Source organism: Elgaria multicarinata, chromosome 1 (genome assembly GCF_023053635.1).
Source record: "Elgaria multicarinata webbii isolate HBS135686 ecotype San Diego chromosome 1, rElgMul1.1.pri, whole genome shotgun sequence".
Lineage (NCBI taxonomy): Eukaryota > Metazoa > Chordata > Lepidosauria > Squamata > Anguidae > Elgaria > Elgaria multicarinata.
The window spans coordinates 176,012,562-176,140,477 of record NC_086171.1 but is presented as its reverse complement, the minus strand read 5'-3'; the positions used below and the strand labels follow the sequence as shown (position 1 = coordinate 176,140,477).

The 127,916-nt window shown below is 41.2% G+C and overlaps 1 protein-coding gene across 4 annotated transcripts; it reads left to right on the top strand.

The window, feature by feature from the left end:
* The first annotated feature begins 6,903 nt into the window (after positions 1–6,903).
* Positions 6,904–89,585, top strand: TRIM33 (tripartite motif containing 33). Of its 4 annotated transcripts, none has more exons than XM_063143401.1 (20): positions 6,904–7,417; positions 44,450–44,568; positions 44,698–44,845; positions 50,331–50,463; positions 53,962–54,078; positions 55,247–55,361; positions 59,782–59,928; positions 62,770–62,887; positions 67,357–67,604; positions 67,866–68,027; positions 68,647–68,847; positions 70,368–70,500; positions 71,839–71,902; positions 74,564–74,723; positions 75,718–76,064; positions 77,556–77,679; positions 79,018–79,092; positions 79,852–80,004; positions 84,314–84,364; positions 84,446–89,585. In XM_063143401.1, exons 1-20 carry the CDS (start codon positions 6,904–6,906, stop codon positions 84,656–84,658), a joined length of 3,342 nt encoding a protein of 1,113 aa, XP_062999471.1. In that variant the 3' UTR covers positions 84,659–89,585. The 4 variants fall into 4 exon arrangements, with proteins under 4 accessions (XP_062999471.1, XP_062999462.1, XP_062999477.1 ...); XM_063143392.1 differs by having other exon boundaries at positions 67,866–68,036; XM_063143407.1 differs by lacking the exons at positions 6,904–7,417; positions 44,450–44,568 and adding an exon at positions 64,429–64,608 and having other exon boundaries at positions 44,717–44,845; positions 67,866–68,036.
* Positions 89,586–127,916: the final 38,331 nt, after the last annotated feature.

Below are 127,916 nucleotides of genomic sequence, written 5' to 3'. Positions count from 1 at the left end.
AAAGAGGGACAAGACCTGACTTTGACAAAAAAATATAGACCAATATCATTGTTGAATAATGATTACAAGTTGTTTACAATGATATTTGTGGAAAGGCTTAAAAAAATCCTAAAAGAATTTATACATGAGGATCAAAGTGGGTTTTTTTACCTAGGGTGACCATATTTTGGAAACCAAAAAGGAGGACAAAATGGAGACGTGGCCACCCCAACATGCCCACCCCCAAGGCAGAGCCAACTCAACATGCCCGGCCCCCAAGGGGGTGTGGCCTCGGTCACATTTATTTATTTATTACATTTTTATATTACCCAATAGCCGAAGCTCTCTGGGTGGTTCACAAAAAGTAAATGATAGCAACCAATGAGTGCCAAAGGCACACAACTACTATAATAATATACTAAATACTAAAAAAAGAATTAACACTTATATAAATCCATTTCTTTATTTTTATAACATAATAAACAACCACAACCAGCAATCATCACCAGCAACTAAAGGAGCATTATTAATATTAGAATCAGCATCCATTATCATCATCACCAGCAACTGAAGGAGCATTATTAATATTAGAATCAGCATCCATTATCATCATCACCAGCAACTGAAGGAGCATTATTAATATTAGAATCAGCATCCATTATCATCATCACCAGCAACTGAAGGACCATTATTAATATTAGAATCAGCATCCATTATCATCATCACCAGCAACTGAAGGACCATTATTAATATTAGAATCAGCATCCATTATCATCATCACCAGCAACTGAAGGAGCATTATTAATATTAGAATCAGCATCCATTATCACCATCACCAGCAAGAGAAGGAGCATTATTAACAAATGAAGCAGAAAATTCAGTCTAACAAATGAAGCAGAAAAATCTAGTACAATAAAAAGAAAGCCATACTGTAAAATAACCATAATCTCAAAGACATAGGGCTCATCTACACCAAGCAGGATATAACACTATGAAAGTGGTATGGAAGTGGTGTATAAAAGGCAGGAGCCACACTACTGCTTTATAGTGGTACTGAAGTGCACTGACTACTGTTGGGGCCCATGACACATCTATACCAAGCAAGATATTACATTATAAAAGCGGTTATGAAAGCAGTATATGTTACATGTCAATGGGCCCCAACAGTTGTCAGTGCACTTCAATACCACTATAAAGCAGTAGTGTAGATCCTGCATGTTATATACCGCTTTCAAAGTGGAATATCCTGCTTAGTATAGATGAGCCTTAAGTCAAAAATAAAAATTCATTCACACACACACTCAAGGTAAAATAAGAACAGCAATACACACCTCACATATGCTCATCAAAGACAATAAAAATTAAAATCCACACACCCCTACACACTCACCCAGCATGGAAAAAACTCCACACCCTCCCCAAGACAATCTAAAAAAACCCAAAACTCCACACATACTTAACTGGGGATGGGGGATAAATCCATCCCACACTCACCAACGGCAAAATAATAAAAATCTACAGCAACACCCCCCAAGGCAAACAATAAAATAACATCAAAAATACAATACTTACTCACCCAAGGCATCATCATCATCATAGTGTGGTGTAGTGGCTAAAGTGTTGGAGTGGCAGCTGGGAGGATCGGGTTCTAGTCCCCACTCAGCCATGGAGTGACTTTAGGCCAGTCAAACACTCCCCAACCCACCTCACAGGGTTGTTGTTGTTGATGATGATGATGATTTACATTTATATACCGCCCCGTAGCCGAAACTCTCTGGGTGGTTTACAAAAGTTTAAAACAGTGAATGTTAAAAACAAATACACAAAATTTAAAACCATAAAAAGCAGGAGGGAGGAAGCAAGCCCGCCACAGCCACGTACCTTGTTTCCTGATGAACTGAACTGGGCTGCTGCTTTGTCCACCTGGGCTCCGCTTGAAGCAGGGAGGGGAAAGGAGGTGAGCTATTCTCAGAAGTCCCTGGGCTGATCTGAATCAAGCTCCCCACCCCTACTCGTGCACTGTGCGTGGCTGCAGGCCCAGGCGCTGGGAGGAAGCCTGGGCCCAGCCGAGGTGAGCCCCGCGTGTGGCGGGCGCAGCTGCAGGCCCGGGTGCTGGGAAGAAGCCCGGGCCCAGCCGAGGCATGCGCCGGCCGCGGCTGCAGGCCCGGGTGCTGGGAGGCGGAGCTGGAGGACCCATTCCCAGAAGTCTAGAAACAAGGCTTCCAGCCTGCCCGGCGCCGGCCCAGCATCGCTGGGGGAGGGAGCAGGCCTTCTCCTCTGTGCTGGCGGCGTGCGTCAGCACAGAGGAGAACGGGAGGGCGTCACTGCGAGGCCCGTTCTTGGAGGACGGGTCTCCCAGCTCCTCCCCGCCAGCGATGCAGACCTCCTCCTCTGTGCTGGCGCGCGTGTGTCAGCACAGAGGAGAAGGGGAGGGCGTCGCTGGGGGGCGGAGGCTGCGAGGCCCGTTCTTGGAGAATGGGTCTCCCAGCTCCACCCCGCCAGCGACACAGACCTCCTCCTCTGTGCTGGCGCACGTGCGTCAGCACAGAGGAGAAGGGGAGGGCGTCGCTGGGGGGCGGAGGCTGCGAGGCCCGTTCTCGGAGAACAGGTCTCCCAGCTCCTCCCCGCCAGCGATGCAGACCTCCTCCTCTGTGCTGGCACGTGTGCATCAGCACAGAGGAGAAGGGGAGGGCGTGGGCTGCGAGGCCCATTCTCGGAGAACAGGTCTCTCAGCTCCTCCCCGCTCAGCGACGCAGGCCCCAGGACCACGATTTTCCCGGACATTTGGGGGGATTTTGAAATCTCCCCCCGGATCCCGCTTGGGGGCGGGATTTCCGGACATGTCCGGGCAAATCTGGGCGTATGGTCACCCTATTTTACCTAAAATGCAGATGAGAGGCAATCTTAGAACGTTTTAAAAGTCTTGGAGTATTCAGAAAAACATCCTGAAAAGCAAGCTGTGCTGATTTTCCTTGATGCAGAGAAGGCATTTGATAATCTCAATTGGAATGTTTTATTTAGGATCTTGGAAGAAATGAACTTTGGATATAATTTTATAAAATGGGTTAAATCAATTTATACTTCATAAAATGCACAAATAATTATTAATGGAGATTTGTCAAAACCATGTGAAATACAAAGAGGAACAAGACAAGGTTGCCCATTGTCACCTTTCTGTTTATCTTGGTGTTGGAAATATTGAATAGAGATATAAGGCAAGATGAAAGAATTGGAGGAATAAAGATTTAAAAAGGGTCATATAAGTTGAGGGCCTTTGCGGATGATCCTTTAAAGGGAACTGAAATTTTGATGAATAAACTGAAAGAATTTGGTGCAGTAGTGGGCTTTAGGGTTAATAAACAGAAGACAAAGATGTTAACAAAAAATATGAAAACCCAAGAGCAATAAAAGCTGATAGGAAAAACAGGTTTTAAGACTGAAAAGAAGGTAAAATACTTCGGAATTATCTTGTCAAATATGAATTGTATGTTGTTTCATAATAACTATGACAAGGTTTGGAAAGAAATCAAAAAAGACTTAGTAAGATGGGATAAGGTTCAAATGTCACTTTTGGGGAGAATTAAGATGAATATCTTTCCAAGAATGTTGTTTTTGTTTCAGACAATACCTATTGTGAATTCAGAGTTACCATTCAAGCAATGGCAGAAAGATATATCTAGATTTATATGGCAAACAAAAAACCCCAAGAGTGAAATATAAAATATTACAGGACGCAAAGGAAAGAGGAGGTCTGGGTTTACCAGACTTGAAGCTATATTTTTCTGCCTGCTGTTGAAAGAATGGGTGCTGTTGAAAAATAGAAGATTATTGGAATTAGAGGGATATGAATTGAGATTCGGGTGGCATGGTTATTTGTGGTATGACAAAGCCAAGGTTAATGTAGAATTTAATAATCGTTTTGTACAACATGCCATTTTGAGGATATGGAACAAATATAAACCCAGGTTTTGTCAGAAGATACCATTGTGGTTATCAACGCAGGAAGCTTATCATAGAAGAGAGATGACAATGTATAACTAGTTGACATATTGTGACATATTAGAATTATTTAAAGGTGAATATAAATTTAAATCAAGAGAAGGATTGATAAAAGAAGGTTACATATGTCAATGGTTTTCATATTTACAAATGACGGAAAGGTTTAAATTAGATAAAAAACTTGTGGTTTTGAACAAACAAAATCTGAATTTGAAAGGGCATTATGTACAAATGATGAACATGTTATTGCAAAAAATATATAAACTTTTGTTGAAGTTTGAGACAGAGGAAGAACAATTAAAGGATTGTATGATAAAATGGGGGCAAAATTTTGGATATAGTATACCAATGGCACAATGGGAAAATATATGGTCAAGAGGCTTAAAATGTACTTAAACTGCTGGCTTGAAAGAGAACTTTTATAAGATGATGTATAGATGGTATATATCTCCTTCTAAATTGGCTAAAATGTTTAAAGGTGTATCTGGAGCTTGTTGGAAACATGAAGAACAAGAATATTTTATCATATATGGTGGGGTTGTAAAAAAATCTAGAACTTTTTGGATACAAATTCATTCTTTAATACAGAAGATATTAAAAACCAATATACAATTGAAACTGGAATATTTGGGCTTAATGGATGATCAGATGAAAAGGAATTATGGGACTTTTTTAGATATGATAATGGCAGCGAGACTACTATATGCACAAAAATGGAAAGGCGCAAGTACCTACGATGGATGAATGGCTATTGAAGATGTTGGAGTTGGCGGAGATGGCAAAACTTACATCAATAATTAGAGAAAAGTCAACATCTAGGTTCAGAACTGAATGGCAACCTTTTACAGACATTATGCAGGATCAAGAAAATAATGATTTGTTTATATGTGGTTCAATGAATAAGAAGAAAACTTAAAAGAAAAAGGGGAATTTTGACTTTTGTAATTATAGAGCAAGAGAAAATATTGTTATGTATTTTTGCTGTGGAGAAAATCGGAAGCCCATCTTAATTTTGTATGTTTTTTTTTATTTTTTTAATCTGTCTTACTGTGTGTATTTTGTGTTTGTTAGTTTGTTATGTTTTGAAACAATAAAAAGATTATAAAAAAGAAAGAAAAGGAACACGCATAGCATAAAAACCCAGTAACGGATAAAACAATAACATCTCAACTGTGACTATTCACTCATAAGCAGGGCCTTGCCACCCCCCACCCCCCACATGGTTCTCTCCAGATCCTTTGGCAAAGACAAGACAAGGAGTTTGGGGTGGTGGTGTCCCCAACTATATACTTTTTCTCCTGTTTCCTCTTCCCTCCTTCCTCAGCCTCTGAGATGACTCAAGGCATTGAAGTAGATAAGAAGAGTCTTTCTGGCGTCAAGGCTCTTTGTCATTTAGAATTTGTGCATAGTACCAAACTAAAACTACGCTTTCCCAACTACATCACCCATTTGTCCTCTGCAGTCTACCTGCTCTCCTTCACAACTGGTTCCATTGTCGTATTGCTTTAACAGTCAGGAAGTTTTTCCTGATGTCCAGCCAGAATCTGGCTTCCTGTAACTTGAGCCCATTATTCCATGTCCTACACTCTGGGAGGATCCTGGCCCTCCTCTCTGTGTCAACCTTTCAAGTATTTGAAGATTGCTATCATGTCTCCTCTCAATCTCATCTTCTCCAGGCTAAATATGCCCAGTTCTTTCAGTCTCTCCTTATAGGGAAAGCTTCGGCTATTGAGCGGTATAGAAATGCAATATAAATAAATAAATAAACAGGGCTTTGTTTCAGACCCCTGATCACCTTGTTGCCTTCTTCTGAACACACTTCAGCTTATCTGCATCCTTCTTGAAGTGTGATGCCCAGAACTGGACACAATACTCAAGATGAAGCCTAACCAGTGCTGAATAGAGGGGAACCAGTACCTCACACAATTTGGAAGCTATACTTCTATTAATACAATCCAGATTAGAATTTGCTTTTTTTGCAGCCACATCACACAGTTAGCTCATATTCAGCTTGTGATTTACAACAATTCCAGGATCCTCTCGTTTGTAATATTGCTGAGCCAAGCATCCCCCATCTTGTAACTGTGCATTTGGTTTCTTTTTCCTAGATGTAGAACTTGGCATTTATCCCTATTAAATTTAAATCCCTATTAAATTGGGCGGTATAAAAATGTACTAAATAAATAAATATAAAAATGCTGTAAATAAGTTTCTGCTCAGTCCATTGGCAGTTGAATTATTGTAGCGGTTATGTTATTTGAAACTTGCACACTTTCTATTGCCCAACTGTGGCACCAGAGCACAGCTTTTACAGGATTTTTCCTCCAAAAATACAGCTTCATTATGCATATTCCAGATGCTCCTGCACCTTCAATAGATGAACACTAGAGGGGACGTGACTGCGCATCTATTAAAGATGAAAGAGCCCTGTCTTCTTTTGTATCTGGCCACCCTAGACGGACCTTTGAAAGCCAGGTCCGTAAGCAGGTCTCTGACTCTTGCTTCTTTCTCCGCCATGCCGAGGCTTCGAAATGTCTCCCGCACACGACTCTCGTCTCCCTCCACTCAGTAACCGCCAAGAACTCTCAAGGCACCCAAGATTCGGACGCGGGTACTTCTGCGCGTGCGTCGCTTTCGTTCCAGGCTTTGGCGTGCGGCCGCGCGTGCGCGCTCCCCTTTGCACGCCTCGCCCCTATAGGCATAGCTGGCCACTTTTCTCCGGGTCTCTGTACCCTCCCACTCTCTCTCTCTTTTTTTTTTTAAAGGCGCGTGCACGCACGCCACGAACCCGCCCAAAAGCTCCCTCTAGTGGACCTCGCGCCAGATGTGCGTCGGGGGCGCGCGCGCAAGCTGATGGCGTGCGTGCGGACGCATGCGCGGTCCTGTGCGTGAGCAAAGCGGGGAGTCGGGTTCAAAGGAGGAAATATGGCGGAAAACAAAGGAGGAGGAGGCGGCGGTGGCGGGGAGGGGGCTGGGGAGGCCGTACCGGCGGGGGGTGGGCCCGAGCCTGCCGTAGCCGCGTCGGCTGTCGTTGTCACCTCAGCGTCGGCAATTGCGTCCCCGTCCCCTCCGGTGCCTGCCCCGCCCGAGGAGAGGGAGAGCCCCGCCGCGGTGATCCTGGCTGCGGCGGTGGTGGACAAGGGCCCAGGGGAGGCGGAGGCCGCGGCGCCGGTGGTGGTGGTAAGCGGAGGCCCGGCCTCCGGCTCCGTAGCGGCGCCGCTGGGCCCCAGCCCCGCGCCCCCCGCCCTCTCCAGCGCCGCGCCGGGCCCGCTGTCGCTGCTGGACACCTGCGCAGTGTGCGCGCAGAGCCTGCAGAGCCGGGAGGCCGAGCCCAAGCTACTGCCCTGCTTGCACTCCTTCTGCCGGCGCTGCCTGCCGGAGCCCGAACGCCAACTCAACTTGCCCGTGCCCGGCGGCGCCAACGGGGACATCCAACAGGGTGAGTGCGGAGGCTCCGGGCATGGGCAGGGGACGGAGGTCTGGCTGGGGAGGATGCCGTGCTAGGTGCAAAGGGGTGGACCCGGCCCAAGGGACGCTGAGCAAGGTGAGCGAGTGGAGCAGGAGGCAGGTTACTGCGAGGGGTGATCGTGATTAAACAGGGACGGCTCTGACATAGGTGGTGAGTAGGGCTGGTGGGTCAGATCGCGAGCCTAGATTGAGAGGGTTATGGAAAGCAATCCGGGCAGCTGGATAGATGGTTCTCTACGTGGTTCGTGTCGAGGGGGTTCGAGATGTGGATGTGATGCTTTCTAGTGGTGTGGAGTACACATAAGGATGATGTGTTGAGCTTTCCCTGAACAGACCGTGTGTACAGAATTTGGTACACTATACAGTGTGTACAGAATTTGGTACACTATAGCCAGGAGATGTTTAGCCATGGAATATCAATGCCATGCACTGGGGAGTGTACTAGGAATGGTCAGTGGTGGAGACAGCATATGTGAGATCACAGTCTCACTATAAATATTGTTTTTTGGAGTGGGTGTTCAAACTTTTAAGATGTGGGTTCCATGGAAGACTGATTAGTAGTAACAATTTAACAGATTGTATTCAGTAGAGAAAAGAAAACAAATAAGAAGCTAAGTTTTTTTAGTGAGTCTGGTATTACTTATGGTATGACTGTTGTCTTTCTCCTTATGTTTCTTTTCATGCAGAAACCTTCAAAACAGGAGGTCTAGACCTCAGGCTTGCAGGATCTAGAATCCTGAGATCCAGCAATCAGAACCTGGTGCAAAAGACATACACTTAGTATTAAATCATTTTGAGCCCAAGAATTTCTTTTGAGTACCAGAACTTTATGGATGGCTCAGCAATTCCTCATAAAATTTCAGTTTTGTTTTTACTTTTCCCTCCAAAAAAACTTCCTTAATTTTAACAGTATAGTTTAGGGTAGGAGAAGAGTCATTGTTTGATTGCTAGTGTTAAACAACTGACAGTCAATAGACTGAGCAACTAACTCTAATTAACCAGGGTTCTATTCTGCCCACCCTGTTCTAGATCTATTCCTAACCTAAGAACTGCAGTTATTCTAGTCTGGCTAACTGTTTTTAACTGACACAATGCAACTCTTCCTTCCCCAACATTTTGTCCTCTAGTAGATTCCATACTCCAAGCAATCCCCCCCCCCCCCATTCAGTGTTTGATTCCAGAACATTATTCACTTCAGCGGCATGGAATTCTTCAGGGAAAAAATTGTAAGATTGAGAAAGTGAACAGTACCTGTGCTAAACTCTTAATAGTTAGTTATTGATGTTAAGAGTCAAAGGTCTGTAACCAATCTGGGTCTTTAAAAAGTTGTTAAGTAAGGAATATTCATCACTAGAGGTAGTATTTTATAGTATTTGTTTACTATGCATTGCAACCCATGATATGCAATGAAATGTTTGGTCAACACTACTAGATTTATTTGTTAATTCTAATGAGTGCACAGATAGGGTAATTCACATTTACTTCATGCAGTTTGTTTTTGAGAGATGCTAGCTTTGGCAGTTCTGAGTTTTGCTGGCTTTCATCTCCACTGCAACTATCTAAATTAAAGCAGAGCCATTTATCACAACGTCAAGATGGAAAATATGGGGAAAACTAACATTTTGGAGGGGGGGGGGACCGACCTTTTGGGGGCTATATCAGGAATCTCCCAATTATCTTCCAATTATGTAGCATAATGCAGAAATTAGTTTTCTGTGAGTATTGAAGCAAATTTATCTAGTATAAATTGAGTGGGCATCATACAGCACTCATTACATTATTTTTTGTGGCTTTGGTTTCGTTGGACTGCTTCATTTGGGGTCTCTTCAAATATTAATGATTTTCCTCCATGAAAGCACTGTCATTTGGGAAAATACTTGGAAGCAGCATGAAGGCCACAGGTGGTGATTGTTTTTTCTTCGTGTGTGTGTGCTTCTGTATGCTTGGAAGCTGCTGTTGCTTTTCTGTGTATCAATCTCACATGTTAGGGGTATACTTTCATGCATTTCCCCACAAAAAGAACTTTAAAATATCATAGCTGAAACTGCTTCATGCAGCACTGTCCATAAATTGCATATTGTCATTACTTTAATTGGAACTGTTCATACTTCAGCTGTGGTTTCTTTAATTTCAACTTTGGCATTTATTTTCAGGGAAACAATGGCATCTTATAAGGTTCAATTTTGTGAGTAATCTAGACACTTGAGGTGATTGAAATAATAAGCCAAGATGAGCACTGGTTCAATATCTTATGAAATCAATGTCACATATAATATAGAAGCAATTATAAACTGAGTATTTTTATAGTAGTGTGTTTGAAGTACTTTAAATGTTCTTTTTTCATATCCTTACAGCACTCATTCTCTCAAAACTGTAGTTGGGGGCTTGCCTAAAGACATCTAGAGAGTTCATGGTAGAGATGGCATTCAAACTGAGGACTTCCTGATTCGTAGCATTATAAGGCAGCTTCCTGTGTTCTTATGTAGGCTTAAAACATTGAAGAAATGGAAAGCTGGTATTCCTAAAATTGAGTTCACAGATTTCAGCTGGTCAGGATTCATTGCATATTAGCCAGACAAGCTTGCCTGCAGTGATGTCGATGATTTTCCAAGAAAAATAATAATCTAGAGCTTTATTTTTCTGTGGATTTTTTTTCATTTCGTAAGTTAATTAGTAAAAACAAATTCATGCCAATTACAAATACCATTTTAGGCAGTTTCAAAGTTGTAATTAATATTTTTTAGGTGATTATGCCTAGCATGTATGTGAGACAGTATGATTTGGTTTGCACATAATGGACAGTTCCTGGGTTAAACAACTCAGGAATTGGTGTGGGCATGCAGAAGCAAGCAGCTGCCTCCAGCTTGCTTACTGCTTCCAATTTCAGAAACATCCTATAATACCCGTTCCTGGGTTGTTGCTAAAATGTACCTTTGAATATTTCTTAAACTTTAACAAGAATACCAATAAACATTTCTACATAATAAAACATTTAAGTTACATTAAGTGTGCTTTAAATCCCATCCCTCCAAATATTTGAAATTAACATTGTATACTTTCTTTAGCATTGTCGTTAACTAAATGCAAGTAAAATAATCATAAATTAGATCTCTCTAGGACAGGGATGGGCAACCTGTGGCCCTCCAGATGATTTGGCCTACAGCTCCCATCAACTCTAGCCAGCATATCCAATTGTGAGGGATGATGGGAGTAGTCGGCTGAAATATCTGGAAGGCCGTAAGTTGTCCACCCCTGCTCTAGGCCATCAAAACATTTTCTGATGCAAGCTTAATTTTTTCCTATCCAAATGACCCTATGCAAATTAACCTAATTTGCATTGGAAAATGTTCTGATATACACTGAATATTTTCTATGCAAATTAACATAATTTGGATTGGAAATTTTTTCAGAAAACCCACATCACTGCTCGCCTCAGATAAGTTTGACAAAGGAAGGTATATAAATAACATAAATAAAAAATGTACCTGAGCCAGTGGGATGTGCTAGACTTGAAGCCTGAAAACATTGAGATTTGACGGCCTGATTTAACATTAAGCCATAATTTAGTGTTATGTGCACAAGCTTGCTTCCCTCTTCCCTGAACTTTTCTGGTCTGGCTATGAGGAGAAGATTGAAAGCATCTGCTTCCATTTTCAGCTAACTGCACTTTTTATGTCTGAACTGGAACCAACTGTGATTTGTCTGAATAAACTAGGGTCATAAAACAACTGTTTGAAACTAAAGGGGATCCTTCCAATCACTTTGCAACTGTAGGAAGAGAAGGGGGACTGGGATAATTCATGTAGCACTAAACGATAGTTTAGTTGGTATTGATGCTGTTCAGACAACACAATGAGCCATGGTGGTTAAGCATTTGAGCTAAACATTATGACTTTGCGTATTGTGTGAACCATAACCACGGTTTAAACACGCTCACTAACCATTTACTGCAAAAGGGTTAGTGGCCTAACTATGGTATGCATGTTGTCTGAAAAGGCCTATTATGTCCCAATGCAGCCATTATCTGTTTCAACACAGCTTCAACAAAATGAAAAAGATATGTTTGTACTGAAATAAACAGCCCGTATAGAAGGATAGGGTTGCCCATTGAATTCCTGACAAAGTAGCTGTAGGTTCGTCAGATACATAACAAACATAAATTCAAGTCATTGTTTGACCTATCACAAGATGGGGAAAATTACAGTTGTTGAATTTCTGCCCTGTTAATATGAAAGAGTGTGAGGAAGAATGCAGAAACTTTAACACAGGATTAAAAGAATAGCTTTCTCACTTCTTGATAACTCTTGCAACTGACCTGCCATGAAGTGAAGCTATGTAAAAGTCCTACAATGGTCTACTCAGTGTCTAGTTTGAGTGAGAGAGGCTGATTGAAACTGACACTTCATCTGAGATAAAGGGCTCTAGTAAAGCGGGCTGCTGTGTTGTAATAGAGAGTTGTCTTACACCAAGTCCAAGTATTGGCCCATTTAGCCAATATTGTCTACACTGATTGGCAATAGCTCTTTAGAGTTTCAGTCAGGAATATTTTCCAGTCCTAATTGGTCATGCTAGGGTTTAAATTTGGGACCTTCTGCATGCAGAGCACAAAGCTAGCAGATTATAAATCGGTTCAATAACAGTTTAGGTTTTATACCTTCAACTCATGACTTCAAGGCGGAGAATCCCTGCCAAATTAGTATTGGGGTTCTGAACTGCCTGGAGGCATATACGTCAACTACTCTACTGTCTTAGTCTGGAGAGCAGCAAGTTGGTTGTCCTGGCTTCCATTATGAAGAAATTATGGAGTTGGGTGGGTTCTTGGCATTCTTTGTGGATTTGAAAGAACAAAAACTTAACACAGAGATATCTTTGCTATGGAGTTAATGTGATTCATTTTAAGATGCAAATGAATCTCGGTGTTTCTCAGGATGTGCTGTGATCAAAATAGTGTAATACATAATGTAATATAATTAGAAATTCATTTTAAACAAAGAGTGGACAACTTTGGGTGGTCTGGGCCCCAATTTTCCTCCAGGACTACAGTTCAAGAGGCAGCTGGACAACCATCTGTCAGGTATGCTTTAGGGTGGATTCCTGCATTGAGCAGGGGGTTGGACTCGATGGCCTTATAGGCCCCTTCCAACTCTACTATTCTATGATTCTATGATTCTTTTGTTGTTACTCTGCAAAAAAGGGGAAAAGCTATGGTCTGCTATAGAAATTTGTGGAAAGGGGCTAGGGAAGCTTAGAATGAAAACATTCAGTTTGTTTTAAAGTTAAATTGCAATCCTCCATAGGACAAACCACAGCTGCTTGTCTTTTTCCTGATATATATTAAAAGGGAGGGCAATGGGGGCTGTGTGTTGCTCATGCTGGTTTTAGTCAAGGATTTCATGCAGCAGGAGATTTGTAAGGCAGGGGTCCCCAACACAGCACCCACAAGCCTTCACAAAACTTTTTTTTCTTTTTTCATTCTCCCCCTTTCTTCCTGTTTATAGTATATGCACATGGATTTGTAGATATCCATAGCAATTAATACATATTAATTGCATAGTATATTCTAGCAATTGTATGTAGGCTTCAACAAAAAAGGACCAAATATCTAGATAAGTATCCATTTGAAGGTGGTGTCTATATACTGAAAGCATTGTAAGGTCTTCGATCCACTACATTATTGTAGGTGAGTGTTGTAATATCAGTCTTTTAGCTGTAAAAGTGTAGGGTGAATCTGTATATGCTGACCATTTAAAAGAGTGTGTACATCAGTGAGTATTAAAAGTTGTTCCAGTCAGGGTGGATTTTATTTAAATCACTCGATTTAATCATGTGACTCCCCCCCCCCAAGTGCACTCTGAAGGTTCCATTTTAGAATAACAACTTTTCAGATTAGTTTTACAGTTATATCAAAAAAATACTGATTTGGTTATACTATTAGAAACACACCATAGATAGATAATTATGAAATTATTGTGAGGTGAACTATCTCCAGTTTAATAGGTTAGTCATTCATATTTGGACAACTTTTCTGCTGTATTTTATTGGAAGGAGAAAAATACTCTTACAGAAACCTCTGGAAGAGCATGACATTGTGAATGGATTAATGTAATTCATTTACCAAAAAATTTAGACAGCCTCATGCTACATAATTAAAAACTAATCCTTATTTCATGATGAATAATGAATTATTTCATTATTTCACCTTTGGACTATAATGTATCTTAAATAGAAAACTATCTTTAGATAGATTTTTGCTCAAAAAGCATTTTATTAAAAAACTCCAATTTAAATCATAAAAATCTGATTTTTAATTTTTTTAAAAAAAAAATCATTGATTTTTATCCACTCTGGTTCCAGTACAAAATCTGTGTAATAACCTCTTCTCAGAAAGTAGCAACTATGACACATTGCCAAAACATATGTTTAAAAGGAGCATTAGCTATATTGCACCACCAGTAATTAGCCTGTTTAGACAATCCCTTATTAAAGAGATGTTGCTGTGTCCAATAGACATGAAACAAAGGGTTTTGCTGAATAACACTCAGCCTAAAATTAGATAGGTGCCAAAGTGGCAAACCACTGATCAGGGATTTTGTGGTGGTGCCCACAACAGTTTCTCAAATTTCGATCTGGGCCCCGCACAAACAAAAAGGTTAGGGTCCTGTGGTGTAAGGTGTAGCTTGTCCAGCTTGTCTTGCCTAGTTTAATCAAGCTTGAAGCAAAGATATGTCTGGAAAGATGTTGGTTAAATCTGGTGAACAAGTAGAAAGGCTTGTGTGTGTGCATATTCTGTTCATAACAGTGTTCAATGAGAAGATGTTCTACTTCTCATCAGAAGAAGTTCTGTTTAAGCTAATCATTAAAGTTTTAGTAATCCTACACAATGAATTGGATTATCTAGTTCTTAAGAATCTGAGGTTCATTGCTTTCATTAGGTAACTTTGAGGCTGATTTAGCAGCATTTAACAACAATTTGTTGGAGTTCTGCGATTTTGGCAAGAGCTTAAGTTGCTTGATTTAAGTGCAGCAAGATGGTTGTGTGAAATTGGGCAAAAGTGCAGCTTGCAGGATGTCATGAAGCAGTGGTGATAAGACTTGCTTCCCTCAGACAGGATCAATGCTATAGTAAGTGTGGCCTTGCTCACCTTCAGGCACAATAAGCTGCAGTGTGAAAAATCAAATACTTAAACAAGGATGGCATAGCCTCTGCTGAGCCTTATAGAGTCCACTTTACTTTCCAGAGACTAGCATTCACTATTTGGTGAGAGATTGAGGTAATTTTATGAAAAATATCCTTCACAGGACAGAATCCAATTCGGCCATTTTATGAAGGCCTCTTTATAAAATATTGTGCAAGTAATGCATGAAATATCACAATTTTTACTGTGCTATACCTAATTAACTTTGCATTGGAGTATTTAAAGCTCTATGCTTTTGTTGCCTTTTTTAGCATAATTATACAGATATTATACTGCATGCAATATTTACGCTTTACTCATGTATCCTGTTTATTACATGTTTCACAAATGGATTTTGCCTCTGTGAACAGGGCTACACTTTTGGTGTTGCCAAAAGGATAAATCAGTTAAATTAATTGCAGTTACAATTCTTGGTGTTTCATTGGGCTATAGCTACAGTGAATTGGTTGTTAGCTTGCTAACCCATGTTACTCCTGACAGATGATCAGGGGCTCTGTGACTTGCCATGGGTTGTTTTCCCCTTACTACTCCTACCCACTTCCTGCACATATCATAACCTTGTATTCCCCACAACTGCCATCTCCATCTCCCACATCCAATCGCTGCATAAATGTCACGCAAAACAAGGTCTAGATCGCAAAGATATATTATATTGGGTTACAGAGCTGAGATAATGAAGATGATAAAAACAACAATATTCATTGAAATAGTCAGGCGAATCTCTGCACTTTTGGAACTACAGCAGGATAAAATTAAATTAAAATGGCAGAAATTTGCTATTTGTACAAATTTCCCATATAGACCGAATCGGCCCTGCTTTAGTCTATAGGAAGAATCAAACCAGGTGCTTCTGGCCCCACCAATTATCTTGCATCGCCCCAGTTCCATTGTAGAAACCTCCTGTATGCACAATGACAATTTAGTGCTTCTGGGCCAACCCAAAATGGACAGAAACACTTGTTTCTGGAAGGAGGCAGGTTGATGGAGCTTGTTATAAGGGAGCTGCGCCAACCTGCTTTCTTCCAGAAATGTGCAGTCCTGTGCATTCTGTTGCTTTCTTTAGGAAGTGCTAAATTTCCCTTGCATAAGTAGTGGGTCCTATTGCTCAACAGAATTGGTGGGACCCACTGCATTTAGAAGGGGAATCAGTGGAGTAGGAGGAGTCAGCAAGGGACTACGTGCCCAGTTGGATTCTGCCCTATGGAAATTTGCATAACTTTCAGAAATGTGCACAAATTGAGCAGGGCAAAGCTGCACAAATTTTACATTTGATCATAAAATGTAAATAGTGGACAGGTGAATTTGCACACGTGTGATGGAAGGAACAATTTTTAAAAGGAGTTCGCAGTTAAGGGAAGCACTGAAATGGAGTAAGAAATGGCTAACCGTAATTGCAAGATGTAATACAGTGAGGGGATATTGTGATGCTGGGCTCCTGTACTGCTGAAGAATGTAAGCAGTGGAGAAGCGAATTTGTGTGCTTGCAAAGGTCTCCTCCCTTCTCCTCATTTATTATTGATGTGTTGGAAGAGGGGTCGAGGACACTGTCGAAGGAGGATGAAGGCGGCATGGTTTGGGAAACCGATTTGAGGGTGCAGATAGGGCAGCAGAGTTGGGAGGGAATATGGAGACAAAGAGTGTTGAGAAATATGTCTGTGAGAATAAAAGAAAATTATTACAAAATTGTATGGAGTTGGTATCTGACCCCGGTGAGATTAAATAGAATAAATAAGACGAACTCAGCAAATTGTTGGAGAGGATGTGGAGGGAAAGGAACATATTTGCATATGTGGTGGGAATGCGAATTTGTGCAAAAATTGTGGAAAATGGTGTTTATTGAGATAAAAAAAAATTGTGGGAATAGAGATTGAAGAGACACCTACAGTGGCATTACTATCATTATATGGTAATTTAAAGTGTAATAAAGAGACTAAAGAATTGATAACAAATTTGTTGACAGCAGTAAGGTTAATCATATCTAGGAACTGGAAGGTTCAGGGAGACTATCATATTGAAGAGTGGTATAAGGAAATATGGGATATAGCTATTAATGATAAATTGACATGCAATATAAGGTTAAGAAAAGGTATAACAAATGTAAATGAATTTGAGGGAATTTGGAAACAGTTCCTAGAATATGTATTCTCTAAGGGGGGTGGAAAACCACCACCAGAAGAAACAATGAGATTTTGGAAGCAGGAATAGATCCCGAAGGGTGGAGGGGAGCACTTATGTGATGTGATGTGATTATGTAAAATTGATAATTATAAATGTGGAATTATAAGCAATTTATGTTTTGATTTATGTGTTTAATTAGTATTATGTTGTTGTATTTTAAGATGTGAAACTAATAATAATAATAAAAAAAGATTGTGAGGAGCAGCTGAGTTTTTCACCACTCTTGCTAGTTGGCTCTGTAGCCCTTTCTGACAAGCCACATATAAGCCACCTGGCTGGGTTTGGACATCATGACAAGCCACTTTGAAAATAAGCTATCCTGAACAACCAACAGCACGCTATGGGTTCTTAGGGTGGCTTGTGCATGGTTAAGAAGCCATTCTGAGGCAACCGCTCTAGGTTCAAATGTCACAACAAGCCACTCTGAAACAAACAAGGGTGACAACCCACCATGGGCTGTCACGTTGTGTGAACCAAATCACTGTCCTCATAAATGTTGTGTGTGAATTTTAGCTATGTATTGTAGGTGCAGTTATCCATCTTTGCTTAGGTCTCCTGGTTTTCCCTTCCTTGCTCCTATATGTTAGCACTGCCCTTTCCCTACCCTCTCATAGGAGAGAGGAAGAGAGAAAGCAGCATAGCTGAAGAGCCTCTTTGTCTCTGCCTAACCTAGGGAATATAGCCTTGTTGTGTCTGCTAAGCTGGTGAAAGCATAATACTATGGTGGCTGGTGGGAATGGCATAAGTAGGTAGGCAATGGCAGCAGAAGAAAAGTTGGCGTTTCTTGTACATTTGTTCCTTAGCCAAAGATAATTGCTACTCATTGCAGTTGAGTGGCATACTGTGTGACTGTTTTGCACAGAGCTCTTCGCTAGGCAAAAGGGGAAAGTAGGTAAGTTCAACAGAAGCCGGTTATAAATGCAAATGTTTTTCTTTCTGGAAATAGTAAGTAGTTTGGTCAATTTTCACTTATTTATTTATTTATTTATTTATTATTTATTTATTACATTTCTATACCGCCCAATAGCCGGAGCTCTCTGGGCGGTTCACAAAAATTAAAACCATTCAAAGTATAAAACAACAGTATAAAACCATAATATAAAATACAATATAAAAGCTCAACCAGATAAAAAACAGCAGCAATGCAAAATTACAAATTTAAAACCATGTTATTTAAAATTTATAGATTGTTAAAATGTTGGGAGAATAAAAAGGTCTTCACCTGGCGTCTAAAAGCATATAATGTAGGTGCCAAGCGAACCTCCTTAGGGAGCTCATTCCACAGCCGGGGTGCCACAGCAGAGAAGGCCCTCCTCCTGGTAGCCACCTGCCTCACTTCCTTTGGCAGGGGCTCACGGAGAAGGACCCCTGAAGATGACCTTAGGGTCTGGGCAGGTACATATGGGAGGAGGCGTTCCTTCAGATAACCTGGCCCCAAGCCGTTTAGGGCTTTAAATGTTAATACCAGCACTTTGAATCGGGCCCGGACCTGGACTGGCAGCCAATGAAGCTGGTAAAGGACTGGCGTAATGTGGTCTCGTCGGCCAGTCCCTGTTAGTAAGCGTGCTGCCCTGTTTTGCACCAGTTGAAGTTTCCGGACAGTTCATTGATCAGTGTCCCGCAGTTCCATGCTCTGCCTTCCCATTGCCTTTTGGCAAGCTTGACATGAGGAGACTCACCTTCCTCTCCATTTTGAAACTGGGGAAGTGGCAGGATCATTCCTTGCAAATGAGGGTGCAATGCAACTATGGAGAACATCTGCACTCCCCTTTTGAACGCCAAGCTGCAGAGGAAGATTGGAGCTTGTCTTTTAGCTCTTGGGAGCAGATGTACAAGTTTGCAGCCACATGGTAGGGGCAGACTCTTGGTGACCACAAACTTTGGTTTGCCTACTTCAGCCAACCACAATTTGTGGATCCCTGCATTAGTTAGTAGAGAAGTGCTTAAGAATACAAGCTTCCTGTTCATCCCATTGCCCCATGGATTCATCTGGATTATGATTCCCAGCCTATTTTGAAAGGTTTTATGAACTTCTAAATGTGAACAATGATGTGTTGCACTGTTTACAGTTTGCACTGACTTCCAATGAATAGGGTTGTGTATATTATTCAGTGTGCCGGATCACTGTATTCACACATGATGCAATAAGTTTTTCTTCCAACATAATTGTTTCCTCTTTCATCTTGCTGTGCCAGATTCCTTTCAAAACCAAACTGTGTGCAGTGAAATAGCAATATCAGCAGAAAGTACAAGGTGAGGTGGCATCATTGGGCCTCTTGGCAGCTTAAAATAAGCCCTTAAGCAAAGGGTTGTTAGAACTTAGGAGGTTTAGCACTTCAGTGAAATTTTACATTCAGCTAAAATTTGATTCATTTTATACAATTCAAAATCATGCTTTGATGAACATTCATGTTGTTTTTTTGGTTCATTTTCAGCAATGATCATGGGCTTGTTTTCAATAAGAATCTGTAATTTCACATAGGAATTAAATTAGAAAATTATATTTAAAAAGTGAAATCTCATACACTGCTGTAAATGTAATTTTGCATGCTTTGCTGCTTTGAATGATTCCTGTTGTTGTGTTTTCCAAGAACTCCTGCCTTATTGGGAAACAATAAAGAGGTCTGCCAAGTAATCCATAAAGCTTTATTCAAGCAATAAACATCTCTTCCCACCTGAAGAGAGTCTAATCTCTGGGAACTTTATTCTAGGCAAAACTATGCAAACTAAGCGAGACAATTGTTCTTTCAAGAAGGAGAACGGAAAGCCTTTTCCCAGAACGCTTTAACTTCAGGGAGACTGGTTCTGATGCAGCTTCTGACAAGATGCTAGCCCTGCTGACTTTCTCACCTTCCTTAGCTCCTCCCATTTTAGTCTGCGGCATACTCTAGAATCAGCTAGCCTCTCCATGCTCTTCTCCTCAGAAGAATTTTGATTTCCCACTGACCGTATGTTGTTTACCCTTGAGGAGATAATGTCTGGAGAAGGTTCATTCCCAGCTGGTGAAGAGTCCGTGAGAGCTGCCTCCCCCACTGTATAGGCTGGCATGTTTGTGGCGCTGTCTCCTCTGCTTCTGATTGATTGCCTGAAACTCCTTCTCCCAACCTAAGGGGAGCAGGGCTAGACACGACACCTGTTCTATTGTTGTTAGTTGCCTGTTCCACAGAACCTCAAATTACATCTAGCAGCATTTACACTTGCAGGACCATAGTACTACTGCTTCCAGAAGAAATGAGCAGTCATTTTTATCCTATATCTTGACTTGTTCGTCATGTGATGGTATTTTAGGACTTCCCTATTGCAGGGTAGGTGGCCTGTCATCTGCCCCCTGACAACAGATGGATTGTCAGGAATGTGCTGCAGTACACACACACACCCCGAGTCTCACTGGCTAAGGTTATCTATGAGCTTCACTGAGTAGGATCATTTGAACAAGCTCAGGATTGTGTGCTGAGTCTGGTGAAAACGTTTTTAGCTTGAAGTTGAAGACACTTGTCAGCATACTGATATCTCTGAGTTTTCTTTTCTTTTTTTACAGTTAAAACCATCATGTTTCAGTGTTAAACTAGTGCAGTTTATTTGAGTTATATTGGCCAAAGCCATAACATCCCAAATATACTAATAAGTCCTGCCCATATAGACAAGGAATTCTTAGGGTTTTTGATTATGTTTGATTATTTACATATCACTATATTTCTATAATAACCCCCCCAATGATAAGAAATTGATCTACCTTCTTTTCACTTTTGCATCCTAGGTTTCTTTCAAGGTACTTGTGGGGTAGTATATATACTGGCTCGTCCATTGTAACATTGAGACATAGGTTGGAATTAGCCACTTACCTCAGGTCACACAGTGAACTTCATAGCTGCTTGGGATAATATTTATTTATTTACATTTATATACCGCCCCATAGCCAAAGCTCTCTGGGCAGTTTACAAAAGTTCCATGCTTACTGCAGCAAAAATTAGATCCATGCTCACTGCCGTAATTGGCTATACTTTGTTATCTTAGGAATGTGTAATATTTACTTGTGAGTAGTAAACAAAGAATAGCCATGTTATGCAAAATGTGTTATAAAGACAGATGTAGATCAATTTATCTAGGGCAGAGCTCCCCAGCCTTTTTGGAGCCATGGGCATTTTTGAGAATTTGAAAAACTGATGTACTAGCACAAAATGGTTCCCATGGAAAATGCAGCTAGTCATATAATAGGCAGCATGGGGGCCTAGCTAGTAAAGGGAATGAGAGAGAAATAGTGAGGCTAAAGGCTGGGAGGGAGAGGGAAATGGAAAGGGTTGCTTCCTAGTCCTGCTGATCACACAGACCTTTCCCCTTTGCACACTCTCTTCATCCTCAGCCTCTAGCCTCACTATTTCTCTCACCCAACCTATTTCCTCACCATTGCTTTTCCCTTCCCATCTTTAGCCACCTTATTTCTCTCCCTTCCTAACCCCTAGTCTTGCTCTTTCTTTCCTGCTCATCCCTTTATCTTGTGCTCTCTCTCCGCTCCCAGCCTCTACCCTTGTTATTTCTCTCCCTGCCACCTCTTTATCTAGCTGTTTCTCTCCCTGCCCTGCTAGCCTTTTCTCTTTCTCTTCCCTCTGCCCCTTTGCCTTACTTTCTCTTCTGGTTCACTGATCAGCAATTTCAGGAACAGAAAGGAGAATGTGGCACCCTAACATTTTCAGTTTTTTATTAAAGTTTTTGAAAGGGCAGAGAGTGAAGAACTGACTGGGTGCCATTGGAAACTGTGTTGGGGAGTGCTGCTCTTTGTGCTATGTTGCCATCCAGAACAAATGGCCAAACTCTTAATGTGTTGCTCAATGTTTTTTTTGGAGGAGGGGGGAATCTATCAAAGTCTAGAAAACCATATATTATCTGCTGTAGGGAAGAGGATGCATAGAATTTATGAATCAAAATGACAATAATGTAATTTATTCATGATTTTATTCACCCACTTGTTCTAAAACCTAATGGTACTTCTCTAAGTATATTGTTGGCAATACCTCTTGGACATATTGAAGTTGTCTGGCTAGTTATAACTAAGGCTACAATCCTGACTATACTTACTAGGACACAAGCCCCCTAGAGCACAGTCGAATTTAATTCCTGTTATACATGCATAGGATTGTGCTCTAAGAAGTGATGTGGATTTTCTGGAAAATTTTGAATAGGAATATTTTCTTATGCAAATGCAAAATTTTCGTATGCAGAAATGTTCTTATGCATTGGAACATTTTCTGATTCCTTAGAGCATGTTCATATTACTTATATTGACCTGGTTTGCGCGTAGGTAGTTATTATGACCTGACCTGATTTAGCTGACCTGATTTAAAACCCAGAGTGTTTTTTCCATCTTGGCTTGATGTTTTGCAACCCAACCAACATTTTAACTCATGGCTTGTAGTAGAGTTGTTGTCAGGATGCCTTGTCATGCCGTCTGAATTGATTTTATTGTGGGTTGTCAGGAAAGGCTAGAAAGCTGACCAGCAAGAGTGGAAAAAGCTCTGCCTCTCCTCATGATCTTGCTAGTTCCACCACCATTCCCTTCTCAACACTCTCTGTTTTACTGTTCTCCTTTGAAATTTGGGTTTGTTTAGCAACCCCACTCATTGCTCTGTAGCCTTCATTGTGCGTTACAGCTAGCAGCAGAGACCAGTGGAGAGAAGTGACAAGCATGAAAGGGCAGGGGAGAGCCAAAAGTGGCTGGTGGCTGCAGAAGAGAAGGAGCTTTAGGGGTGGGTGTTACTTCAGAAAAATGTGAAACAGTCTTTAAAAAAAGGTGTTCACTAGCAAGGGAACTGCTAAACTGGAGGATGAAGTTGACAAGGACATTGACAAGGGTGGGGAGAGTATTGCTTTTGCTAAATAGTGGATGGTGGTCTTGTGCAAGGACCACCACAAAAGTAAAAAAGTTTAAAAATTGTGAATATGTGTCCTGTGTTCCTAAGGGCTTTTTGCAATCTGATGTAGGACAGGGGTGTTTTATTCAAGTGCTGAAGCAGAGGATGAAATTGACAAGAATATTGACAAGAGGGGATATGGCTATGCTGGGCTGAGTAGGAAATAGGCATTCTTGTGGTACTGCATACTTGCTCAAAACCCCCTAAAATGACTTTTTTTTAAAAAAAGAAAAAGTTGTGGGCATGTTCCTGTGTTCGTAAGGGCTCAGAGACCTAAATCTCTTTGACGATCTGATGTGGGGTGTGTGTGTTTCCTTCATGAGCCAGCAAACCCTAATAGATTAATGGCAGAAAGGGCTGACATAGAGAACAATGAAATTGGGTGTTTCCTGTAAAGGCCCCTGGGATATACTACCCCTTCATTCATGGGGTAGTATCCAGTAGGGATGGTGCGCACATGCAGCCAGCCCCGCTGAGCCCAAGTCCGCATGCATAGCCTTGACAGCCCAGGTCTGCACGCGGCCGTGATATAGCACTTCTAGGGGCAAGCACACAAAAATGCTGTTTTCTGGAAGGGGCAGATCACACATGCACCATCCTGATTGGATACTACCCATAGTGTTCTTCATCGTGGTCTCTGTGCATCACACATATGGGCTCTGCGCCTGCGCGGAGGCTGAACTCGGAAAAAACTTCTACAGCTAAGAATCTTGGCGGGAACCCCTCCCCCGCCGCTGTGTGCGCATGTCCGAGGGGTTCCCGCCTAGTCCCTCAGTTCTTCTTCGACCGCCATCACGGCTGTATCGTCGGGAACAACTTCAGTAAATCTACAACACAAAGAAATAGCTAAGATTAGATTCCATTCCAAAGTTTTTCAAACAACGTTTTCTTCTATAAAGGACAAGAGCATCAGCAACATTTCTTCTATTGTGAACTGCGATCTTAGATCGCCGCCTTAGGGCGCATGGCCCTCCGGGCCCCGTTTAAAAAGTGCACGCACTGTGGAAGCAAACTCCCACCCTCGGACGGCCACAACTTGTGCCTCCTCTGCTTAGGGGAAGGACACAAGGTCGAAGCATGCGTGGCTTGCCAAGCATTCTCGAAACAGACGAGGAAACATCGAGCAGACAAGCTGCGGGCAGAGCTCTGGAGCAGAGCATTAAAAGCGGTGGACAGCCCAGCCATGACGGCACCAACCGCTCCCGCTACACAACAAATGTCACAAGCCCCTACTCCCATTTCACCCACGAGATCAGGGAGGGAAGAAAGTACCCCACTGACTCCAGGGAGAGTATTAGCAATATCATTAGCAAAGAAGCTCTCGAAAAAAGCTAGACAACCAAAGACAACGGAGGCAAAAAAGAGAAAGAGCAAACACTCAGGACATCAACTGGCAAAGAGCAAAAGAATTAGACAAACAAGTACTCCACCATCCACGTCGACGGCGCCACCGGCGTCGGTACCGACAGCGCCTCCAATGTCGACACCAAGGGTCGATACCGTAGCGCGCACGTCGACGTCGGAGGGCGAGATCAGGGACTCCCCGCCCACGCAAGGACAACATCTCAGCCCCTTACCAGCGGCAACAAACTCACGCTCGCCCAGAATCTCCAGACTGCAATCACTGGACGAGACCAGGGCAAGGGAAAAACATAGCCCTCCAGAGTCTGTGCACTCTGCGGGAAGTCGGTACCGACGGAAAGACGAACGCTACCATCCCTATCCACGGTACCGACCCTGCTCCCCGCATGATGATTGGGACAGGCGATCCCATCACTCTCTGCCCCCAAGACCGCCCCAATACTGGGACGACTGGCAGGACGAGCAATATCGCTATAGGTATCAATTCTATGCTAGACCAACAGCGACACCTACTGGTCGCCCAGCACAAGAACATACATTTCTACCTCCAGCCCCACCGCTGATGTCGAGGCCAATCCTATCGACATCAAGGTGCGGACCAGAGCAGACTTCTCAACGAGAAGCAACCATTTCTCGACCACCGACGTGGGATCCGACAAGCCAACAACACGATACCGACAACCAAGATCCACCACAACTGCCAACTTCGCCAGGTTCAGCCACGGATGGCTATTGCTCTGATACAACATCCTTCTCCTCGGTAGCACCATCAATAGCCTCACCAGACGCAATTGTAGGACCTAACGAACCCATTTCCCCTTCGGAAGACCTAGGGCATTTCGCAGATCAGATACAGAGAATGGCACAATCTTTAGGCATGGAAACACACCAGCCAATTCAAAGACTAACAGACCCAGTATTTGATGTGATTCACACGGAAGCTACCGCACCAGTGGCAATCCCATTTTCTCCAACACTATTACAGACAGTACAACAGTCGTGGAAAAACCCAGCGTCTATGGCTCCAACCTCAAAACGCCTGGACAATATGTACAGGATCTTGGAAAAGGATGTGGAATTTCTATTCACACACCCCCTCCTAACTCAATCATTGTAGAAGCGACTCAGAGACGCACTCGGAGAGTGCACTCAGCTCCAGCAGATAAGGAAGGACGAAAACTTGACCTGATGGGACGCAGAGCGTATTCCTCAGCAGCACTTAGCTTGAAAGTTTCAAACTACCAAGCGACCATGGGACGCTACCAACTTTTCCTGTGGGAAAAGATGGGAACTCTCTGCGACCATCTTCCTGACCACTATAGAGAACTAGCTCATGTATTCCAAGCAGAAGCCACTAGGTTGGCAAGGCAAGAAATACACACAGCTAGGCACCAAGCGGACTGCGGCACCAAGGCAATGGTCGGGGCCATCGCCTTAAGGAGGCACACGTGGTTGAGATCCGCAGGCTTATCGCAAGAATCAAGATCTCGCATAGAAGATCTCCCATTCGATGGAATAGGGCTGTTCAATGCTAAAACCGATGAAGAGGTGGACACAGTCCAAAAAGCAAAGACAACTGCGAAGAAAATGGGCATCGGGCCGGCACAACAACCCAAGCCCAGACGCTGGTATCATCAACAAACCTTTGACCATAACAAATACCAGCCAAACCGAACAGCGTTCAGTACACAACAACAGCAGCAGCAACAACCACAACAGAACAGACGTCAATTCTCAGGATCATCAAGACCTCGTTACCAACGCAGGAAGTTCGACAACGACAAACGACGCCTTTGACTCAGAGATAACCAACTCACCACACCAGCCCAAAATGACCCCATTCGGACGCAGACTCACTACAGAGATGCAACCATGGAAACAGATAACCACAGACAAGTGGGTATTAAACATCATACAAAATGGCTATCGCCTGCAATTCGACTCCATGCCTCCATCGGGAATAGTGAGAATAACACCTCCCTCCCACACCCTGAAAGTAGAAGTCACCTCCTTACTGCAAAAAGGAGCAATAAAACCAGTCCCACTCAGGCAAAGAAATCAAGGCTTCTACTCACGTTACTTCACCATCCCGAAAAGAGATGGGGGACTCCGCCCCATCTTAGACCTCCGGGATGTAAATTCGTTCATAACACCCAAAAAATTCAGGATGATATCCCTGACCATGATCCTCCCCCTACTAAACAAGGATGCATGGTTTGCCTCAATAGATTTAAAAGACGCGTATTTTCATATAGACACAGCCAAAAATTCCTGCGTTTCGCAATTGGAAGGAAGGCATTTCAATTCACTGTCCTTCCCTTTGGGCTGTCCACAGTGCCACGCGTATTCACAAAATGCATGGCAGTGGTGTGCGCGCATCTAAGGAAACAGGGCATCCGTGTGCACCCGTACCTGGACGACTGGTTGTTGGTGAGCCATTCGAAAGCGAGTTTACTCCAAGACATAGAACAAGCCTTATATCTGCTACGCAACTTCGGATTCATAATAAACAAAGAGAAATCCAAATTAGACCCAACGAGATCTATCCTCTTCATTGGAGCAATACTGCACGCCCCATCCGGTTGAGTGTTCCTGCCAAAAGAAAAAGCACAGACCATCATCACACTATCACTCAAAATTATACACCAGCGATATGTCTACGCCCACGACCTCCAAAGACTTTTGGGGTTCATGGCATCAACTGTTTTAATCATACCATTCGCACGACTCAAGATGCGACGCCTACAACTCTGGTTTACAAGGACTCTGAAACCATGGCACGACGCAAAATCCCTCAAGCTAAGGTTACCACAAGGAGTCAAGAGATCACTTCATTGGTGGACACGACAAAGGAACCTATCAAAAGGAATCCCTTTCGGAATCTCCACACCGTCAAAGACAATAACCACGGATGCGTCCAAATCCGGGTGGGGAGGACACTGCGGACCCCTCAGAGTGCAGGGTGCATGGACACCCAAGGAGAGAACAGCGCATATCAACCTGCTAGAACTCCGGGCAGTTCAGAAAACACTGAAGGCGTTCGAAGTGCATCTCCGTGGGCACCAAGTGCAAGTCACCTCGGACAACACAACCGTTATATATTATATAAACAAACAGGGAGGAACAAAATCCCTCCCACTAACGAGACTTACTCTGATTATATGGTAATGGTGTATCCACCGCAAGATATCCTTAACAGCGATACACATTCCAGGAAAAACAATCATCTAGCAGACCTTCTCAGCAGACAGACCACCACAGCCCACGAGTGGGAGATCCGCCCAACAGTCCTAGCAGACATCATAGCGAGGTGGGGACAACCCAAGATCGACCTGTTTGCCACACAAGACAACAGGATCTGCAAACTGTTTTGCAGCAGAGGAGGAATTGGACGGGAATCGATGGGGGATGCCTTCATGAACACGTGGTCCAACCACCTCTACTTCATATTTCCCCCGTTCCCGCTCATCACCAGGGTCTTAGCAAAGATAGCAGTGGACAACACAGATGGCATTCTGCTAACACCGTGGTGGCCCAGACAGGGCTGGTTCACAACTTTCCTACACAGATCTCACCACAATTTTTATCAGCTACCGACAAGGAGGGACCTACTCAGTCAGAACCGGGGTCAGATTCAGCACCCAGACCTGGACAGTCTCCATCTCACAGCATGGAGAATACGACCTCAGTAACAGAAGCCACCTTAAGGAAGATTCAGGACATTATGGAGGCGTCCAGAAAACCTTCAACACGAGGAAGTGGGCGTCTTTCACACAGTTTGCGAGAGAAGAGGGTTTCAGTCCAACAGACTGCTCAGTTCAGCAACTCCTGTCGTTTTTGTTGCGTTTAGTTGACAAGGGGCTGCAAGTTTCGTCAATTAAGGTTTACCTAGCTGCTATCTCCGCGTTTCACAAGCAGGTGGAAGGACACACCCTTTTCTCACACCCCAATGTAAAACGATTCCTAAAAGGACTGCAAAATCTGATCCCCCCAATGCGGGCACCATGCCCTGCATGGAGCCTCTCAGTACTGTTGAACCAGCTAACTCAAAAGCCTTTTGAACCGCTGGCTGCAATCAATTTACAGCTACTTACACCTCGGCCAGAAGAGCCAGTGAGCTATGCGCACTTCGCATAGATGAGCCTTACCTCATTTTTCACAGAGATAAGGTAGTACTCAGGCCTGACATGCACTTCCTGCCCAAGGTGGTATCTACGTTCCATCTCAACCAGGACATCATTTTACCAGCATTCTTTCCATCCCCAGTGACACAACTAGAAAAAACACTGCACATGCTTGACGTAAGACAAGCACTAGCCTTTTACAAAGCAAGAACAGAACAATTCCGTCGTAGCAATCACCTTTTTGTATGCTACGGCCAAGGCAAAAAGGGCCTACCCGTATCACAGCAAAGACTATCCTCTTGGTTAGTGCAGACCATCCAGTTAGCCTATAAACTAGCAAGACTGGAACCTCCAAAGGCAGTAAAAGGCCACTCAGCTAGAGCAATGGCTACTTCATCTGCTTTTCAGAGAGGAGTATCAATTCAAGACATTTGCAGAACGGCCACATGGTCAAGGCCGACGACGTTTGTAAGACATTACAAACTTGACATTCGGGCTCGGAGAGACTGCACCTTCGGCAGAGCCGTGCTCTCGTCAATCTGCAATTAACATAGACACCTACCCACCACCGGTAAGTGAGCTCGCTAATCGCCCATATGTGTGATGCACAGAGACCACGATGAAGAAGAACAGGTTGCTTACCTGTAACTGTGGTTCTTCGAGTGGTCATCTGTGCAGTCACACAACCCACCCACCTACCCCGCTAGGTGGAAACACTTTTTTCTCTATATCCTTCATAAATTTGAAGTCATGTATACGCTTCAAAACTATCCCTCCTACAGAGGCCGCGACAGGTCTCATTCAAACTGAGGGACTAGGCGGGAACCCCTCGGACATGCGCACACAGCGGCAGGGGAGGGGTTCCCGCCAAGATTCTTAGCTGTGGAAGTTTTTTTCCGAGTTCAGCCTCCGCGCAGGCGCAGAGCCCATATGTGTGACTGCACAGATGACCACTCGAAGAACCACAGTTACAGGTAAGCAACCTGTTCTTACATGTGGCTAATTGCACTTGATTGGGCCCATTGATTGCCTGAGGTCATTTTTTTCTTTTTTTAATATAAATCTCTACTGCTTTGCTTGGAGTCAATTGTAATTGAAACAATATACCACTTTCCCCAACAGTTAATAACCTGGTTTGCATGTATAATGACAATCCAGCAGTGTAAAAACCTATGGGACGTTATACAGCTTGTCCCCCTCTTTTGCTTTACAGCATAACCCATGATCATCTCCTTTGTAAGTTGTGCTGTGTGATGTGTGAACCTGGACCATTGGGTTGTTTAGAGGCTAATCCATGGTTTGTTGTTGTAACTGATGGATTGTCGTTAAGTTTGAAGAGCCCCAATTAATAGCTTTGAAGTCATCCTAACTGTCTTGTAGGTCTCCACATTTAGCTGAAAAACACAAAGCTTTGTAGCAGCTGAAAAACTGACTAATTATGACATAAGTTTTTGTGGACTAGAGTTACATCTGATGTATCTGAGTTTTTCAGTTGTAAGTCACATTGATGACTTTTTGGGCCAAAAGTCAACTCATAAATAATTTTGTAAATTTGAAGTTGACTCTAGCTCATGAAAGTTTGTGCCATAATAAACTTGTTAGTCTTTAATGTGTTACAAGACCCTTTGCTTTTGTCCCACTAAGGTTAACTTTATTTTATTTTCCATTTATTGGGCAGGCACATTTTCAGCAGGGATATTATTATTATTATTATTATTATTATTATTATTATTATTATTATTACATTTATATACCGCCCCATAGCTGAAGCTCTCTGGGCAGTTTACAAAGATTAAAAAGATTAGATTAAAAAGACTGAACATTAAAAATCAATATACAAAATTTAAAAACAAAGCATGAGAACAGCTAACATTTAAAACAATTTTCAAACACTCAGCCAGGCCAAAGCTCATTTTTGATACAGTTAAAACTCAACATATGGTGTTAAATGCCTGGAAGAAAAGGAAAGTCTTAACCTGGCGCCAAAAAGATAACATGTTGGCACCAGGTGGGCCTAATTAGGGAGATAGTTCCCTAATTGGGGGCCACCACAGAAAAGGCATGTCTACACATTAAGGGTGTAGAGGGAGGGAGGATATAAGTAATAGATATAAGTAATATATCTGCTTCTGTGATCCTCCCCCAGTGTCTTGATGGCTTCACAACACCCCGGAAAGAAAGAGGGTCGTTGTGGCAGCCTTTCCTCCCCCCCACCTTGCAACAGGAGAAGGGAGTGCAGTTGTGCTTCTCTGCAAAACTGAGTTTAAAAAACCCCAAAATCCTGAACCTGGTACCCACCCTCCATGCTTGATGGGCATGGACTGCCCCCGCGCAACTCCGTGCCCATTTTAAGAGCCCTGCTACTTGTGGGGAGGAATGGACGAGCCGGGACTCGTTCCCAGGACCACAGAAAAGTCAGGTTTTCTGCGCTTCCCAATATCCCGGGGAAAGTCCCTGGTCATCCAGGGTTGCCCCCCGGGATCTCCTGTGCATCTTTTGGACACGCAGGGAGGATCCAGGGACAACCCCAGGATATAGGCATGGTGTAGACATGTCCTAGGTCATTGCAGGGAACATCAGGGAGAGAGCTGCTCCTTGTGCTGAAAATCTTTTAAGAATTGGAAGGCCTGAAAACCAAATTTCTAAATCTCAGCTGATTATTTTAGAGAGAGATTTTGATATGAAAAATATTGATGGCATTATGTTAAACTCCAAGATGAAATAATGAAAGACTTATAAAGTTAGAAGTATCATATTTATGGTGTGTATTTGAAAGACTGGAGCAGCACATAGCTCAAAATTGGTGGCGCCTACAATTTGTGTTATCTTGCCAGCTGTTTTTCGAGTATGGTAAATATAAGGGTTTTTTTTCAGTGTGACATGACCCCCAGGCCTTGGGTCTTCCAAGATGCAGTAGAGAATTTGGATGAGGCTCAGGCTGCTTCTTTGGGGGTAGGACAGTCAGTGCCTGACGCAGGGCTCTCTTGCCCAGAGGACACAGCCGTGTATATGAGCTGGATGTGTGGGCTGACATGTAAGGCAAAGCAATTTTAAAATATTATTGGCTTGCTGCTAGCATCACATATCTTTTGAATTTTATTTGAACTTGTAGTTGTTTAAATACAAACAAGTGAATAAAGCAGTTATCTACCCCAAAAAGTTTAACTGCATTTAAGCTGATGTTTACTGAGATGTCTTGGGTGCCCTATCTAATAGTATCTTCAGAAGAGCTTTAAAAATAATATATAACTTATTAGTGTACATGAGTTTCAGAAGCTTTTTACTAAAGTCTTAGTTTACTTTGGTCAGACCTAAAGACAAAAGGTCCAGTGTTGTCAGAAATTATGTAAATATTGGGGGAGGGAGAAATAGTTTAGATTCAGGCAAACACTTTTTTTAAGCAGCAGAGTGCAACACATCTCCATCCCCTGGGCCAATGAACTTTATTTAACAACTTAGGCACTGTCCAGTACTTCTGTTCCTAAAATCTTACTATTAAAGATGTTATATGTGCTTAGAGCTAACATGACTTAGTTTTTTTATGGAACTGTTAGGAAGCTTATGAAATGTCTAATCCTTGTAATAGCAACGTGATACAAGTGAAATACTTCAGTCTTTTTTATTTTGCTCTTTGTTACATTCTTGTGACATGGCAAGACAATGGAAATATGCTCTTTAGTGACTGAACAGGTTTGGTACATAAAGCCTATGGAGACACTATGAAATTTTGTTACTTTTATTCTTTTTCTGGAGGTTCTTCATCAATAACATGCCTCATTCATGCCTTTGTAACAGTAGAGTGCCACATTACAGTAGAGTGTGGCTGACCATGAATATGACTTCGCTGGTACAAAATAAGGCCCACATCTTGGAGGAAGTGGGACTATGTACAACCAATTCTGCAGCAGTTAGCTTCTGAGCCCAAACAAAAAGTGCTGATTATAACCTTTATAAATCCTGGGATCTAAACCTCTATAGCAGTGGTTCCCAAACTTTTTCAGGTTACCGCCCCCTTGGTTCCACAAACTCATGCCTACCCTACACTATAAAAATCATTATTCAGAATAGCAGTTCTCAACGACCCAACAAGGAAGATAATAACAATACAATTCAAAACAGTAACAATTAATTGAAAACTTTATTCAAAATCCAATTGGTGTGCTCTGCCACGCTGGCTGCAAACAGGCATTCGCTCTCTTTTCCCTCCCTCCCTCGGCAGGAGGGTCGGGTGCTTCCCATTTAGAGGGGATTCTAGGAGTTGAAGGACTTTTTTCCTGTCTAAACATGCATAAAATTGTGCCTTTAACTTATCATGTCACACTAGCATGAATACAGGAATCAAATAGGATTTCCTTCTTCAGTGGAACACACTTACTTAGGAGTAAGCACCATTTTGTTATAGGAAAGGATAATGTATTTTAATTAAAATTTTAAAATAATCATCTGCCACCTGGTACAGAGTTTTCCTATGGAAAATCTGGATGGGACTGAAGTAGAGGGGCACTGATTTTACTGTACTTACTGTCTTTAAATATGGTTAACTATCCCACAGTTACCTTGCCTTTCTATTTCTACAATTCATTTTCTCCTGTCTTTTCTTCAACCTCTCTGTTTTCAGGCTGTATCCTTTGCACATTTACCTCAGAGTAAGTTCTATTGATTTCAGTGGGGCTTGCTTCTGAGTAGACATACTTAGGATTGTGTTGCAGCTCTGTTTTTATGGTGACACAAGATACACACATACCATGTTTACCAAAAGAACGCTTGAAAAAAGGGAGTTGGACACCCTGAAATAAGCAAGGGCAGATAGGAATTGTTTCAGCAAGCATTCTGGAAAAAGGTGCTGCTGAATCTTCCTTAGCCAGGAGGACCTGGGGAATTGCCATTCTCTCCCCCTCTCACTTTTCTTTCCTCTCCCAATCCTGTTGTTGTCCAGATTTTTTGGGGGGTCGGAACACAGACACACAGCATCTCTCTCTCTCTCTCCCCCAACTCCCACAATAGCTGCCGGGCTGATTAGGACAGGAGGGCAGCAGCTCAGAGGCCCCAATCTGCAACTCGTGATGGGGGAATGGAGCCTGATGATACCTTGCAGCAGCACAAGCAGTCCTGCTCCCCACTCAGCCTGCCGGCTGACTGCTGTTCTTGGCATCTGCTCTGCCGCTCGCCGTCCTCCACATGCTCCTTCCTCTCTGCCAAACGGCTGCTGCTCCCGCCTTGTGCAGCAACTATTGCGAGAGGTCTGCAGGAGGGAGCTGCTCTGGCCGAGGGAGGGAGAGAGCGAGAGAGCGGGCGGCGGTGGCTCCAGCAGGAAAGAAGCCCTGGGCCCTCCTAGGCAGGAGAGGAGTGGGCAGAGCAGCTGAATTTGCCACTGTTTACTGCTCTGCTGCCTCCTGTGGGCGCTTCCCCCACCCCCTACTTCTGGTGGGGCCGCTGTGGGCTTGAGATAGGAGGAGAGAGCGGCTGCGTGAGTGAGAAAGTCCTTCCTGAGCAGGAGCGGTGTGGGGAGAGCAGCTGAATTTGCCGCTGTTTCCTGCTCGGTCCCTGGGTTTTAGGACCTTCTGGAGAGACCACCTCGAGTGCCCCCCTGCCGCCCCTTTGCCTGTTAGCGCCCCCTGCCATCCCTTTGCTTCTTAACGCCCCCTATGCAATCCCACCGCCCCCAAGGGGGCAATACCGCCCACTTTGGGAACCACTGCTCTAAAGCACTCCCTTCACCCTCATTCAGTTCTGCACTGGATGCCCTGCTCCATGTCCCATCATTGTGAAATATCAAGACTACTTCAGGAGGGAGCAGGGCTTTTTCATTCGGAGCACAGTGTTTGTGAAATAGCTTCCTGCAAAAGGTACGCCAAAGCTCATTTCTAGTTCCTGGAAGAAGTTGTAAGACTTGTCTGTTTAGGATTGAACTCCAGATGAGTTGGTTTTATTTCTGCAGATCATTGCATGATTCAGTGTTTCATTGCTTTTATGTTCTCTCTCATTAGGTGTGGTGTGTTTTTGTTATTATTAGGCACCTCAAGTGTAGGGATGAAGCAAGATATAAATATTTTGAATACATTAAAATATTTGAATTTGCCAGCTTCTTCCTAACAGCTTGGAAAATGTGATTGTGCCTGGAAGGCAAAATCTCCTTAACATGTTTGTGTTTAAAAGCATTTATTTCAGGGGTGTATCATATGATTTGCTTGCTTGCCATGGATTAGTTGTTTTTGCTGAGTAGCAAACTCACTTGGCCCTTCCCCCTCTTGTTGCAGCTTATCCTCTTTATCTTCCTTTTCAACTTCTACCACTGGATCCCATCTGTCTGCCCAACCCTGCTAATGCTGGAGCACTGCTGTGCTGCCATTTTTAGCTGGCAATCTGACAGCTGCATAAGCTCAGCAAGGGCAAAAAACGGCTGATTTTAATTTGTTCATGTTAATCAAGTTTCTCATTGATACTACTTCATATATTTGATAAACAAACGTACAAAATTGACCATTAAACTATGTTAATTTACAACTAGAATAGTATTTACATCAGTGGTGGGGAACCTCTAGCCTGTGAGCGAAGTCTGGCTTGCTAAGTTTCTGTATGCAGACCACCAAGGCCCTTTAGTGAGGGGTGAGAGAGATTGGCTTAGTTTGAAGATGTTGCTTCAAGGCTTATGGAGTACCTTGAAGTGGTGGTTCCCAAAGGCTCTGCCAGCCCCTGTTGAGGCTCCTCCCTAGAGGCCCTGTCATTGATTTTTATCACCCTGCTGTAGTTATGGGTAGGATTGTTCTGGGCTGCCATTTTTCTAGCTGATGCAGCAGGGCAGGTCTATCATGGCAATTGAAGTGGTATAGTGAGAGGAGGCGATGTCAGACAGCATGTGGTAAAAAAGGGAGGGAAACTTAGGTTTAGTCAATCTTCTACGAAATGAAAAATCTAGGCAAAGTGGTATAGATGGTTTGTAGAAGTACTTATGTTTGCATCCACCTCCCTTTTAAATACCTAAAATAGAAACACCTAATTATATAGTGGACTACTTGTCTTTTTAAAAAGCTACTTAACTCTGTTGTGTTAAGGTGGTGCTGGGGGATTATAGCTCTGGGCCGTGGCTCCTAAGCCATGGGGTTCCACAGGGCTCTATCTTATCCCCTATGCTGTTTAACATATACATGAAGCCGCTGGGGGAGCGGAGGTTATCCGGAGATGTGGACTGAGGTGTCATCAATATGCGGATGATACCCAGCTCTACCTTTCCTTTTCATCAAACCCAGGTGAGGCAGTGACGGTTCTGAACCAGTGCCTGGGCACGGTAATGGACTGGATGAGGGCTAACAAACTGAGACTCAATCCAGACAAGACGGAGGTACTGTTAGCGGGTGGTTCATCTGTCCGGCGAGATGATGTTTGCCCTGTCCTGGATGGGGTTGCACTTTCCCTAAAGGATCGGGTCCGTAGTTTGGGGGTGCTCTTGGATCCAGAACTGTCACTTGAGGCACAGGTGAACTCAGTGGCAAAGAGCACTTTTTATCAGCTTAGGTTGATATACCAACTACGCCCTTATCTGGACAGAGATAGCCTAGCTACAGTTATCCATGCTCTGATAACCTCTCGCTTGGATTACTGCAATGCGTTATACGTGGGGCTGCCTTTGAAAACGGTCCGGAAGCTTCAGCTGGTACAAAACAGGGCAGCCCGTTTACTAACAGGGACTGGCTGGCGAGATCACATTACGCCAGTCCTTTTACAACTTCATTGGCTGCCAGTCCAGGTCCGGGGCCGATTCAAAGTGCTGGTATTGACATTTAAAGCCCTAAACGGTTTGGGGCCAGGTTATTTGAAGGAACGCCTCCTCCCATATGTACCTGCCCGGACCTTAAGATCATTTACAGGAGCGCTTCTCCGTGAGCCCCTGCCAAAGGAAGTGAGGCAGGTGGCTACTAGAAGGAGGGCTTTCTCCGCTGTGGCACCCCGGTTGTGGAATGAGCTCCCCAGAGAGGTCTGCCTGGCGCCTACACTGTACTGCTTTCATCGCCAGCTGAAGACCTTTTTATTCTCTCAGTATTTTAACACTTAATTTTAACTTAAATTTAAATTTTACTGTTCTAACTCTGTATTTTAATCTTATATCAATTTTGCTGTGTGGTTTTATCCTGGTTGTGCTTTTTATACTGTATTTTGTAATTGTGCTTTTAACCTGTTGGTTATTTTATTGTGGTTTTAATTTTTGTGAACCACCCAGAGAGCTTTGGCTATTGGGCGGTATAAAAATGTAATAAATAAATAGAGTTCATAACTTAGTATCACTTGGCATAGAAAACTACTCCTTATAGCTAGTTATCCAAGATTTGTTAAGAACATGATGAACTGCGATCCTTCATATGAGGCAACTTTGTTGGATGTGAATGAGATTTAATCCTTTTAAGATAGAGAAAACAAATTTAACCCTGTGTACACACATTCTCTAGCATCAATCTCTAAAGTGGCAAATCCTGTGGCAGTTCCATATGCCAGTCCATGTTGGCCAGCCTTTGGCTTAAGTGCTGTCAGTGGGGGTTTGTCCCATACCAGGTTTGGGACCAGGAGTGGCTACAGCAGATTCAGGCATGCACTATTGCCTGTCACTCTGCTGCTTTCTCCTCAGCTTAGTAGGTGAGAGGTACAAAAGTATGGTAGGTAGGAGGAACAGGAGTGAATAGATACTATAGCATACATTAGAGTGACATTATCTATTTGCTTGAACTTGACTGGCACACTTGCCAACATGTGGGTCATCATGACGGATTAAGAACGAATTTAAACTTTTTTCTACAGCAAGGGAATATTCTCATTCACCTCAAGTTCAATGTCACTATTCACATCCTGGCCTTATGAACGTTGTCAGACAGGGCCAAATACTGAAACCTACCCTTTTTTGGAAGTTTTGATTTCTGATGGAGGTCCACAAATTTTAGCTGGTCTTTCCAGCCAACCCTCATTACTTTAGCTGATGCCAAATACTTTCTCTTTGTCCTTGAGCATGAATCATGTGCAAAAACTTAGTGGAGGAATTGTCTCTTCACTTTCTCCTATGGGCTATCTATACGCCACCGCTTTGCCTACTCATTCACCCCAAACTGGGAGGGGTGACCGTGGGCTGTCCAATCAGGAAAAATTGCAGTGCCATTGTCAGACGGTGGTAATGTGCAGCAAATATTGAGGGACCGGAAACGGCAACCCCCTTTTTTTCTCACAACTCAGTGCAAGTTTGAAAGCCGATAGCTTCACATCTGTGCTGCTACATTCATTGAATTTATGCGATATTCATCATAACTGCCCGTTCTTTCATTCCCCATACTTTACTATTGTCATGGTGGCGATTATTAGACTTGTTGATCCTGCCCCCTGCCCTGCATTCCTGCGCCAACTCTGCACTGGGATCAACCTTTTATAGGGAAAAATTATTGACAACCTTTTACTTGAGAGGTACTGAACATAGGCTGCCTGGATGTATAGATTCCTGCAGTACCTTTCATCAATACCCCTAAAGATTGCTCCCCACAATAGTAGATGAAACCTCTAGAGCAGTGGTTTCCAAACTTTTTCAGGTAACCGCCCCCTTGGTTCCACAAACTCATGCCCAGCGCCCCCCTACCCTACAGTATAAAAATAATTATTCAGAATAGTGGTTTTCAACGACCCACCAAGGAAGATAATAACAATAAAATTCAAAACAGTAACAATTAATTGAATACTTTATGCAAAATCCAATTTATATGCCCTGCCACGCTGGCTGCAAACAGAGGCGTTCGCTCTCTTTTCCCTCCCTCCCTCGGCAATTTTGTGACAGGTGCTTCCCATTTAGAGGGGATTCTAGGAGTTGAAGGACTTTTTTCTGTCTAAACATGCATAAAATTGTGCCTTTAACTTATGTCACACTAGCATGAATACAGGAATCAAATAGGATTTACTTCTTTAGTGGAACACACTTACTTAGGAGTAAGCACCATTTTGTTATAGGAAAGGATAATGTATTTTAATTAAAATTTTAAAATAATTATCTGCCACCTGGTACAGAGTTTTCCTATGGAAAACCTGACTGGGACTGAAGTAGAGGGGCACTAATTTTACTGTACTTACTGTCTTTAAATATGGTTAAATATCCCACAGTTACCTTGCTATTCTATTTCTACAATTCATTTTCTCCTGTCCTTTTTTCACCCTCTCTTCGTTTTCAGGCTGAATCCTATGCACATTTACCTCAGAGTAAGTTCTATTGATCTCAGTGGGGCTTACTTCTGAGTAGACATACTTAGGATTGTGTTGCAGCTCTGTTTTTATGGTGACACAAGATACACACATACCATGTTTACCAAAAGAACGCTTGAAAAAGGGGTTGGACACCCTGAAATAAGCAAGGGCAGATAGGAATTGTTTCAGCAAGCATTCTGGAAAAAGGTGCAGCTGAATCTTCTTTAGCCAGGAAGGACCTGGGGAATTGCAATTCTCTCTCTCTCCCCCTTTTCTTTTCTCTCCCAATCCTGTTGTAGTCCAGATTTTTTGGAGGGTGGGAGCACACACACAGACACACAGCATCTCTCTCTCTCTCCAACCCCCCTCCCTCCAAGCCCCCCCTCTCTGCAACCCCCCCTCCCCTCAAGCCTCACAATAGCTGCTGGGCTAATTACGACAGGAGGGCAGCAGCTCAGAGGGGAGATGGCCCCAATCTGCAACTCCTGACAGGGGAAGGGAGCCTGGTGATACCTTGCAGCAGCACAAGCAGTCCTGCTCCCTACCCAGCCTGCCGGCTGACTGCTGTTCTTCGCAGCTGCTCTGCCACCCGCCGTCCTCCACATGCTCCTTCCTCTCCGCCACATGGCTGCTGCTCCCGCCTTGTGCAGCAACTATTGCAAGAGGTCTGCTGGGGCAGCTTGTAGGAGGGAGCAGCTCTGGCCGAGGGAGCGAGCGAGCGAGCAGGCGGCGGTGGCGGCTCCAGCAGGAAAGAAGCCCTGGGCCCTCCTAGGCAGGAGAGGAGTGGGCAGAGCAGCTGAATTCACCGCTGTTTCCTGCTCTGCTGCCTCCTGTGGGCGCTTCCCCCACCACCTACTTCTGGTGGGGCCGCTGAGGGGTTGAGATAGGAGGAGAGTGCGGCTGCGTGAGTGAGAAAGTCCTTCCTCAGCAGGAGTGGTGTGGGGAGAGTAGCTGAATTTGCCGCTGTTTCCTGCTCGGTCCCTGGGTTTTAGGACCTTCCGGAGAGACCACCTTGAGCGCCCCCTGTTGTCCCTTTGCCTGTTAGCGCCCCCTGCCAGCGCCCCCTGCTGTCCCTTTGCCTCTTAACGCCCCCTATGCAATCCCACCGCCCCCAAGGGGGCAATACCGCCCACTTTGGGAACCACTGCTCTAGAGATAAGTACCATAATGATTGACTTCACTCAGACTCACAAACTGAATGAAACTTATAGCTTTAAAACATTTATTAAAACAATTTAAGAAAGCTAAACAAACCTCCATTCAGCAAAGCAAATTCAAAGAATATACTCACAATTCTGGCAGATTTCTGGAGAACAGGATCTTTGCTAAGATGAACACAGACAAACACTCCCCCAGTGACAACACCGGTGTTGGACTCTTCCCATGGTCTTAGGCCTAGCAACTAGGCTCAAGCCAGTGCTGAAAAGTCAGCTTAGGTCTTGATGGTTTGAGAGAAGAAGAGTATTTGTATGCTCACAAATTCTGCATCACTAATACTGACACTGCAAAGGAGCTGTTCTCCACAGAGGGCCTTCATCTCTCTCAGGCAAAACCAAGGAGTCACTGAGGCCTTCATGCTAGGCCCAGAGCAACATTGTGGATGTCATGCTTGAGGGAAAGGAAAGACGTCTTTTCAAAGACAAAGACCACCCTCCCAATACATACTAATTCATTCAAAAATATCTAAAATATTTTAAAACATAATAATAATTTATTATTATTATTATTATTATTATTATTTGTTATTATTTCTTAACCACCTCTCCCTCTGGATCGAGGCGGGGAACAACATTGAATACAAAAATATAAAATACATAAAACTGATTAAAAACATAAAACCAGTACATTATTAAAATCTCAAAATATTTTAAGATATTTTAAAATTTGGGTAGGCCCATCAATTTAGGTTGTCCTCTTCCCAGAATGTTCCATCCCTTCTGACATACTGGTTTACCCCAAAGCTGGACATTAATTCTGCTTTTCATGTGGTCAACTGTCTGGTTTACTTTTTTGTTCTTCTGGATTTTCTAAATCACAAATTTACCTTTACATTAGTCTGAACCTTTCACCTCGTTCCTTTAACAGGAATACATACAGTTGGTAAAAGTCACAAGTTCTTATGAGTAATGACTTTGAGCAATATCAAATCATATTTCCAAATCATATTTCATCAGGCCTTACCTAGTCCAAAGTATCTAACCCTTGATACAGTGTTTTATTTGTGTAGGCCTACTTGCCCCCTTAATATTAAAACATTACCCCATCACTTGTACATCCATTTAAACCCATTCTATGCCCCCAAAAGCTTCTTCCTCTATGCTATGCCAGGAAAGAAGGAAAGGAACCTCTCGTGCAAAGCACTTGAGTCCTAGAGGGACGCCTGCTTTCGCTGACATTTTCTTGGCAGACTTTGTAGCGGGGTGGTTTGCCATTGCCTTCCCCAGTCGCAGTTACCTTTCCCCCAGCTAGCTGGGTACTCATTTTACTGACCTTGGAAGAATGGAAGGCTGAGTTGACTTGAGCCGGCTGCCTGAGAACCAGCTTCCGCGGGGATCGAACTCAGGCTATGGGGAGAGTTTCAGCTGTAGTAACTGCCACTTACGAGGCTTCATGCTATGCCAACAAACTCTTATAATTCCACCTTTACACATATTCAGTAAAATTTCAAATGAAGAAAAAAACCTTCAGTTTAACAAGGCCTACTCTCTTAAACTGAACTGAAGCCATCACTGACAGACAACAAACAAACGTGGTGACATCAGAGCAATGTAAAAAGTTGTGTTAAAAAGGCACATCAAAAAGCACAGTTTCGCGTGGAATAGCACAGTGTGGCTGCAAGTTGGTGGCTGCATCATATAAACATCGAGGTGCAACTGTGAAGCCATGATGGGGTATATAGAGCATATTATAGACAAGCGCCTAGACTTCAGACAGGTATATGGATGTCTTGTATCATTACGCTGAGCTCTTACTGAAGAGAAGCTTTTATTTAAAAGCCATCCAAATTGATTTAGTGATGGCCACCGATTTAGATAGCTTTAAAAGGGGCTTAGATACATTCCTGGAGGAGAAGTATATCAATGGCTGCTAGTCCTGATGGCTATGTGCTACCTTTTGTATCCAAGGCAGCAAGCCAATATGCACCAGTTGCTCGGGAACATGGGCAGTAAAGTGTTGTTTGCGCTCATGTCCTGCTTGTGGGTTCATGGTCGACAGCTGATCCACCACTGTGTGAACAGAGTGCTGGACTACATGGACCCTTGGTCTGATCCAGCATGGCTGTTCTTATGTTCAATGACAGTCTTTTTTCTACTTTCTGTACAAGCTCAGTACATAATGAGAAAAGACTTCCTCCACTCAGAAGAGTATTTGAGGAAGGAATGGGTCTTGCAGGCCTCCAAATATGAAAAGAAGTGCTTACTGCTCTTCCCTTCTCCATTGACCTCATGTAGACACTCATCTCCAAACTATGTTTTAGGGAGATAGCAGAAAGGATTTGAGCCAGTTTAATTTTCCAAAGGATGGTGCAAAGTGATAGAAAAGACCTCTCCCATGAGTCTTCTGTTCTTGCCAGATGATTTGGGGGAGGGGATGTGCCTTATCTCACTTTCCACAGGGCTTTTGCCCAAGTCACATGCCATACAAGTCTTGGTCACTATATTTGCAAAAATCCCAGTGTGAAGTGAAAGATCCCTCCTGTAAGAGATACGTGCAGTTTGTGGACAGCTCTAATCTTTGTGCTGTTCTTGTGAGAGAAGACATGGTTGATAAAGTGGCAAGAAGGTCTGGCAACTGAATTTGTGGAGCCCTGCCAGTTTTGCAACTGAGATGGCAAGAAACTCTTTTCTAGTGAATGCTGCACTCCTGAGAATCCTAATGATGCTAGGGGTTGCATATAAGAACTGTAGGGTACATACATGCTCACTTCTGTTAGATCAAATAATATATTCAGAAAATATATTATGCGAGTAAATGCATATCTGTTCAGCGAAAACAAGATTGACCTCATCCTTTACTGTGGCCTGGAGGAAAGCTGTCTTAGTTTTGATATACCAAACCTTTAATTCTGACTCCAGCCCCAAGGGTGGTACTGAAGGTTAGTGCATAAGTAGGTTAAATAAAATAGTTCAGTTTTGTAAACACTTTTTCAGGAGAGTTGCTAAATCCCTGCTTCACTTGCACTTCTGGCAGTGTTGATTGTTGAACGAAAGTTGATTCTATTAAAAAGATTGCTTTTCCTATATTGTGGTACTTGATGGGATCACCATAACTATCACTTAATGACTTCATTCATTATTTAGCCTTAGTATGAGTACATTTTTAATATTTCTTAAATTTTGTTGTAGAATCTAATTTGGCAATCAGAAGTTTCATTATCCTTTATGTTTTTAATGAATTGTTTCTAGCCTCCCCTCAGCTCCATATGGGTGTCCACAGGGGTTAATTATGAGAATAGTACTGTTTTTTAAATGTACAATTATCTTACTTCAGCCTCATTAGCTTGATGTCAAGGAAAGCAGCTCAACTCAAAAACAGTTATTTTTCTGAAATTAGAGAAAGCTGCATTCTCAGGATCGAGCAGCAGTGCACAACCTATGTTTTCCTCCCTGGGCGTAATTGTAAAACATTTGTCTTGCATTTAACTTCTGGAGAAGATCAAACTCCTTCCAGCAAAAATGCTACTTTGATTCAGATTCCGCCTCCTGCTGTGTAGTTTTGGAACACGCAGGATTTCTCACTCACTTGGAAATCTTTCATGTTTTGCTTAAACTGGTAAAGGAATTAATATCCAGGGGCAGCACGGTGGTTCTGAAAAGTGGTTTTCATCTGCTGCTGCTGATGTTTGATAGGCATGTTAATTACATGGTAACAGCAACATTTTCTGATAATTTACATGGCTAGAAAAATTAAAAGGCTGTTCTTTTCCTTATAACAGGTCTGGGCAGCCTGCTGCTTTCCAGATGTTGTTGGACTCCAGTTCAGATTCACCCCCGCCAGCTTGGAACCCAACAACATTCAGAGGGCCACAGGATGCCCATCCATGCCTTATAATATGGGTTGTCTTATGAAAATGAGTACAAGGCAGTATTGAGTACAGCTATGTTAATACATATGGGGGCCTCTTCAAATTAAGGTTTGTGCAGAATGTACTTAAGGCAGTACAAGATTTATTTATATACAGCCATTCTTAAAAGGGCTTTTTAATTCATGAAAACCTTAAAGACAGACCAGTATTCTCAGAAGTTGCGAAAAAACCAAAAAGTGCTCAAACTAATAGATGATTAGATAATAGTGAGAGATGAAATGTACATTAAACATCAAACTTTCATATTTAAATCATAATGACACGAAACTCTGAACTATTACTGCCTTTCTCTAGGAGCCACATCAACATATCTGTCCTTGTGGCTGCTGGTGTTTTTTTTTTTTTTAGCAATGTGACATAAAGGCATTAGTTTAGATCTGCACAAAGTTCCTGTTGATTTCAGTGGGACATAAGGCAGTGACTATTTTGTCCCATGAAATCAGTGGGTCCCAAGCACAGCTAACTTAGTTTTGATACAACCTATTAAGGACTAAGATAAAAAAAAGTTGCATAAAATGCCTTTCCACCTGTATATGTTGCATTATTATTTGTTAAGCTCCATAACATGCATTATCCCTCAGGTGAAGTGTTTTGTAAAACAAAGCTAACACTGCATGTAAAAGCTTATGGAACACTTGGTGCTGGAAAAAACATTGCTGCTTGGTTACCCAAGCACTTAAAAAAAAATGATGTGTCTCATAGGAATTTGAAATATTTTTTTGTCTGGCCTTAGTTGTTAACAAATAGAGTAAAATATATTATCTGGCCCATGGGAGTAGAAAGTGTTCTTATGCCATTATCACTGAGCACATGCTAACGAATTTAGGAGAAGATTCTACATGTTCATTAGCAATCCTTATAATGATCAAACACCAGTATTTTTTTTTTTAAAAAAATGAAGTTATGACAGTCCAGAGAAGTGTAAGATGTATCCTCTTTTGGTTGCAGTTGGTGTGATCAGGTGTCCAATCTGTCGCCAGGAATGCAGGCAAATAGATTTGGTAGATAACTACTTTGTCAAAGACACATCTGAAGCACCCAGCAGCTCTGATGAGAAATCTGAACAGGTATGACACTCCCACTATTCTCCTTGCAATATGGTTTGGTTTACATCTTGTGTAGAGTATAGGCTTTAGTAATTTCTGGATTGACATGTTGAGGTTTCAGATTTGAAAATATTTTTTTCCTGCTTTTAGGTGTGCACCAGCTGTGAAGATAATTCTAGTGCTGTTGGTTTCTGTGTGGAATGTGGAGAATGGCTATGCAAAACGTGCATAGAAGCTCATCAACGAGTAAAATTTACTAAGGATCACATGATCAGAAAGAAAGAAGATGTCTCTTCAGGTGAAATTTCTAACTTCAGATGTCATATGTTTATCAAGTATAGTTATGGATAAACTGATCAAGTATGACTAAATATATCAGTTATGTAGTGTACTGAAAATCCATGCCACTGAGTCAATTTTAGGTTTTTGTAAAGAGAGGCAGCTGAACTACAGGTGCTCAGTTTTTTTATTTCATTGGATCTAATAGCAGATTTTGCTCATCAGATGTTTAGATATCATTACACAAATATAAAGTCTTGCTCAGCTCTACATCTTGTTGTAGCTGCTTATTTTATTCATTTATATGTATATTTTTAGGTTCCCTTTCAGTGCTTAGCCCCCCCATAGCAGATTACACCATAAAATGTCAAATCCATTAAAATACCCAACAGTTTAATAACCATTACAAAACAACAGCTTTAAAACATGGCAAGAAACATTCCAGCAAAGGTTACATACCGCAAATTTAAATAGATCAATATTCTCAAAACCAGCAACACTAAAACCTTTTAGGAAAATGCAATCCAAATCAGATTAGTTTTTGACAATGTCTGACAGCGGCTCTCTGGGGTTTCAAGTAGGATTCTTTCCTAGCCCTACCTGGAAAAGCCAGAGATTGAATCTTGGACCATGTGCTCTACCACTGAGTTACAGACCTTGCCTCAGCAACATCATAATTAATTACTAGAAGCAGTGTGGTGCAGTAACTAGAGTGTTGAACTAGATTTGGGTTTTAGTCCCCACTTGGCCATGGAACCTCAGTGGGTGACTTTGGGCCAGTCACACTCTCAGCCCAACCTACCTCACAGGGTTATTATCGTGAGGATAAAAGGTAGAGGAGGAGGATTACATACACTATCTTGGGTTCGTTAAGAAGGAAAAAAGGCAGGATATAAATGTAACAATTAAATGAAATAAATAATTACAAGCCAGGGAAAGCCTACTTAAACAAGTACATTTTCAGGAGGCATTTAAAACATATCACATTTTCTGTCTCCTGAACTTGACCGTACTGCAAAGGCTCACTTCTGAGATGTTACATGGCAACATTGTGTAATGACCAACAAGACCTCTTCTGAAGATCTTAAAGGTTGACTATATATGCATAGGTGGTCTACTAGGTCTCCTTGTCTCAAATTGTTTTGGTTCTTGTAGATATGTAACATTTCTGGAAATTTTGAGGCCGTGGGAAAAAAAACCTGAGGGTTTCATGAAAAAAATAGAAAAATAAGCAATACTTATTTTTTAAGCACACTTTACTGATCTAACGTCACTCTGTTGCTTTAAGACAACCTTCCCCAACCTTTTGCCCTCCAGCTGTTTTGGACTTCAGCTCCCATCAGCCACAGTCAGCATGTTGGGCACTGTTGTCCCAAACATCCAGAGTGCACCAGGTTGGTTACAGCTGCTTTTGGAAACATAAAGCAGCCTTTCTGTTCCTAAAGATAGTTTTTGTATAACTTATTTTGCTCATAGAATTATTAATATACTTTAAAACTTTGAAAAGTAAACTCAGTAAATTTGCAATTATTGTATGAATAGATTAGAATTGCATTAAATGATTGTTTATAGCATCAGAATCTCAAGTCTCTGTAGAACAAGACCCAAACTGTCAAGAATACATAATGGTGACTCTACTCACATGTTGGGTGGCTACAGTCTTGGACTGGGAGTCAGGAGATCCAGGTTCTAATCCCCACTCGGCCATGGAAGCTCACTGGGTGACTTTGGCCAGTCACATACTCTGAGCCCAACCTACCTCACAGGGTGGTTGTTGTGAGGATAAAATGGAGCGGAGGAGGAGAATTATGTATGCTGCCTTGGGTTCCTTGGAGGCAAAAAGGCGGGCTATAAATGCAATAAATAATAATAATAAAATACACTTGAGATCAGTAATTTTAATAAGGAATGAAAGAATTAACTATGTTCGGAATCTTACAGAGAAGATTTTTTAAAAAATTCCTACATGGCTTTATTATTTCCAGACATTTTATATCTCTAGTCTTCCTATAAATGTGTTCTTATTACATAGATTTTAGAAATCATTTAGAATTTTAAACAAAATACTTCTTTTAAATTCTAAAAGAAAATATTTCATAATAGAAAGCTGTGCAATTTTTCAGAAAAACAAAAACGGTCCTTGGAAAAAAATGGGGGGGACTTCCCCTCCCCCAAATTTTTCTGTTCTTTTTCTGGGCCTTCACATATCTAGGTTTTTGTATGTCAACAGAATAACTTTGAACATGGCTCAGTCGTTAACAGGCAGCCAGTGCAGTTCTTTTAGCATAGGTGTAATGTGAACATGGCTGGGTACTCAACTTAGCTGCCGTGTTCTGCACTAGCTGCAGCTTCTGAACCAGGCACAAAACAGCCCCACATAGAGTGCATTACAGTAATTAGTTGTGGGGTTACCAGTGCATGAACCACAGTGACTAGGCTATCCCTATCCAGGAACAGATGTAGTTGTTGCACCAACTGAAGTTGGTAATGGGCACAATAAGCCAATGAGGTCACTTGGGCCTCCAGAGACAAAGATGAATCCAGGAATACCCCCAAACTATGGAGCTGTTCCTTCAGAGGGAGTGCAATCCTATACAGAACAGGTAAACAATTCAGTTCCCAGACCTGGGAACCACCATGGGGTTTTCTGTTTTTCAGGATTTAGTTTCAATTTATTGGCTGTCATCCATTCCATGATTGCATCTACTCATGGTTTCTCCCGCCTCAGATGTTACGAGAAATAGAGCTGGGTACCATTGGTGTACTGATGACACTTTACCTACATCTCCTAAGGGCTGCTCCCTACGGTTTCATGTACATATTGAATAACACTGGGGACAAAATAGTGCTCTCTGGCACCCCACAGTTCATTTGCCAGGGGGCCAAGCCACAATCCCCTAATGTAAGGCTTTAAAGATTAACTGCAGCTCTTTGAGTTGGACCTGGAAAAACACTAGAAGTCGGTGCACCTTTTGCAAAATGGGTGTTGCATATTCTGAGCCCACCAATATCTGGTAAACAGCATTTTGCAAATTTGAAATGTCCGAACAGTCTTCAAAGGCAGGCTCTTTACAACAGTGTAGTCTGGATGTAACTGTTGCATGAGTAACCTAAACTAGGTCGGACTGTTGTAGGTGAGATTGTAGGTAAAGCTGGCATACCAGCTTGAACTGATTCCTGCATTGAGCAGGGGGTTGGACTCGATGTCCTTGTAGGCCCCTTCCAACTCTGCTATTCTATGATTCTATGATAAAAGGCACTCCGGTCAACCAACTGCCTCAACCGATTGTGCGGGGTCCAGAAGATACCCCACAAGCTGGGAACATGGCCCTTCAGTAAAAGTACAATCCAATTCAAGATTGATTGCATACCTCCACCCAGTTTGGGCAGTTTCCTAACCCACAACTCCTTGATATTAACTGGAATAAGCATCAGTTTGTTTGCCTTTATTCATCTACCAGGATTAGTAGATGAAAAAGAGAGCTACAGTTGCATGACATTCACATGTTGGTGATATCACCCTATAGGTTGTTTAGGAGTTAAACAACCCAATTAACCCAATATTAAACAATGGGCAATTAACAACCCTGAGCCATGGATTTTGTTTTGAGTAGTTCTACAGAAGCTTCTACTCCTAATTATTCCAAGATTTCTTCATTTCAATAATATAGTTTAGAGTGTTTTTTAAAGGGGGTGTATTTTGTTTCTAGTTAAAACACTGAGGGTTCAAAATCCTTGCTGATCTTCTATATATTGTCCAGAATTCTATCAGTAGATCCTGATCTACCTTCTGCCCACCCCTGCTTTAATGTAACAAAAAACAGGCCATAACATGAGGAACTGGGACCTACGCTAGGACCTTTGAATTTAGAAATGAGTACATTGGCAGTGACCTTGGTTCAGGCAATTTTAGCCATTTGAATTCTGTGGAAGCTAGACTATAGGTTTTGAGAGAAGAAAGGGAGAAAGTCAAGAGAATTGGCAAAGGATAAAAGGGAATTGGGGTAGTAGTTAGAGGGGCAGGGTGCGGCAAAGCAAAATAGTTTTGGGGGTAATGGTGGCATGTTTGAATGCAGCTGAAAGAGATTTCCAAGCATCTTATTCAAACTTCCTTGCTCTAGAGTCCAGTCACAAAGATTCACCATCTAGGAAGACACTCTTTGTTGCCATCTAAAGCAGTTGCCTTGGCTGGCTAGCTTACATATTAAAACATGTACAGTTAAAACAGATAGAGATATACAAAAAAATAAACATAAAAATAAACATACTACAATATTAAAACATTTACAAATATTTAAAATATGAATAATTAAAAAAAATCCAAAATATAAACACATAAACAGAGGTCCATAGTACTCCCCAAAGGCCAGCTGGAACTAGAAAGTTTTAGCCTGCCTCCAGAAACCCACCAGGGAGGCAGCTAGTCTAGCTTCCCTTGGAAGGGAGTTCCAGAGCCCTGGGGCAGCCACTGAGAAGGCCCTCTCCCGCGTTCCCACTAGGCGTGTCTGTGATGGTGGTGGGACCAAGAGAAGGGCCTCCCCTGAGGATCTTAGAGTATGGGCAGGCTCATAAGGGAGAATATGGTCTTTCAGATAACCTGGGCCCAAGCTGCATAGGACTTTATAGGTCATAACCAGCAGTTTGAATTGTGCCTGGAAACAGACTGGAAGCCAGTGAAGCTGTTTTAACAAGGGAGTTGTATTCTCCCTGTAACTAGCCCCGGTCAACAATCTGTCTGCAGCTCTTTGAATTAGTTGAAGTTTCCAAACACTCTTCAAAGGCAGCCCCACATAGAGCGCATTACAGTAATCCAAATGGGATGTAACTAAGACATGTGTCACTGTGGCCAGATCAGACATCTCTAGGAATATGTGCAGCTGGTTCACTAGCTTTAACTGTGCAAATGCATTCCTGGCCACTGCCGAAACCTGGGCATCCAGGCTTAGGGCTGAATCCAGGAGTACACCCATGCTGAGAACCTGTGTCTTCAGGGGGAGTGTAACCCCATCCTGTGTAACTGAATCCCTTCAGTTACACATTTGAACGTTGGGTCTTTTGCACTGTTGCTGCATGTGTTTGAACTGCCCCAATAAAAATACAAAGGGAATAAGTAACTATGGGGAGTAAGCAACAGGTAGCTGTGCCTTTGCACCCTCACTCACTTCAGGACTTATTCTAGGAAGCATTAAATTCCTTTTGCGCAAGTTGTGGTTCCTGTTGGCGCAATGGAATTAGCAGAAAGGGCCACTTGCAGAGCCAAATCAGCGGGGCATAACAGAATTGGCCCTTTTGGATACTGCCCTGTGTTCCTTGCTATTTCTCTGTACTTCTGTATTGGGAACTATACCATGGAATTTGCCCTCCATGAACTCTGAACTCTCTCCTTGCAATTTTAGTCTGTAGACTATAGACTATAAGTGAACTGCTTAGGGATTGTATTATATTAAGTGGTAGAGTCAATTTTTATGTTAAAATACAAAGCCTTTTTTTCTCTTTTAATACAGAGGCTGTTGGAGCATCTGGTCAACGTCCTGTTTTCTGTCCTGTGCATAAACAAGAACAGTTAAAACTCTTCTGTGAAACTTGCGACAGACTGACATGTAGAGATTGTCAATTACTGGAGCACAAAGAACATAGGTATTGATACCATTTTTTTCTATGCTGCCTCTTCTCACAACAGGTGGTTTAAAAATAATCCTGAAGAATTTGTTCTATAAAAACTTTTGTTTTGTTTTCATTCTATGGCAAATAGACTTGGAGTGGTGGTACTTCTAGTCTTGATTCTAATGAGGATCAAATGACAAGTAAAATTAATAGTGTGGTAATCTGATTAAAACAGTCTCAGTCAATCATGTGAGATTTAATTGATTATACATTTGCATATTAATGAAGCAGGGTTTTTTGGTGGGGGACATGCTTTGATTTGAGAAGATGCATGCAGCAGGCACCATCTTAGAAGATGCATTCCCTCCAGAAGGGCAGTGGGGAAGGAAAACGGGAATGAGTTTTCTAAGATGGCATCAGCATTTGTGATGTTTAGAAGTACTAACATTAAAATTAATTAACTCTTTTAAAATGTATTGCTTGATTTATGTATTGCTTGCCCCAACCTGGGTTTGGAGGTATGTCAACCAGTTCTGGATGGGGTTGCACTCCCCCTGAACGACTACGTTCACAGTTTGGGGGTGCTCCTGCATACATTGTTCCAAATGACAGCCCAGATAGATGCGACGGCCAGGAGTGCCTACTATCAGCTTCAGCTGATACGCCTGCGCTCTACATAGGGCTACCTTTGTGCCTTGTCCAGAAATTATTATTATTATTATTATTATTATTATTATTATTATTATTATTAATTTATATAGCACCATCAGTGTACATGGTGCTGTACAGATAACACAGTAAATAGCAAGACCCTGCCGCATAGGCTTACAATCTAATATGGTAGTCAGGTTGGTCACTGGTAGACCTAGGGGTGACCACATTACACCAATTTTAAAATAACTTCACTGGCTGCCAATTAGTTCCCGGGTGAAGTATAAAATGTTGGTTATTACCATAAAGCCCTACATGGTTTGGGTCCAGGTTACCTGCGGGGTCGCCTTCTCCTACACAATCTGCCCCGCACACTCAGGTCCTCTGGGAAGAATTTAGTTCGGTCAGTGAAAACTAGGCTGACAACCATTACCCAGAGGACCTTCTCTTCTGCCGCTCCCAGACTGTGGAATGGCCTGCCGGGGGATTCATCAACTTAACAGTTTTTCTGAATTTAAAAAAGCTATAAAAACCGATCTCTTCTGGCAGGCCTACCCAGTCAAATTTTAAAATGCCTGGCTGTTATTTTAATAATGTATTAGTTTTACATGTTCTTAATGAGTTTTATATATTTTATAGTATTTTTATATTTGATGTTGTTCCCCGCCTCAATCCAGAGGGAGAGGCGGGTAAGAAATTATTATTATTATTATTATTATTATTATTATTATTATTATTATTATTATTATTCAGAAACATTTTTTAATTTGATCAATTTTTAAAAATAGATTAAGTATTGCATTCCCAAAAATGAGAGATGCATATAGTAGTTTTATCTTGCATTGGTGCCTTTGTAGGTCAGTTCTGATAAAGGGAGTGAAATAATGGTAACAGCAAGTCAGAATGGTGGTTTATCAGCAAAACTTTGTGGTGTGATCCTTGAATGGATTAAGGAAATTGTTGGAAGAGACTTGAAGCTCATGAATTGTTTATTGCAATTAGATGCTCATCTTTTTTTCATATCAGCAATGGTAATGCTGGCACTTTAACATGAGTTCAGTCCATAGATTATTACAACAATAAATTCTAATTTTATTTTATTTATTTATTTATTTAATTAACATTTATATACCGCCCCACAGCCGAAGCTCTCTGGGCGATTTACAACAATTAAAAATAGTAAACATTAAAAGTATACAAAAATTAAAAAAACATAAAAACAGTATAAAAACAACAGTATACTTCAAAACAGTATTTGAAATAGCAAAGATTTGAGGCAAATGTGGCAAGAGAGAAAATAGTTCTGGCAAACACAATTTTGCTGAGTGGATGGAACTTATCTTCTGTGCAGAAAAATGTGTTTGCAGGCGATATGCAAAAATCATGCAAGTATCTGTTTTGCTATGATTGCACATTTGGAAGCACCTGCACATAATGACTCTCCTAAATGCTTATTATTTTTGGCTGCGATTTCTCACTGTGTGCACATGGACAAATTAGATGTATCATGTGGTGTAAATATGGCAAGCATTCTTTTTCCTGATATGCATGTAGGAAACTTTGTATGTATTCTAATGAACGATGTCTTTCTGCCAACATAATTGAATTTCTCCTTCCCCTTGCAGCTTCCTGCATGCTACCCGATCTGCTCCATACGGTGGAGGGGGGGGGACCCCCTGGAGCAGATATGGGGTGTGCAAGAGGCTCCATTAGGGAAGAGAAACTCCAGTTGCATAAGAAAAGTTTGCTTGCCTCACATTAGAGTTAGCCCCACATGTGAAGTCACCACTAGAGATAGCAATAATATAAAGAATTTAAGATTTTTCCCTTAAGTATTTCAGTTTACTCATAAAAATATGCTTTAGATTGCAATCCTAAGCACATTTACTAAGAGGAAGTTCCATTGAACGCTGTTTTAGGCTGCATTTAATAAATGTTTGTTTTAGCTTCCATAGAACTTTAAAAAAGCTGATGCTGCTTTATGGAAGACTTTTACATTTGTTATCTGCCATTTGAAAACAGGCTTGGATGCAAAGATTCCCCATGGCAAGTGAACTTGAAACTAGCAGCTTCTCAAGTGCAGAAAGTTATAGCTGAGGGGAGGAAATCAGTGAGTGCAAATGCCTTCCACCTCAAACTTAGAACCTTTATATCCAAGCTTTGTACCTTTTGAGGCATACCTTGAAAGTAATTTCCTTGTTTAAGTACTCCAATTCCTTATGGAAAGTTTCACTTATACATTAATTTTGGGTTATGAAAGTCTGGATAGTTGATATACACTGTATTAAGTGAATTCTCTCAGTCAAGAATTAAATGCTTGCTGCTTGTTTTCGTTCAGTTGACTGGATCTGGGTATTGAAATAAAGCCATCAAAGTTATAGTCTTCCTGCCTTCTGACGGACCAGTGCAATAGCTTAGATTCATATCTCACGTAGGCTGTAATCTGGACAAGTACAGTATACTCTTGTGAAATATGGACCCTGGTGATAAAAGAAATAACAAGTTCTTGTGCACTATTCTGCTTTTTTGAGGTCTGAGATAGACTACATAGGTTGCCAATGTCTTCGAGATTGTTTTGTTCATCTGCAGAGGTTACCAAACTATTGTTATGAACTGTCTAAAATAGAAAAAACTGGGCAGGGGGTTATTACTGTAGAGTGGCTTGGCACATTATAAACAAAATATGTTGTTTTGACTCTGGAACTATGAGACCACCGTTGGGAATCAACTACAACACATCTGTCTTTGAAAGATGCTTTATCATTGGTATTTGTATAGCTGCCTTTCTCATTAGCAGACCTAAGTTTACATCTAGTGCATCATCCTACTGCAGAGCTGCTGCTTCGTAATTAATTGTGTGCTGTCTTCTGATTTGGGAAGGTATCAGTTTTTGGAAGAAGCATTTCAGAATCAAAAGGGTGCTATTGAGAATCTGTTAGCCAAACTCCTTGAGAAGAAGAATTATGTTAACTTTGCAGCTACGCAAGTGCAAAATAGGTAGGTGATGGTCATTTCTTTCCATATTAATGTTATTTTAATCTGAGCTTGTTAACAGAACTACTAAAATGCCATCCTCTGATGGTATCTCTTACAAGTAGAACAGGTGGTGGCAAATGTAGCCATTTACCCTGATCCAGCAGACAAAATCCATTGTTTCTGCAAACGGATTTACTGTACCAGATACACAAAAGCCTGTTTCGTTGGGACAGTAGCATACATCTAACAGTGAAGCCATCCATGGATATAAGGAGCTTTTCTTTACAGATAGCTGTGTAGAAACTCTTGCACAAATGGTGGAGTAGGTCCTATTTGTTTGCACCCATGAAGTCTTTACTGTTTTGGCAATTTCTCTGGACCAGGAGGAAAGGGTTTTAATGCTTAAGTGAAAAGGTGTCTGCTTAATAACACAGCCATGAAAATAGTGTCCTACTTCACTCTCTCTTCTCCCCCTCCCCCTGGTGCTATTATAGAGTGGTGTAGGCATAGCAAATTAGCTGGTACAATTAGCGTTGTGCCCTGTCAGTGACAATAGGCTCTCATATCCATGCACTTCACAGTTTTGGCAGAGAGAGCCTTCCCTCCTCCCAGTGAGGGTAACAAGTACACCCTCTAGGCAACCCGGCTATCCTAGATTAAAGATAGAATGTGCACACCATGCATGCAGTCACTCCAGCACTACAGTGTGCAGGGACCATAGCACATTGCTATGGCAGCTTTGGCAGGATAGAGATTGGTATGTGCTTATAGGAAAACTAATTGCTACCTGCTCCAGGAAGGTAGGTGAGTAGCAAATTGCATAGCTGAAATAACAGATTGTCATGAGTACACAATTTCCTTTGCTTTAATTTTACCTCATCAAAATAAAGAATAAAAGCAGTAGGATAAAAAAATCATAACAACTGATCAATATCTAGCAAATGCAGAAGGGGGTTTAAATGCAGAAGAATGTTGTTACAATATGTTGTAAGAGGAAATTACTTTAAAGGTTTTCTTCCAAGAATAAATAGAAATGTTGGTTTCATTTTTATAAAACTTAAGGTGAGCATACACCATGTAGTGCTGCATCTATTTATATAATAATATTAATTTTGACTTGAGTGAAAAAAAAGTATCATTTTGGAGATGAGCTGTGTTAGGCAGTAACATTACAACTTTTCTCTTTCAGGATAAAAGAAGTAAATGAAACTAACAAACGAGTAGAACAGGAAATCAAAGTGGCTATTTTTACCCTCATTAATGAAATCAATAAAAAGGGAAAATCTCTCTTACAGCAGCTTGAGGTACAGTTAAATGTAAACTAAACCAAAAGTGTTTTGCAGTAATCCTGGTACGTTTTTTGTGTGTAGACGGCTCTTCCGGTTTGGAACACCCATCTTGGTGTTGTCCATTATGAAGTCATTGGCCTGTTTCACTTGTAATGCTAAGCCATAGTTTAGCACTGCATGCAGGAGCAAGTCTCGGACTCACACACTCCTCCTCCAGCATGACTGTGAGGAAGCTGTTGGAAGCATCCACTTCTGCTTGTAAGCTAACTAGAGTCTGTCATTGCATCTGGATTAAAGGGAACTCTATTCATTTAAACTACAGTTTGTTCAGATAAGCCTAAATCAAACTGGTTTATGGTCTTGGCTTGTTAACATGCAATCGCTTAACCTAATCAGAGCTTCTGTAGATGGACAAAGCAGATAACTAGGTTGGATTAGAAGTAGATGCTTCCAAATATCCTCACAGCCATGCTGGCAGACAATGGGGGGGGGGGGAAGCATGTGAGTGTCAGGCTTGCAGCTGTTTGTTAAGCTGCGGTTTAGCCTTGTGTGAAAAAGGCCTTTGCTCCCCTTTATCAATGTGGCAGCTGCTACCTAAAATACATTTACATGGATTGTAAACATTCATGTCAGAATAAAGTGAGACAGAAGCTGCAGAAGCCACTTGACTTCTAGTCGTACTGCTTTCCCTGTGGTGTCTCATTAAAAACTTAGCCTGTGTTGAGTTCAGTATGTTTTATTTGAAATCTTTCACTGGTGCTTCTTCTACTGTTCAGGTTTGTAAGTCTTCTAATATCATTAAAACTAGATTATCCTCTTTTTAAATGTAGATTTTGCCTTCTGATGAGCGTCCTGAAGCCCATCAATAAAGTTTACCTTAGAAAGAAAAGCAACATCATTTCCCTTTAACATATCCTGAAATACTAAATGCATCGATTATTGCAAGGCTGGAAATAATTCTTTCTGAAAAATAGCATTGTTTATTGTTTAACCATAGATTGTAGCAATAGAGGCTTTTAAGCAGTCATGGCCACATATCTGGGGTGCATTGGCAAGGGGATGAACTAGATCACCTTTTGGGTCCCTTCCAACTCTATGATTCTATGAACATAAAATTAATAAAACAGTTTACAGAAAACAAAAATTGATCAGAATTTAAACGAGGAAAAATAAAAAATTTAAATTATGGTGAGTATGATGCAGATTATTATTTTTTCAGTCTAGAATATGATGGTGGTTAAACTAGTATACACTGTACCTTTTGGTTGTCTTTTAACATTGTTAAAATTGTAGGTGAAAATAGACTTGGTGATGCTGGATACTTTTCTTTTTCTTTTTATCCCGCCCTATATCAATAAGATCTCAGGGTGGCATACAGATAAACGCATAAAGTATAAAAACAGTAAATATACACAGCTAAAAACAAATTAAACCATAAACCAAGTTAAAACAATATATAATTTAAAAGCAGTAAAACTATTAAAACAGTTAAAACAATGTGCCTAGTGAATTCAACCATTAAAAGCTTTGTTAAAAAGCCATGTTTTCACTTGGCGCTGGAATAAAATCAGTGTTGGAGCCAGTCGGGCCTCCAAGGGGAGAGCATTCCACAGTCGGGGTGCCACAACAGAGAAAGCCCTCCTCCTTGTCCCATCATAGCGAATGTGTTGTGCTGGTGGGATGTGGAGAAGGGCTCCTCCAACAGCTCTCAAAAGCGCTCCTTTGGAAAACTTTGACTCAGCATTTTCTGGTGGCTTAAATCAGTTGGTATTTAGCGTGTATGCTAATGCCATTAAAATTAGGTCATCTTCTTTCCTCCTTTTTATATAGGGTTTGCCTTTTGATGAGTGTCAAGAACCCCATCAATGAAATTTACTTTAGGCAAGAAAAACCACGTTATTTTTCAAATAGAAGGTTTTCAAATAGCCAGAAGTAGCTGTGGATTAAATTTTTATATTTAAATTGTTTTTGTTGGAATATTTTGAAGTATGATAACTTAATAGCATGCCCATCCCTTTTGTAAATTTTAAAGGGAAGATGAACACACTGGGAACTGTTAATGTACTAAAACTTCAGTACACCCAAAGTAAGTGCATAATATAGATATGCTCCCGAAAAACTTTTAAGATGTGCAATTTAATTATAGTTACTGATTAATTATGTTACTAACTAATGTTTATGAAACAATGTATTTTTACTTGTCAAAATTTTTCTTCATGAAGATAGTCATGGAAAACTTCCTTTAAAATTTTCACAACATATCAGAGTGGTGTTGTTTCTGTGGGGTGATTTGAAATATTGCAGTACCTTCAGTGTTGAAAAATTATTATATAAAAAAAACTAAGAAATGAAATTAATATTCTATATTGGCTACCCTTGCACTTCTGAAAGGCATGGGTTGCTCCATTCCTGCCTTTAATTTTGATGTGAGTTTCTGAGATAGGTGAACGCAAGGCTATTAAATCCCTAGTCTCTGTAATAATAAGCACCAAGAAGGATAGGGTCAGTTATTTTAACCTTGTAGGAAGGAATTCTATGGCCCCTATTTGTTTATTATTTATTTATTACATTTCTGTACTGCCCCATAGCCAAAGCTCTCTGGGTGGTTGACAAAAGACAGAGTCTTGGAGGCCATAGGATCTGAGGTCGGAGCAGCCAGGAATCTGAGATCCCTTCCCCTTGCAGCCAGCACAGGGAAAATCGCACTGGCCAGACTCCGAGGTTGCAAAAGCAACCTCAGAGACGTGGAAAATGGGTCAGTCCCGTGGGTAGGGAGGGGACTGGGAAGGTTCACTTATGCTGTATCTGGAGGCCTTCCCATCATTCTGCCTTCCCTCTCCCTGACGCCTCAGCTAGACGAGCAAAAAGCCTGTCTAGCTAAATTGCAAAGTGGGAGGTGTGGCAGTGGTTAAGATCACCCTCCACTGCATCTCCCACTCTGCACCGGTTACTTGTAAGCCTCTGAGTTTGGAGGGTTAAAAGTAACAAGGGTGAATCTGACAGGATTGTGCCCTTAGCACTATCTTTATTTGATATGTTAAGTAGCTGATAACCGCTTAAGCCTTAAGGATTGCCACCTTGTTTATTGAAAAAACAGTGGGCACTCATAGAATTCTTCTCAAAATCTGTCAAAATGCAGATAAAGTGCTAGCTTTAACAACTTGCTTCAGATAAGCACTTCTGCAGTATAATCATTTGCAATGCAATTTGTGGAGCAATTACAATGCTGTAATGTATTTTGATTTTGGTTGGAACTGCTTTGAGCATGTCTTAGGTGGATGAACTGTATAAATTTTAAATATAAAATACTATAGTTGTGAATATATTTGTGTATTAATTCAAGTGAGGTTGATTTTGTTATCAGATGCGTGAATTTTGTTATCAGATACTTGAAATTTGCTCTCTTCTTCATTCAAACATCTGTTAGCTTTGATAGCTGGGGGTTAGACTTTAACTAGTGTCACTCTTCTGGCAGAGTTGAAAGAATCATGCAGCTGTATGTTTGGGGCTTTGGGCTTGTGGGTTTGTATTTTTTTAGTAGTCCCATATACCACGTGGCAAATCATTTTTTGAAAATGGAGAGAAGATTTTCAAAAGCAGATTCTGATATGGTATGATAATGACCCTGTTCAGACAACACGCTAAGCCACAGTGATTAAGCATTTTGAGCTAAACATTAAGGCTTAGTGTGTCATGAAAACCATATCTTAGCATGTTGTGTGAACCATTCCTAACCATGGTGGCTCCATAACATGCTCACCTACCATTTCCTGCAGAAGGGTTGGCAGCCTAACCATGGCTTAGCGTGTTGTCTGAACAAGCCCATTGTGATATGATTTGGAGATAGTATCTGCTGTTAAAAAAATTAAAAATGCTCTTGCTGAGACCAGAAGTAACTTTTTGGATCACATTACTGACTTTTTTTTAAAAAATAATAATAATTAGAACTATCATGTTGAAAAAGGGTTAGGGGCATGGTCTGAAAGCATATGATGCAGCAACTTTGCTGAAGCTAATTAGGTCAGTGCATGAATGGGGAACTCTTTGAACTCAAGTTCAATCATGAAATAAAAGTAGATATAAATGTAAATATATACTAATTAGTCATTGGCAATTCCATCACTTTTCATACAATTACAGTTGCTACTTCAGTCTTATAGATGAATCTCTTTTAGAAATGACTCCCTCTAGTAACCATAATTGTATGGTTTAGCACTAATCTGCATATGACTATTTAAGATGCTTTTTCTTTCTATATACTGTTGAAGAGTTCTTTTCTCTTGATGTTATTTTAAAATAAAATTGGTATGTTTTAAATGAGACTTTTGATGTCTCAGTCAGTACCAAATACCAAAAATTGTCTAACTGGATATTTTAACTCTTGCTCTTGGTATTTTTAAAACATTATTCAATTATGTGCCCTCTTTCTATTCAGTCTGTGACAAAGGAGAGGCAGATGAAGCTAATACAACAGCAGAATGATATCAGTGGTCTGTCAAGGCAGGTGAAACATGTGATGAACTTTACTAATTGGGCCATTGCAAGTGGCAGCAGCACTGCATTGCTGTATAGCAAGCGACTGGTAAGAAAAGTTTTCAACTTTATTCAACACAGAACCTCTTTTTCTTGCATTGAAGCAGACAAAATTCTGCATCATGGGAACCCACATCTTTTCTCAAATTTTCCACTTAAGTACAGCCAATGCAAATTGATGCTTTCACAAATGTTTTCAATGTATACTTTATTGCAAATATTGATATTTACATTATTATAGAATTTGGTGGGGTTTTTTTTTTGTAAATCAGCTAACCCTGATTTGTTAATCTCATCAAAAATATGACAATAGCATTTTTTTTAATATTGAATGCTGAAGTGGGGTGTGCCCATGTTTTCTAGTAGTGGTTGCACATTTTGGATTGTGACCTATTCCCATAGCTTTATAGAAGTTGATGTTAGGCTAAATTGTTTCTAATGGCTAACCAGGCTTCATATTTGTCAGCTGAGGTACAGATTGTTGGCTTCTTTATAAAGTTCATGCAAGTAAGGGCTGTTTGAAATAATCAATTTCACTTGTCTGGGCTACCATTTAAACTCTACGGTTATGTTAGTATTTACTTTGCTCATTACCAGTGATATGAGCAAGAACATTTTCTTCCATTTTTCTGTGGACTTCTTCTTTAATTTTTTAAAATGCATTGTTTTATGATAATGAATGGATACAGTATTAGAGAAATGGCACAGTTTCAGTGTTGTAATTTCCTTTTTTGTTTTACATGACTGTTCCTAGGAAGAATATGTGCATTTTGTGCTCACTCACTTTTCAGCTGTGTTCAGGAAACGTGATAGTCAATGGCGGGGTAATAATTAACTCAGCAGTTGTTTATCTAGAGGGTATTCCTCACACAACATGATAATAATCAAACGTAATGTGGATTAGGATCAGCGTTGAGTTGGCTGTTAGTCTGCGCTGAGTTAACGTACTTTTCCCCTGCCCTCTCTCCCCCCTCAGTTCTCCTGCTAGAATCCCATCAGCCATTTCTGCTGAAAATCTATCCTGCCAGCTGGACCAGAGCTGCAGTCACTGCTTTGACCACTTTTGCCTTGCGACTCTGTGGCTGACAGAATAACCAACAGTGGCCAATGAAATAACCATTGGTGCCCTCCACACAATATGATAACCAATGATGGGTTAAATAATCAGCTGTCAACTATTTAAACCACCATTGGTTATTGTGTTGTCTGAACCCAGTCTTTAAGTTTAGCTGTTAGTAAACAGGGATAATTTAAAATCAACATACATATAATCTTCCCTACCAAAACTGAAGCCATGAAGATGTCATCGGATGGCTGTTGGTCAGAACAAAAGTTCTTAATCCGTCTAATAGATGCAGGGAAAAACAAAACTATAGTTGTGACTTTATCCAAGCGTACTTTACTTGATTAGGAAAAAAAAACTTCAAAATTGAAGTTATACTGCTTTTGTCTAGAGGAAAAATATATGAAATCTATATAGGTGTAATTCTGCTAGTGCAAAGCTTCTATCAGATATGGAAATCCCATTTTTATCATTTCACAAGTGTCAAAGCCAGCACTTTAATTCTGCTTCTTCAAGCCATTCCTCTACTCATACAACTTCATTGAGCTAAGTGTTGCTTGAATTAATTGTTCTGCTGGCGGTTACACAAGTGCTAGTGGAACAACCCCACTTCTAGTACTTTTTACACTAGTGTAATGTTGGCTTCAGTTCACAGCACATAAAACTAACATACTGTAAAATGTTGCATTTGATAAATATGAGTCAAATTCCCTATGGGTGTATTTCTATGCATGTTTAGACAGTAAAAAGTCCTATTATTCCCAGCAGTCCTCATGGTGGCTGAGGACTGCTGGGAGTTGTAGGATTTTTTTCTGTCTAAACATACATAGGATTGCACCCTAAATCAGATACTAGTTGATGTGGGACTTGGAAATGGTACCCACATCATTACTCACTACCTTGGGTTACTACTAGATGTTGCTGTAAACTTCTTGTGCTTAACTCTCAGTAGACTGGACTTTGGAGTTTGCCTTCCAGCAGCAGGAGAACTAATAAAACCAAAAAAAGGCAGCTAAAATTTCAGAATTAACTGAGAGCAGACATGATCTTGTTTACATTTTCTCTGACTAAACACTGAGCCAAAAGTTGTTGTAGATGATGATAATAATAATGATGATGATGATGATGATGATGATGTTATCAGGTAAGCAAGAAAAACACTGCCTCTTTATGCATGAAAGGATGGCTTGTAGAAACGTTCAGTTGCCTGAATTTTTTAGTGCTGTTACAGCTCTCACAATTCAGTAATTCAAGATAAGGGGAAAGTATAGCACCTTCTTTAGGACACCTCTTTCTCACTTTAATGGCTTGAGCCATGGGTGATTCTATTGTTTAATCAGATGTAAAATTTGAAATGAGTTCAGAAGTTTTACCTTAGGATTAGCCTTTTCCATTCATTTGGTATGGTTTGCTTTCTATTGATGCAAAAATGTTACTCAGTCTTATGGTATGCTTTCTGTATAATCATTTGAATGTGGGCATAACTACAATCAGATATATATTAAACGTCAACTGTAAAGATTGTTTTAAAATATGGGTGTGAACTCTATTTGTTGTTTAGTGCTACCTGCTTATATATGTATCCTCTACCAGTATGTGCATTAATCCTCTACCAGTATGTGCATTTCCTGTGACATATTCTGCAATTTCTCCAGAAGTCTCAGAGTGGGGTTTAACTTCATAGCAATCCTTTGACGTAGGTTAGGATGAGAGAGAGTGACTTGCCCAAAGCCAACCTATTACTGACAGATTCCATTATTATGTCGGCTTCTTGTTGACTCTTTCCACAATGTCATCACTAATCTGAGAGTGTTTGTCTTCTCACAGATCACGTTCCAGCTGCGACATATTTTAAAAGCACGATGTGATCCTGTCCCAGCTGCTAATGGAGCAATACGCTTCCATTGTGATCCCACATTCTGGGCAAAGAATGTAGTCAACTTAGGTGAGAGGGTGTTCTGTTTCTCTGAAACCTAAATTGAATGTGCAAACATACTTAATATGATAAGTGGCATGAAATAGACAGTATTTTCTGTAGAGTGCCATTAAAATTGGTGGTAGTGGTTTGGATCTGTTTATAACAAGGGGATTTTCTACTCCAGCAGCAGTTCCCCAAACCCTCCCAAAAGCAGGGTTCTTGAAGGTTGGGGGACCCTCCAGAGCAGCTGTTTAGAGGGCCTGCAAAGGACAGAGGGGGATTGGTGACCCTTCCCCTGTTCACATGGTGGAATGTCATCCATTTGATTGTGTAGGTGGTTAGATCCAAGCCAGTGGCTTTGATACATATGCAGCCACTACTTGGATGTCTCTTCTCTAACTATCCATTTTGCTTGCCGTTTGCATGTACTTCCTGTCGTTAGAGTAGTTTTCTTTACAATTTATTGTATCTTTATTCACTTGGAAATTGATCTTCCTTAATAGGTGGCAATGCACTGGCTGAAGACAGCAGTGATAGCCTGCTTGGGTTGCTTTTCTAGGCTTTAAATGACTGGAATAGGCTTTCAGGAAAGCACTGTGACAGTGGCAAGGGAGGTTGTGGGGGCAAGCAGGGAGTGAGGAGAGAGAGGGATATCACAGTCATGGCGGAGGAAAAGTGCAGAGTGCTTACTAAATTATTTGCAAGGTTACCCCAAGAGAGATGTTTCCACATACTCTGATGGTCACTCCTTTCCCCTACCTTTTTGGTAGTACAGATGCTGGAAAGTGACAGTCTAAGGTGTTCACTTGAAGAGGAAAGTAATCAGGAGTCAGCCCGGTAGCCCCCTTCAGGCATCCAGGGGAGAGGGTAGGTTGGTTGTTAGTAAGTTGTCAGGCTGCAGCTTGGTTAACATCGTGTTTAAGTCTATAAAGGTAGTATGCAATAGGAAGAAATCGAAAACACAGATGCCCTAGACTCAGCAATATGGTTAACACTGATGCCTCTTAAAAATGAACTTGAAAGCCTTTCAATGGCAAGTGCTAGATATTCTTAGATTATTGGGCACCAGATTTCAAATGTTCCCAAAATATTGTTGCTTAATATGGGTCGCAGCATTTAGTTTTCCTTTCTTACAGTAGAAAAAATAGAATTAGCAAAAAAAAAAAAAAAAGTTGCCATCACTGAAGCAATGGATGAACAAGGTTTGTTTGCTCCTGGACATGGAGAAACTCTGGCACGAAATGAGAGATAAAAGTCGGGGGTAAATTGGAAATCTGTCTTTTCTCATAGAATCTGCTTTTGGCATATATAGAAACAGAAAAGGCAATAACAGACTAATAATTTAGCTTCAAATCTTTGTATTAAACCCTCTCCCTCCATGTGTTAAATCTACATACCTCCCCATTTTAACTACAAATGATATTAAAAGTTAGAGCCTAGTGAAAACATTTATAGGTTGGATAATTAAGAATCAGTACAGGGCGCTGACCAAAATAGCTTAAAGAGCCTCTTAGGTGTGTACAAAGGCTTACATGTCCATACCAGGTTTTTCCCGTGTTCTTCTGCAGCAGCAACTCCTCTTACTCTGTTGGAGGACACTTTCGAGGTTCCTCAAGCTTCAGGGCAGCTTGTTGGGCAGTGTGAGGGGATGCTTCTGGAAAGGGGGAGGTACCGGAACCCCCCACTACATGTGCAGAGCTCACCATGCGGCCCTTTGGATTGGGGCTATACATTGGGAACTGAAAAAGGTATTGGAACTGAAGATTTAAAGAATTACATAAGAAAAATATTTTCAGAGGAGTCCTAGAGGGAGCAGAGAATAAAAACCTTGTCTTTTACTGTATTGAGGAATGAACTTTGAACACAGGCTTTGACAATTGCATATAGCTAGAACACATTGTTAAAATCAATGCTAGGAGAGCTTTGAAGAAGGGAAAAAAGCATGGGTGTTTCTATCAAATTCCTAATAAATTTTAGGGTAGGATCTTCCATTACAATAAATGGCACTATAGTGCATGGACATTTGGTGACATTGAAGAAAAGATTTAAAAATCATTGCGAACTTTTTTCCTTGCATTTAATAAAAGGAGGTTCCTTTTACATGCTATGTTGTTTACATGGAAGAGATTCTTTCCAACTTCTTAGAAGGTTATAGTTTGAGATTTACAAAATATTAGATCAAGTGGTTTGCAAGAAAACAGTTATGGTTTATATAAGGAATAGACAATCTAGAAAATTCACATGATTGCAGATTTGAGTAGTTAATAGCTTCAAGGAAATTATTAGACTTTATAAAATTCAGGAGATTGTTTATTAATAATGGAACAAACTGAAAATGTTTGCTTTGTAAATAGCAAATGGATAATGGAGAGGACACTTTCATCTGAGAATTCAAATTTCTTCATTTATAGACAAGTTCTTGATCAATTAACAATTGCAAAACCATCAGAGGAAAATAGATAATTCAAAGTTAGATCTGTTGAAATACAAGAAGTTTTTAAATGATTACATTCAAAACTGAGAAGGCAGTAGGCCTGTGTGGCTTAACATATGAATGCAAGAAATGCATTATTTCTGGACCAGTAATCATTCATGACTGTTGGATAGAAAGCAGTATTTCTGATAATACGTTGTGATGCCTGACTAGTGTTTATGTATAAACAGGACAATTCTGCAGTGTACGTAGGACTTTCACTAAACTTATAATTAAATGTTTGACTTCAGTTTTGGTGGCACAAGTACAGTGCTGTTTAGACCTATGTTAATGAACACCCATGTGGATTTTTGCAAAACCAACTTGTCCAAGATAGAAGATCATAGTAGACATATGTAAGTGCACAGCAGGACTCCTCCTGACTTCAGTTGCTTGTGCTCACTCTGGAAGGTTCCTCGAGTTTTGGAAATGGTTTGTCCCGCAATAGAGGAGTCTGGGTTTGAAAGGTGGGACGCCAAAGGCACTCTTGCATATTCAGTGTTCTTTTGAATCAAGGCTGAAATACTTAAATTAAACATTGATCTTGCTAATCACTCCCTTGCTCTAATGATTCTAGAAAGAGAAAAGTCTTATGATTAAATTAGAAGTGTCTTATTTACAAGTAACTCACAACATTTCTTGCATCCGCAATGGATTTGAATGAGTTAGGATTTCTCTGAATCCAACCTGTGGATTCTGGAGCAGATCAGTTTGTTCCAAGTCTAGTAGTTTTCCCTTCTAAATCTCTGGAAGGATTAAAGTGACCTTGTCCAATTATAGCAATTTAATTATCGCACACAAGATATAGTTAGTATGAATTTTAGGGCTTGTAGCTGGGGAAGGGATTTGCATTAACTCATTCCTGCATTGAGCAGGGGGTTGGACTCGATGGCCTTATAGGCCCCTTCCAACTCTACTATTCTATGATTCTATGATTTTAGCACAAATGTGCATTTCATTGAAGTTCCCTTGCACCCATGCAATAATCCACATTAGTTACTGCCCATTAGCACAGATGCACAATAACTAATGCAGATTAGTGCAAATGTACATTTGTGTTAATTTAGATTAGTGCTAGAATGAAACTTTGATTAAAAAAATCTGTTTCTGTCAATGAGGCAATGGCGAATTGAAAGATCCCAGACAGTCCACGAAACATATATGGAACGAATTTAACAAAATTTGTACATTCCTAGTAGTTGGTCATATAAATTATAAAATTAACACACGGTAGTCTGTAATCTTGGAAAATATAGACTTTAATAAATAATTTTGGCAGTGTTGGAAATATTCTACAGACGGGAAATCTACTTCATTTATGAATGGCTGTACAGAAACAAAGTAATATTGAAGGGTGCTAAAAATAATAGAATAAGATAATACTAGAATGTCAAGGGATACTATGGGTGAACAGAATTGTTTAATGTGCTTGTTGCAGAAATTACATATGCAAATATTTAAAACCCCTAGAACAGAACAATGGTTACAAGTGTTAGGAGATTTTGCAAAGATGTGAACATTACAGAGATATATTTGAGAGATTTCTAAAATCTGTCTTTCAATTTCTCCAACTATTACATGTTTTCTCTCTCTTAAGTTTCTAGACGGATTAAAGTGACAATGTACAATTAAAGCAATTTAACTATCATACACAAGATATAATTATTGTGAATTTTAAGGTCTTTTCTTCCAAAGTTAGGCAACAAAGTTAATAGGGAATTAAATATATATTGGTACACATAATTTTTCTTCAAACATGTGTCATTGATATTAATTTTATGTGTGTAGGAACCTCAAAGTACAATATGAATACATCAGAACCAATACTTTATGTAAAGCTAATAAGCAATTATGCTAATTACTAGTCTCTTAACCCTGTGATTAATAGTACTTTTGTTGTGTGCTTTCATGACTTCATGCTGTTCTATGAAGCCACATATACAAAGCATACATTATTTAGACTGTTTACATTTAGTTAAGTTTAAGGCTTTATACTTAACCAATTCTCTCTCCTGTTGTTTAGGTAATCTTGTTATAGAAAATAAGCCAACCCAAGGTTACACTCCCAATGTAGTGGTGGGACAAGTTCCTCCGGGAACAAACCACATCAGCAAACCTCCAGGGCAAATTAACCTTGCACAGCTTCGACTCCAGCATATGCAACAGCAGGTGTTCGCACAACAAAAACACCAGCAGCTACAGCAGATGAGGATGGGGCAGCCTGCAGGGCCGATCGCTCGCCAGGCAGGGCCACAGATGCTGCAGCAACAGGCAAGTTTTTTTCACGCTGTCTAAATTAAGACGCTCGTTATAGACACTAAGATAGACCTCTGACATAGAAACTGTATATATTTTGAAATTAGACATGACAATATTTGGTTGGCTTCTGTTTTATTCAGTCAAATTAAAGAGATCTAGCTGTCTTGATAAGTAAAAATAAATCAATGAATTCTCTTGGGCGGGGGTGGGGGCGGAAGGGGCTACTTATTCTCATCTTAAGACCAAGCGTTTTAAATACACAATATTTTGTAGCCTCCAAGGTTGATAAGCATGCAGACCATGCAGAGGGGTATGAATTGCGGTGCTTTCCAAGCCCACCAGATGAGAATGGCTCAGAATGCTGCCCGTCTCCCAGGGATTCCTCGCCACAACGGGCCCCAGTATTCCATGATGCAGCCACACTTACAGAGACAAGTATATGCTGTGTGCACATTTTGTTTCCCACCTTTTACTTTAGACATGTGATTCAGTTTGTGTTATGTCAATATAGTTAGCTGAGAAAACACTTTGAAAAGTATAACCTATTTCTACCTCTGCATTACTGGCTTTAAGGAACCAGATAATATAAATTGTGTAATAAATCTGAAGTCTTATTAGCATCATGCAGAGTTTTCAAGCTCAAGGGGCATCTAATGAAATGCACTTGCAGCTAAAATGTGTTTTTCATATGTTTATTGTCTGGCCAATCTGCACGTTAATGTGAGAATATTGGTTTGGTTCTGATTAAAGAAGAAAGAGTAGGAAGTTCAGAATAAGTTAGAATAAGAACAGAAAAAGAGATTATACTTAAAATTACTATGAAGATTTGACTTTTAAAAAATGTAACAGATGAAATGCAAAATGTATTTGAACATTAAGAATAACTTGGATAATTGGCAGTGGAAAACTTCCAAAGAATACAATAGTATGGAAGGAACTAGTTTTGAAAGCTTACAGTTTTGTATGTGAAAGAGGAAGCTTGCCCTTTCTACCACTATCATAATGATCAACTCTATCTCTCTTTTCCTCTTCCTCCTTTCTTTTCTCTTGGCAGCATTCAAACCCAGGACATGCAGGTCCCTTTCCAGTTGTTTCTGTGCATAATAATACTATCAATCCAACAAGCCCTACAACAGCCACGATGGCCAATGCTAACCGTGGTCCAACAAGCCCATCTGTAGCAGCAATAGAGCTTATTCCCTCAGTAACCAACCCAGAGAATCTACCTTCCTTGCCAGATATTCCTCCCATACAGGTTAGTAAATTACGTCAAACAATCTGAAAGCTTTTTTTTTTTTTGCATTAAATTTTTTAGAACTTACATTATGTTCTTAATTTGTTTTTGTCGGTGCTAGCAATTTAAAACTGTACTGAAAAGATACATCCCACATGGTTCATTCTAAATAGAGGGTTAATGACCATCTGCTGATTGTAGTTTTAGAGAGGCCTGGGTTCAAGGCCCTATTCAGCCATGAAACTCACTGCACAAGTGACTATGTCCCAGCCAGTCTTCCTTGCTGATTGTTATGATGTCATGGGATAAACATATTTGCACACCCATGTAGTGCTCCTTGGAGGAAAGGATGGATATTAGTATAGTATTCTGCATACCAGTGCCAAAAAGCAACATGAAAACTATATTTTATTCTTGAAAAAAAGAAAAGTCCTCTATTCTTAAAAGAGATTAAATCCTGTTTATGATGAAAAATGAGTGTTCTCTAAAACAGTGAGTGGAAAAAAATATTACATTACTCAGTTTCAGTATACTGATTGAGAATCTTGCTTTAACCATTTTGGCACTGATGATTTTATAGCACATTATTTAGGGTGGAATCCAACACAAAATGAGTGGATGTCTGCTCATGCAACATGACTTTCTCCTTCTTTACTCTCCCCTGCAGCTCCCAACACCGCCCCTATATCTGCCCCGATCCCTCCAGATCAGATTTTGTGGGTGTGCAGGAGGGTTGCAGGGGCAGAAAATGTCTTCTCTGTTCTGCTGATGGAAACCATTCCATCAGCAGTATGAGTTAAGTGGAGCTCAGTCTTAATTTCCTAGCCTGTACTAGAACATATTCTTTGTTAAAACACAGATGAAAGGGAATGGTTTCAATTCTGGGTTTCTTTTAAGGGATAGCCCTAATTAAAATTACATGTTCACAAAATGTTTCCTCGACTAAAACTATTTTTGTCAACTGATTAGTTTTTTAAAATATTTTTTAAAATGGCATGTTTCATTCTCCTGGCAGCAAACCTCTGGGCCCTTTCAATATTGGGAATATCTGGTTCCTCTGTCTACATTTGTCCTGTATTTGTGAAAGTTTGTTAAAACTTCTAAAACATGGATCAGGACGATTTAGTGGATAAGAACTACAAAGTGAGGAATGAGGATCATAAACGGAGTGGAAGCGTTGCTGAATGTAGACCTTTCTCTGACACATACCTAACCCTCTGTATTTACAACTGAGTGGGATTAAAACCTGCTTGTTTCTTAAAGTTAGAATTTTGCAAGAGCTATGATATTCTATGCTAAGGTTTACTGTTCATTTCTAGTCAAGCCATTTCCTAGGCTCCTTGATTATGCAGGCAGGAATTGATCAAAGGCAAATATGGAAAAATTGAATATTCCACTGTTTGTTTCTCTCTATTCTATGACTCAATACTAGTACTTTAATATCCTTCAGTGAAAATACAGATGATTCTCAAGCTGTCATTTCTAACATGCTGCATTTAGACTTGGCAGAATCACAATGTTGCTGTCCTCCTTTATTTCAGCTGGAAGATGCTGGTTCCAGTAACTTAGATAATTTACTAAGTAGGTATATCGCAGGCAGCCATCTACCCACTCAGACTATAAGCAGTATGAATCCCTCCCCTGGGCCCTCAGCTCTATCTCCAGGCTCATCAGGTAAGCTGGGAAGAGGCAGTGGGCGTCTTTAACTTTTCTTAGAGCCAGCAGCTGTAGTAATGAATGCTTCTAGTATCTTGAGACATTTAAGAAATTGGATGCTTCCACCAACTTTATCAGGTCTTAACCTCCCCACCTTTTAATGTCTTCCAATTATTTCTAATAACTTCCATAATAACACTGATGAGCATTTCTTTCTTCTGTCAATATAATAGGAATATTTCTTTAATATGAGTAGATAAACTTCGCTGCTTACGTAATAACTTATAAATGAAAGGGTCATAACACAACACTGTAGCTCAGGACTCAATAGAAAGAGTGGCCCAGTCTGCGTAGCAGCAGAGGTCCTGCCCAGGATGACTTGGAAGTGGAAACCAGAAATAAAATAAAAACAAGGTGGTATGTGAGTCCAACAGCGTTCTATTTTTAAGTACATACCAATAACTGTTACCTCCTGACTACTGTCCTCAGTGCATGTGGGAAAGGGTATTTAATTTGAAATAAAATTTACTCCCCACCTTTCAATATTTCCAGGTTTCATAAAAACATAAATATAATAAAATCACTATCATAAAATACAACAGTTACTCATACAAGAGGTGTAAGTGCTGTGGCTCGTATGAAGCTGATCAACCTCTCTAGTGCTTCTGTAGTATAATAAAGTCTTGCAGCTAGGTAATATTTGGTGCCAAAGTAGATCTGAAGCCCCTGTCTCCAAAATTCAGTAGTCACTATAAACTAACAAAATTCACTCTGGCATAATAACTTGGTTATTTGTTCCACTATTGTGGAATGTTGAAAGGAAGTGTAAAATTAGGAAGGCAGCAGGGTGGAAGGTGGGGAGACCTGAGAAAATGAGAGTGCTAAAATCACATTGAAATATACTTTGTACTTATCAGTGTATGGTATGTCCTTCAAAATGCATTGCTAGTAATTTGTAAAACAGCTTTCAGTCCAACTTCCTCTGCACTCTTCCATCCTTTTACCTGGCTCTAATTATTTTCATTATCAGCCTAAATTAGTGTGCACTCTCTTTAAATGTGTTATGTATGTATGCTAATAATATGGAGCCATTAATTATATTTTATATGTCTTAGCATAGTTTACCTTTTAGAAGATAAATATTTGCTTCCAAAAATATATAGCATGGTTTTCATTTGTTGAGTGATTATGATGGCTGTATTGGAATAAAATGAAACTGAATTAGAATGGACTTAAGGCTTGGAACCTATGAAACAGTTTTTGGGGTTCTAAAGGGGAAAAGATGTGAGATTAACTATAATGTATTTACTTAAGATATGCAGCTGTTGATGTAAATGCTGATTCATCCTCCTTTAGGTTTATCCAATTCTCACACCCCTGTGAGGCCACCCAGTACTTCCAGCACAGGCAGTAGAGGCAGGTGAGTTGGATGGCTTCAAAACTAGCTATGTTGAGTTTATACAACTGAATGCATAGTGCAGGGCATAAAACTCCCATTTAAGAGAGGGATTAAGGGTTTTTTCAAATTCACACTTGCACCAGGAATCAAGGGGATTGTAAATTAAGGCTTCAATATGAACTTTTGCATCATCAAAGGAATAAAGACATTCTGCAGTTTCACATCGTGCTCACTTACAGTTTAGACTGTATGCAAGTGCATTTTCTCTTGGTCTTTCAGCCACATCTCTCCTCTACAGTAAGGGTATATAACTTTTTTGGTCCTGAGGGCTGCATTGGGCAGTGCCAGGGGGGCTGCACAAACACATGTGCAAGCTTGCGTGTAACCCTGAGGATTCCCTTGCTAGCAGCATTAGCAAAGGAAACATCAGGCAGTGCTGTGGCGGCAGATGCAGGGAGTCTAGTAGGTTGCTAGAAATGGCTTGGTGGGTGCGTGCGGCCCATGGGCTGCACTTCTTGCACCTCTGAACTACCGGTTGGGAGAACACTGAAGCTAGGAGGTTAGGGCAACATCAATTTTTAATAATGTATATGATTGTAAATTCAAATCTTTTATTCTGATAATCAGCCTCATGCAAAGCTTATCTTCAGCTGCAGAACCTAGTCTTGTTAATGTTGAGTCAAAAGTCAAACCAGCAAAGTTGTTCAGGCATGATCAGAACATCAGACCTGCTCTGCTCAGGTTATAAATGCTAAAGATTTTAATTCATTTAAAATGAGTGGTCCTTTGGCAATGCCCAGTTCTGTTCACTTGTACTAAACTTTACTGACGAAAGGTTTAGCACTGGACTGTGTGAGTCTTGAACTTATATACTCCTTTTTTCCTCCCTTCTCTGCCTCTTCTATGTCTAGAAGAAGGAAATAGGAAGCTTTTGCTTCTTTTAAACCAGAGTTCCTTGTTACTGAATTCAAGGGAACTTTGGTTAGTTTAAACTGTGGTTTGTTTGAACAAACCATAGTTTAAACTAACTAAAGTTCTCCTGAGTTCAGATGTAGCAAGAAATTCTGGATTAAAAGATGAAGAAAAAGCTTCTAATCTCATCCTTGTGGCTATGCAAGAGGGAGGGTATGAGCCTGAGGCTCATGCCTGTAATGATCGTTTCGCATGGCATCTCAGAAGGCTCTTACTTCTCTGGGCCACTAGTGTTGCCTTATGAAGATCAGACACAGTGCCCAGCTTCTTCCAGTCTTGTGTTGCTCTGCATCCGGCATTTATCTCCCTTGCTTCTCGTCACCACCATATATGATCCATGGCTACTAATGTGTGTCAGTCTCTTCATATATGGAAAGCAGGGTCATTGTGCAGAAGGTGCTGATTGCCCTTGTGGTGTTGCTTGGCTTCATTGTTGCCTCTGATTTTCAGAGGACTAAAAGACACAGGGAAGGTGTGAGAGTGCATAAAACCTAAACTGTAAATGATCACAATATCTTAACATTGCCTTTATTCTGGAAACTTTAGTGTACAAATTTGCTCTAGCACATTTAGAAGTCAACAAACCCTGAGTTTAAAAACAACACAACAAAACCAATGAAAGGGATACTCCAGTGGCATACCTGAATTTTTGAACTGATTTCAATTATTATCCAGCATAGCTCTTCTTATGTTCTTTAAGAAGAGCCAGGCTGGATCAGACTGAGGGTCCATCTAGTCCAGCACTCTGTTCATACAGTGGCCAACCAGATGTCAACCAGGGACCCACAAGCAGGGCATGGTGCAACAGTACCCTCTCACCCATGTTCCCCAGCAACAGGTGTATATAGGCTTACTGCCTCTGATACTGGAGGTAACACATAGCCTTCAGGACCAGTAGCCATAGATAGCCTTCTCCTCCAGGAATTTATCCAACTCCCTTTTAAAGCCATCCAAATTGTTGGCCATCACCACTTCTTGTGAGAGTGAATTCCATAGTTTAACTATGAGCTGTGTGAAGAAGTTCATCCGTTTATCTGTCCTGAAACTCCCAGTAATCAGCTTCATGGGATGACCCCAGGTCCTAGTATTTTGAGAGAAGGAGAAAAATGACTGCTTATCCACATTCTGTACACCATGCATAATCTTGTACACCTCTGTCATGTCTCCCCTTAGCCTCCTTTTTTCCAAGCTGAACAATCCCAGCTGTTGTAACTTCCCCTCATAGGGGAGATGCTCCAGTCCCTTGATCATTTTAGTTGTCCTTTTCTGCACTTTTTCCAGCTCTACAGTATCATTTTTTAGGTGTGGTTGCACCATAGATTTGTATGATACTGCCATAGATTTGTATAAAGGCAGTATGATGCAAAACAAAAAATGTTGAAAACAAAGACTCTCACTACAGTAATTCAATTATTTTTTCTAAAATGTGGACAGTTTGTCCATCTGAGGTTCTTTTTACCAGACTCCATAATAAGGGCAAATCATATCAATTTTTTGTATGTCAAAACGCTGAAAATACACATCGTTCTGTCTTACCTATAGAGCCATTTCTGGAGCTCTAACAACAAACTTGAATATCATGCCTCATAGCCAAGTGCTTCCTACACTTATAGGCATAATACCTTTTGCTAAGGAATGTTTATCACAATTCTAGTAGCAGGTTATTTTGACGTGCAATTAATTTTTTTGCTTAATGTGTGTTCTTTCCAGCTGTGGCTCATCAGGCAGAACTGTTGAGAAGAACAATATTAGTTTCAAGCCTGACCATGTGAAAGTTAAGCAAGAACCAGGCACAGAAGAAGAGGTGTGCAGTTTCTCAGGGCCAGTGAAGCAAGAAAAAACAGAAGACGGCAGGAGGAGTGCCTGCATGGTAAAACTCTATTTGTATGTTGCACCATTCTGTCACACGATCACTAAGCAATGAAGAACTGAGTTCTCTTGTGTGTTTTTGAGGAGATAAAGTAAACACCCCGTCACTTCAATAAATGTTTTCAAGTGGGGGAGCTGTTTGGAGATTATGACATTAGGCTAGTTACAAGCAGATTTGCCCTGTCAGGGAGAACCCTTGGAAACTATTTTCACGCATGAAAGCTAAAGTCTTTGGCACCTCAGAAATAAACATGTGAATGACTCTTTGCATCTCAGGATGGCTACTCTAGAGATTCGGTAGTGTGTGTTCCACATAGCTCCTTTGCAGTGCTGGGACTGTTTCACTTGCATTCCACTTCATTGATGTGCTTGGTTCTCCTTGAGTCTATCCTTGACTTCGGATATGTTCCTTAGAATGCGATATCCACATTGGGTTGGATCCATGTATACTGAGAGAGCTTTTGGTAGAGCTTTTGCATTAGACAGCCCAGCTGTTGACTCCTGTGCCTAAGTTTAAGATACAGGTATGTGAGTTTCAGCAACTCAGATGCCTGAGTGCTGTGCACTCTTGGGAGGAGGGGGAAGAGTTAAACAACCCTCTGCCCATGTCCTTAGGTTTAATTGCCCTGGCTTTTCTTCACTTGCCAACAGAAAACAAGTAAAATTTCAAGAAGTAAAAACATAAAAATATACAGGGAGAAGCAAAATAAATAAATGAAATAGTTACTTGTAGTAGGTAGGCAGAGCCAGTGCTGTTCACTCCCTAGCCGTCTGCTCTGCTATGCCAGGAAAGGTCAGTCTATATAATGTTGATAGAACAGACCTGAATGGAAAAAGAGCTAAGGGATGCGGAGGCTAGGTGCAGGTTGTCTTTTTTTTAGTGCGCAAAATAGGAAGTAGCTAAGAAGCAAGGACATGAGGGAGGGCAAGGTGTGAGAAGCAGAGGATTCTTTGACCAATTTCTCTTAGCTTTTCATAATGTGCCTTTATTTTAGCTTAGCAGTCCTGAGAGCAGCTTGACGCCACCGCTTTCTACAAACTTGCATCTGGAAAGTGAGCTAGAAGCACTGGGAAGTATAGAAAACCATGTAAAAACTGAACCAGCGGACTTGAGTGAAAGCTGCAAACAGTCTGGACATGGTCTTGTAAATGGCAAGTCTCCAGTGCGTAGCCTCATGCACCGATCAGCTAGGACTGGAGGAGAAGGCAACAACAAAGATGATGATCCTAATGAAGACTGGTGTGCTGTGTGCCAAAATGGAGGAGACCTTTTATGTTGTGAAAAGTGCCCCAAAGTTTTCCACCTTACTTGTCATGTACCCACACTCCTCAGCTTTCCAAGGTATGAAAATATTGCAGCATCTTACACAATAGGGCTTGGCATGAATATTTGCAATGCAAGGGTATAACTGTATCGACCAACTTATATCAGACTATGGGCAGCTACACCATGGGCCGATCTACACCAAGCAGGCTATAACACTTTTAAAACGGTATGAAAACTGTATATGTAACGTGTTCTGGGCCTGAACAGTTGTCATAACCATTATAAACCATTATAAGCAGCAGTGTAGATCCTGCCCATGGCAGTTTGGTAAACAGTTATAGCTTGTTCTGATGGCCAGTAGCCATGTCATTCCGAGAGAAGCAATAGCCTAGTTCCCAAGCAACAATCCATGGCTGTTTAACCCATGGCTTGTTGCAGCCAAGCGCAAGCAAGTGTGCTGCCTTCTTTGCGCTCACTGCCTCAGCTTTGCATCTGCTTTGTGAAACCAGAATGCCTCGTTCATGGGTCGTTTGTCATGACAGCCAAACGCAGCATTCTGGGTTGTTGAGGTTTAAATAACCCAGAGATTGAACCCATGGCTTGTTGTTGGGTTAACACTTTTGATTGTTTAATCCTCAACAATGCAGAGTGTCGGGTTTGGATGTCACAATTAACAACATGGAAGTACAGCACTCCTGGGTTGTTTTGGAAAGTGGATGCAAAACAATAGGGGCAAGCAGGCAGGAATTGGTGCTCCTCCACAGCCCCACCAACTTATGAGTTGTTTAACCAATGAATTGATGTATATGTGAACCAGGTGAATCAGACCCTGTTGTCACTTTGAGTAGTGCATAAGGAAAACAGCCAAAGCATCTTCTGTGTGTGTGTGTGTGTGTGTGTGTGTGTGTGTGTGTGTTTTAAAAAAGTTGACTGTAGTAAGTACTTTATTAATAATTCTACAGTATTCCTAGAATCTAGGGAGGAAAACCTTACAGGTTTTGAGATTCTGCTGTTGTATACAATGACCGAGATCATGTCATGAAATAAGGAATAAGACTATAGGTGCAGACATTAATCACTCTGGTAAAATAAATAATATCATTTCATTAATAGAATTTAATGTTAACAGAAAATGTTCTAGCCTTTCAACCTTCCTGATCTAGTGAAAACTGCTTCTAATCAATCTGTCATTAGACAGGAAATGGAGCTTCTAAACTCCACATATCCCCCTTAGCTTCCCATGAGCGTCAATCCTCATGCCCGACACCTCTGGGTTCCAGGTCATCTTTCCCTATTCCTTGATGATTTATTGTAATGGAGGAGATTTAAATTCTTCCTGAAAAGAAGCACAGTTCAAAAGTACTGTGAAATATAAATTATATGTATACTTATTATTTATTATATTTATATACCACCCCATAGCCAAAGCTCTCTGGACGGGTGTGTGTGTATACACTTTGATTAATTCCACTTACAAAATTCGGATTTTCTTCATACAGGTTTTCAGGGGCCATAGTAAAATATTTCACCAGATCTCTGAATTAAGATATCTTTTTTTCTTTCTAGTGGAGACTGGATATGTACATTTTGCCGTGATCTTGGCAAACCTGAAGTAGAATATGACTGTGACAACTTGCAGCATAGTAAGAAGGGGAAAACTGCACAAGGTTTGAGTCCTGTGGACCAAAGGGTAGGTTTCCAGTAACTTATGTTCTGAAAGCCAGTTTAACAAAATGCTTCTGGCTTTTCTGCTGCTATATTCTCCTGATTTAGATTAAACTTTCTTGTATAAAGATAACTATGCTAACATTTTAATCAGTGTTAGGTAGGCGTTGTGCATTGACTATACTCTTTTTAAAAAGAATTGTGTTCAGCTTTGTTTCGTGCTTAATTCAAGTTGTATATTCTCCTACTTAAGTATCTTTGATACAGACACTTATCTTTGATACAGAACAAACCAAATCATTCAGGTTACTATAATAAGGTGAACATATGACATTTAAACTTGGAGGGTATGCGTTTTCCTAATACCAGGATTTGACTGGAAAAAGAAAATTTGCAGTAGCAGCTGGAATGGTTATGGTTTGTTCTGTATTGATGAGATACTTTAGTGATAGCTGTTTGGATGTTTTTTGTAAGTTGTCTTGAGCACCATTTTTGTAGAAAGATGGTATAAACATTTTTAGATCAGTATGTACAAGCAATAGATATCCTTGTTAGCTCTGGGAATAACTTTTCCCCAAAGTGTTCTAATATCAATGATCTTACCAAAGGAGGCCTGACAGATGACCTTCCAGTGGTAGACAAAGACATTTATATATAGACAGGCCTATAATTATGTTGTGCTTGGTTTTCAGTGGTTGTTCTGAGTGATGTTTTATCTGCTGTGTATTAATGGCTTTTTAAAAAACAAAACTGAATTGTATTTTTTGGTATTCATATTATCACTGTTTCCTTCCACCACTTTGTTGAAAGGTGGGATACAAATGAAACAAGCAAATAATACCAACCCATGGAATACATTGTGCTGGGTATTGTAGTGGCCAATAGCATATGAGATTTTTTTAAAAAGTATTAGAGAAATCCATGCATAATGGATGTATTAATGGCTCTTAGCTAGAAAGGATTCCTCTATATTTCGAGCCTGCACATATCTAAACACCAACCAGGTTTGGCTTGTGAGTCTCTGATGAGCTTTCTTTAACTTCATGGGGCTTTTTGTATGTGTTTGAATTTGAATATATTCCTTACACTGCATCATTAAATGCTGTTGAAACTCCCCACAATTCTAGAAAGTTTTGTACCTTCCGGCATGCAGGATTATTGTTTTAAATCCAAAGTCTCCTTGTGCACAAGGAATTAGTTGCTTAGTTCCTTGAATCTTGGCAATTGTTCCAAGTAGTCCTGCTGCTACTGATGAGACTGCTGGAAAATTTCAGACTGAGTTGAGAATCTTGTTCTTATTTTCATGAAAATTGCTGTATGAGAATGAAACAAAATTCACTGGATTTTTTTTTTCCTCTGCAAGAAATGTGAGCGCCTCCTGCTTTACTTATATTGCCATGAGCTGAGCATTGAGTTCCAAGAGCCAGTCCCAGCCTCAGTAAGTAACATGATGCAAATTATCTTGAGAATGATAACAGGGAGATTGTACCTTTACTGGGCCTGAATTTGGAGCAGCATTTGACAGCCACTATTGCTCTTATGACACTTGGACGAAACCCAGTGTGACCGTTACTTTGCTGTCCATACGTTTGAGTAGTTTATCTGACCACAACATCCTTTGGATAAGGATCGTTGACTTAACTGGAGAGTTTATAACATGAATGAATAGCCAGAAATGGTTGGGGTATGTGTGGCAAATTGCTCCCCACTAGGCCCTGGATCATGTCATAGCTCTTACCGGTTTGCCTTTCTCCATGCTCTCAGCATGGAGAGAGAGACTTGGCCAGCATTGAGAATAGCAGCTATTCCTTCCAGCACCAGCCAAGTCCCTGCCTTCGCATGGTACGCACTGTCCCCGTGGGGCAGCGCACAAAGCCACTCTGCTGGCACTGGGAAAAGCAGCTGCTCCTTCCAGCACTGGTGAATCCCTGTCTTTGTGTGGCATCGCCATTTGGCCAGCACCCATATCTCTGCTGTTATGTCCGATCTCAGGTCGGAGATAACAGCAGGGATTCCTCCATGGGATGGTACATTAAGAAAACCACTTCTCTCTTACCTAAAGATTTCAGCAGAAAGGTTGAATGAATCTGGCTGTAAAAGTGAAAATATTTCACTGCTGCATAGATGAAAATCCATCATAATGTGAATCTTCTTTAATTTTACTCTCTTGTAAACACACAACATCTTTTCTCAACAGATACCAAACTACTATAAAATAATAAAGAAACCCATGGATTTATCTACAGTAAAGAAGAAACTGCAGAAGAAACATTCCCAGCACTACCAAACGCCGGAAGATTTTGTGGCAGACGTTCGGCTGATCTTCAAGAACTGTGAAAGATTTAATGAAGTATGTTAACTTCCATCCCACAGAATTCTTTTGTTTTAATATGAGAACCACATTCTGCACCTGCGCACAGTCCTTACTTACAATTGTTTTCAAACTGTGTGTGTGAGAATGATGTAGACCTGTGGCCTATTTCATACAGAGCTCCAGTATGTAGATTGTACACATACATGGTGGGGCACAAGACTCTGCTTTGAACTCGTACTCCCCCAATGTGCACAGAATCTGTAATGTGAACTAGATCCTAGACACATGAATGCCTGGTCATGTAATCTGTTCACCCTTTTTTATGGTGGGCAGATACATGAGTGTTGCTTGCTTACATTAAAATGTATGTGCATTGGCCCTATTCTTATTATTGAGCATGGTGAGAGTGTCTTTCACCCCACCAGTGTATGTTTTTATGCCACCCTGTCAGGAATCTGGAATTATAAACATAAACCTTATAACGCCATAATATTCTATTTTTGTGAAATAGGATTGGCTCAACATGTGGCTGCCTGGGGAAAACTGTGTGTGTCTAAGTATATAGAAAGATGTGATTAAAGCTTGCTTGGTTTTTGCACGGCATAAACCTCTCCATATTAGCACATTGTTGCATGAACAGAGTAGCCACAAATGGCCCAGACAGATTTCTGGTGAGAGTGACTTACATCAGGGGTAGACAGACGGTAGTTCTGGATCTATCAAGGGATAGCAATAGCAAGAAAATGAGTGACCCCCCCACACATTATTATTATTATTATTATACTTATACTACTGAAATGAAAGTTTGAGGTGACCTTGTGAGATATTTTTTTCTGTGCAAGGTCTGTGAGTTGTGTTCAATTTTGCTACTCAGAATAATCTTCTTTATGATTTAAATCCACATATTATATATGTATTAGGCTTAAGCCTAAAGCTTCCTACATTCTTTAAGCGAACTGTAAACTGTTCTGAGTAGTGGTTGAGTAAATCAACCTTAAATGCATTAAGTTTAGACAAATTCAGAGGCTAGCAATAGCTGTCAGTCCTGGTAGCTGAATGGAATATTCAGGGACATTATATTTCTGAATTCAGACATAGAATTGGGGAGGACTGTTGCCTTTACGCCCTACTTACTGGCATGCTGATAGAACTTGACACCATTGTTTGAAAAAGGGCTAGATGAATCTTCTGTCTTGATCTCTCTTGGATACTTTAAGCAAGATAAAAAATAAATAGCTTGAAAACTCTTCTTTTTGCAAGGTATGCTGCTGAGTTTCCTTACTTATCGAGAATTCAGTCAGCTTTCTAATTACAAGGCTTGAAAGCCCAACTTACTGTGCCACTTAAAATAAAAGTCAAGCATTGGGATTGTAAATGTCAGGCATATAGTCATCCAAAAAAGAGAGAGGGAGACAATGGCTGTTTTCACACCAGCCCCAAAATCAGGGCTGGTCACAGCTGAATCCCTGTGCGTCCAAATGACGCACAGGGACTCTTGGGAGCAAGGGGGAATGAGCATGGTTTTTCTCAGGGATAAATAATCCCTGGAGAAACCGATTCTTCCTATGGCCTTGGGATCATCCCAAGACCACGGGAGGTGTGTGGGCACCTGTCCCGGCTTCATCCCACCTCCTCATGAGTAAACGCGAGGAGACGGGAAACGGACATGGGGCATGGAGCGCTTCAGGTGTTCCGTGCCCATTGGGGGTGGAGGGGGGAGCCGGAGCAGCTTTTTTAAAAAAATACTTTTAGTTGGAGCGCATTCTTCTGTTAAAAATGTTTTTTAAAATGGCGGACGCGACATCCCTCCTTCCTCCTGGGATGTTGCACGCACATCTGGACAAAGGGGAGTATCTCGCCAGCAGAATATCATGAGATCCTCCCCCTTCCCTCCTGGAAAGTGAAGAAAGGGCCAATTTTACATAGATGGAAAACATACGTACTCTAGGATTTGATGTATATTTATTATAATGCATTCTGAAATTATTATACATGGGACATATTGCTTAATTAATACAAAAGACATAAAGGAATAATAGACTGAAATGGACTTGCAAGTACTTATTATGGATGTGGGAGGTTTTCTAACTTCAGGCTTTTTAAATATAGGGTTGAATCCAGACTTAGTCATATTTAATGTAGACTCATTGAACTCACTGGGACTGAAGTTAGTCATGACTAAATCCAACCCATAATCTCCAGTATTAAAACCATCTATTGAGAAACCAAATTTGCCGCTAAATCCTATGCACGTCTATTCAGAAGTAAGTCCCATTGATTTAAATAGAGGTAAATGTGCATAGGATTGTGGCTTTAGAGTCTACTCTGGGTGATCTTGCACTGTTTATGACATGAAGAGAATGGGACAGATGTTGAGGTAGTCTTTGGTTTATAGTTTCACTTGTATTAAGGTGCTTTAAAATAGCACTTATTTCTTCTTCAGAAGTTTTTTTGTAACAGTCACATATTAATACCTGAATATTAAATATACTCTTCCTATTTTAAGATATAAGACCAGTAAAAGTTTAAAGCCTAAAAGGCATGAGTCACTACTAGGGATGTATGGATTTGTTAAGTCCATTCCACCTGCTAGTCACAGATTGTCTGTCATCTTTTGTTCCGTCATCCGCTCATTTATTTATTTATTTATTTATTTATTACATTTTTATACCGCCCAATAGCCGAAGCTCTCTGGGCGGTTCACAAAAATTAAAATCATCATAAAACAACCAACAAGTTAAAAACACAAATATAAAATACAATATAAAAAGCACAACCAGGATAAAACCATGCAGCAAAATTGATATAAGGTTAAAATACAGAGTTAAAACAGTATAATTTAAATTTAAGTTAAAATTAAGTGTTAAAATACTGAGTGAATAAAAAGGTCTTCAGCTGGCGACGAAAGGAGTACAGTGTAGGCGCCAGGCGGACCTCTCTGGGGAGCTCATTCCACAACCGGGGTGCCACAGCGGAGAAAGCCCTCCTCCTAGTAGCCACCTGCCTCACTTCCTTTGGCAGGGGCTCACGGAGAAGGGCCCCTGTAGATGATCTTAAGGTCCGGGTAGGTACATATGGGAGGAGGCGTTCCTTCAAATAACCTGGCCCCAAACCGTTTAGGGCTTTAAATGTCAATACCAGCACTTTGAATCGGGCCCGGACCTGGACTGGCAGCCAATGAAGTTGTAAAAGGACTGGCGTAATGTGATCTCGCCAGCCAGTCCCTGTTAGTAAACGGGCTGCCCTGTTTTGTACCAGCTGAAGCTTCCGGACCGTTTTCAAAGGCAGCCCCACGTATAACGCATTGCAGTAATCCAAACGAGAGGTTATCAGAGCATGGATAACTGTAGCTAGGCTATCACTGTCCAGATAAGGGCGCAGTTGGTATATCAGCCTAAGCTGATAAAAGGTGCTCTTTGCCACTGAGTTCACCTGTGCCTCAAGTGACAGTTCTGGATCGAAGAGCACCCCCAAACTGACAGAATTGGATTATTTATTTATTTTTAGGGATGAACAAGAATTTCATTCCTGTTTACATGTGCACATTTGCTAATGTGCATTATGACAAGTGCGCATTTGCACAAATTCCCCCCAAAATACAGATTCTGGTCCGCAGAATCTACACCACTCAGAAAAAGCCAGTCCACTGCAGAATCCGCATTTTGGATTCATAGAAATCTGTATACGTTGTGGATTTCTCTGATATCCCTTTTCTTTACACATGCTGGAAGCAGATGGGACTTGACTTTTTAAACTGAGCTTTAATAGGTGAGATTGAAGAGTTGTGCTTCGCAGACCGTATTGATTTGAAGGAATGGATCATACATTCACGGTGAAAGGATAGCACTTCTCCTCTTAAAGATGGATAGATGCAACTATAGGGTAGGAAACAAAACCAATGAAGAATGCCTCTTTCATTGTAGCAGTGGATATACTTACGACATGATCTGGTCCCCAACCCATGCTTAACTGTGGTTTCAAAGTAAGAAAAGACCTAACAGGAAAGCAGTGGGCCAGTTAGCCCTTTCTGTAATAGAAATTACATAGGAGCCGGATGAAAGAAATGACTACTGAACGTTTAAGACACAGCTCTGACCTAGGTTTGCTAAGAGTCTAATAATATTGGGCTTCTGTGCAGGGTATCAGTTTCTGCAATAATATCATATTGCTTAAGGTTCACATACTGCAAATTGAGTAACAGGGCCTAATGAAGAGAGTCACCTCTACAACGGTGAATTTTAGCAATAAATTGGAATGGCTGATTTTAGTCATCCAATCCTGTGCGGTCTCATAACTTTAGAAGGGATTATAATTTCCTTTTTTTTGACTCTGGTATCCTTTTTAGATGATGAAAGTTGTTCAAGTTTATGCAGAAACACAAGAGATTAATTTGAAGGTAAGCGTTTCAGACCATGCACACTTGCTGAAGGGATGTGCATTACCAATGAGTGAATGTTACTGTCTTTTTACTTTTCAGGCTGATTCAGAAGTAGCACAGGCAGGGAAGGCAGTTGCGTTATACTTTGAAGATAAGCTTACAGAGATCTACCCAGACAGGACCTTCCAGCCCTTACCCGAATTTGAGCAAGAAGAGGACGATGCTGAAATAACAGATGACTCCGATGAAGATTTTATACAGCCACGCAGAAAACGTCTAAAATCGGATGAGAGACCAGTGCATATAAAGTAACTTGACTAAAACAGACCTAAACTATTGTAAAAAGGAAGAAACATATTTAAGTGTTCCTGGAATATTATCACGCCTTCAGTGGCCATCTTATTGAAGCTGATAGTGTTCAGACAGTATTAGATTACAAAAAGCATTTGTACAGAAACATTCTTGTCAAAAGGGGAAAAAAGCTTTCAACTTCTGTTGATTTTGTGTTTTTGTTTTTGTTTTTTGTTTTTTTAGTGTTTGGATTTGCATTTTCTTTTTTCACTCCCTCATTTCTCAGATACAGAGGTGTGGGATGAATGTTGGTAAAGAAGCAAGTTTTTATATGATGACATTTGTACAAACAGTGAACTCTTAGTAACCATTTCTACAAGACTGGACCAAGGCAGTCATGTTTCAAGTTCATGCTGGACTGCAGTTTAAACCTCACAAAACCTTCCTCAACATTCTCTTCATGCGACTCTAAGTGTGAATTGGATAGTTTTTATTCATCGTCTCATCTAAATGGTATTGCAAGTATCATATTCTGTCTTGGGTCAAATAGCTAGGTTCTGCTTTCTTTTGCTGACCTTGTATAGAAATATTGTAATGATCATTAAATAGTTTTGAATTGGAGAATGCAGGAGTGTGAGTTCTTCATACATGCTTCATTAAGTCTGGTTGCAATTAATGCTTTTCAGTAGGATTCATGGTGTCAAGTGGAAGTCCTATGCACAAAACACTTAAGTGAGTATCCTCTTGGAATTTATTAATCCTATTTTTCTCCCCTGAAAAGGCAGGATGTTGGCTGCAATACTGGTTATATAGATTTTAGCACTCAGAATTAGATTATGAACTTAATAACTGGTGACTGTCCCGTCTTCCCTAATAACAATTTCTGATAGTCCACTATCAGAAAACAGTAACTTCGTCAACTACCAAATGTGTAAAATTTCCTGTATTCACTCTGTCTTATTTGTAAATAATGGTACTGTAAATCATTTCAGACAGCAACATTTGCTGGGCTGTTTTTAAGCTAATATGTATTCTTACTAATGTTCCTAATCAAGAGCAGATTTGTAATAGGTTCTCTATTTCTAAAACGATTCATAGTTTGAAGTTCTATATTATTTTGTTAGAGCTACTCAGAGTTTTCTTCAGAAGCAGCTTAAATGAAAAGTCTAAGAGGAGGAAAAATGAGCCCATTGAGACTGAGTTACTTGTCCATCCTTAAAACAGAAAACTTGTATGGACCAGTGTATCAGACAAGTGGCTTCAGGATAGGTAATGGAAACGGGCCAGCCCCCATTGTGATAATCTGCATGCAAACAAGTTCTTCAGTTCTGCCTTGATGGCAATATTGAGAGCAGAAATGTCTCTGCATTATTGTAATTCAGTGTTGAACAGGTAAAATCCCTTATATGCTTGACTTGGTCTGTATTGAACAGTGCCAGATAATATAATTTCAAGCCCATGTACAGAATATTTTTTTATTGTTAAGCCAGTTTCAAAAATGTAAACCACACTTTTTGAGGTGACCAAAATGTAAATTTTACTGTGGTATTGAGCGTAATTCATCATGGCCAATACTTCACAGTGTATAAAGAAATGTCATTGATCTATACCGTAGAGATTAATCACTTGTATTGCACAATGTATTGTCCCAATGACGTTCTAGAGAATTTTAATACAAATGCCTGGTTTGATTTTCTCTATTCGGACAGATGAAAGCTGTAGACAGGATGTAAATGATTCTAACTGATTAAAGATATTTATGGCTTTGATTCACTTTTTTTTAGATCTTTAACATGGCATTTAAAGTGAAGGGATCCAACAGGATTCTGGGATTTATAAAGTGTTCTCAAAACATTTTAACAAATGAAACAATTTTAAATTGCCTGTATTTGAATATAGTAAATTTGAATATAGTTAACTGCTGCCCTATTTAATGGGCTGGTCAGACATTACTTTGTTGGAAAGTCAATGCAGTAGCAGTGGAAGAAAGTCTCAGACAGCATTCAGACTGGCCTGTATGATGTTTTTCTTATACATGAAATCACCTGACTTCTCTCGTCTCCCTCAATCTAGGAATGAGATCATGGGGCGAGGACAGTTTAATCTGTGCAGCTCAGTTTGAATATTACCTTCTGTATGCAGTTAGGGGGATGATGTATGAACTGAGTATTTGTTCCCTCTGTCAATGCATTGACTTCCTCACAAGGTCCCACAAAATTTTAGTGCATGCACTTATAACTGGCATTTTGGGGAAACTACTGAACGTCAGTAAGAAAGTGTAAGACAAGGCGCGTAATAAATATTGTATGAGAGTTGAATGTGATTGTACATGATATCTTCTTGTATCTCAGTTTGCAATAAGATATGCTCCATGAACCTTGAATTGTATAGTTTCCTTAGCATTCTAGAAATTTTGTTTTCTGTACTTTGTAGAACATTTCATAACTTGGCTTTCCATATTAACTGAAAACTACAATCTTGTCAACATTTGTATTATCCTTTCAGTTTTCTTAGGCTATTTTCATATTTTTATGTTACTTATAAAAGTTGCTCTATTCTTCTGAGCCATTTAACTAAACTTTGTTCAGGTTCGCTATCTGTAATTGGCCATGGTTCGATATTTGCAGACTTGAAATTTTGCAGAATTAAATGCAAACAGAGAAAAATAGTATTGCCTTCAACTTTTAATAATGCTTTTGCATTATTATTATTAAAAAATGAATAGCCTTTTCAGACGTTGATATTTTTGGTTGCTCTTTCCATGTGATTATCTACCACCTGAAAATAGTATATAATCAGAAGTTATACACAAATTCTCAAATTGCCAGTTTCTGGTCCTCAGGGATGTAGGAACTAGACAGATATGGTTTGTGATACCTTTTTAGGATGGATAATTTTTCCCAGTGTTGACAAGGTTTACTAAGTCAAAGTAACTTTTCTGCCACTGGTGCAGTTTAAGAGCAGTTTAAGATCGACCTCCATTTGGCAGTTCATGGATGCCTGTGCAATAATTGAGCTATACCGGGATTAATTTTATATTATAAATCTGGTTTGTAATGGATAGTGGAGCTTCCCTTGCATGTGATATGGATTTACCTGTGCAGCATAAATTACAATGTAACTTTTGTGTAATGTCCCAAGATCCTCTGTCACTTAATTTGACTCTTAAGCTCTGGTTTTAAATGTTCTTGTATAAATAATAATTTCAAATCTCTCTTCTTGGTTGTATATGTTCCGAAAGTTTAAGTTAATCCAAAGAAGAAAAAGGCAGTTTGCTTTGAAACAGGAAGGACGGCAAGTGTACAGCGTGCTGACTGTGGACTTCTCAATTACCTCAGCAGGTCCCCTGCCATGTAATTACTAGTGATTAGTGTTAGTTTAACCAGCTAAGTATGTTCAGGTCTTACTTAACTGTGCCCTGGAATTAAGTGTCCTATCATATACTATTAAGGCCGAATTACTATCCAAAAAGGGTGTTTTCCCCCTAGCTTTTAAAAGTAGAAATGCTGTTAAATGTAGATAACCTTTTTTCATGTGAAAAGATTCCCATTAATACTATTTGATGTGGCATTAACTGTCAGCATACTCAGCACTGGATAGATAAATGAAATGTTTTATAAACATTTCTACAAGCCACTACAACCAACAAATATTTTTTAACAAATGACCCCAATTAGCCATTCAGTTGTATAACTTAGTTTATTAGCCAGCCCTATTTAACTGTAGGTAACGGCAACAGTATGTTGAAATTGAGTATGTAATGTACTGGATGTAGGCTTCTTCTTTTCTTTCCTTTTTCCTCCTTTTCCTAGGAAAAAGCAATAAAACTGCTTTGTCTGTTGCCTGTTTAGCATGGCAGGAATCCTTTTCCTTTGGATAGTGGTTTTATAGGAAAGTTTTTGTATGTGTATCACCCAAGTCTAGCTTTTAAAAAAAAATAAAGTGTGCAGTTATAGTGTGGCATTTTATTTTAAAAATTGGGGAAAGTTAACATATTTTTTTAAAAAGTAGCTGTTTGAGTAAATAATGGAGGTACTTTTTTAAAAACTTTATATGCCACAATTTACATAGACATATTTCAGACTAATGCATACGACTTGTGATGTCAGATATGGCCACCACTTTTCCTTTTCAGAGTTGCACATGCAGTAACTCCATCCATTGTAGCTTTTTTGGTTTTTGCCTACTTTTTCCCTCTCCTTTTAAAATTTGTCTGAATCACATTTTAAAATATAGCAGTTTTAGTTCTTAATATAGTAGCTGATTTACAATAACAAAGTGCAGTTGGCCTCTTTCATTTCGAGTGCTTTTTAAAGCTGAGGAGCTGCTGCTTTCTTTTAAAATGATTTGCGACTTTGTACAAAGAAATGCAAAGAGTTTTATAGATCCCTCACTTGTTTCAGCATTCCCCTTATTGTGAACATAAATTTCAAAATGGAAGGTGATGCATGTTAAAGGCCTGCAGGTGTGGGCATTTCTTCAGTTCAAAATGCCATTAAACATGTATATAACAGGTCTATAAAGATTTGTGCAATTGAAAGCCTGTTTTAATTTTATATATATATAAACATACAAATCAAAGGGTTCAATTCCCAACATTCTTTTTTTCTGGTAATTAAAACTGGTACTTTTTGCACATAGTTTAACTTTACTGATTCTTCAAAGAAGTGCTGTTTCTGTGGTATTGTATTCTCTGAATAATATTTAATTTTTTTAACAAGTTAACGTTTCTAATTGTTCAGTTCTTGTGTTTTTTGGCTGGTGTGTAATAAAGGCATTTTTCCTTTACATGATTATTTAATACATTTAGCAGCCTGTAAATATTTCTTGTTAAATGCTCTGGAATGTGGTGTAGCAGTTGTACTAGAACAGTTTTAAAAAACATTGTTTTGAAAACCACTTTGTTTTGGTTATTTCTATTAAATTAGAAAACGAAGAATCTTTCAAATGGAGTATTCTTTTGTAAACTCAAACCTTTCCAGAAACTAACGCAAAACTGTTTTGCATTATCATAACTTGGATGAAAAAGTAAACAAAAAACAAATTGGGGGCGTACCTCCAACATTTCTTAAGAACATTTCTAGTTCAGCAGCATTCAATATATATCGGCCTTTTCAAGGTCTTGGTATGGAGTGGGTGTAATTTGTAAAATGCAGTATCTTCAAAGTGCCATACAAGACCACAATTTTCTAGACAATGCCCCTTTGCAGTGTGATAGCAAATGGAATGAGATTGAAGAGGTAACTGTAGTCCAAATCTTCCTTATTTTGTACTGTTTGGATTGGAACATCCTTCCATTCTGAACACAAAGTTGTGTTCCCCAAGGTAGCTGCTCTCCACCTACACGTCACTCACCTATTTGTATCTGAGAGTAGGTAGGTACACTGATGTAGAAGGCATTGTGTGTGTTCCAGGTTACTTATGATTTCCAGGGAAGCCTTAGAGGGGGTTTATAACAATAGAAACATATTAGAAAAAATAAGGAATGTAGCAGCATTGTCAAACAATGAAATGTGTGAAAAGTTTTATTTGCAAATTAGCCTTGATACATCCCCAAAATGCCCCATGACATAAATCTCTTAACTATTTTTTTTTGTTTGTTTTTTCCAGATGATTGGGGTGGGGGATGCCTTGACAGTCAGGTTGATCCTTTCACATAAATGGATGTACATTTATGTGTTGTGAAAGGAACACTGCATAGCTATTGGATACAACTTGCTATTGCCTAGTATCCATAGAGGGTTATGCAAACGCCACTCTCACAACTGACCACCATGCTGAATTGCTTATCACTGACTAAGGCTCTGGGCCAAATGGGGTAGTGCTGTGAATCACTCAAGCATCAAGTGCAATGCATTCTTCTCTTTGCAAATGAAGGGCAAGGCTTAGTCTTGCCAGCCCATCTGTTCCTGCTGCTGCCAGCCCATCTGCTCCCTCCCCTGCTGTGGTGTTCAGCCTGGTTACCTTTGTGGCTAGGCTTATGAGCTTTCATCATCCTGCCGTGTTGTCTCAGTTTAGTCTCCTGGGAAAGACTGGGCACCTCTTGTTGAATTTTTGGAGGGGAAGAGATCTGAATCTTCAGCTTTAGAGTTCACGCATATGATCTCTTCTTTATTCAATACTCCCCACAGAACCGCCTTTGGCTATTAGTGGTATGGGGGTGTTGCACATGGGCAGAATTGCACACCAACATACAAGGCGCAAGTGCTAACTTTATCAGGACTGTGTACGCTCCCTACTTCAGTTATGGTAGGAGGAGGACCTAAATGAACTTCCTTGCACAGGGTTGCTGTTTCCTACTTCAGTCCTTACTCATTCCCATTTAGTTACAGAATGGCTATATGGAATCTCACACACTGAGAGGCAATATGCTTCTCCCACTTCCCATCAATGTTAAACATTGAGGCAAAAAAGTCAGCCTCAGTGGTGAACTTCATCTTTCCATCTAGCTGAGACACTTTGTTTAAAATTTCTGGATTTTGGTGTCTTGCAGGCTGATCCTATGCATATTTGTTTGGCAGGTTATTTTACTGAGTTCATAGTGCTGGCCCAGTACATTTTGCTGTCTGAAGTGGAGCCTCAGTGGTGTCCCCACCCTTGTCCCCTGGCTATGGCCAACAAGCTGAAAAGGCTTGCGGCACTATTCAGACACGAACTGCAATCCATCTATTCCCCAGCCCTTATTGTGTCACCTCAGGTTTGTTCATTCTGCTGCATGTCAAGGCTGGTCCTATTCAAACGGACTCCCCAAAGCATGCTTGAGATTTCAGCCTAATTACTTATGCCAAGATTTCTTACAGCATTATTCCTCTCTCCATATGGAAATGAAGGAATAAATGCCTTACATCCTTGTGGTGATACACTCAGATGCAAGTTAGATGTGAACTTCTGGACCAGACATTTCTTCAGCCATTTTCATGCTTGATTGATTGCCTCTTAAACATGCACAGGGACACAGGAAGCTGCCTTATACTGAGTCAGACCCTTGCTCCATCTTGCCCAGTATTGTCGACACTGACTGGCAGTGGCTCTCCAGGGTTTCAGGCAGGAGTTTTTCTTGCCCTATCTGGAGAAACCGGGGATTGAATCTGAAACCTGTATGCAAGGCAGGTGCCCCTCCCCAATTAGAGGAAATAACATCCTAGCAATGTCTGAGGTGGAACAAGCACGCGCAACTGGGAAGTAGGGTTTCTTTAGAATTCTTGAATTGTTCCTTGCCTCCCCCCCCCTTTTTTTTTTCTTTTGGTCTCAGGATCGTCTTTTATATTTGTCAAAAGTAGAATCTCCTGACACCTTAAGGATTAACAAAGTTAATGAATGGCATACGCATTCATTGATTAGAGTCTATTTCATCAGATGCATGAAGTGGAAGATAGATTAGATAGATAGATAGATAGATAGATAGATAGATAGATAGATAGATAGATAGATAACACCAGAATGGTAGCATCTGTTCTGTTGACTTGGCATGTTCTAAAAATGAGGGATATCTCTTGCTTCAATGGGATGTGGCTCTCCTAAAATAAAATCTCAGATGAGAGAATTTCACATGATGATTTCCATTCTATTTTTTCAACTCATTGTCACTTATAAAAATTTTTTTCAGCTTTGGAAGACTTGAGATACTACTTCCACTTGGGCTACAAATTGGCTTGGGCTATACTAATTGCCGAAAGCTAAGAGAGACTTGGTTTTCTTGAGGGTACCCTTTAGGGTGGCCCCCAGTCTTCCACAGCCTTTAATTCAAGAGAAAATTTGATAGAGGTGCATTTACTCTATGGTGCCAGCAGAGAGCACTCCCGATATTCATGTCTTCATGAATTTCGGAGCTACCTGTGAGAACCCTTCTGCAAGCAAAGGACGCTTAGTCCTAGATAACTATGATTACTGGAGTACAAGTGCCTGTACAGAGTTGTCCTGTTTGATATTTAAAGCCCTGTCCTTCAGTTTTATAATGCCCAGGTTATAAAAGAAAGAAAAAAGTTTTTTAAAAAAGCAACGAATATATAAAACTAAACATTACTAAAAGCAAAAGTGCAGATGGAAGATTAAAAGAGCTGCAGCAGCTAGAAGAGCCAGCATTATGACAATCTCATGTGCGTATGCTGAAGAAATGTCTGAGGTAGTCTTTAGGTTCATGTGGGAGTAGGCGGGCCTTTAGTTACCCAGGTCCCAATATATGTAGGTTTTAAAGGTTACAATTCATATGATAGATTGAATTTGCAAATGGTCCATAGCTGTTTAAGCTGATTAAGAAAAGGAGGCCACTACTCTGTATGGCCAGTCCCATTAACAATCTAGCAGCTGCGTTCCTGACCAGATGAAGTTTAATCACCTGACTGGGACATGCATATTGTCTTGCGGTAACCCAGCGTGGATGTTACCAGAGCATGGCTAACAGTGCCCGTGCTACCCTGTCCAGGAAGGAGCCACAGCTGTTGCATCAGCTGGTGAAAGGAGTTTTGTGCCATAGATGCTGCTTTGGTGTCCAATGCTAAGGGTAGATCTCAAAGCAGTGTGCACTTTAGGGGGAGTAAAATACCATCCAGAACAGGTTATATGCCACCTCTCAACCTGGATGAACCACCTATCCACAGTACTTCTTGCCCCGGATTGAGCTTCAGTTTTTTAGACCAAATGCAATCCACCAGTAATTCCAGAAACCCACTGAACAGCCTCACCCTAAGGAGATGAAAAGGAGAAATTGAACTGGCACTGGCAAACAAACATACTGATGACAACTCAGTACCTTGATGACACCGCTGTTTAAACTCCTGGATGACTGTTCTCTGTACTTGAGTAAATCTTAAACAGGGTGGGAGATAAAATCAGGCTCTGAAGAACAGCTGTCTAAGGGCCAAGCTACTTACTGGTTATGCAGAAATTTCATGATCAGTCTACAGATGTTTTTGGAGGGAGTAAACTTTGCAGCAATGCTGGGGAAAGGGTGGGCTAATTCTTTCCTTGCGGGTTGGAAAGCACTTGGAGAAACCATTTTTAGAGCAAAAATAACAGGGAGCAGGAGAAGGATCTATGTCGAGGAAAAAGTTAAAGCCATCCCCCCCCACACACACAGCTGTTCCACTTTCCTGATCTCACACATCTTGCAGCTATTTATAAAGAAAAAGTAAGCATGCAAGGCCCAATTGCATACTTAACGTTGCGTCTAGTTTGGCCCTTAGACGGTCCTCCTAAAGACAGCAAGCCAGGAAAAGAGGCATAAGGTTCTGTGACCAGAAGGTCCCATATGTGCTTCTGTAGCTTTCATTATGCCATCCAAATACGACTTCTAAACAACATAAGTTTATCAAACTTCTGGAGAAAAGTGTTTCTAACTGCTTGCTGCAGGTTCCTAAACTTCCTCCCTTTCCCATGCAGGGCCTGCTCCCCACCTCCACCCTTGGCTTGCGAACTACCAGGTTGAACACACCACAGCACTCAATCATTCCTTCAGGGCCGTAAAGATTGCTTCTCAGGGGAGAGGCATATCAATCTTTGCCTTTTTGCCATGTTTTTCTCTTGTGCCTCAGGCGAGCAGCCCCTTCTGCTATTCCCATCCCTTCTTTTGAGTCCTACGAAAGGGCAAAATGTGAACCCATCTTTGCATTGACAAGTTGTGGCATTGCAGAAATGTTGCATAGAGATCCATCAGAAGCCATCCTCATGATAGTCTTAGCAAGAGAGGATCCTGAGAGATATTTTAAAAAAAATTGCAGTGAGGGATCTACTGTCAATTTAAAATTGCAATCATAACAATATTTGTATGGTAGTATGGTTTGGAGGAGGATGCTTGTAACATGATGGATGGACTTGTTACCCATCCTAATGACTAATCCTTTCTCCCCCTTGACAGCTAATTTATTTATTTATTTAAAACATTTGTATCCTGCTCTATATCATTAAGATCTCAGGGTGGTGTACAAATAAAAGCATATGTATAAAACAATAAATATGCACAGTTAAAAACAAATTAAACCATGAACCAAGTTAAAACACTATATAATTTAAAAGTAGTAAAAGCAGTTAAAACAGTTAAAATAATGTGCCATCTTAGTGAATTTAACCATCAAAGGCTTTGTTAAAAAGCCATGTTTTTACTTGGCGTCGAAATGAATGTTGGGAGTTAATTACAGTATTAGCAAACTGAAATATTTCAAACTGGCTAGTATGCCTCCCTTTTTAAAAGGTCATTTTTAATGTAAGGCTTTCTGGGGCTCTTTTCTGGTGTAACATGTGTCTCCACACAAGTGTTTAGAAAATAAATCCTGCTGAGTGTACACCGTGAAACTTCAAAGCATCCAAGCGGAATTTTCAGAAAATATCTGGGAAGAAGAGCCATTGAGAACCAAAGATCTTCTCGTTCACTCATACAGTCCTAAAAATTGATGACCTGACATGACTTCTGTTTGGGAAAGATGCTGAAAATGTGCACGCCATTGTCATGGATTCAGCACTTTCCCTGCTTTGAGAAAAGCAGAAGCACAGTCCTTGGCATTTTAATGCCAAGCCTTGCGATTTTGGAGGTCTCTCAGGATTTTTACGTACCATCAAAGAAACTAACTCATTACTCCATTTTAATTTTTGTACAATATTCTGCCACATCTCTTTAAAGAGACAATGTTAAATCTCATCCTTGTGGAATGGAAATAAGGGGGGAGAGAAGAATAGCTTTGCAATGGGATGACTTTGTTATTGATGTGGATCTATGCTCCGATTGCTCCGTTATTGTAAAGAACAAGTGACCTGCAAAGAATTGCACTTGAAATAATAAGCAATGACTACACAGCAGTGCGACTGTAAAGGAGAGGTGTGGAGTCTGTTATTTGAAACTTCCCTTTCCTATATTTCAGAGCACCTGAGTGAGAGTGCTTGGCTGCTTTTTTAGATTAAAACCTAAAGTTCAGAAATTCATGGGAGAATCATTTGCCACTAATGATACAATTTGAGGCAGATTGTGATTTCTGGGTGGGGGTCAGGGGTGGCAGCTGCAACTGAAATGCTATTTGGGGTCAGGTAAATTCTTTCCCCGGTTGTAAAAAAAGTACTGCAGTTTGTGTGCTAGGGAAACACAACGTTCCTCCCAAGAGAAATCCTTCTTTGAGTCATGATGCCTGGATCCCACTCCTTGCAGAACAAACACTTCCTGTATAAATTTTTAGTTTGTAATTCATATAATGTTATACTAAGTAAAAGCATCAACCCTGACACTTCAGCTATCTGGATAGGCTCCCAGGCTGTGACCCAAAGGAACCATTGATGTACCTGTAACGGTGCTGTATACTCAGATGGGCTTTCTCTCTGGTTTTCAATGGTGCAAGATCCACCACTCAAAAGGCATGATAATTCTAAAATTGAACAGCAGCTTGCCTTACTGGCTTTGGGAACTGTAGCAGTGGCAGCCCCACAGTTTGGGCTACACATAGGATTTGCTTGCATTGGTATGTCTAGCTCCAAATGGGTTCAACCCCACGTTGCCTGCCAATGAGTAGAATAAAGTTTAAACCCCATGACCTGCTTCCTTGTTGCAGTCATAGTGGGAGTGGGCAGTTTGGGGCAGAGTTGGTGGATGCTTAAATCTTACACCGTTTGCTGTTTTTCTTCTACAGTTCCCTCAGCTGCTTGTTACCACTCATGGGGTTCCTGACCTTGCGAACAATACCTGGAACACTGCAAGGGAAATTGGAGGGAGTGTGGGGGTGGGCTGAAAGGATTAAACACCTCTCTCCCTGCTTCTTTGCTCCAAACCCCATCCCACCCCACCCCCCAGTTGCTGTGCACAAGCTGTTGGAATTTCATTTTGCATGTTTAAATGAAATACAGAGTTAACTCCAAACTGTAAAATTGCACAACTTCAGGTGTGAAACTTTACAATGCAGTGAAAACACGCTGCATATTTAATGTACATTAAGTCGCTAATCTATTTAGCAATTCTCTGCCTTTTATTTGGCAAGCTGTTTGTGTTAATTGTGCAAGTATCAATGAATATAACTATAGTATCAATGAATATAACTATGTGCCAAATGCATAGCTAGGGATATCCAAGTGTGTGTTATAAACATTTCTGATGTATGTATGGGAATGTATGGAAACCACCAGGGCTGGGGAACTGAAGAGAGAGAAGGCCTTGTTGAGTTTGGGCAATGAGAATTGGGATGGGAGGTGGGTCTCAAAACAATTAACACTTCTCAACTCTTTCATATGGGAATTCTGCTCCTTGAGATGAGTCTGAAGCTCCTCCAGTAGACATGAGTGCTTGCTCAACTTTGGGGTGTCTGATTCAGCTTCCACTTAACACAGGTTCATATTTGAGATTTGAGGCTGGTTATCATAAGTGACTTTCTCTCACCTTATTTGTCTGAACACCTCAGGTTTAAAAGTGTGTAGGGGTACATGCAAGGCCTGTCCCAAAATCTCCATATCTACAAGCTCCTCTACAGATTGTTTGTGCATTTAGTGCGATCATATGAAGAGGGTTTCTAAGAGCATTCAGCTAAATGGGTTAGGAAGCCTCCACATGCCCTTAGAAACCTATGCAAAGGTCTGAAGAATCTCAATCTCTCTCTCTCTCTCTCTCTCTCTCTCTCTCTCTCTCTCTCTCTCTCTCTCTCTCTCTGTGTGTGTGTGTGTGTGTGTGTGTGTGTGTGTGTGTGTGTGTGTGTTAGAGAGAGAACACATCGGGGTGGAACTTGGATGAGTACTTCCTGCACCCTACGCTTAACTATCATGGGCTTCTGTTCAACCATATGTTTCTGATCCTAATATGAAAACCTATCACAGCAGTGTTTGAGTAGGATTGCATTGTCGTTCATATGGATCAGAGTGATAATCCTTAAGGGAAAACAGACTTATGGAAACTTGAAGATTCCAAAATGTATTCTGGCATACATTTTTGTGAATCATATTGCACTTTATCAAATATATGAAGTATTAACCTGAGTTATAGGAAGATGTGTGTGTGTGTCTGTGTGTGTGTGTGTCTGTGTGTCTGTGTGTGAGGGAGGGAGAGAGAGTGCTTTTAACATGTTGGTTGTTTTATTATGGTTTTAATTTTTGTGAACTGCCCAGAGAGCTTCGGCTATTGGGTGGTATAAAAATGAAATAAATAAATAAGAGAGAGAGAGAGAGAGAGAGAGAGAGAGTACAACAGCACCCTCCCACTGATGTTCCCCAGCAACTGGTGAACATAGGCATACTGTGTCTGACACTGGATGTAACATAGAGGCATTAGGACTAGTGGCCTAGAGGCTTTTTTCCCTGCCGTTGATGACTTGAAGAATACTTCCTCCATGATACTAACCAGGGCACTGGCATGCAAATGCCACCTTCCTAGCACACCTTAATGCATCTGATAAAGCAGACAGTGTCCACAAAAGTGGATGCCTATATATATATATATATATATATATATATATATATATATATGTCTTTAAGGTGCCACAAGACTTTTGGTTTTGCTGTAGCAGACTAACACGGTTACCCCTCTGGAAATACTTAGGGAGTCCATGCATGGGATGTGAAAACAGGTAGCCATGCACTTTTAATTTGAAATGTGTTCTTTTTCCAGTCGTTCCCAGTTCAGGTTTGAAGTGAAAAGTCTTTTGGTCACCCTAGTCACACGTTTGACCCTTTCTGCAAATTAGCCAGTCACACCAGCCCTTATTCCAGCACATTTCTATTTCCCAATCAAAACATCTAAAAACCCAATTTATCTCCTGTAGCACATTCAGAGTCTCCCTCTGGGAAAGGAAGAATGACTTCCTAAAACCTACAGCAGGAAGTAGTGTGTGTGTGTGTGTGTGTGTGTGTGTGTGTGTGTGTGTGTGTGTGTATAGGAACTGCCTTAATCTGGAATATGTTTTCTTTTGAGTGCTGCCAAAAGCTTTGGGCCTGGATCAATGCGAGGCTGAGAGCTTTGTTAATGCTACATTGATTCTCTTTTCACAGTGAGATGTTCAGCTTAAAGGTGTGTGTGTTTTCTTTTTGGTCCTGCTTTTATTATTAACTAGCAAATGGACCCAGTCTTGCATGGGTTGAAATAGCCCTTAGTTTGAGATAGTGAAGCCTTTGAGCAAACATATGCAGCTGTCAGAGTTGTACACATGGTGCCTACCCTGTCCGAGTGAAGGCATGTCCACTGGCAACCCTAGGCATGGCCCTTGCCCTGGTGCGCCAATTAGCCCCCTAAGGGAGGGGTCCACCCATTCCATTCCCCTGAGGGAGGCTGCTACACCCAAAACAAGGAGTAGTGAATAGGTGTAGAACTGTGTCCCTTCTACTAATCTCTAAACTGTATGGACTGCAAAACTATATGCTGGTTAGGGAAGTCTGCTCTAGTGGCTGAAGATGTTACTGCAGGATTCAACTGCATGGAGACGTTGAAATTAATTAATTAATTAATTAATGCATTTTAAAAACTAGTAACCCTGTGAAGCACACTCCTAGAATCTCCTCAATATGCACGCCAAGTTTTATAGTCTTGGCACTGTGATGCTGATGAATGGACAGATGGGCAGACACATTAATCCATCATCATCATCATCATCATCATCATCATCATCATCATCATCATCTGATTTCTCGCTTTTGGTGGTTTTTCTAGACAGAGATGACGGGATTTGCTAGGTCATGCTGTCTTTTACTGATTCAGGAATTTCCTGACAATTGAGCATATTTTAAGTATGACTGCTTTCTAGATGTTGGTATGAATGTATTTTGGTAGGCCCAGTTTCTGAAGGTTTTCTGAATAGTCTTTTGATGTGATGCTGGGGACTGATGTTAACAGGTGTGCATGGTTAGGGAAAGTGTGTGTCAGATGACACCATTAACCATGCTGCTTAACCACAAAACAGTTAATGGCATGGTTAATGGTGTTGTCTGAAAGGAGCCATTGTGTCTGTCCATGTAGTCCATTCCTGCCAGGATTTTACAGCCTCCTGTTACATGGTCTATTGTTTCTTGGAATTGGTGACATTTCCTATATAAATCTGTTGTTACGCTGTTATCTTTTATAATGTATTTTTGGTAGTTCTTGGTTGCTATAACTTGGTCTTGTATAGCTTTATTTATTTATTTATTTATTATTGATAAAAATTGTTTTATCCATTATTGAAATGTCCTAATGTGATAAAATAATGAGTTTTAAAAGATCAGAAATGTGTGTGCTTTATTTATTTATTTATTTATTTATTTATTTATTACATTTCTATACCGCCCAATAGCTGAAGCTCTCTGGGCGGTTCACAAAGAGGCGGTGTGCTTGCCTCTTTTTGATATTATTAGAAGATTGCTCCTGTTAAAAGGAATGGTGGCGTAAAGCAAACGACCACATGGTACCCTCCCTCCCATTTTTCTGCACAGGAGTCAGCCAGAGTGGCAGTTGAAGGGGCAGCATCCTCCATTACACCTTGGGGTATCAGGCTAGTTTAGGGCCCAGGGCAAGCTATGTGGTACACACAGTTCTATCCTCCAACACCTTGTCACTGCTCCTTGCTCCCTAGCATCTGCTGCCTGAGGTGATTACCTCACTGCCTTATGGTAGGGCCAGCCCTGTAGGACCTTCAGGAGATTACAATAACAGAAAACCCTCTCTTTTAATTGCCTCCTTCTGACCTTCACAGATTTCTGATGATGATAATTTTGGCTGCTGGGCAGCAGACCTTTTTTTTAAAAAAAATAATAATAAGAATATGCAATCCTTTTGGCTATTCTGTTCCTAGAACATGTAGGTCTTGGTGTCTCCCCCTTCTCCCAGTGTATCATTATCCCATCTTTCCCTGTGGCCTGCTATGAAGCTAAATCAGTCCTGTTCACTATAGCAAGCAGGTGAGGATGGCAAGTGAATGGAAGGATTCGGCCCCTGCTTAGGAGCATCTGTTATATGCTGTGTCATAGCCCCTGAGCTGTTAAAGTAACAGACACTCTCTCCGGATCAGCAGCTGGCAGCCCAGCTTCCCATCTGTAATAACTCCAGCGTTATGAGTGTCTCTTAGGTAATTATATAGCAGAAGGCAAATAAGTAACCAATGACAACCTATGAGATAATTACAGTGACAAGAAGGCAATTGAATTACTAATATATAATGTCAATCTGCAGTTAGATTATTTTACACTACACGGAAAGCAGTCAGGAAGTGCTTGTGTTACTAATATTGAAGTGCCTGCTTGAGGTAAAAATAATAATGCTGGAGAATGTTTCCATAGCCTAAAGTGGAATAATAATAATAATAATAATAATAATAATAATAATAATAATAATAATAGCTTTTCAAGCTTAAATGCACCCTGATTTAAGAGCACTTGGGTCTCGAGTGCTTCGCATTCATCAGCCAGCAACCCCAGAAAATGGAAGAGCTGCCTGAGAGTTTGGCCTTGGCCCTGAGCTCATACAATGACCAATTACTCTAGGGCAGTGGTTCCCAAAGTGGGCGGTACTGCCCCCTTGGGGGTGGTGGGATTGCATAGGGGGGCGTTAAGAGGCAAAGGGGCGGCAGGGGGGCGCTCGAGGTGGTCTTTTCCATACCAGGAGTTTTGGTTACAGAAGGAAATTTCTGATCGCTATCCTGCACTATGGAGAGAGGTTCAGAAGCTCCTGGTTGCATTTCAAATTCATATTTGGTGGAATGCAGTTTTAGTGTGGTCTACCTACTTCTCTCCAAGCAAAGAAATTGACTCAGATTACTAAATGTGGTGATTTAAGACTCATGTTAAGTGACTTTAAACCAGACATTGGGAAACTGGTATCACTTCATCAAGCCCATCCATCACATTAAGAATTTACAGAACAGTGAGGTACTCTACCCTAGTTACTAAATGTGATGTCTAATATTCTTGCTAAATGACTATCGGACTTTGAAAAAATGATATCACTGGATCAAGTTCATCAATTATGTTTAATTGAATAAACTAAAAAAATGTAGTTGGATTTTGAATAAATATTCAATTAATTGTTACTGTTTTGAGTTTTATTGTTATTATCTTCCTTAGTGGATTGTTGAAAATCGCTATTCTGAATAATGATTTTTATAGTGTAGGGTAGGGGGCACTGGGCATGAGTTTGTGGAACCAAGGGGGCGGTGACCTGAAAAAGTTTGGGAACCACTGCTCTAAGGCAGGGATGGACACATTTGGCCATTTGAGAAACTGTCCTGAGCCCCACGACAAAATGGCTGCCATGGGAGGTGTGGCAAAGGACTAATAAACTGCCCAAAAGACTGAATACAAGGCAGAGGTAGAGTTTGAACCCCAACACACAAAACGTCTTTGAACCCACAGTTTTCAGTACCAACAAACTTATTTCATGGGAAGATTTTTTTTTAAAAAGTGTGAGGAGTAGGACACCAAGAAAGATATCTAGGGGTGCATTGGTGCTATGGTATCATGTTGCCTATCCCAGCTCTGTGGTGAGCTCTCCCACTTCAGGGTAGCTTAGTTCTCTCTGAATAAGCACTATCCCAAACAGAGAAACTGCAAAACTCGAGAAGGTGAGTTTGCATATAGAGTGGAAATTAAGGGGGGAAAGGCTTATACCTACTTGGGCTGCAGGCTTATACCTACTTACCTGGGAGTAAGGCCCATTGAGCCCAATGGGACTTACTTTGAGTAGATGTGTGTTGAATTACATCTTAATTCTGGGGGTTGGATGCTACCATTGGACACTCTATATTACTCTGGTTGAACAGAAACCTGAGGTACAATGTGTGATGTGTGACATTTTAAATCATATGCTACTGTGCAGTTGACTTCCTGTTTATTTCAGTAAAATGAAGCTTACCATGGCTGGCAGGTTTCTATGAGTTTCTTGGGGCATCTTTCACAAATCACTAGCCCTCAACAGGATATATTAATGTGGGCCCTCCCTCTAGATCTTAGTGTGTCCTCCCCGCCCCCATTCTGACTTTGCAACATTGAACAGCAAGCTCTGAAGAGGAGTCATGTTTGGCATATTTATTTATTTATTTATTTCAGAGGATTTCTCTACTGCTATTCATTTCTGAAAAATATCCGAAAGCAGATTACAAGATAAAATCATGAGGAAAATACCATAAAACTGATCATTAAAATGGTAATAATAATTTAAGAAATCATAAAAATGAATGCTGAGCTACAGAAGTATGGCTTTAAGAGACGAGGTGAGGACTGTGTGCAGCAAATGGGAAACAGATACATGAGTGTTGCGCAGAGCGGCCTTGAAGTTTCCACAACTGAGATTCTGGCAGACAGATTTTCCATTGCCTGGGAGAAAAGAATTGATCTGTGGATTGCTGCCCCTACTGCTCTTAGCTGAGGGTATTTTCATGGTGTGAGCCACGTCAAAATGGTTCCAGTAGTCCCTGTCTTTGGAGGCTCAGCTACGGACATCTTCGCCTCTTTGACTCCTAGGGCTTCGTATTCGACAGCAGATAAGCGTTTTTGTATATTCCGAGTTCAGTTAGGGTGACTGCAATTGGAAGTCTGTACTACCTGTGAGCAGTGAAGGCTGGTGGCTCCCATGCCAGTGAGGGTTAAATCTGCTTTGACTTTCAGTCAGAACCAGTTAAAACTCTAAATGTGTGCTCCTTGTCAAGCAAAGCACCTTGGATAGCTCCTGTAGAGCTCTGACTAGTTCTGACTGAAACCTGGAGTAGATTCACTGCCCCACTGACTTCAGAGCCACCAGCCTCCATTGTCTGTGAGCGTGCAGAAGTGTCAGCAGTCACAAAACATACGGTGACCATATGAAAAGGAGGACAGGGCTCCTGTATCTTTAACAGTTGTACTGAAAAGGGAATTTCAGCAGGTGTCATTTGTATATATGGAGAACCTGGTGAAATTTCCTCTTCATCGCACCAGTTAAAGCTGCAGGTGCCCTGCCCTCTTTTAAATCTGGTCACTCTAGTATAGCTCCTGCAGCTTTAACTGTTGTGATGAAGAGGGAATTTCACCAGGTTCTCCATATATACAAATGACACCTGCTGAAATTCCTTTTTCTATGCAACTGTTAAAGATACAGGAGCCCTGTCCTCCTTTTCATATGGTCACCCTACAAAACAAGAAACATGAAAGGCGTGTGTGAGGCCTCGCTACATCAACATTTTGCCATGGTTTTACCATGCTGGAGCCCCTGAGCTATTCCAACGCAGGCAGCCATTTTGCTTCTGCTTTTGCTAGACAAATAAAATGAATCAAGTGGCACTCAGGCCTAATTAATAAAGATGCTTCTTTGCAAAACAAACTGCTGGAGGCAGCACTCCCATAAACACAGGCCTTTTACTTGGGGACTATGTCAGTAATTAGCAGCTTGAGATCTACAGAGTGCTAACATTATTTAAAAGGAGCACTTTTCCGCTTCACACACACAAAAAGACTAATTCATCAGATTTATTGCCTTCCTCAAAAGAAACACAAACAACAATCCCACAGTAGCAGGCACAAAGGAAAGTTTGAATTGGGTTATTTTTCCTCACAGAGTGCTTAAGGCCTGGTATCTCCAGCACTTGACGAGGAGTGCACACTCCCATCTCCTGTGTTTTACTGCCATCTTTGTGCCAGATCGATTTAAACGCAGGGACCATTAAAGGACCTATTTATTTGCCAACTGAGCTGTAATCTGTTCCAATGCTCTCTTTTCAGCAATTGCTTACTGTCCCATTGCTGCCCTGAGCGGTTTTATAATATGTCTCGTTGTAAAAGGAGAATGCAAATATTATGTCCTGAAATTTGAGTTTGAACGAATTCAACAGGAGTATGCCAGCATCCATCCAGCTGTCTGAAATTCAGAACAGGCATGCTTGGGAGCCTTGTGATGAATTGCAGATCAGTTGTGAGCACGTTAGTATGCCTTTAAAGGTTGATGCGTTTAAATCCGGTCTAAAGCCCATAAATCAGGGGTGCAGAACTTTATTTTGGCCCATGGGCCAAATTCCATTTTGGAAAAGCCCTTGGGGGCTGCATTCCAGTAGTGGAAGGGATTCAGGGCAAAAGGAGTGTGGCCAAAAATACTAACCTAAGCTGAGGAGTTTCAAACTTTAAGAATGGGGGGGGGGACTGCATAAAAGCCAAGACACCATCAAATGATCTGTAGTTTGGGGGAGGAGAGGGCGGGGCCATTTTGGGAATGTAGGAGGAGTGGACTTGATCCCCTGCCATAAATAAAGCTGCTATTATTATTATTATTATTATTATTATTATTATTATTATTATTATTATTATTATATTTTTCTCGCTCTTTGCGGTTTTTCTAGATGAACATGATGGGCATTGCCAAGTCATGCTGTCTTTTACAGATTCAGGAATTTCCTGACAATTGAGCATGTTTTAAGTATGACTGCTTTCTGTTGTTGTTGTATCTTGCCTTTTCCCCACTAATGGGACTCAAGGTAGCTTTACAAAATTAAAACATATACAATTAAAACATCTATAGTACTAAAACTTTTAAAAGATTAAAAAGCAAATGACAAATAAAAAAAAATCTAGCACATTATCAAAGGTCCAGACCATTCCAAAGGCCTGCTGGAGCAAGAAAGTTTTTGCCTGCCTCTAGAATTATAGCATGGAGGGAACCAGTCTAGCCTCCCTGAAAAGGGAGTACCAGAGCCTTGGAGCAGCCACTGAGAAGGCCCTCTCCTGCTTTCGCATCAGGTGTGCAGCTTTCTTTTTACATGACATGGCCTAATATTTTTCTGCCCTGGAGGAGGGTCATGTCCTCAGTCCTAGTGGTTGCAAAACTCAGAGAAAGTTGAAGGATGCTGATAGCTTTTCAAAGACCAGCTCTGGAAGCGATGGCTCACTTGAGGAGGCTGTGGCATGGAAGGAACCTAAACACCTGTGTTTAGGTTCCTGTGTTTAGGTTCCGCCCATCTGCTTGCTTCAGGCCCACCAGGTTCACCGCCCCCCACCCCAAAAGCGGCAGCAAGTTCAGACAGAAGCTCAGAACCAGACATACAGTGTTCGTGTGGCAGTATGTCAGATATCTTTCAGCCCAGTTTGCTCTGGATCGGAGCTCTATTGCCAAGCTAGGAAAGAGAAGGCCATCAGCCTTCCTTATAAAGCTGCTCATTTGGAACCTAGTCCTTGCTGAAGCAACTCCTTTCTCACTGTGCTCTCTGCTGGACAGCAACCCTACTTGTCTGGTCTTCCTGGTCCTTGAATTACAGAACTGTTCCAGGTAAGGTTGGGAGATGTTTTTCATAGCAAGGATGGCAGAAATAGGACAGTTTGCCTGAAAAATACCCCGCTCTCTCCAAGACATTACAGAGGTGAAGGAGGTGTCCATGGAATGTTGGCATCCTAGATATTTGCCTCTATGGTTGGATAACTCTTTCTTTTCACCTTTCTCTTAGTGATCTCTTTGGCCCTTTCTACACCTCCTGTCCTTCTGGGAGGGAGGGGGAAGGATCTCTGGATTTCCTGGTTCCGAGATCCTCCTCCTGGGTCCACATGCCCAGGGACGGTGTGGCCACCATTTTTTCTTTAAAGCAGTGGGGCTGGTCACGCAAGGGCAAGACCCCACTCCATTGAAAATGTGATTTTTAAAAACAAACAAACCTGAAACCGCTCCCCAAATTTCCTCCCTGCCATTCCAGGGATGGCAAAAATGCTGCCACCCCCTCCCTCATGGGCACAGAGCCATGCTGTGCAGCTCTGTGCCATTTTCTGGTGCTGCGCTTACTCATGAGTAAGCGCAGCAACAGCTGGGATTGCCACACCTCCCGTGGTCTTGGGAGGTCCCGAGACTGTGGGAAGAATTGGGTTTTCCCAGGGTTTCTTTATACCTGGGAAAACCTGTGCCTGTCCCCCCTGCCCCCGGGAGTCCCTGTGCATCATTTGGAGCACCCAGGGACAACCCCAAGAAAAAAGGCCGGAGTAGAAATGGCCTTTGTCTGATCAAGAGTCTTCAAATACATGGTAGCCAGCAACAGGGTGGACAGACAATTCAACTCCTTGTAAAAGTGGGATATAATGTACTCATAAGACAGGAGATTTTGGGTTTCAGAGCCTATTGTCTTGCACTTTTGGCTCTTCATGCAGCTCCTCTCCAAACAGTGACAAATAGCAGTGCGGAGAAAGTACACAATGAATGTGAGTATATTATATCAAAGTTTACACACCAGTCGAGTTCATTCATAATGTAAATATTTCAGTACCATTAAATAAAGAATGACTTAACATGTCTTGACAAACAAATTTGGATAAGGCTTTTTTTAAAAAACCCAATAGGAAATAACCACACTTTGATAACGGCTTGAAAAGCAAATGCTTCTAATAAATTTGTTTCAGATGAACATGGTTATGCAATTTTGGTTCAAAGGAAGTATTTTAAAGAGGCCTTAAAAATGTAACAAGAAATGGTCGAGCCTTATTCAACTGAGTGTTTCATATGAGATGTCTTTGTATTTTTCTAGGCAAGCTATTGTTGTGAATGAAGGTCCAGCTCCACCCACACATCATTTACATCCAGGTCTAGTTCAACACAGCAGATGAAGTGGTAAAACTTTTTTCTGGACTTAACCAGTTCGGAATGCAGGCAGAGATACACATGACTGAATACTCCTCTGCAGAAAAATAAAATCCTTGCAGATAGAAAAAAACACACCTATGGCTTATCTATACGGCTTGTTTACCCTGACTTAAATGTGGATATTTGCATTTTAGGACACATGACACAGCCGTCCATTTGCCGTAGCACCGCACATCTTTGCATTCGCGATTTACAGCGTCTTTTAGATCACGTCCGAGTTTGCACTGCATTATGGTTATGTGTCTTTGGAGGAGATAAATTACATTTTGACATGTGGGCGGAGCTTTGAGGGTAGAACAACGTGACTGGCCGATTTTGTGATTTCCCACCAATCGGCTGCCTCATTCCTTTGCGCCGATTTTAGTTTGAATTCTCTGATTCTGTGGAGCTCCGCAGAGAAAGCTACTTAAAACATTTTTTTATTTATTCATTGCATTTCTATACTACCCAATAGCAGAAGCTCTCTGGGCAGTTCACAAAAACAAAGAGGGGGAAATGGGCAGCCAAAGGAAGGAGACGGGTATTGCTGCCTTGTTCTTTTCCCTCTGCTGCCTTGTGCCTTTCCCTCTGCGGCCTTGTTCCTTTCCCTCTGCTGCTTCATTCCTTTTCCTCTGTAGCCTCGTTCCTTTCCTTCTGCTGCCTCATTCCTTCCCCCCTCCTGCTCCCGGTTTGTCTGTTATATGAATCTGTGGAGCTCCGCATATAAAATTTATAGCTCCACTCCTCTCTCCGCCGTAGCTTTGTATATGCGATAATGCGCATGTGTGCATTTATAACTCACTATAAAAAAAATAAACTCAGGAAATAAATAGGTGTTGCTGCTGCAGTGTGACACTCTTTACCTAAATTTGAATCAATGAAAATTCGGGTTTATATTTAATGAGGAGCAATCCCCTTGTCATATAGATGGGAGCCGCCTAGTTTAGTTCTCACAAATAGATGAAGCATGAACTGTAGGTGGCTCACATGATAGAATGCTCTGCAATCCATCCATCCATCCATCCTTTGATGTAGAAAACCAGCATGTCATGGAAAAGGCTTCGAGTTTGGCATGCTTCTTGATAAGTTTATTTTCTGGATCTAGGGATTTTGTATGCATTTATTTTGTATAGATGAGTATTCCATCATGTGAGCCACCTGTAGTCATGTGCTGACTAGGGATAGGTTTGCCACCTTTTCAGCCATATGTGAACATTAGTTTCCACACCCAGTTCCGGCTGTAATTTAAAATGCTCAGAAACTGAAACAGACTACATTTCATGTTGGTTAAGTAGTTGTCATCATTTTACTCCCAGTCATGTAACCAGGTATCTTTACCTAGCTTGGGTTAGTAGTAATGTAACTTGAATTGTGTAAGGTATCCACTTGCTCTCATCATAACTGTTCTCTAAAATCTAAGGTGAAAGCTATAAAATTTATGCAAATCAAAGAAATTTACATGATTTGCTTTTTTCTTCTACTTAACAGTTAGACTATTTTTCATAATTCTTACAGCAATTGGGTGGGAAGAGCTTCATAGGGGCACTTATGTCCTACACTCTCTGATCATTGGGAATCTTATTCAGCTACTCCTCTGCATTCTGTGTTATAATAATGTTTACAACCATGAGGGATGGAAGCATCTTTCTTTTTAAAGATGAAATTTAAGTTTCTCAAGAAACTGAATTCTGAGGTCAATGTTCTACAGTGTTTGTATACTCACGCAGAATTTTAACACTCACATGATGGATACAAGTTACATCATGAATTATATTACAGCATATTTCTAGGGTAGGCGGAGATTACTTTGTGCCTATCAAATGTTTTGGACTACAACTCCCATATCTCTCTCAATTTTTTTAGTATGTAATTTGATAGTATTGTGTTTATACTTCTTAAAAATATTTTATTTTTCATTGGTTGTAAATTGTCTGAATAATTTGTTATGAAATTCCTATGCATAATGCATTTAAAGTTTTTTAATTTTTGTAAACTGCCCAGAGAGCTTTGGCTATTGGGCAGTATAGAAATGTAATAAATTAAATTGAATAACTAATAATTAAAAACAATAAATCTGTAGGTATCTAGGGATGGACGCATCTCCCAATTTCAGATTCTTTGTTGCTCATTTTTCCCATATTAACTTCATTCCATCCTGCTCCCACATCAATTTGAAACTTAAAACATGTTCACATCAAAATTCGCATCCATTTTGGGGGGCATTTCTCCTAAGATGTCTATTTTTGTAAACGTGTGCCTGATAGACACATGCTTTGCAAGCAATTTCCTTAATATAATGTTTTGTGTGTCCTCCCACTGAATAGACACATTTTTGTGCATATTTTCAAAATACTGTATATGTATTCAGTGTATATATTTTTGTTCAGAGATCCACATTGCAAAATTTTAAGACGTTTGAATACTGAAGGCTAAACATGCTCCAGTTCGTATATTGATCCATGAAGTGTGAAGTTGGTAAGTTCTTACAGAAATGTGAACTGACAATTCCACCCCCGCCCCGATCCCTTTGGTATTGCCTACCTTCGCAAGTGCTGGGAGTGTTATACCTGCTGCTGTGGCTACAAAGGGAACAAGCCAATTGGAATGTCAATTTCGCACATGTAGCGATACTGAGCAACTTCTGTGAATGCTGCATTATTTTATGTATTTATTATCACATTTGTTTATTTATTTATTTATTACATTTCTATACCGCCCAATAGCCGGAGCTCTCTGAGCGGTTCACAAAAATTAATATCCCACCTTTTATCCTCCAAGGAACCCAAAGTGGTATACATGACCTTCCTCCTCTATTTTATCCTAACAACAACCCTGTGAGGTAGGTTAGGCTGAGAGTTAGTGACTGGCCCAAAAACACCCAATGAACTTCATGGCTGTGTGGGGACTTGAACCCAGATCTTCACAATCCCAGTCCACCAGTCTAACCACTGCACCACACTGGCTTTCCCTGTGCTATTTTTTATATATACCATCCCACAGCCCTGAGTTATTTTTGTTTTTGCTATTACAGTCTCCTGTGGATTGCAAATTAGTTGCTTTGAGGTTCCAGCAGCTATGAGTTGCTATGGATCATGGTTGCTCATGCTAATATGTGTCAGGTTGGCTTTGCTTTTCTATTCACATGAAATGCAGTTTGTGAGATCAATATTCCACTGGGTTTGGCAGATGCATCCCTTCTGTCACATTTTGCATTGCTTCCAAATCTTCAGTAATTAAAACAATCACCCCGTGGCTATCCCAGCAGCGATCAAGCCAATAGACCCTGCAGTGTCCATCGTCCTGGTATCTAGAGCCTGGTGATCCCCTCCCCAGAGAGATGAGAATTGCAGTTAAGACAAGAGACAGATCATAGACACAGAGAAAGGAGATACCAAACTAAATACGTGGAGTTGAGCCCAAACAGTCCTTTCTTAAAGTTTTATTTTCAACTTCATTATTGTAAAAAGAAAAACCTCAGTTTTTCAGTAAGTTTTCAACTGCTCCCCTCAACATGCCCCTCCCTCAAATTGCCTGGCTTTGAGTGTTTTTCAGACAAGAAACTTTAAGTGAACACGTTGTTAAACTAACACGAAATCCCCAGTAATCATGAGCTGTGCATGTACCTTTGTGTAAAATGGGTCTTGGCTAAGCAGAAAGAGGCAACTATGAAGCCATCTCACTGGCTGGCACCTGATGCACAGAACAAAGTTGTGACATCAAACTGAGTAATGGCTCTCTGCCAGGATAGGTCTGTTTGGACTATACTTTGTTTTTCTCTACTCCATTTCCCCCCAGTTTTTCTTAGCAAGAGTGCCACGTTACTAATTATAGGGAAACACGGGAGTGTTTCCCTGTGTTAAGGATGAAGAGTACATACAGTATTCCACCATTTATTTATTTATTTATTTAGAATATACTGCTCCCCATTGATTTCAGAGTGGTGTACAAGATAAAATGAAAATAAAAACAGAATAAAACAGTTAAAACAAAATTTAAAAGAAGCAAAAACAGAAATCCAAGGCTGCATATTAAAGATAGGCTTCTTGGAATAAAGATGTTTTCAGGAGGCACCGAAAGGAGTACAAGGTTGGCGCCTGCCTGACCTCCAGAGGCAGGGAATTCCACAGGAGTTAATGCTGCGACTTATACTCTCAAATATCTGGAGGGAAGCAGGCTATCATATGCAGAGGTGGCTTTGGGGGTGTGGAAAACTAGGGATGTGCTCCGCTCCGATTAGGAGCGTAGAAGCAGTAGCGGATTGGCCTGCTCCGCCTTACCCAGAGGCGGAGTAGGAGCGGACCGCGGACCCCCTAGAAGCAAGGCGAAGAGAAGCGACCATTTTTCGGAGCTCCGAGTTCAGTCGGAGCGCTCCGGTCGCCATCTTGAAAACATTTCGCCATAGGATTGCATTGCGGCAAATAATCGCGCATAACTACGTTGTTTTTGAAGCTATCGTTCTGGAAATTCTTGTGCACAGAGAGTCGTGGATGGGGGTCATTTTGAGACCACTCTCACCTCTCTGCGTGCTGTGGTTCACGTGCAATATTTTTTTAAAAATCGGGTCAACCGCGGGGCTCAAACTGCGTTTCGGCTTTTCGCCCATAGGATTGCATTGAGGGAAAGAATCGGGGATAACTGGGGGGGGGGTTTAAGCTATCGTTCTGAAAATTCTTGTGCACAGAGAGTCGTGGATGGGGGTCATTTTGAGACCACTCTCAACTTTCTGCATCGTACGGGTCGCGGGCTAGAAGTTTTTTAAAAATAGGGTCAACCGCGGGGCTCCGTTTCGGCTTTTCGCCCATAGGATTGCATTGAGGGAAAGAATCGGGGATAACTGGGGGGGGGTTTAAGCTATCGTTCTGAAAATTCTTGTGCACAGAGAGTCGTGGATGGGGGTCATTTTGAGACCACTCTCAACTTTCTGCATCGTACGGGTCGCGGGCTAGAAGTTTTTTAAAAATAGGGTCAACCGCGGGGCTCCGTTTCGGCTTTTCGCCCATAGGATTGCATTGAGGGAAAGAATCGGGGATAACTGGGGGGGGGTTTAAGCTATCGTTCTGAAAATTCTTGTGCACAGAGAGTCGTGGATGGGGGTCATTTTGAGACCACTCTCAACTTTCTGCGTGCTGTGGTTCACGTGCAATATTTTTTTAAAAATCGGGGTTTGGGTTTTTTTTTTTTATTATTATTATTATTTTGGAAGCGATGACAGGCACATTCAACTCCCAATCCTGATGAGAATTCATCTCCTCAGAAAGCATCCTCCTCCAATCCCAGCGTTGGAGGGGGGACTAAGGCAGACCCACCCTGAGAACTTTCTGTTTTGTGTCTCTTTGTGGGTTGGCGTTCGTGGAGGGAACACTTACTTAGCTAGTGCTCCTGCTTTGGAGATAGATTAATTTAATATAGGTTTAGTTTGGCGCGTGTGTGTGTTTGTTTGCTTCTTTCTGACTTGTAGCTTAGTTTGCCCTGTGTTTTCCCCTTACTTTGATTTAATATAAACTTTATTTTTGAATTTTGGAGTGTGTGGTTGGGTTGGTTGCCCCCCCCTTCCCTGTATTAAAGCCTGACTGTTCTGCTTTTGTGAAAGCTTTCTTTTGAAAGCATACACACACTTTTTGTCCCATTTCCCTACATTTATATTCTTAAACATATTTTATTATATTCTTTCACATAGTCCATTAGTATATATTCTCATACATATTATATTAGTATTCATATTTTGTTCTTCTTATAGTAGTGGTTGGTTCTTTTTCCCCCTCCCCTCTCTTAAATCCTGATTGTGTTTCCTTCTATCTTCTATATACCAAATATACCAAAAAAATTGGATTCTCTTTTTCTTCTCTGTGTAACTTCGACGGAGTGGGCTGCTTTTGTCAAGTTCAACAGGCAGCCACAGATTGAGCATTTTGGGGAAAGCATACGCACACCATTTCCCTATTCTTAAACATATTATTATTATATTCTTTGACATAGTCTTAGTAGTCTATTAGTATACATTCTCATACATATTAGTAGTAGTATTCATATTTTGTTCTTCTTATAGTAGTGGTTGTCCCATTTCTTGTCCCATTTCCCTACATTTATTAGTAATATTCTAAAACATATTATTATATTCTTGTAGATATTCTTAGTAGTATATTCTCATACATATTAGTAGTAGTATATTTTATTGTTCTTGTCCCATTTCCCTACATTTAAACATATTATATTCTTCTTATACATATTCTTAGTAGTACCTTATACATAGTATTAGTAGTATTAATATTTTGTTAGTCATCATGAAAAGAGAAAGCAGGCGTGCTGAAAGCAGCAAGGCTCAGTCTGCCAGCAGGGCTTCCTCTCCTCCTGTGAAACTCAAACGGGCAACTCCTTGGCTGACTGCTCCAAAACAGAAGCAGGACAAGCAGCAGGCAGAGCCACTCTCTTCTGCAACTTGTGCCCGGCGTTCTCTTTTTGAGGGTGGGAATGGGAAAAGTGCCCGTTTGCAAGAGGCACGTGGCAGCAGTGCCATTAGAGGAGGAGGAGTATCCCCAACTCCTTCATTCTCCTTTCAGCCCACGAGCCCGCTGATGGACCTAGACGAGGTCCTCAGCACAGTGGAGGGGGGGGAGGAGGAGGAGGCGGTGGGCCTCCAGGATGTGGGGGCTGAGGAGGAGCAGCAGCAGGCCGAGGCTCTCTCCCCAGTCTCATCCCACACCCCTGTTTCTGTGGCAACACCAGAGAGCTCAGGCGGGCAATTGGTGGTGTCACCACAGAAACGAAAGACAAGCATCGTGTGGGACCACTTTGAGTTGGGAGCGGATCCCCGCTTTGCTGTCTGTCGCCACTGCAAACTCAGCCTAAGCAGGGGTTCATCGACAGGGCATTATGGAACCAGCAGCATGAAGATGCATCTTCATAGGCAGCACCAGGCGATCTTGCTGGGGAAAGAGGCGGGCAAGGCGACTGGTTCCAGGGGAAAGCCGAAGGCTGCTGCTGGCACTGCCACTCTAAGCTCTCCATCTCCCATCCCCACAAGGGTTAGGCAGGCAACCCTGCAGGACATGGGGTGGGGGAAGTATTGACCCACAAGATGGCGTTTTCCAATGCCCACCCAGGGTGCTACTGTGTTGGGGCATCTGCCGGGACTGACTCCTCCCCAATACTAGATCTATGACATGTCACTCTGCCTGCCCCTCTGCTAGCCTGTCCTCCTCGGTGACCGACTCGCTGGGATGGTTTGCGTTTGCAATGCGTGACTAACTGCAATGCTGGCTTAGAAACCAGCCATCACTTCCTTGTGCCCCCAGAAATGCCCGCAGCCTGCCTGCCTGCCTGCCCGCCTCCCCCGGGGTGCTGCTGTGGTGGGGCATCTGCCAGGACTGACTCCTCGCCTACTCTGCCTGCCTCTCTGCCCGCCTGGTGCCTGGTTTGCTCCCAATCGTCCTCCTCTGTGCCCCTCAAGGCGTAACTGCTGGCTTAGAAAGAAACAACCAGCCATCTTTGCCTCACTTTGCGCCCACTTATGGGTTGGTTTGCTATGCGTTAGTGCTCAAGCCATCCTTGCGGCACTACAATGCATGCTGCCTGCCTGCTTTCCATTGATGGTGCTATATAAATAAATAATAATAATAATAATAATTCTCCCCTTCCCGCCTTGCAGCGATGGTGTATGTGTCTTGCTTTGACTCAGGGGAGAAGTCCTTCCTGCGCTCACTTAGACTTTATCAAATTCAATAATCCCTTTTTCAAATGTGCCAGAAGATTTAGGGTTATCTCGTGGCATGTTGGGATTGCCTTGGAACTGGCCCCATTGAGCTGTCTGCAATTGCAACTTTAAATCCCTGACATACTGGAGTGTTCAAATTTCAAAAGTTCCCCTAACATCAGGGGATGATGGGATTGCCTTGAAACTTGGTGTCCATGGGGACACATGGGTAAGCTGTCATGGGACCAAAGGATAGGTTTCTAACGTGCAAATTGACGTAGTTGTAGAATGGGACTTGATTTGGGGTGAGTTAAAAAGTTTAAGCCGCGCCAAAAATCAGGGGATGATGGGATTTGCTTGCAACTTGGCGTGCATGTGGACACATGGATAAGCTCTCCTGGTGCCGAGTTTGAGGTTTCTAACATGCAAATTGACGGAGCTATCCCAAGGGGTGTGAATGGGGTGCCCGATTTTCATAAATTCCCCAAAAATCAGGGGATGATGGGATTGCCTTGAAACTTGGCGTGCATGTGGACACGTGGATAAGCTATCATGGTGCTGAGTTTGAGGTTTCTAACGTGCAAATTGACGTAGTTGTAGAATGGGACAATTTGGGGTGAGTTAAGCCATGCCAAAAATCAGGGGATGATGGGATTTGCTTGCAACTTGGCGTGCATGTGGACACATGGATAAGCTCTCCTGGTGCCGAGTTTGAGGTTTCTAACATGCAAATTGACGGAGCTATCCCAAGGGGTGTGAATGGGGTGCCCGATTTTCATAAATTCCCCAAAAATCAGGGGATGATGGGATTGCCTTGAAACTTGGCGTGCATGTGGACACGTGGATAAGCTATCATGGTGCTGAGTTTGAGGTTTCTAACGTGCAAATTGACGGAGCTATCTAAAGGGGTGTGAATTAGGGTTATGGGAGGTGCGTTAGAGGGTAGAGCCGCGCCAAAAATCAGGGGATGATGGGATTTGCTTGCAACTTGGCGTGCATGTGGACACATGGATAAGCTGCCCTGGTGCCGAGTTTGAGGTTTGTAACATGCAAATTGACGGAGCTATCCCAAGGGGTGTGAATGGGGTGCCCGATTTTCAAAAATTCGCCAAAAATCAGGGGATGATGGGATTGCCTTGAAACTTGGCGTGTGTGTGTATACGCCCATGAGGTGTCATGGTGCCAAACGTGAGGTTTCTAACTTCAACGGAAAAAAAGTTGTTTACTTTTTTAGCTTTCAATGCAAGCCTATGGGGGGGCAAAAACGGAGCTCCGGATCCGATCCGGAGCTCCGAGCGGAGCGGAGCGGAAGTGGGCGGAGCGGGGGCGGGGCGGAGCGACCCGCTCCGAAAAATGGCGGATCTGCAAGTGAAGCGGAGCGGGGGGTCCGTGCACACCCCTATGGAAAACTGATTGGGGAATGCTGTTCTAGAGCAAGGGCAGGAAGAATGTAGATCCCAAGATGTTTTGAAGTTCAACTCATAAAAGTCCCTGTCAGCATGGACAATGATCAGGAATGCTGTGAATGCTGTGACCACAGAGGATTTTTCTTACATGTTCAGCATTGTGAGATCAAAGACAGAGCTAACATCTAATAGATTCATGTGTAAGGATTATTTTAAAACTATTGAAGAAAATGTTTTTTGTCCTCACCATAACAAGGAAGTTGCAGTGCAACACATCTGGAGAGCACCAGGCTGGAGGAGGTTGGTTTACACTTGGATCCTATACATGTCTTCTTAGAACTCAGTGCCGCTGAGTTTACTAGAGTTTCCTCCCAAGTGGTATAGGATTGCAAACTAATTTCATCTGAAAGGAGTTCAAGACAACCAAACTAACCCTTTTCTGTTCCTCTGTCACTCTGATGAGATGATGTATTGTGGAGGGATTGTGGGGAATGAACAGTATATTTTGTATGAACACATTTTAAGGGGGGGGGGACATTGGTTCTTTGAAGGGCAGGGTATTGACCAAAAGCTGAAAGTGCCAGCCCTTGCTCTGGTTCTACATCTCCAACAAATAGTGCCCCTTCTGTTATCAATCGTGCTGCTCTACGTGAGATGTATGTGAGGAAAAAAATATTGTGTAGCACCTGTATTTGGTAAGGATATAGAACAGTGTTCCCCATCCTGTTGTCCCAGCATTCCTGACCATGGGACATACTGACTTGCAATGATGGGAGTTGTAGTCCAACACCTTTGGAGGGTACGAGGTTGGGGAAGGGCTTCTCTAAACAAAAAAGAGAAGTAGGTGTCTCTAAGTTGTTTGTCATCAGTTTTCCACAACCCCACAGTCACCTCTGCATATCCTATTCTCCATCCTGTCCTCATGGTTTATCTGCTTTGGCAGAATGAGAATTTCCCTGGTACTTTCTGCCTCATTAGGGAGGATGTGGTGTTAAGGCTTGTGAGCCTTAACTCCCAATTTCCCTGCTTTTTGGTGCTTGGTTGAAAACTGTACAGCCTTAACGTTGTTTTGTAAACCATAGGTTTTTTGTTTATTGAATTAAGCTTTTGCTCCTTCTGGACCATGCACCTATGCTTCGAGACTCCTTGTCTGTTTGCTTCTCTACCACTTTGCATGCCTCTTTCCAATCCTAAGAGAAAGGCCAACCACTGAATGTGCTAAGTGCATCGTGCTGATTGCTTTACCTGCCCTTTGTCCTCTACAACAGGAGGCCTCTGAAATCTGTGCCCTGATCAAGGCACCCATTCGAGTAGCAGTTCTCCAGCTGAAGTCAGGGTGACTTCACTGCGAGTGCAGCAAAGCAAGGTCCCTGACCAGAGTAGTAGCTGGAGGTGCTCTAGTGAGTTCGTCTGCTGGGGACTGAATGACATTGAGGGTCATGGCCCCATTCTCCAAAGTCAGGGCTGGAATACCATATCACCTGAGACCATCTGGTCCATGGAGGTCATGGGAGGCCATCTGTTTCACTCCAACACAAAGTTGCCTACCCCTGTCCTTTGCTGAAGGCAAAGGAACTAAGGTGGCCATGTGCACCACTTTGCAGGGACCACTACTCCATTTAAAGGACTGTCAAAGTTTTCCGAGGTTTCTAATGAACTCTGGGCCCCGTGCCTGTGGGAAGTCCATACCAGGACATGAATGCAATAGCATCCACCCTCTTGCATTCTCCAGCCAATGGCAACCCAGAGGTGTACTGCCTCTGATACTAGAGATAATATAGAGCCATCACAATGAGTAGTCATTGATAGTTTCTTCAGCTCTTGTCTGTGCAGTGTGTACTACTGTTTCAAGAAATCAGTGTGATGTGTCTTAAGCCATTTTGGTAAGCTATTAGACCTCAAGCAGAATGTTGACCTTTTTACAGACGTTAAGGCAAAAACCGTGAAGTATTGAACTATACCAGAAGAAATAGTTTCCTTCTTGAGGTCTTTTAGAGTTTTATTGTTTTGTTCTGCAGTAAAACAGATGGTTTGTCCTGTGATAGTTTGGTCGCTGGCACATTGATAACAACTACTGAGTCATGTTTCGTCTTCAACCGTTTGTTTGCCTGGAGTTATATTTTATTTATCTGAGAACTGACTGAAGCATTTATGGGTTGGGAACAATGAAAACATTGCTTCAAAACGACCATCCGTCTCCCATGCAAGGCTTGGAAGCTGACCGATTAGACTTCCTGGAAGTAATCAAAAGCATAAGATCACACAAGAGGCAATGTAAAAATTGGAAGGAGATGCTTCAGGCATCATGTCTCCTGATTAAAAAGGAGAAAAGAAAGGATCCACTTAGAAAAATGGGAAGGGTGGTCTAAAACCTGAAATGGATTAAAGAATATTTGCCTGATTCACTGATAGGGGTCCATGTGATAGGAAAACTGGCTTGCAGCTGAAAATTGGTACTGCCTCTGAATTTTGGCAGCAGATCACCTATTTTCATCATACTGAGCTAAACGGACAATTAGACCAATCTGTTGTTACCATCCCTTCTGTTTCTTTGGCCTTTTTTTGCTCCTCTTTCTGCACCTAATTGTCTCTAAAACAGGTGAGACAAGCAGGTTTTTGCAGCTTACCTAATCTATACAATGTTGGAAACTTTGCTCTCCAATGTCCACAGGATCTGCTGGATGAAATTAGCTCAGCAACTGTACAGGGAGCCACTGGGATTTACAGAAGCAACAGAAATTTTTTGACGATAATGAAAGTTATGGAATGTAAGCCCAAACAAAAGTACAGTAATGAGTTTCCATCACCAGGGATTTTTCTCCTGATAAATATGTGAACAAAGTAGAAAAAAGCAGTGGCTTGAGAGTGAATAATGGAAGATGCCTGCTGGATCAGACCAAAGGCCTGCATTTATGCAGTGATCAATGCTACTGATGCCTAGGCAGAAACCGCATCCAGGACATGAGGGCAATAGCACCTTCCCCCTTGTGTTCCCCAGCAAATTGCCACCTAGTCCTAAAGCTGTTGCCACCTGGCTCGCACCTACACCTGTGCTTCGCCTACCCTCCATCCTGGTTGTCAGTTGTCCCTTTTCCTTAACTCGTTCCTGGACCATCCTCCCTCCCTTCCCGTCCCGTATTAGGGAACAGTGAATCATAGAATCATAGAATCATAGAATAGCAGAGTTGGAAGGGGCCTACAAGGCCATCGAGTCCAACCCCCTGCTCAATGCAGGAATCCACCCTAAAGCATCCCTGACAGATGCTTGTCCAGCTGCCTCTTGAATGCCTCTAGTGTGGGAGAGCCCACAACCTCCCTAGGTAGCTGATTCCATTGTCGCACTGCTCTAACAGTCAGGAAGTTTTTCCTGATGTCCAGCCGGAATCTGGCTTCCTTTAACTTGAGCCCGTTATTCCGTGTCCTGCACTCTGGGAGGATCGAGAAGAGATCCTGGCCCTCCTCTGTGTGACAACCTTTTAAGTATTTGAAGAGTGCTATCATGTCTCCCCTCAATCTTCTCTTCTCCAGGCTAAACATGCCCAGTTCTTTCAGTCTCTCTTCATGTGTTGAAGAGAGACTGAAAGATCTTGCATGTGTTTTAGGGAGTCGAAACACTTATGCCAATTTTGCTCATTTCAAGGAATGCCTCCTCACTTTCCTATGGAGTTGGTTGCATTTGGATGTTGGTTGAGATATTCAATACGGTAAAATTGCAGACTTCAGCTATTATTTCTTTGTTGCATTTATATCCCATCCTTCCTTCAAGGAGCCCAAGATGGCTCCTCCTTCTCCTCCTCTCTATTTAATCCTCACAGCAGCCCTGTGAGGTAGGTTATGTTGAGAGTCAGTGAGCTTCATGGTAGGCTGGAGACTAGAACCCAGATCTCCAGAGTCCCAGTCCAACAATTTAACTGCTGCACCGCATGGGCACTCATGGATGCATACTGATCCACTGCCATCAGGATCCAATTCCAGCAATTGGATCCAGTTTTTGGTTGCCCATGGTATTTGGACCACGCGAGCTATCTTGCAGGGTTTAGGATGAAACTTTCTTTAGCAACCAGATATGTTCTGTTGTGGTAAAGCTGCACAACAGTGTAGCCGTTTACAAGTTAGCTGAGCTGTTCATTAGGTGGAATTGGTGGAGCAGTGAGCAATACTTATAGCCAATTTTCTATAATTTTTTAGTTGTATTTTTTATGTATTTGTTTTCATGCTAGTTTTAATTAAGTTTTTGTTGGTTTTATTATTGTTAGCCACCTTCTTTGTGTGTGTGCACGTGGAAAGTTGCAATATAAATTAAATACTACTACTACTACTACTACTACTGATGATGATGATGATGATGAAGAAGAAGAGGAAGGAAGGAAGGGACATCTCCATGCTCTGGGAACAAAAGGGTGTTTCCAAATGAAGCTTTTATTGTGCATCACCCTGCTTCATCCACAGAATTTTACAGGGTAGAGGTCCAGATGACATCCTCTACTGTTTCTAACCCTTTCATGTTTTCTCATCAATCTTTCCATTTATTTTTTTCTTACTAGAAAAATATCCATTAAAATGGAAGAGCTGCCTTTTGAGTGGTATGTCTGGAATTACCTCCTTGCTTGCTTCCACTCTCTCCTGAAAGTGGCGGGGGAATGCTGATCAACTTACATTGCATGTCCCTTCTACTTTTTGTTTTCAAATTGTGAGCTTTGTAACATGTGCCCCACAAAGCTGCAACAGGGCTGAATGATTACCTGCAAGTTACTCTATGTCCAGAAGAGCTGAGCAACTGATTAGTGTTGGAAATAATAGCTGGGAGTCCAGTTTTTGCTGGTCATTGGAGCAGTTGCTTGTTGCAAATATTAACTGTACAGCCATCATTTCTAGTGTCTCAGCAGTTCTTTGTGAAAGTTAGACACCCAGAGGCCTCTCAGCAGCAGGATATAGAGGAATTCCAACTTGAATGGGCTGACTAATTGTGCTGAATATTCCAGAAGAGGTGAATTAAATGCTGCTAAGGAAACTGGTAAATGCTGGCAAAAGGCTTTCATTTTGTTCAGACTGATGGTGAATAGCTCTCACTATGGTGTGCCTGTAACAGCCATTTATTATTATTATTATTATTATTATTATTATTATTATTATTATTATTATTATTATTTATTGCATTTTTATACCGCCCAATAGCTGAAGCTCCCTATTGCATTGTCCTGACAGGTAGTGAACAAGATTTTATCTTCCTTCTGTAGCTGATTAGAAATTTGTGGAAGCCTTGGGGTGTCTCTACATTAAGGGGGAAATGGACACCGTTCTTCTGGAGTCTTTCCACATTTAGGATGGGCTCTTTTAGATGGCAGCCTTGTGATTTTGAATTGAAAACTTCTCCTCTTGGTAATGTTATGCTGTCCAATGTAACATTACCATCTAGTGGCAGATTTATAGCATTACACTGGCACTACACACTAGGGTTGTGCACTCTGCCCTGGAATTATCTGGTAACTGCGAACATCTGCACTGCTGGGCTGGCTGGCTGGCATGGTGAGTGAGAAAGCTTCTACACCAGAGTCAGGCACAGGCAGGCTCTTCATTTCAGTGGCTGGGCTTCTAGTGAAAGGGGGGCCTCTGTCCAATAGATTGGGAGGGCACCATGCTGGGGAAGGCTGGAGTGAGGAAATTTATTTAAAAAATATTTAATTCATTTTTAAAAATCCTAAGAAATCAAGGAATGAATGGAACTGATTCAAACTTGGCATGGCTAAAGCCCTCCTTAAGAGTTATCAGATTGCCATGTTTCATCTCTTTATCTATAACAATATGCAGATGTAAGCATTATTGTTCATTTCCATTTAAAAATTCCTAAAAAATAAAATCATGAACTGATCTGATTCAAACTTGGCATGGCTAAAGCCTGCATTATGAGCTATCCCTGTACCAAGGTTTATCCCTTTATCTTTAAAAATGAGGGAGCTGTAAGCATTTCTGTTGATACCAGTTACATAAATACTGAATGGGTCTTCAACGGATAATCTGACCAGGGGAAGAGAGGAGAGCAGCTCCAAAATCGAAGCAGGGAATCACCTCTATGGAGCTCCAGATCAAATTTCAAGGCAGAGAAGACCCACTTTGCACATCCCTGTTACACTGCATTATCTCTGATTTTTTAAGAAGTGAGATTACCAGGGGAAGTGCAGGAGACATCCTGGAGGTTGATGATATCTTGTAAAGGACCTACAAACTTACGTGAGTGGCTGATCACAAATGTGCAATAAATTGCAGGTGCAGAGAAGCTCTTAGAGTGGTACAATTCTCTCTACCACTTCACAGGATAACACAGACAGCCCATACAGAAAACTAAGGAGAGCTTTCTCATCCTGGGATTCTTTTATTGCCTGCACCATCCTGCCACATTTCAAGGAGATTTTGCCACATTTCAGTTGCAAGTGTGTAGTAGAATGGTTGTCAGGCAGGCAGCTTAGCAAGTGATTATATGTGTACGGTGATGAATTCCCATCTGGTAAATACTTGCCTGTATTTCCCCTTTGTCCAGGATGCCATATGGTGATAGGTGTCAGCAAAGGGCTTGTTATCCTGGGACAACAACCCCTGAACCCACTCTAACCTCTAGGTTATTTATACTAAGGGTGCAGCAGAGACAAAAGTAAAAGAGTTTTGAACATGGTCAGAGGCTTTTGACTTGTTTCTCTTTCATCCAAAAATCCTAGAAGAGCCTTTGGTGTGGTGGCCCCTTTTCTTTGGAATTCCCTGCCCCTGGAGGTCATTGTGCTGCTTCTGGCGCCTCCTGAAAACAGCTCTTTTCTAGGAAGCATTCCTTAACTTCCCAGCCCCAGTTTTCCATTAGTATTCCATTTTAAAATGAACAATTTTAATATACTGTTTAAATCTTTTTATCTTTTTACTATTTTACTTCTTATATTCACTACTCCAAAATCTATTTTAGATATGGAGCAGTATATAAATATTATAAAAATAAATAGAAAGAACACTGACAGATAGATGGTGTTCACACAAATCCAGAGAGAATTACAGAGATCTATGAATGAGACAAGATGTGAATGGCCATGATCCAAAGGCAGATGATGCAACTACCTTGCTTGGCTCTAATCAATGCCTAGATGGGAGATTGCCTGGTGAACTCATGTATTTGCCTTGAGCTCCTCCTCTTCACCACTGTGACCTGCTCATTCTCCTACCTCTTGCACTGGCCCAGACAATGGTGGTGATGAGGAGGAAGAGTAGTAGATGCCACTGCCTATTTATTCACTGGCTCCCTGCCTCTCAAGCAAGGAAGTGATAACAATGATGAGAAAGACATTGAGGAGCAACAGCCACTGCTGACAAAGGCCGTGAGAATGGTACTGAGTGATGGGACCCATTGAGATTGTCTTGCCAAAGAACCCTCAAATACCTGGAGCTGGCACTGTCTACATTCCCTGCCCAACAGGACACCTGCTAAGACTTGTGGGATAAAACCTGGGTGGTTTGTCTGGGTAAACAAGCCTCAAGAGCTGACTTTGGTGTTGCAGGCCACGACTGCCCTTCTAGTTGTAGGAAGCCAGTGTGGGTCTTCCTCTTTGTTCAGAAAGCAAGTCCATCTTGCGGCAAATGGATGCTGCTGTAGGGGTGAATGATGTCCCCAGATAAATCTCTGCTCCTGATGTAGGTTAGTGATGGATGAGATTGAATCGCCTCGGTCTGATATTATTTCCTCTCCATCCGCCACTGCTTGATGGATGATATTGCGACTCTCCGTGCTTTAACAGTATCTATGTCTGCAAAGCAATTGACTCCAGGAGAGTTCGTGGCTTGGAGATGTCACACGGGGATCACGGATATTAATGGAAGTCCCGCCAGCTTCTGCTCTAGTCAGAACAGTCCTTCATGAAACTTGGGTTGGATGGGGCTTCTCTTGTTCCTGACAAATGATCTGATTAAGGGACTTTCCACTGGCTTTATTTAACAGAAAAGTATTTCAGCAAACAATTGGCTCTGGTTTGCTGCCACCTCCTTTACCATCCCTCTTCATTTTGTCCAGGAGGCCTGTGTCCTACGTACCCATCTTTTACAGGTAAATGGCTAAAGACAAGGCCCATTTCTATGAGTCAAACCAGGCCCTAAACACCTTTACCTGTATATAAGACCCTTTTATTTCAGCAGAATGTACAGCCCAATTCTCTATGCATGTATATTGACTCAGTAGTAAGCTCAATTGATCTCAATGGGCCTCATTCATGAGCAACTATGGAGTGTGTCCTTAGTTTCAGAAAGTGTGCAGTCCCAGCCTTCCTTCCAAATACAACTGGAGGGTTGGGTTTTTACTCAATTAAGGGTATAATCCTATGTATATTTAGATAGAAAAGAAGTCTCATAATTTCCAGCATGCTGGGAGTTGTAGGACTTTTTGTAGGACTTTTTTCTGTCTAAACATGCATAGGATTGCGTCCTAAGGAATCTAATTTAGTGTTGAGGGGTGCTTCCAGATGAGGTTGTTATTGGACTATTACCCTGCCTCAAACACAAGGTTTATGGGAGGTCCAGGCAATGCCATCTCCCATCCTCCTATGTTTGCATATTGCTCCTCCCATCTTTTGTTTTACCAGAAAAAATCTGTTCAGGATGAAAAGATGGAATTGCTGCAGAACACCTTTTGCCTGTTACCACTAGGAGCTCTCTATCCCCAAACACAGAAGCTGTGAGGTCCACATTTTGAATAAGGACTAAACTACATGCTCTGTCAAAAACGGACTGTGCAGCTGGTTCTCACCATTTTGTTTACCTTTGTTTAAACACATTGCAGTGGTCGCGCATAGAAGTGCGTAAACAGGAGTGGTGCCAATGGAGTTTTAATCTTCTTTTTTAAAGTCTCCAGTGTTGGATATGTGTGATTGATTTGGGAGGTGCATGGGAAGATTTAAAATTCCCCTAACCATATATGGTGCTCCTGATTTGGATTGGGCCCCCGCACACTTACACAAAGGTAAACAACATAGTGTAGGTCAGCTGCACACTACGTATTTAACATAGTGTATAGTGTAGCCCTAAGAACTAGAGCAATTGGTGGAAAGTGTTTGGGAAGTTGCAATTAGAAGGGATTCAGAATGCAATCCTATGCATGAATCCACAGCAGTATCATTGAGTTCAGTGGGATTTACTCCTAGGAAAGTGGATGTAGGATTGCACTGCAACAGTCTGGAATACCAGCTAACAGTACCTGGTCTTCTTTTCTATCTGTCGTCCAGTTTCCTTCTACTTTGGGCAGATACCACACCTTAAACTAGTTCAATAGTAATTTCATCCCTTTGTTAATGATGCCTAGCTTCCCACACAAACTGACAATTCATTGAATACCTTGAAACAAGACAATGATTATTTAACAATTTAGGATGTAGTAGTGTGGATATGTCCTAATTAGACATTCTGAAAATGCATGCCTAGATGTGCATACTTGTAGAATGTGGAGATGTTTTGCTTTGCTTTCTGATTTGGTAGTTGTTTGAGATTTAAGTGCTTATATATCTAATGCAGACTGTACTGGTGATAGCACACACCAGATGGTGCTATTTACTTCAGTTTGCTGTGTGTTTGTGTCCATGTATATTTAATATGGGGACAATTACTGGAATTTTTAAACTGCATTGAGCTAGGCTTATTTAACTTCTGGCTGGCACTGTCATGAACACTCTGAAACTTTTGTGTGCTTCTGAGCCTTTTAAAGTACTTAGTAGGTCAAGGGGCAGAAACCATGGACTAGAATGGCCAGATGCAAAAGTGCCCAGGGCTCCTCCACCAATAGTTGTGTGGAAGAGTTGTGTGCTGCAATCCCTTCTTCTGCATAGCTATGAAAGAGGCAGGAACCTTGTTCTGTTTTGTGGCCACCCTAGGCAACCAGGGGCAGCACTCAGAGGGGTTAGGAGGCAAAACCCATAGAAAATGCCATCGAGAGCATCTGGATTAAAATAAATGGGGCAAGGAATAAAAAGAACATGATAATCGGAGTCTACTACCGACCACCCAATCAAGGAGAAGACGAGGATGAAACTTTTGAGAAACAAATTGCCAGTGTTTCAAGGAAGTGTGATGTAGTAGTGATGGGGGACTTCACTTACCCTGATATCTGTTAGATTACCCTGATATCCAATACTGCCAAAAGTGGCCCTTCCAAGAAATTCCTGACACGTGTGGGTGATAACTTTCTCCTACAGAAAGTGGAGGAAGGAACTAGAGGATCGGCAATCCTTGACGTGATATTGACCAATAGGGATGACTTAGTGGATAAAGTGGCAGTTACGGGAACTCTGGGGGAAAGTGACCACGTCATACTTGAATTCTTGATTATTATCATTATTTATTTATTTATTTATTTATTTATTTATATAGCACCATCAATGTACATGGTGCTGTACAGAGTAAAACAGTAAATAGCAAGACCCTGCCGCATAGGCTTACAATCTAATAAAATCATAATAAAACAATAAGGAGGGGAAGAGAATGCAAACAGGTACAGGGTAGGGTAAACAGGCACTGGGTAGGGTAAAACTAACAGTATAAAGTCAGAACAAAATCAAGATTTAAAAGCTTTAGGAAAAAGAAAAGTTTTTAGCTGAGCTTTAAAAGCTGTGGTTAAACTTGTAGTTCTCAAATGTTATGAAGGAGGCAAAAGTTGAGCGTAGCCATACACGTACTCTGGATTTTAGGAAAGCTGATTTTAATAAACTCAGAACTATGATAAGTAAGGTCCCGTGGCAAATGAGCCTAATGAGAAAAGGAGTGCAGGATGGGTGGGAGTATTTAAAAAAGGAAATTTTAAAGGCACAGTTACAAACAATTCCAACAAGGAGAAAAGTTAGAAGACAACAGAGGAAACCAATGTGGCTCCACAAAAAGCTTAGAGATGACCTGAAAACAAAAAGGGATACATATAGGAAGTGGAAGGTAGGCCAGGCTATAAAAGAAGAGTACAGACAAGTGGCGCAGAAGTGCCGAAATAGCGTCAGGAAGGCTAAAGCTCAGAATGAGCTGAGATTAGCCAGGGATGCTAAAAGCAATAAAAAGGCTTTCTTCAGATATGTGAGTAGTAAAAGACAGAGGAAAGAAATGGTGGTTCAGCTGCTTAATGAGGATGGCAAATTGATAACAGACGACAAAGAAAAGGCTGAAATGCTCAATTCCTACTTTGCCTCAGTCTTCTCCCAAAAGCCGGTCTATGACCCCCCTGGAAAAAGTGAAGCAGAAGTTGAGGAGGCAGGATTACAGTTTGAGATTGATAAACAAATGGTCAAAGAACACCTAATTTCCTTGAATGAGTTCAAATCTCCAGGGCCCGATGAACTGCATCCTAGAGTAATGAAGGAGCTAGCGGAAGAACTCTCAGAACCTTTGTCTATTATCTTTGCAAAATCATGGAAGACGGGTGAGGTGCCGGACGACTGGAGGAGGGCTAACGTTGTCCCTATCTTCAAAAAGGGCAAAAAGGAGGAACCTGGGAACTACAGACCAGTCAGTCTGACATCCATCCCTGGGAAAATTCTGGAGCAGATTATAAAGAAGTCAATCTGTAAACACCTTGTAATCAATGCGGTAGAAGCCAACATGGATTTGTCAAGAACAAGTCCTGTCAGACAAATTTGATCTCATTTTTTGATAAGGTAACGTCCCTTGTGGACCATGGGAACGCTGTGGACGTCATATATCTTGACTTCAGCA

Excerpts from the sequence above, each read along its gene's own strand:
- TRIM33 (XM_063143392.1), top strand. The coding sequence starts at position 6,904 with ATGGCGGAAAACAAAGGAGGAGGAGGCGGCGGTGGCGGGGAGGGGGCT. Across the intron at positions 44,569-44,697 it reads CTGATGAGAAATCTGAACAG|GTGTGCACCAGCTGTGAAGA; the intron begins GTATGACACTCC and ends TCCTGCTTTTAG. Across the intron at positions 68,037-68,646 it reads TACAGAGACAAGTATATGCT|CATTCAAACCCAGGACATGC; the intron begins GTGTGCACATTT and ends TTCTCTTGGCAG.